At 39.8% G+C, this 117,821-nt stretch overlaps 1 protein-coding gene across 1 annotated transcript; it reads left to right on the forward strand.

Moving 5' to 3' along the window:
* The first annotated feature begins 17,876 nt into the window (after positions 1 to 17,876).
* On the forward strand, positions 17,877 to 115,049 carry b3gat2 (beta-1,3-glucuronyltransferase 2 (glucuronosyltransferase S)). The gene is made up of 4 exons (XM_041788714.1): positions 17,877 to 18,681; positions 62,373 to 62,517; positions 86,600 to 86,748; positions 106,546 to 115,049. Exons 1-4 carry the CDS (start codon positions 18,163 to 18,165, stop codon positions 106,630 to 106,632), a joined length of 900 nt encoding a protein of 299 aa, XP_041644648.1. The 5' UTR covers positions 17,877 to 18,162; the 3' UTR covers positions 106,633 to 115,049.
* Positions 115,050 to 117,821: the final 2,772 nt, after the last annotated feature.

The following is a 117,821-nucleotide window of genomic DNA, read 5'->3' on the forward strand; positions in this document are numbered from 1 at the left end:
CAGACAGTTTGGTCCGCTTGACCAAGAGAGCAGCGTGAATGCTAACCAAACCAAAGGAAAGTGCACTATGTTGCCATTTCTGTTCCAAAACGGACCAAGTCCCCGGACTATCAGGTGTGAACACGACCTAAGACTTGCCAAAAACAGATCTTTGATGACTGAAACTGAGTAAAAGTAAGTTTAGTTTTTGTCAAGATGACTAAAACTAGACAAAAATGTAATTTATACAGAGATATACCTCTTAATATGTGTAAATATTTGTTGGTATCTATGTAGATACGGATTAAGTTATTTAATGAAATGGGGAGGTCAGGGTGAATATGGACACTTGTATCAAAGAGCTGCCTTTAGGTTTTTTTGGTGTGTATTGTGTTTTGGTGTTTTTTGTTTTTGTAAGTCCCACCTTTAGTGTGGTCTGTATTATTTGTGTTGTCAGTATCTTTTGGCTTCTGTCTCGCTGTTAATGATGCAAAAAACAATAAAAAATTTTAATTACAAAAAGGGGATCCCCACCAGAAGTTAATGCTCTATGAGGTCCTCAGCATAGCAAAGTTTGAGAGCCTCTGCCTTAAATGAATAAAATACAAACACTGGCAGGTATGCACGGGAAGTAATAATCAATGCCATCTGATCAATAGCTCAAATGAACATAAAGAACAAAATGAATCCACAATCTGTTGCTACAGCAACTGAATGTGATCAATCTGGAGAACATAGACCTACTGTAGGTCTGTATACGTTCATGAGGGTTAAACTGTCCAGTGGTGCTGGATTTCAGTGAGCCGTGATACAGTGCAGTCAAGTTTGTTTGCATTACATCCTTTGCATGTGCTTTGTGGATTTTATATCACCTTTGTCCCTCTTTTCCATGAGTGTGATGACCAAGAACAGCACAATCCCCCTTTAAACAGGCCCTTTGACCTTAAAGACAAACTAGTATACTGTATCTTTTACCAAGGATTTTCAATCAGACTGGTCATTTTACAGCCTGTAGTTACAAGACAACGTGTAAATTCATGTTAAGATCTTCCTCCTATCATGCTCTGAATACAAGGTAATTATCATTCATAAAATGTGACAACATAACTTGCATTGAACATTTGTTTTATATTTTTCCAGCCAGTTGTGTTCTTGCTCCAGAGAGGAAACCCTGATTACAGAAAGAAAAAACAAAAGTAAGGAAAAACCAAGCATTAAAACAAAAAACAAAAACCAAAAAACTGAACTAAAAAGCTGAGTCAAAATGATTAATTGGTTAATTAATATCTTTATTTTGATCATGACTTGTTGGCAGATAAAAATCCAAACACTCCACTTCAAGAGAAAAGGAGCAGAACCAGAGCCAGTTTATGGCCACAGCTACCTGTGTGTGTGAACTGGTTTGTGTTATCTTCAGTGACTGAGGCCGTAAGGGTATCAGGTTTATCATAATGAGTTAGGAGGCTAACAGCTCGGCCTTTCCTTCCTTTCTAGTTAAACGTTCACACATTCACTGAAGCAGACTAAAAAAGCTAACCAGTGAAACCATGTCCTAACAGTCCAACTGGATTCCCTTTGTTGGGACAGAGAGCTGTGGTTTGATCTTGTACGTCCCCTCATGTTCACTGTCTGATTGTTTGCAGCTTTTTTTTAATACTGAAAAGAAATACTCCTATTGCTTTATCCCAGTCCTAAATTTCTAGTAGGAAAAGCTGAAGAAGGTTTTACCTTTTGTTTATTTATTTATTGTTTGCTTTGTTTTGTCTGTAAAGCAAATCTGCATTTAGTCAAGTTCGGGGCTGCTAACTTTCTGGTAAAAAAAAAAAACAGTTGAAGAAATAAAAAGGGGTATTTGGAGTTCACTGCTACACAAGTGTCAGTTAACAAGAAGTGTGTTCCAATAAGCAGCAGTTCTAGTTTACTGTATTTTCATAAATATAGTATTTTTATATAATCTAATATCATGCACGCATACATGACTCAAAAATAGTTGGCTGTCAATTCATTGCTTTTAATTTTAGTTTTTTGTCTCAGTCTTATTCTTTAGATTAAATGCCTTTTAGTTTTAGTCACATATTTGTCATTTCTACCCTTTATAGTTTTAGTCTCCTTTTAGTCCATAAAAAGTCCTCACATTTTAGTCTTTACTTTTAGTCCAAGCATTTATTCTCTTGCCTTAATCTGGTACCAAATCATCGTAGTGTGTTCTCTGCACCCTGTTAAACCTAGGGTCCCTGCTTTCTACAGCTGAGAGGCAGAAGAGATACAGATGCATTGTATTTTCACAGATTTACCCATAGTTGAGAAATATCATTGATTCTGAATGTCTAATGAAAGCTACGATACATTTTTGTCTAGTTTTAGTCATCTTGATGAAAACTAACCTTACTTTAGTCAGTTTTAGTCATCACAAATCTATTTATGGTTAGTTTTTAGTCTAGTCTTTCTTATGGCAAAAAGGCTGTCGACGAACATTTTTAGTCATAGTTTTAGTGGACGAAATTAACACGCTAGCTGCAGCAACGATCAGAAAATTGATTTTAAAATAAGTAAAAAGACGTTCAATATCAGAGTTACTGGTGTGGATTTAATCTTTAAAGACCATAGAAAGTCAGCCAAGTTCCAGGCTCGCTAGAAAACCTTCTGTAAGAGCTACGAAGGCGTGGGTAGCATCATTAGAATGGCACAACGGAGGGCTTCCACAGGAAAAACAAGACAGTGGCAACAATTTATGGTTCAGAAGTTATTTGAGTTTGAATAACATGTGTCTCTTCTTGTCGTATTTGACAGTCGTATGGTCAGGAGTTCATTTCATCGACTGAAACTGTTACTAAAAATGTTAGTTGAGTACTTTTTTTCATGAGAAAGACAAGAGTAAGACTAACAAAAAGATCTTTGGTGACTATAAACTCTGATGAAAAATATGTTTCGTTTGTATTAAAGAGACTAAAATATCAGTGCTGGACTGTTTGACATTCGAAATCCATGATTTTTCTCAACTATGCATATAGCCTGAAGTATGTCAGTATTTTCTTCAGTTTATTATTTTTTTAAAGGTTTATTTTGGGCATTTTTGTGCCTTTATTTGATAGAGGAGGATAGTGGATAGAGTCGTAAACAGGGATGAGAGCGGGGGAGAGACATGCTGTAAGGGGCCTCAGGCCGGATTCCAACCCGGGCCGTTGGCATACATGGGGCGCGCGCCTTAACCACTCGGCCACCTGCGCCCCTTTTCAGTTTATTTTAAACCAGTTAAAGGATTGATAGTGCATCAATGCAAGCTCAAACTGCATCAGGACTCAAGTATGAAGAGGAGGACTCAAACATTTCTTTTTTATAATGACTGTTTTATTCAGATTTTTTTTTAATGTTTTTGCGTGAGAAACCCCTCACAACTGATCAGTGTCCACACACACCCAGCACGTACGTTCACCTGCATGCGCATTCACGTGTGTCTAGCTTGCTATCTGTCAAAACAACCAGAGGAGAAAGGTTTGTCTGTGAGTGTGAAGCAGCGTGACAGAGAGAGGAGCAGTAATCTTAAAAAGAAATTCAACTAGAATGCTGTTGGCCTACCCTTGAATCGCTGAAAATCTTCATCAGCTGCTGGATAGAGTAGACTCGTCATACTCGCTGCTGTTGCTGCTGAACAGTAATCCTCCTCAGTCTAGAACAGTGATCAAAACTCTCAAACCTTGTAGTGAGTCCTGATAAAAATATCAATCCAACATTGAAATCTGCGTTAACATCAGTGAGACAACACTGATTAGTGAGCTAAATAAGGTTGACGTATGGTAAAATTATGTGTTTATTGACAGCTCAGACTTTAGAGCATTTAGGGGGGGTGAAGTTAAAAGATTTTTATGATGTGTTCAGTTTTTGGAAAGAAACCTGGTTGCATGCAGTCCTGTTAAAGGAGAATTAGCAGTATGAAATCAGTGTAAACCATGAGTTCAATTTAAAACATATTGTCTCATTTTCCCACCCATCATATACAAATATTCCCGTTAATATAACTAATATTACTGATGAAGAGTGTGATCATTAAGGAGTGTTAATATGAGTACCAATATCAATAAAATCAATAACCTTCATCCCTAAAGTCAGTTATCCAATGTAAGCTAGTATTTTCATCAGTTTATTTCAGATTGTTACAAGAAGGCCATTGATATTACAAAATAAGTGTTCATTTAATTTTCACAACTTGGCTGGTTAGGTTAACTTTTTGAGAGAAACACTGTTGAGACCAGAAGTGAAAACTAAAATGTCAGGACTTTTTATGGACTAAAACTGGAATGTTTTTGAGTTTTCATCGACTGAATCTATGAGGGGTGATAAGGACTAAAATGTGGCTAAAACTAAATGTATTTTTGTCTAAAGACTGAGACTAAAAATGGTTGCCAAAATTAACACTGTCTCTAAGGCTACTCAACCACTGGGTCAAGATCAGGTCAACAGGTCAACATCAACGTAGCCCACCTGGAAAGCTGGTATAGCTTAAAAATAATAATTTTCTAAACTTTGGCTCTATGTTTTAGATATTGGGGACTCAACTCAGACTCAGGCTCAGGTAAAGGGGACACAACTAGGGCTCGGCTCAGATTTTTCCTTGGGGATTTGAGACGCGACTCAGACCTGAGGTTTGGTGACTCGACTACACACTGTGTACTATACAAATTAAATTAAGATAGCTACTATAAAGTGTTACTTTTAATATTCTTCTGTTATTCATTCCAATGCTCTCACTCCATTTTTTAAATTTAATTATTTTAACTGCCTTTCTAGATGTGCATGTTTTGTCATTTTTATTTATTTTCATTCTTCTCTGGGATCTCCTCTGTTTGGCCTGGTTGTTTCCTGAGTTTCTGCCTTTGCCATTTCTGTTAAAGCTCTGTGTAAACATCTGATTTTTAAAGGTGCTCTATAAAGAAAGTTATTTTTATTATTGAGGTTATTATAAAAATATTGAGAAATGTGGTTGTACCTCTCCGAAGGTCATTTTTAGTTTATTAGTTTGCAGACTTGTTTTCCTGGCTCGCCCTCTTGAAGAGCTGAGGATGTTTTTATCTCAGGGGCTTGTTTTTTTTTTTTCCTTTCTTCATCCGAAGCAGCTCTGAGAAATGTTTGTGCAGCTAAAACTCCAATCTGCTCAGCATTACCCGGGCACTTTGTCAAAGTGTGATAGCTGTTGGTGCAGTTAAAAAAACACAGTTCATTCTCAGGTAACCCGCTCTATTAGTCCCTCACAGCTTCAGAGCAGTCCTGGTGTATCTCTCTGTACTAAAACCATCACCAGTGAACAAGCTGGTCCCAGCAAATTCATCCTGGACCATGTGTTATCCTCTGACACAGACATGAGTAAGCTGCCTGACCTCAATGTAGGCCTGGATTTGGACATGCTGTTGATTTGACTCGGAAGGATTTGCTGTTATGTGACATCATGTCAAATGTCAGGAGTCTGTGAGATTGGGGGCAGTGACGGACATGCGGGGCGGTGACACACGGTGACGTGGATGACTTAGGCCTCGCCTGGAAGTGGCAGAGAGCTGATAGAGGTCAGAGAGACCTGCAGAGCAGAGGAGCTCTGCAGAGGAGGATACAGCACACTATCAGGATCAAGAAGTGGATGCTTTATCCAGGAAAATTAAAGACAGCACATCTGGTCTAAAGCAGGGTTTGCACATTTTTACAGCCCAAAACCCCCCAAAATAACAGTGCCAGGGACCCCACTGACCCTCAAAGTGGTTAATGTTATGCACAGCTATGCACTTATTAATAGGCCTTTCTCAACACTGGCATAAGAATAACACGAGACAGCATAACAGCATAAAAATCTCAATATACTGCGATTTACTGTAAGGAAGACGAGTAGCAAAATACAAGTCATCTCAATTTTTTGTTTCTTTTCTTTGTCTAACCCTTAAGCGCCACATACTCCGTCCATGCAGTGGTCCAGATGTGAAACGCACTCAGGAGTAAATCGCTTCCCAGGCAGTCTGCAACAGCTCATGCCAGCTAATGCTAATCCACTCTCATCCAACTGAAATACATGCAGTGTCTGTTTTCAGTGGAGGCTAGTGCCAAAACATGTCAATCCACCTGAAGCAGATTGACTTAAGCAAGGACGAGGACAGAAAAAGCCTCAATGTCAAAATTCAACACAATGCATGGACTCCCGACTGTTAATCTCATCACTGTAACAACATTACATCGCATTTGGTGGCACAAGTCTCAGGTCATCTGTTGGTCAGAGGGTAACACAGGTCACATGACAACACCATTCATAAGAAGACAATATTTTATGAGGTGAAAGACTATGGTATTTAAAAAGACAGATACTTCCTAGTGTGGGGGAGAACAGAGTTGGTTGTCACACTCTTTACTCTAGTGTGAATTGCTCATCATCAAAACATCTCTCATTAGTCATTCCTACATCAAATTAAAGCATAAAGTGCTGGCTTGAATTGTGTATCCCTCTCATTTTTCAACTTATCTTAACAAAGAGGTAATTAACAATCAAAGACATATTGTGACAGTCAACCCCATTGTGGGGATGGTTGTCACACACTATGTGGTTGTTTTTCGTAATGATTTTTAATGGGAAAAATCAGGATAACAGGGCTAAATTTAAAGCTTTAATTTTCATTGAGAAGGTGACAAATAACATAACTTAATGCAACTTAGCACAAAATGAGCCAGGAACATGAACAGAAACAAAAAATAAAGGAACTGGATATTTGACATGAAAAACACAAAAAGTCATCTCACCTCAAATTCAGCTGTCCTTTTCCAGAGAAGACTTTGTAAGTGAGCAGTACCACTTCCTGGAATTTCCATACCAAATTTTGGAAGACAGCACCCTCTGGTGGCTAAATATAATGAGTGTGACAACCAACCCGTGTGACAACCAACCCGTTCTCTCCTACTCACATATGAAAAAGCAAAATAGTTACTAACCCTCCATTGCATGGTTGGGGGGCAATTTGCATCATAGCAAATTGCTCCACCAGCAGCCATCATTTACTGGCTGTAACTATTGCAAATTCACACCAAAGCCAGTCAGGAGAAGAGAAAAACACACATTTCCCCAAGAAAAGTTTTCTGTATGGCTCTTTGCTCTTCTTGCAATAAATGTCCAAATTTGATGAAACTACGTCTATAGCTTCATCCTTGCTGACCACTTACATATTTCCAGGCTTGCACCACTAAACCCCATCTATAACTACTGCCTTTTTCTCCTAGATTGATGCTGATTGGACCATTTGTTCTCAGATCTGTCACAATCCTTTCAGATTGGACCTTTGCAAGATTGGATTTTTCCCGATGACAGACAAGGAACCTGGACAATCTGCTGATTTTGCAAGGTTGGACAGAATCCATTCTCTGGCCCACTTCAGATCTCCTTTGGGGTGGTTTCTCATGAGGGACTTGGGAGGGGAGAGGTTGCAATCATGCAAGGGCACAGTATGAAACATTCACACCTAATGTGCAAACTCCCTTTACTTATGAGAGGCACCATAAGAGATGAGTTCTTCTTTATCATATCGTTTGCACCAGTGCTTTGCTTAACATTGTTATTGGGTCTAATTTGAAAACTGTCATCTTAATATGAAGTTTCATTTGTTCTCTCTTTACAGTTGTAATCAGTCAAAGCTTGTGTTGTTGTAAATGATCATTTAATTTAGATAAGTATTCATTAGCTATGATAATTAATGGCATGCTGAGTTAATTTGTTTGACAGCTTGTTCTGTAGCTTGTACTTCGGGTTTCACAGCAGCACATAACTGTATGTACTAGGATCAGGTGATCTAAAGAAAAAGATTATTTATACTTCTGAGGCCTTTTTTTTCCACCGTCCTTTCACTCGTCTTTCATTTACATATTAATTCACTGACACACTTTCCTTGAATAAAACAGAATTTATAATGAGAGGACTCAAAGGCAGTTTGACAAGTGATGGACATGTCTGACAGCCTGACAGGAGGAGGAGACAGGGGAAGGTTTAACAAAGATTGATGGATCAGGAGTGGAGTCATGGCTGACATTGTACTGACATAGTGAGTGTAGCCTTAGAAAACAGGATTTTTAATACATCCTGGCATTAAAAGGCGTTCCATTTTACTGTCTTTATTTAATCCCAATGACTCAAGCATTACTTGCTACTGAGACTTTTCAGTATTAACAAATTCAGAGAAGAAAGAAATCCTACACAAGTCAACCTTTAAGAATAATCTGCATTTACATATCTTTGAACAAGCCTCTTTAGATCTTTTTCAAGGTCTGATTTAAATTTTAAAAAGCCTTTCCTTCTGTGTGTTTCTGCTCTGCTGCTCATAATAACTGAAGCAGGTTTAATCAAAATGTGCTCCTTTAAAATGACATTTTTCTTGATGAGTCATTTTAATTTCTAAAGGACTTGCTGTGCTTGATTTGATGGAAGTACGTGACATCTTAAGCAGGGCAATTTCATAACGGAAAAGAGCCTAATAAAATATCACTATCAAAACATCAGTCTCTTAAGGCCAGGTCAGATAAAACCGTTGAATAAAATGCATAGTACCCTAGTATCAACACCACCACTTCCATCGTCCACTTTAGTGTGACACCATGATAGTCATGAGAAGAGGCTGACTGGCTCTTCAAACACGTATCTTATATTTCAAAACCAGCTGCTGGTGACTTGGCAGACTGAACCGTAAGCAACGCCATCAAGGACAGCGGTTCAGTTCACACAGCTGCAACTGTCTCCTGCAAAATTCAAAATCAGTCTCATTGCTTTATGAGCCTTTGCTCTGACCTGTGCGTGATTAGTAATCTACACTGCCTGGCCAAAATAAAAGTCGCCACCTGGATTTAACTAAGCTAATAGGTATGAGCCCCCTATTGGATAATTACTGCATGGGTGATTATCTTTCAGCTGGCAACAAGTTATTTAACCCCAGCTGATGCAATAAGTAACTTCTCATTTCTTAAACAATGGATTTTTTCTTCCCTAATGGCACAGGCATATTCCAAGATGACAATGCCAGGATTCATCGGGCACAAATTGTGAAAGAGTGGTTCAGGGAGCATGAGACATCATTTTCACACATGGATTGGCCACCACACAGTCCAGACCTTAACCCCATTGAGAATCTTTGGGATGTGCTGGAGAAGGCTTCGCGCAGTGGTCAGACTCTCCCATCATCAATATTAAAATTCACGCCACACTGGATGGAAATACATTTTGTGACATTGCAGAAGATTATCAAAACAATGCCACAGCGAATGCGTGCTGTAATCAAAGCTAAAGGTGGTCCAACAAAATATTAGAGTGTGTGACCTTTTTTTGGTGGCGACCTTTTTTTGGCTAGGCAGTGTATCTTCCAGTTATTTACCAGCATCAGTAAGCATGAGCTTGATCCTTAAAGAATCATTTTATTTGTACTCAATCACTCTCAAAGTGCCAAACAAAGTGTAAGAAAGATCTAATGCTATCAGCGTGCCTGAGCTCCCAGCCCACCCTCTAATCCAAACAATCGAAGCTGCTTTCATCCTGTGAAATTATCAACCTGTTTGCCTGCAATTAGTTTGGTATGAACCAACTCTATTAGGCCGGCTCAGTGATTTCTCTTCTCTTTCCTCTTGACAGATCTCCTGATCCGTGGTGTGTGCATAATTAACCATCAATGATACACACTACTAAGCTCTCAGATTCATTTCAAAGAGCCTTAAAGTGATCCATGATAGGCCACCGGCCCTCTGTTTAATGCATTTATGTTCAAAGAGCTCCAGCTGAGAAGTCAGCCATTGGTAATTATGACCTTGAATGATAATGACAGTGTTTTCCTTGTGTGGATGGCTATTGTGCCACGATGTAAGTGGGGCAGGGACTTCAACCTTATCATCTGAAAGTCACTCTTTATTGTGAGTCACTTCACTTTTTTTAACAAATGAAGAATCCCACTTCTTTTATTAAAACTAATTCCCAACGCTTCAAAGCACAAAAACTCTCTAGTTTCCCTGCGTTTGCACCAAACTGAACATCAACAATATGTATCAGCACAATATGTAACTGTAACCTTCAGGTTCCCTCACAGATTTGGCTGGGCCCCTGATGAACCCAGGCACCTTCCACTGTTGAGATTTATTGATGATGTCAGTAAATGTGTGTTTCATTAGTAACATTGCTGCTAGCATCCTGGCTAAAAGTAACTTTATTTTGGAGGTGAAAATTGTGTCAAGCTATTTTTGGGTTCTGATGTTAAGAATATGCATTTGTGCCTCTTTTTTTTAATCAACTTTCAACCAATTTTTCCACCAATTTTTTACACTTTTCAATCATTTTTGCATTGTTTCACACAGCAATCTGGGAAAGTTTTAATAGGAAATGTTTAAGAAAAGGCAGAGGCTTTGAAAAAAACACAGTGTGATTGGGTGAACGTTCTGCCTGTCACATCTCTACGGGGCAATCAGAGCGACAAAACGTGACATAGCCACTATCAAGCTGCGCGTGCGCAGCTCCTGAGGAATAACGTGAAACATGGCGACTATAGACATGTCAGCACTCGACTTTTGTTGTTTTTGAAAAGAAAAAAACTCACTGCTGTTCTTTGTTCTTCTTTTAACGGAGAAATGTTGTCAAGTTCTGATAAAACTGGCGCTTTAGCAGCATCCACACTAATCTCTTCAGAACTGCACCAGCTCTTGCTTCTGCTTGTTTACGTCACGACTCTGCTGCGTCTGAAAGTACTGCCCCTTGTCACTGATTGGTCCTGTCATTTTCTAACCGGGCCCAAACAGTTCAGATGGGAGCTTTGCAAGAAGGATTCACCAGTGAGAAACAAGGAAATGGGCGTTTCCATCTGCTTTGCAAGGTTAATATACTACAGCATAAATAGTCAAAAGATATATGTTACTTGTCCAAGAGTTGTGATTATAAAGGTAAAAATTTTAAATATCTTTATCTCATATTAATTTTACAATGAACCATGATTTTGCTGGTCTCCATGGGGCCCCCTGTTGGCTGGGCCTTTGAAAGCTCTCCCCTTGCTAACTTTTATGGCTCCACAACTCAGCCACTGTGGTCGTCACCTCTTCAGCATCCAGCCATTGGGAAAGGCTTCTTGTGCTTAGGATGTTCTCCACTTTTAAATGACACCTTCACCTTTGCTTTCTCCCTCAGTTGGCAGAGTACAGATGACTTTACGAGCTGCTTTAAGCTTGGTCACGTTTTCAGTAGACTTGAGTATTTTCTCTGATCAGGAATGCTTTTATTTGTCCTTTAGGTTTCTGTAACACACTTACTTCCCTGTCCCTGAAGAAATATCATGTTTTCAATTTTTTTTTTGGCATGATCCCGTTTGTTGTCTCTGTAAACCTGGCTAATCAGTCTTGCCAATAGCACTGCTTCTCTTTAGGCCAGCTGGTGTACATAGGTATGTCTCTGTTCAAGAACTTCATCTTTCAAAGGACTCAGGCAACAAAGGACCAAGCCATCAAGGTAGATAAAGTAGAGTAATAAAACATTTTGTGCTGGTAAAATATTTCACCACAAATGCATCAATAACAAACGTTGTATACAAAGAAGATGTCAGGATCTTTCAGTACAGGTGGATTTTTTTTGCCTACTTCAGAAAAATAATTTATTTAGCCATAGAAAAAGGAAAATTGTATTCTGTGTTGTGTTATCAAATGTGGGGCCGTTTTTATGCAGATTAAACTTTTTGTATGACCCAGCCCTGGTTCCTCTCTTGGATGAAATGCTTCAATTATTATTTTTTTATGTTCGGAACACCAAAACTGAAATAAAATCTTTTGGGCAGTGAGAACAATACTAGGTTACCTATATGGCTGGCCTCACCTCTCTGGGACTCCTGTTGAAATTCCTGACTAAATTGTGTGTTCTGGCAGAGTGATTTTTTGGGTGTGTGTAATTGTGCTGTCCCTAATGTCTGTGGGTTGAGAACTGAAGGACCCTAAAGTTTAAAACATAAAGCCCTGTCGGCAGGAAACAGTGAACCTGACACTCCAGAATGACTCATATCCATTGCATGAATATATTTGACATTCATCATGGAAAACGTCTGAGGAGGGCAGGACTTTTTAGAAATTCTGATTGGAGGAGCGTTCTCTCTATCACATTCATGACGGGCCAATCGGAGTGCCAAATTGTGTTGTGCACATGTGCTACTCTTGTGCAGGCTACCACTGCCTTAGACTGTTAATGGTGGAGCTTGGCAGGAGAGTGAAAACACCTTTTCTGTCAAAGAAAGCTTTCAGTGTTGCTCTCTGCAGGGAGGACACCCTGGAGGACACTTTATCAGGTCTTACTCAATAGAGGGCACCAGAGGGCACTTTATGCCCTGTTGCCCAATGGCAGACCACCCTGAAGGGAACTTTATCATATTTAATTCAGTGAAAGAACACCCTGGAGGGAACTTTATCATGTTTAATTCAGTGAAAGAACACCCTGGAGGGAACTTTATCATATTGAATTCAGTGAAAGAACACCCTGGAGGGAACTTTATCATGTTTAATTCAGTGAAAGAACACCCTGGAGGGAACTTTATCATGTTTAATTCAGTGAAAGAACACCCTGGAGGGAACTTTATCATATTTAATTCAGTGAAAGAACACCCTGAAGGGAACTTTATCATATTTAATTCAGTGAAAGAACACCCTGAAGGGAACTTTATCATATTTGATTCAGTGAAAGAACACCCTGGAGGGAACTTTATCATATTGAATTCAGTGAAAGAACACCCTGAAAGGAACCTTATCATATTTAATTCAGTGAAAGAACAACCTGAAAGGAACCTTATCATATTGAATTCAGTGAAAGAACACCCTGAAAGGAACCTTATCATATTGAATTCAGTGAAAGAACACCCTGAAGGGAACTTTATCATATTGAATTCAGTGAAAGAACACCCTGGAGGGAACTTTATCATATTTAATTTAGGGAAAGAACACCCTGGAGGGAACTTTATCATGTTTAATTCAGTGAAAGAACACCCTGAAGGGAACTTTATCATATTTAATTCAGTGAAAGAACACCCTAAAGGGGACTTTATCATATTGAATTCAGTGAAAGAACACCCTGGAGGGAACTTTATCATGTTTAATTCAGTGAAAGAACACCCTGAAGGGAACTTTATCATATTTAATTCAGTGAAAGAACACCCTGAAGGGAACTTTATCATATTTAATTCAGTGAAAGAACACCCTGAAGGGAACTTTATCATATTTGATTCAGTGAAAGAACACCCTGAAAGGAACCTTATCATATTTAATTCAGTGAAAGAACAACCTGAAAGGAACCTTATCATATTGAATTCAGTGAAAGAACACCCTGAAAGGAACCTTATCATATTGAATTCAGTGAAAGAACACCCTGAAAGGAACTTTATCATATTGAATTCAGTGAAAGAACACCCTGAAGGGAACTTTATCATATTGAATTCAGTGAAAGAACACCCTGGAGGGAACTTTATCATATTGAATTCAGTGAAAGAACACCCTGAAAGGAACCTTATCATATTGAATTCAGTGAAAGAACACCCTGAAGGGAACTTTATCATATTGAATTCAGTGAAAGAACACCCTGGAGGGAACTTTATCATATTTAATTTAGGGAAAGAACACCCTGGAGGGAACTTTATCATGTTTAATTCAGTGAAAGAACACCCTGAAGGGAACTTTATCATATTTAATTCAGTGAAAGAACACCCTAAAGGGGACTTTATCATATTGAATTCAGTGAAAGAACACCCTGGAGGGAACTTTATCATGTTTAATTCAGTGAAAGAACACCCTGAAGGGAACTTTATCATATTGAATTCAGTGAAAGAACACCCTGAAGGGAACTTTATCATATTTAATTCAGTGAAAGAACACCCTGGAGGGAACTTTATCATATTTGATTCAGTGAAAGAACACCCTGAAGGGAACTTTATCATATTTAATTCAGTGAAAGAACACCCTGGAGGGAACTTTATCATATTTAATTCAGTGAAAGAACACCCTGAAGGGAACTTTATCATATTTAATTCAGTGAAAGAACACCCTGGAGGGAACTTTATCATATTTAATTCAGTGAAAGAACACCCTGGAGCGAACTTTATCATATTGAATTCAGTGAAAGAACACCCTGGAGGGAACTTTTATCATATTTGATTCAGTGAAAGAACACCCTGGAGGGAACTTTATCATATTTAATTCAGTGAAAGAACACCCTGGAGGGAACTTTATCATGTTTAATTCAGTGAAAGAACACCCTGGAGGGAACTTTATCATATTGAATTCAGTGAAAGAACACCCTGGAGGGAACTTCATCATGTTTAATTCAGTGAAAGAACACCCTGAAGGGAACTTTATCATGTTTAATTCAGTGAAAGAACACCCTGGAGGGAACTTTATCATGTTTAATTCAGTGAAAGAACACCCTGAAGGGAACTTTATCATGTTTAATTCAGTGAAAGAACACCCTGGAGGGAACTTTATCATGTTTAATTCAGTGAAAGAACACCCTGAAGGGAACTTTATCATGTTTAATTCAGTGAAAGAACACCCTGGAGGGAACTTTATCATGTTTAATTCAGTGAAAGAACACCCTGAAGGGAACTTTATCATGTTTAATTCAGTGAAAGAACACCCTGGAGGGAACTTTATCATGTTTAATTCAGTGAAAGAACACCCTGAAGGGAACTTTATCATATTTAATTCAGTGAAAGAACACCCTAAAGGGGACTTTATCATATTGAATTCAGTGAAAGAACACCCTGAAGGGAACTTTATCATATTTGATTCAGTGAAAGAACACCCTGAAAGGAACCTTATCATATTTAATTCAGTGAAAGAACAACCTGAAAGGAACCTTATCATATTGAATTCAGTGAAAGAACACCCTGAAAGGAACCTTATCATATTGAATTCAGTGAAAGAACACCCTGAAGGGAACTTTATCATATTGAATTCAGTGAAAGAACACCCTGGAGGGAACTTTATCATATTGAATTCAGTGAAAGAACACCCTGAAAGGAACCTTATCATATTGAATTCAGTGAAAGAACACCCTGAAGGGAACTTTATCATATTGAATTCAGTGAAAGAACACCCTGGAGGGAACTTTATCATATTTAATTTAGGGAAAGAACACCCTGGAGGGAACTTTATCATGTTTAATTCAGTGAAAGAACACCCTGAAGGGAACTTTATCATATTTAATTCAGTGAAAGAACACCCTAAAGGGGACTTTATCATATTGAATTCAGTGAAAGAACACCCTGGAGGGAACTTTATCATGTTTAATTCAGTGAAAGAACACCCTGAAGGGGACTTTATCATATTGAATTCAGTGAAAGAACACCCTGAAGGGAACTTTATCATATTGAATTCAGTGAAAGAACACCCTGGAGGGAACCTTATCATATTTAATTCAGTGAAAGAACACCCTGAAGGGAACTTTATCATATTTAATTCAGTGAAAGAACACCCTGGAGGGAACTTTATCATATTTAATTCAGTGAAAGAACACCCTGAAGGGAACTTTATCATATTTAATTCAGTGAAAGAACACCCTGGAGGGAACTTTATCATATTTAATTCAGTGAAAGAACACCCTGGAGCGAACTTTATCATATTGAATTCAGTGAAAGAACACCCTGGAGGGAACTTTATCATATTTGATTCAGTGAAAGAACACCCTGGAGGGAACTTTATCATATTTAATTCAGTGAAAGAACACCCTGGAGGGAACTTTATCATGTTTAATTCAGTGAAAGAACACCCTGGAGGGAACTTTATCATATTGAATTCAGTGAAAGAACACCCTGGAGGGAACTTTATCATGTTTAATTCAGTGAAAGAACACCCTGAAGGGAACTTTATCATGTTTAATTCAGTGAAAGAACACCCTGGAGGGAACTTTATCATGTTTAATTCAGTGAAAGAACACCCTGAAGGGAACTTCATCATGTTTAATGCAGTGAAAGAACACCCTGAGGGAACTTGATCCCTTATTGCCCACAGAAACGGAACTTTAGAGTGCACTTAACTCCTTCTTTTCCAATCGTAGGCACCACAGAGGGCAGTGTCTCTCTTATTGCCCCCTGGTTTGGCCTCCTTAATGTCACTTACCACTTGATGCCCTCTGGCAGAGCACCCTTAAGGGCTCATTATATTGTGTCTTATTTAGTGGAAGAAAACACTGGAGGGAACTTTATTCCTTAATGCCACCTTATCTCAGATCTTTTACTTACCTCAGACTTTATCACTTTTTATTCGTTTGAAGATGCCCAAAAGGACATTTAATCTCTTGTTGTACCCTGGTTGGACCCCTTGAAGGGCACTTATCACTTGCTGCCCTCTGGCAGAGCAGCCTTACCCTTAAAGACTGATAACTGGAATAAAAGCCAGAAAATTCTCTTTTTTTGGAACTGAAATGTTTAGTTAACCTTCTACCAAACTTGCATTTTTATTATTTATCAGATTGAATTCAAAATGTTTATAAGTAATTAACTGATCACGTTGATTAGATAGAGGTCTCATTAATGTATGTAACAAATAGAATACAATGGGCTTTAAGGGGTTAAGGGCACTTTGTCATGTTTTACTCAGGGAAGGGCACAGTTGAGGGCACTTTGTCACTTAATGCACACTGGCAGAGAACCTCAAAATTCACTTTAAAACATTCTTTTCCAATCAAAAGGCATCCAAAAGGATAGTTTATCTCTTATATCCCCTTGGTTGGGGGATATAAGAAAGCGCTTTATCACATTTTGTCCAATGGTAAGGCACCCTGGAAGGCAAGCTATTATGTTTGGTCCACTGGAAGGGCACCCTAGAGGGCACTCTTATCCAAAAGGACACCCTGGAAAGCACTTTTCTTAAATTTTTTCCAATTGGAGGCACCCGAGAGGTCACTAAATACTTACTGCCCATCGGTAGGCCACCCTGGAGGGCCCTTAATCATGTATTATCCACTGGTAGTGCACCTGAGGATGCTTAGTCATGTTTTGGCCACTGTGAGGGCCAGCTATAGGGCACTTTTTCACTGATGGCCCACTAGTAGGGCACACTAAAGTGCACTTTTTCAGACGTAAACTACTGAAAGAGTATCCTTTGAGAGCACCTGCTCATGTTTTGTCCACTGTAAGGACACTTTGTTTTGTATCAACCACAGGGGCATCTGAGAGGACACTTTTGCTACATTTTTTAACCTTGGGACGACCCCCCCACTCTTTCCTCCCCAGCTGTGTCATGACATATTAATAATATTTGGTCTTTGTAAATAATTTAACAGAGTAAAGCCTGGCCCTGCTGTTCTGGACAGTCAGTTAGGATATTTGCTCTACAAATAAAGAATGTCTGATGGTTAAATGTGTTGCTGTGTTTGAAATGGCCTTTGAATAAAGTTTTATTTGCATGTGGAGGAAGCTCTCATCATTGTAGGGTCCCTCCTGTATCCATGCCCCACACATCCACATATCACGACCTCACATTTGTGTTAAATAAAGCGCTGTTATTTCACAGAGCATGAGCCACACAGACTGTGTCCTCCTTCTCTGTCTCTCTGGCTGGCTTTATTCTCAGCGGAGGCTGATGCGCACAACACAACAAGGCCCTCCTCTCTCTCTCTCTCTCTCTCTCTCTCTCTCTCCCGAGGTCCTCTGCTCCATCCCGTCTCCCCTCCTCTGCTCTGCACCTGCTCCTCCCCTCCTGCTTTATTATCCTCAGACTCTCAGCAGCTCTCCGTCCTCTCTCAGTGATGCTCCTCGTTGGCGCACATCGGTGGGTTATCTCCGCCCGCTGCAGGGAGGAGGAGGACCGCTCCGGCTCGTTTTTCTCCCCCGGAAACACTGACTGAAGCCTGGGCAGGACATGGGAAATTAACGGGGCTGGTGAGAGAGTGTGCAGAAGGAGAAAAAGCTGCGAAGAAGCACTCAAGTCCCATCCGAGAGAAGAGAGGAGAGGAGGAGGCAGAGGAGGAGGGCTCCGGAGAAACGGTCCCGTCGGGACGGGGGAAGCAGCGGAAGGTTTAAGAGCTTAGAATAGTTGGAAATGGACTCGACATGTCTGTTAGTGATGTTTGGCTGTGAAGAATAAGGATTTAAAAGCAGGATTGTGGGAGTTGCAGTCGGTCGGTGCATCACTGTGATGGAGTGAAAGAAAGAGAAGGCGCACTGTAACTTCAGCCTCGCCATGAAATCAGTGTTCTTCAGCCGCTTCTTCATCCTGCTGCCCTGGGTCCTCATCGTCATCATCATGATCGATATCGACAGTAAGAGGGCGATCCGGGTTCCCGCGGCGGCTCGGAGCGGCAGGGCGCAGCGGTCGGCCAGGACCGGCGCACCGGGGAACCAGTCCAGCCTGCCGGTTATCTACGCCATCACTCCTACGTACACCCGCCCGGTGCAGAAAGCGGAGCTGACCCGGCTGGCTCACGCCTTCCGTCAGGTGCCCCGCTTCCACTGGATCGTAGTTGAGGACTCCACGGCGCGCACGGACCTGGTGGCGCGCTTCCTGGCCCGGAGTGGAGTGCCGTTCACGCACCTTCACGTGTTCACTCCCCGCAGGTTCAAACGCGCCGGGATGCCTCGCGCCACCGAGCAGAGGAATGTGGCTCTCGCGTGGCTCCGGCAGCACCGGAGCAGGAGGGACCCCGGGGTGGTTTTCTTTGCGGATGACGACAACACGTACAGCCTGGAGCTGTTCGAAGAGGTAACCCCTCATTTATCATGTTGCACGCGCTGTCATTGCCTGTCCTGATCAGGTCTGCTCATTCATGGTTTCAGCCAATCAGTAGATAGCGTCAGATGCTTTTTCATAAAGACCCCATGAATCCATCAACGCAGCAACATTACGCAAAGTTACAGTGGAGGAGAAAAACTTCCTGCTGAGACTTCAGTTCTGTTATATTGGTACACATTTTGAATTTCTGTCCTCTTTGCCACGAATTTAAAAAAATCCAACACATTATAGCCTACATGTCTGTGAGACTGGAGATATTTGCTGTCCATATCAGAGGAAAGTAAGGTTTTATCATGGTACAAGGAAAAAAGGCTGACTACTGTGTGTAAAATGGTCCAAAGCTATTTTATTCTGGTAACAGGGAAGCTCCAGGAAAACAGCCAGCAGGTAAAACTGACCCATTATAGTGTATTGATTTTCACAAAGAGAACTGATCCAGAGCAGTTAATCAACCACACACACCAGAGAGGACAGATCACTGTGAAGATGACCCATCTAGTCTAAAATCCTCTTAGGACTAGGGTTGGCTACCCCATACTGATGCTGAATTAGTGTTTTCTGAGCAGTGCTGTGTCAGACAGCGCCTGAATGCTCTTGAGTTTTTAAAAAACAGTGTTAAAAGTTGGTAAGTGGGGTGTGCACTGATAGCCTACCAGTCCAAGGTGCTACCAATGTACAGCCCTTTACCACGTCCTTCCCTACTCTCTCTCCTGTTTCCAACTCTATCCACTGTCCTCCTCTATGGAATAAAGGCACGAAAAGCCCCAAAATAAATGTTAAAAAAAAAAAAAGTTGGTGAGTGGGTATACACTATCTTATCGGTCGTTTCCACCGAGTGGTCCGGCTCGGTTCGGTGCAGTACGGCAGACTTTTTTTTGGTGTTTCCATAGAGAAAGGGTCCCAAAAGAGCGAACTGTACCGTCCCACTTTTCGGCACCCTTCAGTAGGGGTGCCAATCTTACCTAACCGTACCAAAAAGGTGGAGCTACACACACAACAATAGGGGCTGCACTGACGTCACATCAGCACGTGACTCAGCTGCTCATCTCCGGGCTTCAAACACGGAAGTCTGCGCTGTGAGAAGCGGGCGAAAACGGGAGAAAAATGGACCAATATCTGCCTAAAAAATATCTGGACTTGACGGAGATCCAAACTATTTCCTTGTCTATGAATGTTGGTATCTGGCCACAAATCAAGTTTCCTGACATTTAGCTGGATGATTTTAAGAACACAAAGCAGAACCTGAAGGCTCACATCAGCCTGATCCATCCATGATGGATGAAAAACTAAATTAATGCTGAAGTTTAGTGAATACGAAGCCTTTGAACAGTTCACTCTCATCTGTAACTAGTTATTAATCTACTTCTTACGTTAGGTAACCTGTGAAAACATCGCTCTGTGGTTGTTGAACAGGCTCGTAAAACTTCAGACTGCAGAGATAAAAATATTTTTAAACGAGATCAGCGCACCCCGGATTTCTGACTTAATCTAGCTTGATTTTAACACCAGCTGAACTTTTACTTTATTTTGAATGTGGTGAATTCTCACAGTACAGCTCTAAACTTTCATATTTTGTCGTATAAACTGTTCTAGACTAGATATATTCACATATTAACGTAGCTTTACGACTCAAACCGTCTCTGTACACGTATTCCATCAGCTGAGGATCTTTACTGACAGCGGTTAACATCAAGATGTAGTTTTTTTTAAAGCACTGTGAGCTGAAATAAAGCTGTTTACTGCTTATTCCTGACTGATTTCTGTCACTCATGCTCTCTATAACTCTGCAGCTGGAACAGCTGACTCGTGCTGTCTGTGTCTTTACATTCATGCTTTCACAGCCCCGCCCACCAAGTGAGAGCAAAGGTGTCTGTGGAAACGCAAACTATTTTGGGGTTTAGCGTACCAAACCATACCAAACCGAACTGAATCAAACCGGACCCCCCTGATGGAAACACAGCTTTGGTGTGCCTTGGAAATTTGTACGACCATGCTTGATTATTAACCTGACACACACATCCATCTGGAAAACCACTGTGTTTGGGAGAGGGCAGAGCATTTGAAAAAAAAAACCTCAGAGGGTGACTGGATGAACATTTTTACGGGCCAATCAGAGCAACAAAACACATGACATTGTAGGCGTGCGCCACTACCGAGGAGTAAACTCCACAGAGAACTGCATAACGCGAACCATGGCGACTGTAGACATGTCAGTACATGACTTTTGTTGTTTTTGAAGAGAAAACAACTCAGTGCTGTTCTTTGTTCTTCTTTTGACGAAGAAATGTCGTCACTGGTGCTTTCGCTCTCTTCTGCCATAACTGCACCGGTCTCTTGTTGCTGCTTGCTTACATCACGACTCCACCACGCCTGAAAGTACAGCCTCTTACTCCTGATGATCCTGTCACTTTCAGACAGGGCCCGATCGGTTCAGATGGGAGCTTTGCAAGATGAATTAACCAGTGAGAAACACGGAAGCGGGTGCATCCATCTGCTTTGCAAGGTTACTGGATTATTACAGTACAACAAAACCTGAAGACACTTTTGCATGTGTTTTCACAATATTGTTTTAAAACTTTCAATATCACATAATATCAGAATATAAAAAAACTGAACAACCTCTGAAAAAATTTTTTCCTGCTTGATTTCTGGTATTTTTTAACTGTGCTGTTGTTTCATAATTATTTTGGATAATTTAGCTAAGCCAGTGGTACTCATCCCTGGGCTCTTGAGCTGCATGCTTTTATGACCAGTTGCGCCTCTCCGGAAAAAAATTCTCCGAAAAACTTTTCTAAAGGTGAACACTGTCATCAATTTCCCACACAAAGAAGACAAGTTTTAACCGACAAATTTAACTGAGAACGTTTTTAATGGGTATGATATTGCAGTTGGGTGCATGTGTGACAAAGGAATGTACATTGAAGGGAGCAGAGGGCATCTGCTGGTGGTGCGTCTCTGTTCAGGCAGTTCATTGATTGGACTGTGCTGTCTTATGTTCAAATTAAAGGATCTTATGCCCTCGTTTTAGTTGCATCCTGCCAATGCTCTCCTGCACTCGTATTTATGATTATTGTGACACGCGCCATCATCAACTTGCCTGTAACACATGAGTCACATGTTGAGATAAGGTAATATCTATCTACAGTGTCTTGCAAAAGAGCCAGCTCTATGTGCAGGCTCTTTAGTGTAAATGGTGAGGGTCATCAGCCCACTTTTGCATCATGAGTGAGGTGAACTTATGGTCCACTAAACATGATGTAAGAGGACATCCTGGTTCCTTGTGTAGTGGACTATCGTTGTCAGACGATGCTCGTGTATGGTCTGTTTACACCAAGTAGTCTGGTTTGGTTCAGTCCAGTTTGTCATGGTGTATTGTTAGTGAGTGTGCTCTGCAACTATTCTGATGCAGTGTTGGGTTCGGTCAGTATTTGTCCATGAGGGGAATCCAGATCAAGGGAAAATGTGCTTGAGTTCTTCGTAACTCATGCTTCAACCTCGCCCTGTTAAATGAAAACAATCCAGTAGTTTAAAAAAAACAAACAAAAACCCCACCTGTTTGACTTTATTAAAGCAGACAAAAGGCCCGTTTCCTCATTTCTGGCTGTTTTTTTATGTTTTTACCTTCATTTCTTGCAGAGAAAAGCCACTCTGACACATTCCCCAAATGGCATCATTTGTAAGATATCTGACAGTGAAATTCACCTGCTCTTCATGTTGATGGGATCCCACTGAAACCTTCTAAAAACCCCCGGAGAGACTCTGAACCGCAGCTCGTTTCACCTGAGAGGCTGTTGTCAAATGAATGTATTCCAGTCATCAGGCTGTTCAAACGAAAAGGACACTTAGAATTAAAAGAGTGTGTTCACGGTGAGAGGAGGCCATGAGTGATGACTATAAATGAGTAAAACTAAAAAAATGGATGAAGAGTGAAAGACAAAGGAGAGATGGATTCAGTCTCTGTGTGGCTGCTTCTTCAGAGCTGCCTGTTCTTTATTTTTCTTACCAGGAGATGACTGATTTTTTAATGATCCACTCACCTGAAGAGCAGAATTAACTCAGCAGAACACAGCTGCAGAATTTCCAAACCTGAGCCCTGTGTGATTAAAAATGCCTGCTGATTCAAGGGTCTGATGCCATCACTCAGCTATCCACAGTATGGTTGTAAATAAATATATATATAGATAGATATAGATATATCTATCTAACTATCTATCTATCTATCTATCTATCTATAATAAATATGATGAAATCATGCCAAAAACTCCCTTTTTAGATTTCTTTACCTATCCCAAAGATATGTAAGATCCAATATGGATAAATAAGTGGACATCTGACCTCGGTCTCTCCTCCTCTTGTACCTGTCTGCCTCTAGCCAGATGGACACATGTGGACACACCAATACAGCGAGGTGCTAAGGCTCATCCACGCTGCATCATAGCTACAAACACTTTTGTTTTTCCGTGGTTTTTCCTGTATTTCTTGTTGGGTATTTCTAATTTGCCACCCACCCCATTGTGTAATTTCTCCCAGGAAACTCCCAAGGTTTCCATTATTCTCATTACTACCTCAGTTGCAGGAGTGGAAAGTAACTTATTACAACTGTACTTTTACTTGAATACAACACTCTTGTACTTTTCGCACCTCTGTTGACTACACAGAGAGAATGATTCTACGTCACATCCTAAAAGTGTGTGTGTTGAAATCTCAGGGTTAAACATTTCAGAGCTGATTTTATCACCCAAAGTGTAATTTTAACTCCATTCTGAGTGAAATTGTCAGAATCCCTTTGGCAGTGTTAGTTTAACTCTGTAGATCTAGCTCCACCAACTGTAATTTCAAATCTGGAGTCTCCATCATGCCCTCCATGTGTGTTTAGATGTGTTTAGTAGTACAGTGATCCCTTAGTCATGTCTCTGGTGGATTCTTGTTGTTTTTGATGTGAGACACATTTGCACCATGAGTGAAGTTATCCACTGAGTTAGAGTCCCTGCCTGACTCTAGGTGGTCCTAAAGGGCACACAGTGCATGTTCTTCATCATAATTAACTCCCTTAAAAAAAAAAAGCCAAGATGGCTTAGGAGTGCTGCTTTCATGTATCTGTAAGTATCAAACACAGGTGTTCTTAGGTCTCAAGGAAAAGTTCATGGTACCAAAAAAGGGGGAAGGTCAGACTTGTATTTTTTTGAGGGTAAAAAGAGTCATAACCAGAAAAAGTCTTCATCAGGGCAATTCCCAAATGCCCTGATGAAGACTTTGTAAGTTGAAAGGCGTAGGCACTTTAGCCCATTTATTAAAGGCTTTTTAACTTTTTCAAAACAGTGTGCCTTAGTTTTTTCTGGTTATGACTCTTTTTACCCTCATCAAAATACAAGTCTGACCTTCCCCCTTTTTTGGTATCATAATTAACTCCCTTGCCATGAGACTGACTCTCTGATTCTCTTTGTTCTTGCCAGAGGAGACCCATCTTGCCACAGATTTTCAAGAGTTTCTTCAGCCCTGTCAACTTATAAAATATTTAACACTAAGTGGAATTTAATGATGTGTACTAAAAAAATTAGGACTGTAAGTTTTTCTGTGTATTTGACTTTATCATCGAGGTGTGACTTTACCTGAACAAACCTGTTGGAGATCTGTCCTCATCTTGTTATTGCAAGTAAGGAAAGATCAGATTTTACTGTACAACTCCTCAATAGCTTTGCAGTACTCAGTACTTAAAGTTAACTTTTAATTCAATACTTTTTACTTTGGGCTGCACGGTGGCGTAGGGGTTAGTGCAGTTGCCTCACAGCAAGGTTCCTGGTTCACCTCCCGGCCAGGGCCCCTGAGTTCCGGGTACTCTGGCTTCCTCCTATCACCAAAGACATGCTCGTTCGGTTAATTGGTGACTGTAAATTGGCCATAGGTGTGAGTGTGAGTGTGCCTGGTTGTTTGTCTCTACATGTCAACCCCGCGATTGGCTAGCGACCAGTCCAGGCTGCCTCTTGCCTAATGACACCTGGGATAGGTTCCAGCCCCCTGCAACCCCCAGCGGGATAAGTGGTCTAGAAAATAGATGGATGGATGGACTATTTACTTTTTCTTGAGTAGATTTTTAGACCAGTACTTTTACTTGAGTAACTTACAACCAGAGTAATTGTACTTTATCCACCTCAGCTCTGTTGTGATTTCTGCACAGAGAAACGCTACCTAAAGACCTTGTTTTGAGCTGTTTATGACTTTGGCAAGCATTCAAAGTGTGAAAATATCAACATTATTAACTCTTTAGCTCCTTTTGTGGCCCAGAAGAAGTAAAAAATTCAGGTGAAACACGTCAGCAAAAGCCTGCATGGTTTAACTGGTCTGTTTCCACAAAAGCGGTCCAGTTTGGTTCAGCACAGTTTTGTCATGGTTTAGCACAGGAGTTCTCAAACTGGGGTCCGGGAACCCTTTGGGGTCCGCTGGCCATGGCTAAGGGGCCCACAAAATAATTCAGAATACATTATTAAAGTAATGCTATGTCATTAAAAAGCAAATAAATACACATAGGGACCACAGCGCCATAAAACAACAATACTAAACCAATGACTACCACATAAGTCAGCTTTGGGACAATAAAAACTCCGATATGATTGTGCGAGATCACTTAAATCTATAACTCATCACACATCAGTCACTTTGCTCAGGACACATTTGGTGTACAGATCCAGCTAGCAACAAAGGATAAATATTTAAGCGTGTCCGCTTCATCAAGTGATGCTAGGCCCAAACCAGCTAAACTGAGAAAATATGATAACAGCTATCTTGAGTTTGGTTTCTATTGAGAACAGTGGCAGAAGACCAAAATGTGTTGTGTGTCTTCATGTGTTTGCACATAAAGCCATGAAGCCCACCAAGCTAAAGCATCATCTGATAACAAAGCATGCAGAATTTTTTATTCTTTTCAAAAACGACAATAGTTGTATACTGACATGTCTACAGTCGCCATAGTTTGCGTTATGCAGTTCTATATGGAGTTTACTCCTTCGGTAGGGGCGCAGCTAGTTAGCGGCTATGTCACGTGTTTTGTTGCTCTGATTGGCCCATAAAGATGTGACAGACAGAACAAGCATCCAACCAACCTCCAAGTTTTTTTCAAGGGCTCTGCCCTTCCCCAAACACTGTGTATGAGTGGTTTTCCAGATGGATGTGTGAAACACATTGTTTTTGAAAAGAGTAGACCTTGTAGAGTACATGTACCAAATTTCATGCGTGTATCACTATTTGAACGATTCTTGTGAAATATGCAATTATCCGCTGCACTATGCAGCATCTCCCTGCAGTCACAGTAGTGTAAAATTAGTCCCCCACTGCTCCTTAACGTCTTATTTCACTTTTAAAATCTCACAGAGAGCTCAGTGGACAAGTCAAAAGCTGTTTGAACCTTATGTTATCGACATTGACCTTTTTATTGTTCCCTTTCTTCCTTGCCAATCCATAACAACTTCCTTTTTCCATAGTTAAGTTCATGTCATAATTTTTGATCTACCTGAAGACTACAAAAATTCAGAATGAAACAAAAACAGAACAAAAAAAAAGTGAGACTAATTGCAATTAACTTCAAAGCCTGGGTTTTAAAAATATCAATCATATCTTCTTGCTTTTTGTATGTGCTACGTTTTCCAGTTTTCACATCTCCAGATGAATTAACCTCTGTCGAACACTTTGTTGTAGTATAAGGATCAATCTTAGACCTGATAGATACTGATATGAGTGTATCGGCCTGCTGTATTTTGTAAATCTGAGCTAAAAAAAAAAAAGATATTTCTACCTGCAAACAGACACCTTCATGTAACTTCAGTTCTTAGAGTGTTTTTGTGTAGTATAATGATAATTCTTATCACGTCTCATTAAAGCCTGTCATCCTTTGTATTAAAGACACAGCCTCTCATCTCATCCTCTGTTCCTTCAGGTAGTAAAGAAAGGCGATCCAGCAGCAGCAGTAACAACCCACCCTTCTCTCAGCGCCACACATGCACAAACTGAATGAATCCTTCTCTGATTGCTGATTGCTCACACTGATTACTGCAATCTCACAAAGCTGGACAAATCTGAAATTGCTGTAATTTCCTCCAGTAATAAAATCTTCAGCAAAACACATTCTGATGTAAACTAGCTGATAATGCTAAAACGAATAAAAATGTCAGATCTGGAGGAATCTGTTCTACTTTATCAGCCTGATAGACTATATAAAAAAGACTCGACTTAATGCAGACTGATTGGATGATTGGGGAGCTTTGACCTAATGCTACGTGAAGATAATAAACTCAATCAGAGGCTCCACAAAGGTAGTGTTTTATCAAGCTCTGAGCAGGAGAACAATTTTATGTTCGCCAGCAGCACGCTGATTTCTAAAGGCTGCTTTTTCCCTCAACTCTTGAGAGCAGACTCCACTTCCATCCTAAATAAAAGAGAGCAGGATGAATGCAAGGTGCATTTGCATTTCCATATGTTTGATGCACTTCATTTCAACTCTGCAGCTTCTCCTCTTCTACTTTGCTTTGTTTTGAACTAAAGAAAAAAGAAGCCTCATGACTGAGAGAAAGGACGGTTCAGATAAGGAAAGGAAATGTAGTAGAGGAGAACTAGGGCTGCCGATTACTACTTTAAAAACTTTAACGTGATTTAAGCATTCTTCCAACAATCAATATTAGAGCCTGTCTGCAATCATCATCTATCAACGTCTGGTTGATGATATATTGGCCACAGTCCAAGGTTATAATAGTTTTTGATTTTTCATTAGTTTCTATTTTTATTTTGTTTTCACTGACTATGCTCAATTTCAGCTTATTTTTTCTTAGTTTTTACTGCTGGTTTGTTAGTTTAGTTTAGTTTTGATGTTGCAAAATGCTTCCTGTTAGTTTAGTTTTTATTAGTTTTAGTGTCAGTTTTAGTTTTTTTACAGATAGATGTTGGGGCTGAGGGAACATCATACATTTTTAAAAACATATTAAAGCAGGCTACTCTTCACTTTTCGTTTTATTTATCTAAAGATGATGTTCAAATACAACTCCAGACACAAAACTACCACTGTGTGAAGTCTTAACCAATCAATTCAAGCAATTTTAGACTCCCCAGATTTGGGTGTAAGTGCCAGTCAGTATGGTTGTGTCAAAGACTAAAACTAAGGAGATTTTGTCTCCATTTTCATTTTATTTCAATTAGTTTGTAAGCACACTGTACAGTTTTAGTTAGTTTTGTTTTTTTTGGCAAAGCTTAGTTTTTATTTAGTTTCATTTAACTAAAATGATTTTTGAATTTTAGTTTTAGTTTTTTAGTTAGTTAACTATGATAACCAGGCCACAGTCATATCAGCCACCAGGACAGAGCTGCCATGATGGATAAGTTTATCATTGCTACATAATGAAACAGGAACTGCTACTGGAAGCTGCTGTTCTGTCGCTGTAACTCATTTATGTTCTATGCTGCTTCCTTGTTATGTAGCAAGATTTACCCTGCCATCATCTCCTATCATCGAAGCTTCCCATGTAACATATGACTCCATCTCCAACCCTCACACTACTGTCCCTTTAGATTTCGAAGCCAACCTGAGATGTGCTGCTCAGCTCACACAGCTCTGTTGCTTACTTTTATTTATACTGAGGGCATTTTCAACCAAAAATACATTTCATTAAGTGAATTTACTGAACAGTAAATTTAGAGTTTGCAAGTCTTGTGCAGTGCAAATGTGGAAGACCGCTTTTAACAGCTTTTCCTCCAATATTCTATGAAAATGATCTATGAAACAGAAATGGTGTTGAAAAGATGTCTCAGTTCAAAAGAAGAAGTAATCAGCTGAGATGAGCGAAGCTGAGCCATGCATCTCTATTCATCATCTTTGGTTGTTGTGTTGATTTGGTGCTTTGGACACAAAATACCCAAAACTTTCAGTTCAATTTTAGTTCTCCTCAGTGAGCTAAATGGTTTCTGTGGCCCACTGCTGTCTGCGTTTCTACTTTGTCCCAGGGAGATTATGGAAATAAAGGCATCCTGGCTCAGCGGGTAAATCAATGATTATCAGTCTGGTACAGTTTCACACTTGAAATCAGCTATAGCTCAAGGTTCAGTTCACACTGCTTAGATTGAACTGGTTCACAAATAAAGTTCATAATAAAAAATGAACAAAGGGCATTAATCACAAAATTACCCATTAAAAGCTCATTGTTAAACATTTCAGAGTTGATTTTAACCCCTAAGGTGTAATTTTCACTATATTCTGAGTTAAATGGTCATCAGTGTTGGAGTTAGTTGAGTGTTAATCCATTCAGTGCTAATCCAGCCTGTTGAGAGTCAATTGATCTAAAGTCTGCCCACTGCCAATTTAAATCTAGGGGACAGATTTTTAAGTGTTAAGTGTGTTAAGTTGTGTTTAGATGTTTTACAGTGACCCCTTCTAGGATTTATTTGCCCTTGTTTCTGGTGAATTATTGCTTTGGATGTTATCTTCCTGCACCCTGAGTAAAGTTATCCACAAAGTTGGTCACTTCATGCCTGTGGTAGGGGAGTGCAGACTCTTAATCAATATTATTCTATTACTTCCACGTCTAAATGAAAGCAATTTAAATTGAAAGTATAGTGTAAGAAATAGGGAAGTATGCTCATGGAAATAAACTGATTGGGCTTTTACTTTGAAAAATATACCATAGGTGTACCGTACATTTCGTGCGTGCCTGTGATCAGAAAAGCCTTTGTTGACCAGTGGAATGCCATAATCTGGGTGGCTACCTCACACTCATTGGCAGAGTCACTGACCTGGTTACCAATCAGAAACTTTCAGCGCTGCAGCCTCACCTCCCACACTTCCTGGGACTTTGGAAAATACTGAGCAAGGACTCTCAAGGGACAGATTTTCTACCCCAGAACTTAATTTAGACCCTGGTTTCTGCAGTCAAAAAGCACAAAGTCCTCTAAAAGGTTCTCCTGCGGTCAAAAATGACCTATTGAGAGCCCCCTGGTGGCAGAGTTTACATACTATGCATTTAAAATGAAAAGACTTAAAAATCTGTCCATCACTCCCGTGTGCAGTAGATTATATTTTTTCCACCGAATAAATAAATTCAGTTTAAACTAGAATCCCCTGCTGCTGACTCACTGTTTTGCACCGTGACTGCAACACTCTGGTAGAAACCTGGTGCACTGTGAGCCTCCACCCTGACACACAGTTTTTACTGTTCGATACCCTGCCTGAGGCTCAGTGTAAAGAGCATCTGTTTGATTTGTTGATAGCACACTGTCTTCTCTCTGTCCTGCCGCCTATTTCATTACCCGGCTCCTCTGTGCAGGTAATGGCCTGTCATAGAGCGATAATAGGCTGTCATACGGCTGTAATAACCTGCAGAAACTGTCTGCGGGATTTAGACTGATGGCACTCTCTGTGTTTATGGTGGCTGGCAGATTCATATTAGACGCTTTACATCATTTCAGGAAGAAAAATGTTTAACATTTGTGCAACAAAAATATTTAACTGTGGTCTTTTGTGATGTATCTCACAGCCATCTTTTGTGGGGGGTTTGTGCAATGCCAGCTATTGATTTGCAACACAACAGAGGATGTGACATTTCTCTAAAGCCCATTGCAATTTACCAGTGTTTAGTATGAGATAAGTGTCTCATGCTGGCAATAAAAAAACTCTCCATGCATGACTACACAAAACCCATAGAGCTCCTGCTGTTTAATTTCTCCTGCTCACTTTATTTTCATATCAAACCAAGAGCCTTGACCAATCTTCATAAACAAATTAAACACAAAAAAGTGAAGACTGTGCCATTTGAACATCTGCCTCTGGAGATTAGACTTTACTTAGCTCAACAGGGGGGGAAATAGACTTGAGCAGCACAGCAGGTCACATGTACTGTATACTGGTGGCACTCAAAACTGTGACAGAAATACAGCTTACAACGGCTGTACAGCTGTTACTTGGGGAAACACATAGAGGGAATATAGAACTAAAGAGACAGTAACAGGGGAAGATCCCAACTCGATTTGTCTGATGAGTTCGACCAGAAAAAAATGAATCTTTTCCCACAGAAATGGAGGCATGTGGTGCCAAGACCAACCCTTAAGTGGCCCGTGGTGCTTTCACATCATAGTAACACTGCTCTGCACCTAGTCGCATACTGTAGGTGGCAGCACACATATTTATATGGTGTGAAAATTGACCAAGAAGAAGAAAAAGAAGAGACAATCATGGCAAGCAATTCAGGCAACTTTTGTTTGCCTGCATCCTGCTACTATGGATGTTTTTATTATTTCTAAAATACTATCAACCCCTCTCTTACTACTTCCACATGCACCAGGAAGAAATAAGCCCATGCTGCAAACAAGAGACATTAAGACTTCCCTTTCAGCAGTAGGCAACTCATTGGCGTGTACCCCACCAATTACAGTTGGGGTTACATATCCCCTGGACTAGTGTTGCATAGTATACCTTAATTTTCTGTATTTTTCGTTACTTTTTACTTTAACAGTACAGTACCAGACTGGAGAGAGATAGTAGAAGTCCTGGGTCAGACACCCGCTCTTGCAAACCATAGGTTCCAGCTACTGTCAGGACGGAAATGCACGCTAAAACTTTAAAATTAAAATCTGATAAAACTTCTTGTTAGGTAAGGGTAAAAGAGCGCTCTGAGGGGCATGGGCTCTCAGAGACAGTGAGAACTAGGAAAAACCTCTCCTTACAAAACAGGAGGGTTTGTAAAAGCCACATTTAAACTTTGTTAAAAATTTGGTTGAAAATAGGGATTCCTGGCCCACAGGACTGAAATACATGCTGAAATTTTCAAAATTAACTTGGATGAAATTTCTGTTTAGGGTTAAGTAAAGGGTTAGGATACCAAAAGTCAAAAGTTCAAAAACTTGACATGGGAAATTGAATTACAGAACTTTTAATAAAGCAGAGTAAACACAGGATAAAAGCTCATCCTCCATGAAATAGCTGTAATACAGCTAACATAGCTAAGGCTCAAGCAAAGTAGCTACATTAGCTATGTAGCTGCCTTTCCAACATTGTTAGAGCTATGTTAGCATAAGGCTATGTTTGCTTAACTCATGTTGCTAAAGCTAACGTAGCTACGTTGGCTTACAAAGTAAAGTTAGCGTAGCTGTGCTAACTTTAGCTAAAGCTAACAAAGCTAAAGTGAGCCATAGTTTGCGGACTACTTCTAAAATGGGTCTCTCTACATAATTCACAGAAATCCTGGATTAGACATCGGACCTTTTCTCCATTTAATTTTTGAAATTTTGTTAAGACTGTGATGTTTGCACTCGTAATTCCATGAATGTAACCGCTAGAGAGTATTCAATTAAAAAAAAAAAAAAATCTAAAACAGGAACATTGGTTGTACTGGCAAATTACTTTCCATCCTGACAGAGGTGGTGTCTTACAGTAGTGGTCTGCATGAAGTCTGCAGCCAGACCCCATTCTGGTCCAGGTCTCTAAATTCTAATCACCTTAAAACAAAAGAGAATCCATTGTCCCAACTTTTCAACGTTTAATCTTAAATGAAACTTATCTCTTCTTGAAGACATCACAGTTCTCATCAGGAAGGCTTCTTCTCTCTTGTAGAGCCTAAAAGCAGAAAGGGAAAACAACTTCTTCCAAATTTGACTTTGCAGTTGTTTTTGTTAGGACTCAGCGTTAGTGCAGCCAGAGTTTGCTCCAGTAAATCGGAATTAGTTTGGTTGGCATGGAGGAAATGCCTCATGAGCAGCCTGCAGCTTGCTGGCTTTGCTCATCCTGCTAGTCTTATAACCTCAGTTGTAGCAGATAACACAAACCACTGCACACAGAGAGGCAGCTCTGTTCAAACGTTGCCTCTGCTTCTGCTCTTATGTACATAGATTTTTTTCTAGTGATTTCCCACCATAAACATAATGGGAAATAATCTCAGTAGGGATCTAAATGAAGTCTGTGAAACAGTCTCAGAGTTAATCTACATGCACAGTTTAGTCAATCTATGGTCAGAGCTCCACTGAGCCATTTAATTGGACTACTGTCCTTTTATTTTATCCATTCAGTCCATTTACTGATGGAAAATAGTGGACTCTGCTGCAGGCAGTGGGGATATGTCACTTTTCATGAAGTTACAATCAGACATTTGTCTTTCTGACATGGATGAAAAGTTAGGAAGGAGTTTGTTGAATGGTAAAAACATGGACAAACAGTCATCTACATTGGGAGTAAACAATACTCTCTATTTCAGTAAAAACTGCTGTGCATGCCATCCCTCCAGCATATAGAAATATAACCCAAATATAACCCAAAAAAGTAATCCATTACACACTAGTAGTTGCTTTCTAAAAGGGCACATAACTTAGTTACTCAAATCAAAATGTTTCTTTTGCATTACTCCTTATCAGCTGTGATGGGTCAGCATCATTATCCTGAGCTTCATTAAGGCTCTGGGGATCTTCACCATCGACTTTACTAGCTTTGTGTTAGTGTGCTGCTTTTGCAGGTGTTTGGAAGGATTTGATGCAGAGTTTCTGGTTACAGTTTACACTTCACCGTCACGTTCTTGTCCTTTTTGTGCAACAAATCCAAAGTGTTCATATCTCCATGCATCAAAAGACGACTTTATTTGAACCTAGCTGTTTCCATCTCCCTCCTCCATGGACTCAAGCTGATGTTTCATTCACCTGAATTAGTGAGTGTTTTACACATAGTTGGAGGATTTATAGTATGCAAGTTACAAGATTATTATTTTACAATAACTGTAATGTAATTACTAAGTTGGAAACAGTAACGTGTTACACTTCTGCGTTACTGACAAATGTAATGTGATTACAGCACTGCGTTACTTTGTTACACCTCATACTGACTTCAAATGGTATGTTTTACTCTTTCTAATAAAAAAGATTTATATGCATAAAATCAGATAAATGTAAAATGAAAACATGGTAATTTGCATTACATTCTGCACCTTAGTAGCAAACAAAATAGGAAAGTTCTCCTCTCTTGTTAAAACCCTGCACAGTGCTCATTAGGGTTGACAACTTTTTCAGTGCCAAATAAGAGACACTATATATTGTTTTAAGCTCATAGCACAGCTGTGTGTACTGTAAAAGAAAATACTGTGTATTTGATTTGTCTAATAAAAACTCAAATATGTAAAACATAACAAACCTCTCTCTTCCCCTAAATAGCTTCTACTATAAAAATTATACCACAGACATATCTGAGAATCATTTGAAATATATTTATCATAGAAAATGAATGAAAATTATTTACATTCTGTCATTTAAATAATATTAACTTGGGACCCTGTACGTCTAATACTGTATGGAGCACATGGTGATTCTTTCTTGCAGCATTTTTTAGTCTTCTGGTGTTGTTAATGTAAAAAAATTGCACCAATATTGCCAGCCCCTTTTGCTACTGTGGTCATCACTGTAGCAGCATGCTGTGTTCGGTCATGCTCACTGTGGCCCGTTGAGAATGACTGAACTCGGTTAAGCATAGTCAAAACAAAGTGCAAAAAGCCAGGGGTGTTTCAATCTGGATGCACCAGGCAGAAGACACCTTGGAGCTGTCAGGCAGGGTTGGCAGGTCTGCAGTTTTCCTGCAGAATCGGGCAACTTTTTACGTACTGCGGTTAGATTTTTCTGTCCGTGGGTTGAGCGGATCCATTTTTGATGTCTTGTGTATGGATGGATGGATTGTTCTAATACTCAGCCCCTCCCTCTCAACCCAAACTGTTTAGATGTGTATATAATTGTAGGTGCTTGTGCTTGCAGGTGCAGATCTTGTGTCTGTTTCAAGGAACCCTTTGACCACTGGATGGCGAGTGTGTGTGTGTGTGTTGGGTGCAGACAGTTCTTGTGACAGTGTTGAGGTCCCCCTTAAACTCTCTGACCACTAGTGACGGGAATTTCAGCTCTTTTTAGTGATCCAGATCAGCTCAGCAAGAAGAGAAAACTCTCTTGGCTCTCAAACAGCTCCTCATTTGGGCACCAGTTTGGCTTCATTTAAACCGCCAAATTTAGCAATATCATGACATATCATTGATATTTGTGCTGTTATTTTACTCAAACTGTGCTCAACATTTTTTGAATATTGACAATATAATGTATTCATTTTTCAAAAACTGTCTCCCAAAAAGACATTGTGGGTCAGGTGAAATCTGGCTCATTTGCTGGCCTGTATGATGCACTTGATATAAAACATCTATGTTACACTATCAAGCATGAGTCCTAATGCATGGTGCGCCTGTGGAAGAAGCTCAGGAGAACTCCGATAACCAATCACATAACGCACAGACACACATGATAATAATAATAGAAATATTGATAATGATATAATACACGTTCAGAAGGGATCTGGAGCTTATTGTTCAATTACTAACAACACATCACTAGTCCCCACTATTCCATAAAAGATACACACAAATGTGGCCTGTACAGTTTAACAGTTCGAGATCCCCTTAAACCAACATTTTCCTTGATTTGACCCACGCTGGTAGATCTAAACGCTCCATAGATAGGGGTCGAATTTGGCCCAAACAGCCTCAGCGTGCAAAGTTTTGTAGCACTTGTAAAAAAGTATATAATTTTAAAATATTTTCATATTTGTGTATTTTGGGTCACTTCAGGAAAAGTTATTTGATTTCAGGCTAAAAGAGTGAACTCGAGGGTATTTTGACTGATGTCAAATGTTAAAAAAAGGGGTCAAATTTGACCTAAACAGAATGTAAGGGCTAAGTAAAGTAAGAAAGTAATTGTACTTTGTTACTTCCCAGCTCTGTTTATTTGGTGAGGTTTATGCTGAAATTAAAGAAATGTGTGGGGGTCTCTGGTCTCTGGCACCTTTATTTTTGGGGTTGCAGGCTTGCAGCATAGAAATATAAAAAGGCAGACCACAACATGGTGTTGCTATGCTACACAGTTATGCTTGTTGATGTTTGCTACTCAAAGCCTCTGCTTTACTTCATGTTTTTAAGAGGAACAAGTTAAAAAGGGTTAAATCTGAAAGTAGCATTTCACTACAGCTTACATTAAAACCATGGCTGTCACCACTAATGCATCAATCTTAATTAATTAAGGTCCATAATTAGTAAATTAATTTTTCAATCATGATTTATTACATGCATTATTGTCCCTTTTAAAGCCCTGTGGTAAAGTCTCTGCTGCATCTCCCTGCAGCCACAGTGAAATACAGTAGAATAAGTCCAGCACCGCTCCTCAGGGTCTCATTTTAGTTTAAACTTAGACAGCAAAGTGAACAAGTCAAAAGTCATCATCACTGTGTGTTCCCAAACTCTTACCTTTTAACTGTGTACTGACTTACTCTATAAAAGGTTCCTTTTAATGGGGTTGAGTTAATGTCATAGTGTTCAGTCTATCCAAAGTTCCTTATTTTCTTTTAAAATAAAGCTGGTCTGTTTTCAACCAGGAAGTTAATTACCTTCAGTTTAAGATAAAATAGAAAGGTAAATATAAGAAAAAGCAATTTTAAATGCAAAATAGAGAAAATTTAAAATGCAACCGAAAGGTGGTTTTAATAAATCTACTGTTAGCTACAGTTAAATGATGTTATTGATATTCATTTTATAAGATTGCTAAGAAACAGGCCTATCTTCATTCCTCATAGCTTTGGGTTGGTTGAATAAACCACCGAAGACAATGCATTATAACGCTGATTTTAACCAATTCTCTCATTCTCATAGCTTCTGCAGCAAAGAAAGCAACACTTTTCTGACCTGCAGTAACCCAATTACTACATGTGGAAGCCCAGCTGGACCAAAAATCAGCCTCATTCTTGACTCTGAGATGTTGATTACATGAAAGTAGTTGCCCAGGCTTTTCCTCCCCCAAAGCGTGCTGCAAACTACCACAGAGTAATGAGCACAAAGATTCTTCCTCCCGAAGCCCTCATGAAAAAAACATCGGTACGTAGCAAATGTTTAACAAGGCTCCGTCTTCCCTCTCCTCCTTCTGGCTGCAAAATCAGGGCGAGAAGTCAGGTGGAAAGACATTTAGCATTGAGAGTGGAGTTAAAGTGTGTATTCTCTGTTTCCGCACATTAGTCAGCTCCTAGATTGGTGTGGGGGATTATGCACACAACATGTTCCAGCTGAGTCGCCTCTGAGCGGTCAATAGAGTGTCAAAAAATGCAAGACTGCTCATTTAATGCAGCCTGTGCAATTACACCTTGATTGCACACACACACATTCCTACTGTTTTTTCCTTGAGACTGATTTTGCATTTTCACCTTCAGGTGTCGATGTGTTGACGACACCAGGAGCTCCTTCAGACCACATTAACATACTGGTTACAAACATGGTGTTCAGATTTTTCTGCCTTTTATTTCAGAAATCTGTTCTTTTGTGCACAGAGAGGCCTATTAAACAGTATTTAAAGCATCAGTAGACAGTAAAACTTCATTTATACCAAAATAATTATATTCTAAGGGTTGAAGAATCCCTGAGCCACAGAAAATGAGGCTTATCAGGGACTAGAAGGTTAGTCTTGGAAAAAAATTTTTTCCCATTGCAGTTAAGGGATTGCTCTGCTGGGAAAAAGTTTAAGTGTAACAACAATAAGATTTTACACTGAGTCCAGTCTTAAAGCAATAAAGAATGTCCTATAGGGCAAGAAACCCAAGCAGTTGGACATACAAGAGTAACAGCATGCAAACAGACGTTTTGATTTTAACTGAAGTGTTCATACTTCTCCTGAAGAAGATCCATTCTAGCCTGTTGATGAAAAGCTTTTAGTCTCCCCAACCCCACCAGCTCTCACATGAGGGGCCCATATCGGGTACTCCACCATGGCCCAGTTTCTTTTGAGGCTCCACATGGGTGGGCTCTGATTGGTTAGTGAAGGGCCATTGAAGGGGCTCCATGCAGGGCTGATAATGTATGAATGTGCCCCACTTGAGAGCCATCCACTCTAAATATGCCTATTTCTAGGCAGTGTATATTGTTCTGGGTCACCCACATGGGCCCCAAAGTGTGGGCCCAGTTACAGCATAGAGAGCAAAAGAAAGGCTAGTGCTGGTCTGAATGTATCAGTTTGGAGGATTCATTCTGATCCTCCTCTAGAGTACAGTGCCTGTAAATAGTATTTACCCTCTGGATGCTTTACCCTCATATTGATTTTATCAATTATGGTCAATATAATTTGGCTTTATTGGACAAAAATAAAATTAAAAAAATCTCCTTAATAATGTTAATAATGTTTTGGTTCCATTCTTCTTTGCAAAACTGCTCCAGCTCTCAGGTTGCAGGGGGATCAGGCATGACCACCCCTTTTTAATTCCAGCCACAAATTCTTTATTGGGTTGAGGTCTGGGCTTTGACTCTGCCACTAGCTTTCGTTGTATGCTTCAGGTCATTGTCTCGCTGGAAAATCAATTGTCTCCAAGGCCATAGTTCTCTTTCAAGATTGTCTTGCCTATATTTTGCCTAAGTCATTTCGCTCTACCTGTTCAAGCTTTCCAGGACTGGCTGTAGAGATGCATCCCCACAGCATGATGCTGCCACCATGGTGTTTTTTACTGCGGATGGTGTGTTTGTGGTGATGTGCAGTGTTTGGTCTTGTCTGGTGGCCAAAAAGCTTATCAGACCAAAGAACTTCTTCATCTTGACTATGGAGTCTCCTACATGCCTTTTGGCAAACTCTATTTGTGAGGACGCCCTGATTTAGGCAGATTTACACGTGTCATATTCCTTCCATTTCTTGATGATGGACTAATGGATGATGATCCCCATTTCATTCATTGTAAGGCTACCAGCACCAGTTTGCTGGACCTCTGTTGAATTAGGTCAGCCACTTTAAAGGAGGTGAATATTTATGCAGTCACATTTTTTACCTTACAGATTTTTATTTAATTGACATTACTTTGTAGAAATCTGTTTTCACTTTGACATTAAAGAGGTTTATTTTTTTGACATTTATTTTTTGTAAAAAAAAAAAAAGCCATATAATATTGACCATGATTGATTTACAATACTTTTTATAGGCATAGGTCCACTATGTCCACTATGTTTAAAGCCCCAAACATAAAACAACGACCAGACTGTCTACTGTCTCACTCCTCTCTTAGCTTTGCTTGGCTAAACCTCTCTTTGTTCAGGGGATGCTTGGTGTGTTTGAAATTCTGAAAGGTCTGTGTATATCTATATTGTTATCAGCTTAAACTAGACTGGAAATATTAGCATATTGGATATCGACAAAAATCCAATATGAAACATCCCTCGTTTATCAGGATTCTGAGTTTTTTTTTTTTGTTTATTTACTTGAGAAAAGTACATTTCCACTCAGCCCACGGAAAACAAATCCACCACAGAAGCACGTAAAAAGTAGCCCAATCCTTTCGGAAAACTTTGGATCCGGCAACCTTGGCATCAGGTGCATGATAGGGCCACTAGACATGGTCAGAGAGTGAAAAAACAGATAAATATGAAAATAGCAACAATGACTATAAGTAAAAAGAGCAAACAGTTCTTGTAAAAAGAGCAAGGCTATAATTTCTGGCTCTCTTCAAACTTTAAAGAGATGAAAGCCTTATAAATTTTTATAACAATCTGAACATCTGACCACATTTCCCCTCTCTGATCTCTGCTAACACTTTGTAAATGCAGTGCTGTCATTATAACTAAAAGAGACGATGGTTCGTGCCATAAATGTAGGACTGAAGTTGTAATTAATCTTTGTTATATGTTAAAACTGCTCTGGTTGATGTATTGATGGTCAATAATGAGCTGTGGTCAATAAGCCTTTTTTCAGACTCTAATTCAATATCCTTTTAGTCTGATTTAGGATGAAGTAACGCGTTTCAACTTGGCTTCAAAATGAGCATCAGGAAAATTAAGCTGTGCTTTTTTCCCCTTCTTCATTCCTGAAAAGCTGACTCTGAGGATGAAGGCTTTTCAGCTGACGGCAGCATGGCAGAACTGTTTGATTTAGCTGCAGCAGCCTGTCAGCCAGGCGAGACTTCGTCAGACCTTTTTTGAATAATTGAGCTCCCCCGGCCCTGAGAGCTTCCCAGCAGTCAAAGTGACTATTCTAGGTAGGCAGGTACTTACGCAAATGTTCTGTGCTGTAGTGTGACTTTGGGACACCTCTCTCTTATGGCGTCGTACTCGCTCTAGGGTTCATTTCTTGTCACAATGTGGTGATGCAGAAGCTCTAAGAATATATCAAGACATTTCCTTTGGTAGCTCCCTTAAAATTAATTTGGAGTTCATATATACTTTCCTGGAGTTAAAAATGTCTTTTCTCATATGTAAGACCTCCTACAGGGCAGTTACTTGGTAGAAGGAAAGGCTGAAAGATTGTCTTTTAAAGGTCGAAAGGCGTACATGCAAACATTAAGGCTATATTTGATAAAGTGGCCGAGCAGCAGACTCCAGGCCTGTAGAGGATCGCCGAGCGATGGGCCAGTAGCACAAAAAGAAACTGCTGGGATAAAGAAACCAGAGCAAAATGGGAAATTCAATTTCCTCGTACCCCTATGAGCAATTATCATAATTACATAGTGTAGTGGGAGAAGCGTGGATGGTGTGGGGGTGGAAAAGGGGGGTTGTAATGTCAGGGCAGTGAAGCAGAAAGGAGACGAACCTCGCAGGGAGAAGTTGTCCGTGGTTGGGTGGGTGGGAGGATAAGGACGAGGGTGAGAGGAAGGTGACAGAGAGGTTGGAGGCTTTTAAGGGCCAGTGTAAATGTTAAAATGTGTAACGCACCAATGCTCCGCTCTTTCCTGCTGCTTTTTTACCCTGAAATTGCAGTTTGACTACAAACCCTCTCTACTTCCCTTCATCAAACCTCCTTTTTGCCTTTGTTCACTGCAGCAGTGGCCGGCATGCTCTTAAACACAAGCTGCTTCTCATTGAAGCGGCTTTATTAACAGAAAATTGAAACATTTTGTTATCAGGGCTTACAGCTTGTTATATCTACCCCAGAGATCCAAACATATCCCACTAATTTTAAACTAAAATAAGAAAAACAGAGATCAGATTTAAGAATACAGGCCCTATTTTACATATTTACCAGCATATTTACATATTTACCTAAATCAATTATTTGTATAATTAGTCAAGATGTAATATCAGCAAAAGCATGGAAAACTGGAAGTTGATCATTAATGAAGCAGCATCTCTCTGCGGTTTGAAAGCAAGCTGCACAAAGAAGTTAACAGGTTCTTCATTTTAATAACACTTTTGATGTGGCTTTATTTACCACAATAAAGGACATCAAAAAAGAACCTGTGGAGTTTTCAGCTTCTCTAAAAGTCATTACAAACCTTAAATTTGAAAAAAAAAAAAAAAAAAAAAACAAGTTCACAACACCAGGAAATGTACAGAACTGTACAAGCAAAGTGTTTGGCGCAGGCAGGACTGGGTTAAAAAAACAGATTCTCCAATTCAGATCAATTCTCATTTTTTATGATATGGCTTCATATATACAGAGAACAGTTTCTTTATATATAGGTCTGCGTCATTTCCTGATAGCTCCTTGTGCAACCAGTCTTGGCCTTTCGTCATTCATACAGCTTGAAGCTTGACGTGCACTTGCCTCCTAAAGCCTTTAGACTCAGATTTGAGGATTAAATCTTATGCCAAATTACTTTATTTTGGATATCTGGTGCGCATTATCAATACGAGCTGGATATGCAAGATGTAAAATAATATGTAAATGATACTAGTTTGGGGTCATTTTTAATGCAAACTGTGATTTTTTTAAATGATGTGCCTGGTTGGAACGTTCCTTGTACAAATTCCAACTTTAGTTCTCTGAGGATCTCTTTAATGTTGTAGCAAAATAGGTTTTGTAACTAAAACACCCCTACACCCCTAATAGATATTTGTCATTTTTAGAACATGTGCTCATGTTTAAAAAGCAATTAAAAGCATGTCTATTTTAGGTAGAATTGCAACCAGATAGAACAATAAATCTATTTGCATATAAAATCAGAGGATTAAAACTAACATATCACACATTCAATGTGTCCTGGAGTATTGTTTCCTTTCAGAAATATCCTTCCTTCATTTTCAGCAATGTAGTAAAAAGTGCAAACATCAAAAACAATGTACTATAATATAAACTGGACCGCTGCATTTCACAGCACTTCCTACTTTACGTGTACATGATGACATAAAGTATGAAGATGTTTGTCTGCACAAAACTATCACGATGTTTCCTTGCAGGTCACGAGTTGCACTTGTTACTGTTTCAACATGGTCTTCTGCAAACATGCTCAAAAGTATCTGGCACACTTAGAGATTTCATTGCACCACTGTGAAGAGTTTATTTTTTAGAAACATGCTGTCTTTTTGCACATTGAGCACAATTTCATTTTATTTTCATTTTTGCCTAAAGTGTTTTAAAAGAAGAAACAATCAAGTGCAAAGCTTCTTGTCTTGGGACATAGAAAATGACTGCCCCTTAGACCACTTAAAACCTGGTCCGAAGTCTGTGGTGCAGGATGATGTCTAAATAATGAGTTAGAGATGTCATTAAAGACTGTGGGAAGTATGGTTTTGAATGTATTCAGTGAGTGTTTTAATTCCTCTTCTGAAGCACCTTAACATCTGCGTCTGTACAGCCCCTGAATCTATCTAAAGTTTCTGCTGTCCCAGTCTCCGAGGGTTAAAAGCCTATGGGCCCTAATTTGATGGTGTAGAGGTACAGCTTAAAGTCCATGGCACACAGCAGCATGGGGCATGTCCGTCTACATTTTACTATCAGAGATGCTGTCTAAATGGGGGGGGGGGGGGGGGGTTGATGCAGCCTAAGGTTACTGGGGATACAGTACATTACCATAACTATAATGACTGCTCAGTGACTAGGTTAGGAATCCTTGCAAACATTTCAACTTTTTTTGTTTGTTGATAATGAAAGCAGATTATACGTTATGTAGACAAACTTCTATACAATACTTGGTAGGGTCTTGCCTCTAACAGGCCTTTCAGTCACTCTTCCATGACTCGGTGACTTGGTGAATTAATATTTGGGGTTCCTGTCTTTATTTTCCATTAAATGGTAATGGTGGCAGTACCTTGCACAACACAGCCTCGCCAAATTTGAGCAAGAGTCACTGTCCAATCCTTATCTGCAAAGTAAACGGCAAAATGGCTGCATTGACCACCACTCTAAATACCTGTATGTGTTGTGAAAGGATACTGTTCTTGTTTTTGCTGTTTCACTAACAAGTTAGCCCCACTTATGGTTGGGAAACGGTGGACTGACCCCCCCCCCCGGTGAGAAGTGAGTCTTTCCCTCAGGTGATGGAGTTCAAGTATCTCCATCGGTTCATTTTCTCTCAAACCCTCACCTGTGGTCATGAATTTTGGGTAATGACTGAAAGAATGAGATTGTAGATACAAGTGGCTGAAATGAGTTTCCTGCACAGGGTGGCTGGGCTCAGCCTGAGAGATCGGGTTTGAATTTGAACATCCAGAGGGAATAAGGAGTTCAGCCAAAAAGAGCCAGATGAGGTGGTTTGAGCATCTGATCAGGATACCTTTTAGTTTCCTCCCTTTGGAGGTCTTTGGGCTCGTCCAACTGGGAGGAGACCCTTGGGTCAGACCCAGAACTCATTGGAGGGTCTATATATCCTGGATCTCACGTGTGCTCATCCAGCTGATGTCTGCCCTATATTCTGGTACAGAGAGTGCTGTGAAATGTGGTGGCTCCATCTCTGACTTCTTCCCAGTTGATTTGGGGGTGAGGGAGGGGTGCATCTTAGCTCCTGCACTCTACAGTACCTGGAGGGATTAGATAAAGGGGGTAACAAGGGCAGCGAACTGTGGAGTGGCATTTGCCAATGTCCAGATCACTTTTCTGGCCTTTGCTGGTGATGCTGTGATCCTTAAGGAGACTGTAGATGTTCACAGTTCACCTACATTGACTGCGTAATCCACTGGCCTGCTGACTGTGAGGCTGAGATCAACTGCAGACTTGGACTCACACATGGGGTGATGAGCTTGCTGAGCAAGACAGTGTGGTGTTGGTAAATGAGCATGTCAAGGAAAGTCGAGGTCTTTTGATACTCTTGTGAGGTCAGGATGGCCAGAGGTGCCTAACAGACTCTTTTGTGATGGCTTCTCTTCAGTCCATTTCTGTGTATTGCTGGCAAGACTGTGTGTCTACTGCAGAAGGATTGGAGGGTCAGCTGTCTGACACGGGAATGGCAACTGCGCATTAATAAGCACCTTTCCCGATCCAGCTCACCCCATACTGGGTGCCCAGGACCCATGGGCTGGTCCAGATGCCGGGGCGACTGCGTGCATTGTGGTGGGTGCAGCTGGGAGGATACTTGAAGAGATGGGGGATGGGTCTGGTGTAGGCCTGGAGGTCAGTGCAATACAGGACCAAGGTTAGTATGAGGAAGTGCCAAACCAACATATGCTTCCATACCTGACCTCACCTGGTCTTGGAATGTCTTGGGATCTTAACAGGACCTTGAAAATGTTGCTAGGGAGAGGGATATCTGGGTTCATTTGCTTAGTCTGCTGACACCACTGCAATAAATCAACTCTCCTTTACCGTATCCTGCAATAAGGACGCATTAGTTCAGTTAAATATCCTAAGATATCACTGGAGCTTGACTAAAAACATCTACTTTTGTTCTTTTTAATGTGCCTTCTGAATAATTTTGGACTGGATTAAATTGGATTAAGGGGGAGAAAAAGTTGGTAAAGTTGTTGAGAAGTCTCCTGTTGGACAGAGACACAGTGACATTAAAGACTGAGCAGTTAGGAATCCTCAAAGACATCACTGAGGTTAATACTTGAGCATGCAAAACCTCAAATATAACAAACCCAATATTCTCCCTCATCTCTTTATTTCTTTTACACATAAACCCATAAAGCAATCAACCTGCACACATATCATGCACCACTGCATCACAGCTCTATTGCTCGTCCCCGCTCTTTCTAATTTGATTCATTCATTTTCCCTCAGCTCATTTCTTCCTCCCTCTCTCAGATTGCTTCTGCCATGCATATTAATAACACAGAGATAAAAATACGCTTGATTAAAATCACACCCAGCCCAGCCACGCGAAACACTTGTTCTGGTGTGCAAACAACACAATAAGGGCTCTTTCTGCGGGGCAGACGGCAGGAAACGAGAACATCCATAATGGATTTCATATACTTCATCATTAAGAGTCTCTTTGTGTGTACACACAATTCACTGCTCACCTATTTGTCTGCAGGGAGAGAGTCAGAGTTGATTACTCGACTGAGCTGCGGCGCTCCCGGACACTGTGTCCTGGCAGCGAGTCAGATGAAATGTGATTCCTCTCAGCCCTCTCCGTGTTTTTTTTTCTTTTGTTTACTTGTAAATAGCATGCGTTCACTGACTGAGCTGCCGGTACTGTAATTTGTCTGGACTGAGAGGCTGTCGTGCACCCAGCTGGGTCTGAAATTATTTTCCATGTGTGGCAAAGATGAATTATTTGTTATTTCAGTACAGTTTCTGCCCTCAGGTGAAGATATCCATATTGATAATGAGACAGGGGCTTTTCCTAGTCATGACAGTGTCCGCTGCTAGCTTTAACAGTGCAAACTAATGTACAGAACAGCGGCCTTTACATGTCAGTGGAGTAAAAAAGTGAGCTTTGGTTTAGTCCTGTGTTCGTTCAGTGGAACAAAAAAGAGAGGTGGTAAATGAGCCAACCAGAGTTTGGAGTGTTTGAGTGTAAAAAAGGAAATCTGCGAGTTAAATAACCAGCTCGTCAGCCTTCAGGAGCTTTTAAAGGGAATGAAACATCAAACTCTGATTGATTTATAATTGTATCATGTTACACCTAAAACATATCTATGTATCAGCAGGCACCTTAATCCAACCCCTTTTCACTTTGTGTTCTCCTGTGCGCCTCAGCTGTAATTGGACAAATCCCACAGTAAAATTTGTTATTGACACCACACTCTGTCATTAAAATGGGCCCAAAATGTTTAAAATTTGATCATCTGACATGCAGCAGCTACAAAAATGTGCAAGATTGCGATCTTCAGACATTTCAATGGATAAACTTGATTAAAAGTACAGTATGTAAAGTCCAACATCAATCAACACAATCACTAAAGATGAAGTCTTGACACGGTGCACAGCTCCACCCACTTCTGCTGCTCTTAGGACTCTGTTCAATTAAAAAACGATGACTCTGTCATTTTTTGTGTTATGCTTGTTTGTAATATGTAGTAAATGGAGCCCATGCACATTCCCTTCCTTCACAAAACTGCGTGTGTTTGCAGTGTTGCGCCTGAACACACTAAGATCATTTTCACACCCGACAGTCTTAAACAGGCAGGCTTAAACTGCAGCATTGTTGCACTTTCATGTGGTTAGCTCTGTATTCACATCGCACTTGGTCAAACAAACCGATCCATCTGGATAACATCAAGTGGCCTGAGTTTAAGCGGGCCAGAGTCCACTCGTTTGGTCCGCACCAGAGTTTGAATGAGTTTTCACACCACTCTAAATGAACAGGACTATCAAAACAACCAGGGTTTGTTTAAAGTGGATCACACAGCTCTGGTGTGAATGGGATCTAAGTACAACATGAGTGTAGATCACTCTGAAACAACCAAGTGACCATGCATGCTCAGTGAGGTGCAGAGTTAACAACCACTAAGTTGATGTTGGTCTCCAAATTCACAGCAGCACTCAGTGCTGCCTGTTAATTCATACCTGGCATGGATGTGAGGTTTGGTTAAAAGTCTGGTATGCATTTTAAGAAAACCTGATTGATTTGATTCCACAATAAAAAAAATCCCTGTGTTCTCAAACAATACTTGAATAACTTTCACTTTTTTTAAAGATTATTTTGGGGGCTTTTTGCCCTAATTGGATGGGACAGCCTGAGTGAGACTGAATGTGGGGGGGGAGAGAGAGTGAGGAAAGATCTGCCATAAACAGTGCCGGGATCAGGATTTGAGTCAAGGGTTGTAGACTCTCTAAATGGACACCTCTGCCCACTGAGCCAAGCTGGCTGCAGGCTTTAAAGGAGACATATTATGCAAAAATCACTTTTTCAGGCTTTTCTAACACAAATATGTGCCCCTGGCCTGTCCGCAATCCCCTCAAGTACCAGAAAAATCCATTCCCTCTCCCCCTCTCTTTTCCCACCTTTCAGAAAATGTGTGCTTAAATAAAAAAAATCATACAATATGTAATATAACCCATATAAAACCTATACATAATATTTAGAACCTTCCCTACTGCTACTGTGATACTGCAGTGAACTCTGTAAAGCTAGCAGAGCACCATGTAGGGATTTTATTTCAAGTATTCCCAAACTTTAGATGAGAGTAAGTGAGGATTCTCCCCTCCATGCTCGTCTTTGGCATAGTTAACTCTCTGACAGGGCACAGCCATCTTTCTTCTTGGGACGAATCGACACATGTGGACGTGAATCAATCAACATATTTACATCATCGATGACACCGATTATGTCGACGTGTCACCCTGGCTCTATTTGCACGTCATAATAAATGCATGCAAGTTCCAAATATCAGTTATTAGTCTCCCAAACTTCTAATAATCGGTATTAATATCAGCCCTTGAAAACTCCTTGTTCGACCCTATTAAAGAGCAGTGGTGGACTGAAAGTGACAGAAAAGCATGTAAATATTACCTTCATTGATGAAGACTGATGCATTCATGCTGACAGCCCTAACTTGTAGCCTTATTTCATCAACAGAATGAGCACATGGATAAAAAATGACTGAAGGTTGACTATCTCAGCAAGCCAATGTGATTACCAGCAGATGCTGGGATTTTTTTGTTTAGTTAAGTTCTCTGGATGTTTCCTTAACTTTAGAGTTGCCAGTTAGTCTGAATTTCAATGTCCATTAACCAACAGGGAAATTAGTCACTGGGAGACATTTTCAGGGAGGCAGTCTTGGTTGAAACGGTCAGCATCGCTGATTAAACGCCTTATTCAAGTGTTCTAATCTTCATTAAAGAAAAAGGTCCTAAACTAGAACTAGAACTTTTTCCTCCAGATATGAGAGACAAGCATAACTCCATCGCAGACAGAAGAAGACTGACTGTGGACTTTGTTGAGTTTCACAGCTAGTTGTGCTCTTGTGAAGCTGTAAAGCCATTCCAGGACTTAAAAAAATCAACTATCTCTTGTAACTCCATCTTTGTGCTCTGACAGCTCCCTTTACTGACTCTCTGCAGTCTGTGAAGGAGCTGCAGAGTTTGTTCCTGATGACAAACCTGATCACACAGAGGGAGAGATGTGGTTTTTGGTTTATGGAGGAGTTGTTTGTATCCTCAGATATGAACTGTGGTCTCTCAGCTCCTCTAAACCTTTATAAACACTAAACAAGAGTGAAAACAGGACTCTAACTGTGTTTACACCGTTACTTTTCTTCAAGGGAGGACATTTCTTTTTAAGTGTTGAAGTGTTTCTCCTCATAAAAGTGTTTCTTTTGTTTGAGTTTTTCCCTTTGGACATCTTTCTGTTGTTTTTGTGATGTATTGATTTTTCATAGAGCTGAATCCTGGGCAGAATAAACGGGGTGTTGGCTTTCCTTTCTGCTCTAACAAGTATTTGTACGTTGCTTTACAAATATGGATTTTTACTTAACTTGAAGAGAAATATAAGCTCACACACTAGCACACACACATTTCCTAAAATAGCAGCGTTTCTCTGCAGAGGATTAAATTTGAGCTTGTGTTGATTTTCTTCTTCGACTCTTTAGATTGAATTCTGTAAAGGACTTTAACACAATAACATTTTATCCTCAGAGAGAGTTATAAAATCTTCTTACAACCAGAGCTTAGGGTGGAAGGAGCGGTGCTGGAGTAGGAGGGAGTGGATGAGATTGGTTTTGTTAGCAGTAAAAAACATAAAATGATGGTGAAATCAATAACTAAAAAATAGACTCTGAGCTCCTGGTGTACTCCTGTAAAGATGGATTCAGAGACACAGACAATGAAAGAGAAACCTGCTCACTGGTTAGCGTCATGAAACTACAGCTACAGACCCAGCTGCCATGACAGAGTGCAGCCTTTTTCAGACATGCTGTCTGGAAAATTCTTGGAAATATGGAATATGCTGATCTGAAAATCTTCCTGACTCGTCTGTTCAATTATGCACCACAGTGAGTTTCTCACATGATGTAAAAAAGGACAAGAAAGAGGCAGATAAAGCAACAGATTCTGGCATTTTGATGTCAGTCTCTGCAGTTTATATCGATGCTACTTGTAACTGGACATATTAACTGTACAAGAAAGTGGTAAAGGATGCACTAGCCTGCAGATAATGTACAATGCAGAATCACAATGTGCACAAAGATTCTCCAGTCACCCTTCAGTCTTGTAACTTAAATGTCATCACCTCCTGGTAAGAGAAAGTTAGGGGCATGTGTAGAGGAGGATTGCTTTAGAAACAGGGATGAGAGAGAGAGGAAAGGAACCACAATCCAGGCTTACAGACGCAGTGTGTAAAATTTGGGGATATTAGCAACATCTGATAGTAAGATGCTATTTTGCAATGCTAACTTCTGGTGGTAAATGTGGCAACTAGCGGAAGTGACCCTTTTGTGAAGCCGTAGCCCCCTTCATTATGGCTGCTACACCTGTCAAGCTATCATGCTCACCATTGTTTCTTATTATAAAAGTGGAGAGCATTCTGAATGAAATAATAATAATGAATTCCCATTAAAAAAAAAAAGTGTCTGAAAACATCAGAGACGTAGACAAAAATGCCCATAATCTGCTCATGAAAGGTACAGTAACAGTTTTATTTGTTGATGAAGTGGTGTAAGCAGAGATATCTTGTTCTGATTGGCCCATGATAAATGTTAAAGGCAGAATGATCATAAATCATTTGCACAAGCAAAAGGTCATTGAGAGGTCAGTGGGTCACAAAGCTAGAACAGCAATACTGGTGAGGGAAAAGTAACTTTTGAAGTAAAAAGCCACAGAATTTTACATGAAACCACATTTCCCTTGCAGCAAACATTAACCTTTGGACATCATAATGTACTCACCAATGGTAGAAGCAATAACATAATGGAATCATGTTAAAATGGACAGCAGACAAACCCCAGAAAGGCAAAATAATGCAATGTTGGCATACTATTTCTACATGAACTCACAGTGATCTCTGTAGTTGTGCTGCAGAGGTTGCGTTGCACATGCTTAGAGTGTGCGAGGTAGCTCACCTTGGTTGGAGCGCAGTGTGTGTTGAAATTGCAGTTGAGTTTGCATTTGTTAAGGGTTAGCTCATCGTTAGCTGTGATGTAGCTGTAGCAAAGGGCCACACCAAAAGTTTTTCTTAGCAGAGATGTTTTTGCATGTCTCCTGAAAGTGTTCACCATAAATTTTAGCCAGTGACAACCTCTGCTGTTCAAACACTACAGCAGCTCTAGTCTGTATAGCTCAGGTTAGTACTAGAGCTGCACATGTCTACTACCTCATTTTTCTTGTTGCTCTGATTGACCCCTAATGATTGTGGCAGACATAATGCCCACCCAATCACTTTCTGGGAATTTTTTTAAAAGTCCCGCCCTGCCCTTGGTGCACTTTGTGTTGGAGGTTTCCCAGATGAATGTGAAATACATTTATACAGTAGATATATGAAACTATCTGGCATGTCAGGTTAACACAAAACAACATAAAAGAGAGAGGGAAAAGGATTTAAAACCAGTAGAATATTATAACCCTGCTAAAAATGGTACAATACTTGATTTGAAAAAGAAAAAAAAGGCTCATCTATCACCAAACTGATGACTTAAACAATCTAGAAATATAAAATCTTCTCAATAAAACACATCAGAGTTTTCTCTGCAATCCTTTGGCACACTACTGAAGAAAGCCAGACACCCAAAAGGTTTAAAATCCAAAATGTTTGACTCTAAAAGAAGGCCTGCATCTGAGCTTTAGCTTTGAATATCATTAAAGACCAGCAGAGCATGCAAGACCAAAAGATCAGGCTAAAAATAGAGAGCAGATCTGACCTCTGAACCATTAAAGCTGTCCAGTTCTCACCACATGCAAAGTGGGATGTCATAAATGGTGTCTGTGCCATGTTTGAGAGCCAATACTTGTTTGAAAGAGGTGACTGTGAGCCTCAATTTGATGTAAAACATGTTTGATTAATAAAATACAGTAGTGGAGTTTTCAGTATCAAACCAGAGTGCTGCAAGCAACAAGAAGTTTAAAAAAATTATGTTGGACTACAAAACTGAAGCTTAAAATCGGGGTATCACTCCAGTGACTCAGATCACACCAGCCTGAGAGAATGTGCTTAATATAAGGAACAGATGTTTACTGTTCTCCTTTCTCCGTCACATTTTTTTGTTTTGTTTTTTATCGTTGCTGCTGTCAGGGTATCGGAGGAGAACAGCACGCTCTGCATGCTCATCCAACCTCAATAAGGTAGATATAAAAGTTAGTGTTTGCAAACTTTTCCTGTGGCAGCAGTAATGTGCAGATGGTGGCATGAAAACCAGCGTGTGCTGAAGCATTCACCACCGAGCAGAGTAATGTACCATCTGTTGAAGCACTGTCACCCCGCAGCTTTGTTTGGCTCTCAGCAAACACGCTGACATTGAGCTGTTGTTGAACCGACGACCTGCACCGACACAGATAAACACAGACGACATCTGTAGCTGCATCAGGACCTAAATATAACATCTGTCTAAGATCAAAACTATGAAACTGGTAATATAGCATTTTTATTATCAAATAATAGCCTCATGGTGTTAAAAGTTTGAGATGATTTGAACTGACGCTGCACTTGGACTCTCTCTGCCTGTCAAATATAGTCTGTTTGATCCTGATATATATGTTAACTTGTCATTATTCAGACTTTTTAATCCTTTGAAAACGTTATGAGTCAGACCTGGGAAGTTCTGAGGGGTCTCTTTGAGTCCACTGACACAGACTGTCTTTATAGACAATTAACTATGCAGCCTGGCCACAGTCCAGTAATAATGGATGACTGAGAGCTATAAAGACAACAGAGTGTCAGCAGTAAAATGTTCAGATGAAGCAGCTGGCCAACAACTTTCGTCTCCATCATTTAATGGAGACACTCTACAGGCATTTGTTAGAGACAGATGTCATTATAATTAGACTTTATGATAAATTATTGACATCTTACCCCTTTAGTTAGAAATCAAATTGAGCCCACATTCATAATGATGTGATCTGTGATCGAGAGAGCAGAGAAAGAAGCTTTTACCATATTAACTGCAGAGCTGATTTCAGCACCATGGACAGAGAGCACCCATCAAACATCACCTGGTGATGCAGACTAGTTTAGTTTAGTGGGGTATGTATTTGAGCTATCACTAAGCTCTGCCCCCTGAGATAACTTGGACAAATTACCTCTATGGTAAGCAAGTTACCTCTATGGACAATGCCTGGGTTAACATTGATGGTTTTCAGTTGGGTAGACTGCACCTTTTGCACAGTTAACACTGATATGTTATTGCTAAAGAACTGTAAGACTGTCTAATCTGTGAAAGATTGGTGCTGCTAAACCTGTGAAATTGTAGCCATCCAAAGCAGATGAATTTGCCAGACTTCACCTCTGTCATCAGGCTAAACCACTTTGAAAAGCTCCAAACCATAATGTTTGTGCTGCACCACACTGTTCAGACCAATCAGCATCATTTGAAGTGAGCAAGATTTTAGCTAATGGCAGGGTTTGGTTGTACTCAAAGCCATAAACAATGGCTGTCTCCTGTGTGGAGATTACCTAGATAAAAGCTCTAGTATAGCATCAGTTGGATCAGAACTGGACTACATTGCAGTGAAAAACAAAACTAAAATCTTTTCTCTTCTGCCGCGCTGCTTTGGCATGAGTATTTGAGAGTTACGATGGGAAAGGGTTAGTTGTGTGAGTGGATATATACAATGGTTGCTTTTCAATGCGTTTATTGAAACCATGGCAGAGAGTTACACTGAAAGATTTTCATGTTGGAAACGATGCTTCGCTCTTCTCCTGGTCCGCTTCAGCATGGGCTCGCAAAACATTGCATGTGGGGTCTGTCATTGTATCCAATGGCTGCTGCCATGGTAGCTATTAGCTGAGATGCAAATGTAGGAAAGTGGTTTAATTGGAACTGGACCACATTTCACTTTAAAACAAGAGCAAAGAACCACATTGAAAGCTTGTCTTGGCAGAGAAGACATTTTTGCTCATCTCCCTACTGCTTTCAACATCAATTTTATTCACTGAGAAGCCTGTCAGCTTAAAAGAACACATACGTACAATGTCATTTTGTCTTGTTGCTCCGATTGGCCCATCATGAATATGACAGGACGTTCTTCCAATCACCTTCTGAGAAAGTTCTGCCCCTCCCATACACTTTCTATGGGAGCGTTCCAGGATGAATGTAAAATAAATCCATGAATGGATATATGAAACAGTTGACCTGGTGTGTCAGGTTAGTGAAATTGATGCAGCAGCACAAAAACTGCTATACAAAGAAAACAGTGTCATGGGTACCCAGAAATTTGGTGAAAAATGGCTCCCTTCCAATGCAAATAGCCTTGGTACAAATAGCAACTAATTCACAAAGGCAGGCGCTCATTGCCACAGCTAAAAGTGGTGCAATTTAAAGCCCTTCAAACTTGTCTGTTCAACCAGTGCTATTTCTCGCTCTCTCTCTGCACTTCCTCCATTTCTACAGTCTGTCTTTAGATGAACTTTTTACATGTCAAATCAGGTGCTTTTAGCGGGCCGATACCCACCAGTACGCAGAAACGGCATTTCTAAATGTTGGACCTTAGCGTTCCACGACTTCTTCCGGCTAACAGCACTTCTCACCAGTTGCCGGCACTCTCTCCTTTCCTTTTCAGAGCTGACAGTTTTTAATGATGCAATGTTGCATGCATTGTGATGGAACATGGCACACTTCTCGTTGTGTGCCGTGGCATTTGTCTATTAATACAGATTCACATGAACTTACAAGTCACTGTTGAAGGAAAACCAAAGTAAGAAAGTCCACCTATTCTGGATAGTCCAGAACTAGAAAGACCCCCTGATGGGGGGACAGGGGTGTGTGACCAAAACTGACATGCTTTGTGTGTGAAGAGTGAACCTAAAACATTGTTAAATTCACACCAACAGAAAAAGAAGCAGGCTTTATATATCCACATAATACCTTTTTGATATTTACTAACCTACAGCACTGATCTACTGAAGCCTTTCTTTCTGTCTGAAGGTTAAGGTCTGTTATATCATTAACACATTACAATTTCATCTTCTGCAGAAGTCATGACCTTCATCTAAAGAGAATAAACATGTAATCTTTGTTTTCTTCAGTGTGGATAAAAATGCAGGTTGCTTTCAATGTAAATGCTAATAATATGCTGTAATGGCACTTGACAATCACGTCCATTTGTCTTCTTGAAGGCTCTGCAGACTCTAAACCGCTTAAGTCAACAAAGATACATGTTTAATGAATGTATTCAGGATGTAAGATGTGTTTTCTACAGGGGTTTGCAGAAAAACATGAAGGTGCACTCATTATTTCTAAAATGTTCGTGAAACCAGTTACACCATTCCCATTCTGCTTCTCCTTAGTAATGAAAGCAGGACATGGCAGAGGAGAAGGAAAGATTGGAAATCTTGCACTTTTAATAGAACGCTGAATTAGGACGATGTTTGTCAGATAATGGATTATGCTGCATGTCAGGTGGGCAGTCTGAGCGTTCAACTGATCTGCCTGAATTAGCTTACAGATGCTGCTTCGTTTGGAGGTTTAGCTTAGAGAAAGCATTGAAATGCTGACCTGTTCACCTCTGTGGGGAACTGGCCTCAGGATGCCAGCAAGTTATTGTATGTTTTGCCTCATAGAGTGGTACTGATACCTGAAACCTTGGCGTCTGGCCCATGGACTAGTGCAGAAAACTGCTAGCACTGTGCAGTGAATGTGGGCCTGTCCATGATTCCTCACTGGCTGATATGGATAATACGGTGCACTTTCTGTTTTTGTAGAGTAAAACCACAATCAGTTTGTTTCTGTGGTAAGACCTTCTACATTTTCACATATTCTTTTGTTGTGAAACTGCTACTGGGGACATTTTTTGTCACTAAAAGTGACTTGCCAAGTCAGTTTTTCTTGCTGTCCCTTTAAAATTTTCTTTATGGTTAACAAGCCCTCACTCATGTCTGTTAATTTGGGCTGATTCTTTATCTCTCTCTCTGACATTTTTCTCTGTGTGGACTTTTTATGTGTTCCTGGATGTAAATGTTTGATACATGAAGCTCAGCGTTAGTTCATGCAGGATATGGTAGTCATTTGCCCAGCCATGATCAGCTGATGGCTAGTTGATTCCAGTTATCGCCTCCCTGCTCCCACAGCCAATCACATTTCTTTCTCTCAAGACAGCGGTGTATTTAGATATGACATACTTCTCACTAATCCCTGCTTGCATTAATGCTGATGCAGCATGCTGCTGCTGCTGGCAAAGCATGACCTCCTCCACCCCAGCCTCCTCCTTTATAGCCATTTTCTAGCCATGTGCTCCCTGAAAGTCAAAGCATGAGCTTGACTAACCCAGGGAGTATCTTTTGAGCAAAGCCTTGCCTAACAAGTAAAACTGTAGATCCATTTGCAATAAAATGATTAAATGTTTGACAAGAGTGTTCCTAAATGAAGTCTGTTTCATTGGTGTATTAATTTTCATTCAGTTAAGGACATGGCTCTTTACACATTAGAGTGAATCCTTCTCACATTTATACAATATTGTTCAATGTATACTTAGAATTGTCTACTAGTTCATTTTCTGATCCATGAACTCTTACTTCATTATCCTAAATTCTGATGCATCAACATGCTCTCGTTCAGTTTTAGGCTGTCTGCCCTATTCCTGGGAGTCTGCTGTAGCTACAAATGTGGCTTGAAGAAGTCATCCTGATGGATCACACGACGGTTGGACAGGTTTTTGATCAGTCTGTTGTTGAGGGTGGTTTTCCCTCCATTTGTGCATGTTTACTTTAGGCTTCTAATCTCTAGTAATCAAGATATGCATGTCTTTAATATGCAAAGTCCCAGTCTAAGAGGAGGGACTTGAAGTCCTGTCCACATTTTGTGCAAAGTATCACTGGGGCCAGGAATGTGTAGATTTGAACTTAACTTTGAGCTAGCTCATTTTGAGCGTGAAAAACCCTGGTCTTACTTCTATGTCCTGAATATGATCAAAACCAGGATAAGGTTTTAAACGGTGATACTGATGTCGATGTGAATGCACTCAGAGAGTTAAACTGAAGCCTGCTAATCTCTGAGCTGCAGCATTCAAACCTGAGGATCATTAACAGTCAAACTCAGAATTAACAGCTAAGCCAAATTAAAGATTACTCTCCAGGAAAGATCTGTTAACAGCCAACATGCAGAGTCAGCCTGTCTTTCTTCCTCTTTCTCTTTGATTGGTTTGTTTAAAGCTGAGGAGTCTTTGAAAATGACCTGAGAGACAAAGAAGTAGGGGGAAGGGGTTTAAAGCGTAACACAGAGAAACTCAAGGGGCCACAGTATTAACGGGGAAGGGGCTTCAAAGCTGTTGCTGTCACTCAGGGGCCCTTAGGGTTGGGGGCAAAAGAGATGAAAAGGAAAGGAAGTGATGAAAGAAATAAAGAGTTGTTTACTGTCTGGTAGATTTTTGTCGTTTCATCCTCTTCTCTCCAATCTCCAGGACCAAAAGATGAAATCACTGCACAGTCTAGACGAGTTCAAGTCATCATTCCTGGCAATTTGATATAAACAAATGTCAGGTTCGTGTTGTTTTCTCATTTCTTTTACACCACAGGAGCTCAGTGGAGTCATGAAAATGTTTACATTTTGTCCTTACAGCTGACAGTCTGATACTGTTTATCTTGAATGTAGAAGAAGAGGAGAGTTTGTGTAATGAAGCTTTCACGCCTTTGCTTTCTTTCAGCAGTTTATTATATCTGTATAAAGCCTCTGTGCCCATCAGTGGCTTTTTGATTTTTTTCTAATCATTTATTTTTCTGGTGGCAGCGCTGCTTACAGCTGAGGAGTCATTCAGCATTTACGCTTTTTAGGTTACAAAACTTTAAACCTGCTACCTTTGGTATCAGCCCTGTGTGATCTTAGAAGAGAATGTGATATGGATAACACATCAAAATAATCCATCCATTTCCTCCACTTTTCCGGGGTCAGGTTGTGATGGCAGCAGGCAAGTTAACCCAGACTTTATTCTCTCCAGTGACACTTTCAAACTCCTTCTGGGGGATCCTGACGCATTCCCAGACCAGACAGTTTATATTGTCCCTCAAGTGCATTCTGGGTCTTCCCTCAGCCGGATATTCATGGAAGACCTCCAAAGGGAGGTGCCCAGGAGGCATCCTGATCAGATGTCTGAACCACCTTGGTTGGCTCCTTTCAGTACGAAGGAGCAGTGGCTCAACTCCTAGTTCTCTCCAGATGTCTGAACCCTTCATCTGATCTCTAAGGCTGAGTCCAGACACCCTCATTTCAGCCGCTTGTATCCGCGATTTTATTCTTCTGCTCATTACCCAGGGTTCATGACCATAGGTGAGGGTTTGGAGGCTGATTGACCGGTAAATCGAAAGCTTTGACTTCCAGGTCAGCTTCTCCTTCATCACAACGGACCAGCACAACGCCGGCAGTACTGCTGACTCTGCACCGATCCACCTATGAAGCTCACGCTCCCTTTTACCCTCACTTGTGAACAAGGCCCCAAAAAACTTGAACCCCTTCACCTGAGGCAGAGACTCACTCCCCATCAACCATTTTCCAGTAGAGAACCATGTCCTCGAAATTGATGACCCTCATCCCGACCACTCCACGTCCAGCTACACACCATTTCAATGCCTGCTGGAGGTCCCCAGCTGAAGAAGCCAACAGAATCACATCATCTGCAAAAAGAAGAGATGGAATTCTGAGGTCCCTAAACTGGACCGCCATCATAATTTTGATGTGGTCCCTGTACCGGAGGGACCACATCAAAATCATGATGACAGTACATTTCCAGGAAGCTTGTAATGTGTGTATTAACTTTAAAGTTCCTCTGTGTTAGCTTTATAAAGTACCAAACGAGTATGAAAACGTCTGTTACACAGTTCCTGTTTCTAAAAGATTGTGTCTCCTTGCCTCTCCTGAACTTTGTACTCTACCAGTACAGTACCAGTACCCCTTGACTCACAGTGCAGAGTCATAACTGGTCAATTAATTGGTCAGTCAGCCTCCCTACCCTCACCTATGGTCATATAATAGTGGATTCGTCAAATAAAAACAGAAACAGCACTGGTGTAAGGAGCTACAGTATTTCTGACTCAAGGATGTGACTTTAGAGGAGTGATTCTTTAGTATGTGCTTACTCACTTTCAGGTAGAGCTTGCTTAGTTTTCAAGGTGTGTCTGTTATTCTGGATAACTTAGATCAGTAGTTCTCAACTGGCAGGTCGGGACACAAAAGTGGGTCACAGAGCCCTTTTTCAGTGGGTCGTGGATGTGTGCCTTGGGAAAATATTGCACTGAATCGTCTGAGACACTATAAAACATGCATGCTTTGTCTTGTTTCATTGTTTTGTTACACCTTTTGTACTGTCTTAGGCCCAAGCAACTATTTGACTGCATCTTATGGACCAAAAAAATTCTCTAAAGTTTGGGTCACAATTGTCCTTGAGCAGTTGAAGATGGGTTAGATTATAAAAAGGCGGCCATCTTTGACTTGCTCACAGAGGCTTTAAACAAATGCACTTTTTTCCATCACTTTTTAAAATTTTCTTGCTTTAACTACAGTTTTGCTTCTGTTACTGAGTGCATTGCTCATTATACCTTTGCTTCAGGCAGATGCCCTTTAATTAAGGTGTCAATAACAGATTGACAGATTTATCCATCACTAGTGCAGCAACATAAATCTTCTCTCCACATGAATGGGCACTAACTAGGCTGTCATTCTTTTTTTTTTCTTATGTTTTCAAGCCAGATAGAAACTTTACAGATGCTAGTTTCTCTTATACAGCCCAGAAATAAAGAAACTGGGACAAACTCTACTAAGTAATTGATTTGTCCACAGACTAAGAGTTGTACTGAGCTATTTTTCCCTCACAGCCTGGTCTCTCGTCTGTGTACTTTGTACCAGGACTGAGAATTTTCTCCATATATTATACTTTGCATACACTTTGTTTCCTGTGGCTTTAAAAGCTGCGACTCTGTGTGAAGTCTGGACGCAGTATTGCAGCCCTGCTTACTGATTTGGTTTTGTTCTCTTGTTTTGTCATGAGCGACTGGCTGCAGGCTGTTTGGCTGAGCGATGAGGAGCCGCGTCTGAATGAGCGAGCTTCAGGGTGGCCGTGGCAGGGAAATAGAATCTCTCTCACACACAAACCGAGACCAGATACAGTCATCTCACACAGCGACACAACAACACAGCCATCCTCCCTCTCTTCCTCTCTCCTCTGTCTTGTATCTGTCGCTCCCTCCGTCTCATTTCTTGTCGCACTGCTTCTGGCTGTGTGCAGATTCATTCACGGTGAAAATGGGAGGCCTCTCTGTGCAGCACAGTTTCATTTAGTCCTGGATTCAGTTAGCCACAGAGTCCTGCTCCCTGCCACATTACAAATGGGATTTAAGCTCTCTAATCAGTCATGAAAACTGACACCAGAGAAATTATTTTAGAGGCAACGTCATGTTCATTGACTTTCAATTTTTTTTTCCTGCCTTATACTGGACCCCTTTGTCATGTCTGCTTTACTTTTGAGGAACTTGGATTGAAATTCACTAAATTGACTACATTAGTAAAGAGTTTCAACATTGACGGCCAAAGTAAATGACAACATTTTTTCCTGACTGATTTAGTTATATATATTATGAACGTTTTAATGCTTTACAAGGCTACTTATTAGGGGGTTTAAAGGGGAGAGCTTTCTGGGGCCCAGCCAAGCGGGAGGCCATTGAAGGTAAAAAAAATCATGATCCATTGTAAAGTTAAGTTGTAATAACAATGTTTTGTTTTTAGAAGAAACTGAGACAACTTTGAGGGAAAAATGAAATAATTGCAAAAAAATAAAAGAATAACTTTGGCAAAAATGGGTTATAAGAGGCAAATATTTGATAATGGATGAAAAAATTAGTTAAAAGTTGAAAAAAGGAGCAGAAATGGGCAGTTGAAAAATATGAGGAAAAAGTGGCAGATAAATGTTGAAAAGTAGTTAAAAGTGGCAAAAACGGGTTCAAAGTGGAAAAATATGAGGGAAAAACGTTTAAAAGCAGTTAAAAGAGGTAACAATGGGTTACAAGTAGAAAAGTATGAGGAAAAATGGCAGGAAAATGTCGAAAAGCAGTTGAAATTGGCTAAAATTGTTTAAAAGTTGAAAAATAGGAGGGAAAATTGGCAGAAAAATGTTGAAAAGCTGTAAAAATGGGCAAAAATGGGTTCAAAGTGTTAAAAATATGAGGAAAAATGTGTAGGAAAATGTTGAAAAGCAGTTGAAAGTGGCAAAAATGTATTAAAAGTAAAAACAAATATAAGGGATAACTGGCAGATAAATGTTGAAAAGCAGTTAAAAGTGGCAAAAATGGGTTGTAAGTGGAAAAACATTAGGAAAAACTGGCAGGAAAAAGTTGAAAAGCAATTAAATTTGGCAATAACGGGATAAAAGTGACAAAAATTAGTTAAAGGAGGCAAAAAATATGGCAAAATTAGTGCAAAATTTGGTGAGAAGGGGTTAAAAAGCAGCATGAATAAGTAATGTGAACATCAGATCTCAGGTAGCTATAGCTTCAGACACTCTTCAGCTCCAAATTAGGTAACTGGTCGCCAGGACAAACGTCTTTTGCAAGATTTGCGTATGACATTACAGTTCATACACCAGCCATCAGCTCAAATGAAGCCAGTTACCAAATCTCTGTACTGTTTGATATAATGGCTGAGGTTAAACAATGGATGTTGTCAAAGGAAGCTAAGAAAAGATAAGAGTGAGACATCCTTACAAATATTAGACTGTGGTGTAGAATCAGGCTGTGTCTGTCGTCATCATCTCATGTTTAGTGGCTTGATTGGGTACAGAAAGTCATCTTGTACACATTTATGCTTCAAGTTTGCTTACAAACTCACTTACAAACCATCTTCAGGCAGAAAGTTGTTTCTGTCTTGCGTAATAACTTAGCTTAGTAAGTTTTGCACAGATATGTCTCTGCTAGGGTCTACAGCTTGTTTCTTACAAACTGTTTGCATGTGGTTGTATGTTTGTGTATTCAACTGTTGCAAGGATGTCTGTAGGTTGTTGTGAAATGGATACATCAGAGAACATAATTTGTCATGTACTTACTAAGACTGGCTTTATAGCAGCAGTTTAGTGAAGGCTAAACAAAGGTATACTTTTATTCTTCATAGAGTACACCCACTACACATGCACATTATTCAATATGCTGCATTTTTTCCCCATAGGATGGTAAAGGCATGACCTGCACTATTCTGCCTCTACTTGGCTAGTACTCATTAGAATATCTAGTGATATGGACAGAGCTGGAAGCGCTACTGTCTAACTTCTTGTTTCCCTTGTCATTAAAAAGTCAAGCATCAGAAATTGGTGATTGATGATGCAAATACAAAAACCTTATTTTAAGCTGAACTAAATGTGCAAGAGCAGTCTCTAACTCTAAGTCTATAAATAAATTAGGAATATATACATTTCTGCAGGCACCACTGCATCACTGGACCTGTTCAGCTGGCACAGTTCTTTGGCTTCTTGCATCTTTTCTGACTTTGCTCTCCTTTTTGTCAGCAAATGCACTTATCGGCTGAGGAAACAGCATTATGTGCTTTATGACTGCACTCAAAGATATACATTCCTACATGTGTTTTGCTTTAAGGTTAATTTAAGCCAGAAGTGATTTAAATTTGTATCCTATATTAGTGGAACAGTCAGTTTAATTACTAAACCCAACCAGAGAATACTCACAGTAAAATGTTGGAAAAAGAATGCCATCGTGTCTCAGTTTACAGCGCTCACTAGAGGCAAACACAATTCTGTGAATGCCACTATCTCTCCTCTGGAGTCATGTCTGGATTGACGTCACAGTCGCCTACAGTTGCATGAATCTGAGCAGCACCAAGTCTAATGACCTGCAGAGTCAGTTTCCACTCTGTGTCAGGATTTAGATTTTTGTGTTTTAGGATTGAGGCAGAATATTTCACCAATATTTCACATTCGCCAGTGTGTATCACTTTCACTGCATCTGCCAAGTAACAGGCCAGCTGAACTCTGACTTACTGCATCATTATTAATTCAAAACACCAACGTTTTTATGTGAGGTCTTAAAGGATGCATAATTAACAACATCAGGATGCATATATTCCAAAACTCTGACTTTATTTATTTTCTTGGTTCACCTGCAAGTCAGGAAAAACCAGCAAATGTTTAAAGAGCCTGTTTTTATTTAAAATCTGTATCAACTTCATCTGATGCAACTGCAGGACATCAGGAAAGTATCAAAGCTGAGAGGCTGTCTGCAAACAGATCACTCATCTCTCTTCTTTAAGCTCAAATGTTGTTGTATAATGTTTTTTTCATTTCTGTCTTTGATTTGACTTTGTGTGTAGTTGCACATGGTAAAAAAAATTTCAGTTTGTTTCTTTGGAACTCCTGAAATGAATCCAAATGAAAAGTATAGGCTGAAGTGCTTTCAGCAGCTGTTCAAAACTAACCTGATCTCTCTTTTCTTTTCTTCTTTACAGATGCGTAGCACTCGAGGTGTTTCTATTTGGCCTGTGGGATTTGTAGGAGGCAGAGCGTATGAGCGCCCCCTGGTGTCTGGGGGTAAAGTCGTAGGCTGGTACACCGGCTGGAGACCAGACAGACCCTTTGCTACAGACATGGCAGGTAAGAATTCAGAGCTCCATTAACCTCCTAGGAGCCTGTATGCACATATATCCCCAGTTTGTTGACTATCAAACTTCAATCAATATCCATTCTGTTCATTTGTCACTACATCTCATGACTGGGTTGTGTAAAGTCTTTAGAGACATGCAACTCTGACATGTCCAACTAATATAGGGGATGCATGGCAGCCATGATGTGTCCCACAGGTTTCAGTTGTTATGGTTTCCTGTTCACAAAAAAGCAGCGAGAATAGGCATCCAGACAGCGTGTAGTCTGCCCTTGAGCGTGTTGACTCTCTGTGTCGTTGTTCTACAGCCTAGTTTAAGGCCCAAAATCTGTAACTCTGCAGCCAAATAACAGAAGAAATTGCATTGTTACCTTTTTAGCTCTTAAATATGCTCAAACAATGAACTGAGACTAGGAATACAGAATTAGACACATGAAACATTGGCTTTAATGTTTCATCATGATGTTTCAGTATATTTATATTTCCACTCTGACTTCTTACCAGCTGAATTAGCTATAGCCACAGATGCACTGAGATGCAACTATAGGTTTACCTTCCTCTGGTACACAACTACCTATGATCTGGAGAGAAACAGAAACGGTGCATATGCTTCAAGGATTTTCTTCTTGTTGAATGTGGCGCGTGAACAGATGACATTCTTTGCTTCAATTTTTTAAATCTTCAAATCTGGCTGAAAGTTGGGCTTGAAATTGTGTATTGTATGGCTGTGACATCACTATTTAAAACAAAATAAGTAGTATTCCAGTGGATTACTTTGTGACACTGCGGTTTGGCAGCTTGAGCAACTGGTGGACATCCAGAAAGCGTCATCATACAGCGGTGAAGTTCACCAATAAAAGAGTATGTGCAACCCCAAATAAAAAGATATTTGTCCTGTCTTCCCGCAAGGATATTCCTATAATTTGACACGTTGAAATGAATAAACTGTTCCACTAATCCTGTGCAGAAATAGAACTGTAATTTTGCTTTGCTTCTATATGCTTTTTAGTGACTGAATGGTAAAGTACAAAGTACAATAGGAAGACTCATTTGCAGGAGTCTTTATGTTTCTCTGTGCTGATTGGATCAAACATAGTGGAGTGTTTAAAGATATATTTAGGCTGAGAAGAATCAGGAATTCATGTTGCATCTGGAGGTCAAACATTAACAGTGAAATATAAAAAAGTGTTGGTAGAAAGCTCATTGTGCTGTCTCTGATCTATACTGAGAGGGAAATGGTTCTTCCTTTAAGTCTTGAACTCTTGGTGAAACATCAAACCACAGTATCGATCAGGTCATTGATCACAGAACAGTTCGAGTCAGCTCCACTCTTAAAGCCTGCTGCCTTTTATCAGAGAGAGAACAGAGACAAGTACACTTTCTTTCTTTCTTTCTTTCTTTCTGAGTTCACCCGCAGAGATCAGACAGCTTTTCTACGGAGCTTCTGTTTTTCATGCATTAATTTACCATAAAATGAGATCTGATCTTTCCAATTTCATATTCCCACGGTTACTCCTCTATGCTGCAGCTTGTGTGCCTCATCGCCTGATTGTTTATTTGTGAGATAAAACATAAAGCAGGACTGCAGAGTCTTGTGGAATAAAAGTGTTGGGAAGAATAACAGATTGGATTTGATCAGAACTGAAGGAACCCCATGGTTTCAAAATGAAAGTCTGAAGCATGGAGAAATTCACAAGTAAGTGTGTTAAGTCTCAAAAAATCTCCTCTGTTCTCTGTGTGAAGTTAGAGAAGTCTGTCCTGTCTTCTCAAAGAGATCAGTATATAACCCCGTAGGCCAGAGCAGAGACCTGGGGCAGGAGCTCAGAGTTAGAGAGGGATAAAACCACAATGAGTGGATTAATATATAATTGATTGAAAAACTGTTCATCCAAAAATATTTTGCTGAAATATTAGTTTAAGTCAAACTCAACTGAAAAAATAATCAGTCCTTTTAAAATAAAATCTTCAAAAACTGTAAATAAAAGTTGTTTTTGAATAAGGTCCAGTGTCCACAGCTGACGTTTTTCAAGCTCATTTAACCTGATGAGCTGATAGACTCTTCTATAACTCCACTGCATGGCATGTATTTCACATTAATCCAGGAAACCTCTCATACCAAGCGTTTAGGAAGGGCAGGACCTTTCAAAAGAAAATTCTTGAAAGGTGATTGGCTGAGCGGTCTGTCTGTCTCCTTAATTACAGGCCAATTAGAGCAACAAGACAAAATGACGTAGTGGACATGCACAGCTGCGCTCAGCTCAGCAGTAAGGCGCTATCATAGTTTACCAAAGGTGGAGCTCGTTGTCAGATTAAACTCATGTAGAAGCAGGTCAAAATGAGAGCACATACATCTTTTCCACATTGAAAAGGTTTCAGTTTGGTTCTTTGTTCTTTTTTAATGAAGTAATGCGATCCAGTTCTGATAAAACAGCCACTGTACTGTAGCTACAATTGCTACACTGGAGGCTGCCATTGCTATTAGCTTCCAGCACAACTACATCCTGCCTGTAAAGACCTCTTATTCTCCCAAAATGCCAATTGGGAAGAAAGGTTTGGTCCATTCTCAGACCTGGCACAAACATTTCATGTTCGAACTTTGCAAGATGAAATTTGCCTGATGATAGACATGGAGTCTGGACAGTCCATCTGCTTTGGAAGGTTAGCACTCATTTGCAATACAGAGTCAACACAGACTGTTTTTTAAAACTAAGAGCCATGAAAGGTGAAAAGGCCAAAACAGGTGTTCATACCTGCCTCTTCAGAATAAAATTACAGTAAATTTTAAAAAGACCTGATTAACGGGCACTGCATGTCAGGTGCAAAAGGGCAGGTGCTTAAGTCGCTAAGCTCCCACTTTGATTGTGCCTCAGTGGGTAAAGTAGGTTGTCTTTTAACTACGAGTTAGAGGGTCTAATACCCAGCTCCTACTGTCACAGTCACGTGTCGATGTCTTCTTTGGCAAGACACTTAACCCCAGTTCTGTCAGTGGCAGGTAAATGTTTATGGATGTGTATAAATGTTATTATTTAATACTAACTGCTTCTCTTCATGGCCCCCTCTGCCATCAGTGTGTGTGACCTGTCTATTTACTATTTCCAAGTCTCTGTGGATGTGCCTGTAACACTGACTTTGACAAATTTCAAATCCCACTGAAACTCATATCCCTTCAGTGATATAAACTGCAATTTTTGTTCAACATCGCCTCTGTAATTACTGTTATTCTTCAATAATCATAGTTTTTTATTGGAGGCAAATGTCCTAACAATGCAGAAAACTGTTAGAATTTTTCCACATTGTAACATAGAGACCAATCAGAGCAGTGAGCATGAGCTCTACATGCAGCCGTTGTCATGCTTCTTCACTATCAGTGTAGCCAGTTGGTGAATCAAACTCATGCCAAAGCTGGTTAACACGTGAACCAAGCTAACCAGCTATCGAAATACTCTTGACTATACTTAATCTGGAGCAGAAATGGTATTCAAAAACAGAGAAAAAGGCAAAGGAGCACGACTGTGTGCATGAGAATGAAAGAATTACATATCCCACAATCCATTTCGGTTATTTTAATTGGTTGTTCAGGATAGTATTTCAAGATTTAAAACCATGTACTGTAAATACACCTACACCTATCCTCATTGGAGTGTTTATAGTATTCATGATCATGTTAAATCATCGTTTGTGTGTATTGCTTTATGCTATGGAGGCATTTTTGTCACCATCAACAGTCAGCAGTCTTCATTCACTGGAGCAGTATACATTTCTATGGTTACATGGAGACCCCATTAGTCTTGGCATGATACCAAAATTTAAACTTCAATACCAATACCAAGTTTAGTATCATGATACCTGAAACATGAAAAGATACGAGTGAAATACTCAAATGGATCAGATGCAGGATGTGTACATGGGATGGCCACATTTTAGAAATCAAAGTTTATTAACAACCTAAAGTGTAAAAATACACTTAAATTAAGTTTTAGTTATTTGATATTAACTCCTTATATTTATTTGTTCTTATACAGTGCTTATGCAAAACTAGAAGACTCGCAGAGTTTACAAATTTATTTATAAAGATATCATTCATACCTAATTTCATGTACTTAAAGGCTAGTAGCCAATCTGCTCTTACAATTCATTTGAATCAAATCTAAATCTATGTAAACATTTTATCCAATGATATAAAAACATAAAATATTATGTATTTTAGGCCTGCCTTCAACAATGCGTATATTATTCTCTAAATAAATAGATATAAAACCACGTTATTTTTGTATTTATCCAGGGCTTTATGTGCAGTGTGACTTTCTATCTTTTTAACTGATCATTTAATCTCTCCAGAGAGAGCCATCGCTGTGACATGTAACACAAGTTAGTAGTGCTACTGAAAGCTATTCGGCTATTCAGGTATTTTTAAAGCACGTAAATGCTAAACCTAATAACTATAGCGCATACATTTGTCACTTTAGGTCCCAGGTTTTCCTGTAAGCCTGCCAGGCTTTTTATGCTGCAGAGTGTGGTTGAAGCGATGTGCTACGGATTTGCTAATGCTACATTTCTCATATAACATAATTTAGCAGCATATCATCTTCATACTTGCGGGCTAGCCAGCTAGCTTCCATGCTAACCTGAGGGGTTTGTACTCCTCAGACAGATCTGTGTTTGTCACTGAGATAGCAAGATCAGCTGGTTTATGCTAGTTTGAGTTTGAGAAAAGACCCCAATAAAACGGATAGGCAATAAAATGGAATTAATTTTATGATGAAAATAATCAACCCACAATGATTATTCTTAAAAAAAATTAATAGATGGATGGAAATTAAAAACATTATTTTCATTATTGCAAGAAGGAATGTGATCATTTAAAGCAATGATCATTTTTGTGACCTTTTTCCAGATAAAGGTTATTTTTGCTGAAAGACACAGGTCTCTGGAAGTTTTTGGTATGTTATCCTTGATGAGGACTCAGTTACAATTAAGAACGGTGTCTTTTATATGCATCTATCACAGGCTAAATGGCTAAGATTTTGTTTTAATTATTATTGTAATAATATTTCTAAGGGGGGAGGGTAGTGTTGACAGGGCCTCATATCAGGGTCTTTTTAGGGCCTCATATCAGCCCTGCTTCTGATATTATGGCTAATCAGATTTTAATCAGACTTGCTTATAAGAGAATGAATGGGAATTCTACTTCCAGAACCACGCTGTTGAGCTCTGTTGTTTACAGGCTTGCAGAACAGCTTGAATCATGCCCATAGCTGCTGCCTCTCTCTCCTCATCTAAAGCTGACTGGTCTGGTCATTCTCTGACCAGCTTGATGCTGCAAGATTGATCCACCTGATGGCTCTGGCCAATCCATGTGCTTTGCATGATTAGCATTCTCTCTGAGTGGGTACAAAATACTTAACGACACTGGCCTAATAACCTCCTGTCATTACTCATTACATCCACTCAAACACAACACACTTAAACATGAACGTCACTGCTCTCAGCTGGAGACAATTAATAGAAAAAAATCAACTGCAAAAGTGTTTTATTTGAGCTACAAATGATGATTGCATGCTTATGATTCCAAACATGTGTGGACACAGCCAAGGGCGCTCTCACTAACACATATTCACACATTTATGTATCCCTCCTTCTCCTACCCCCCACGCTCAGGTTTGCCTCTGGGACTGGTGTTAATTAATCCGCGATAACAAGAGCGAGTGTCTCCGCTCAACCTTTTCCTGCACTAACACAGCCAAGATCTCACCCCTCCATATTCCTCCCAACCATCGCTTTCCACCTGATCTCACTCCTGCACACAAACACACTGTAATTATCAGCCTCACTTTTATGCTGCACTCCATAATTACTCTGTCAGTGTTAAGATTTACTGCTGGGCTGCTGTATTACCACGCATTTTTTGCTTTAAATCCTGCCAGAAAACAATAACTGAGCCGAGCAGACAGCTCCAAACTTTGCTCAGACATAAATTATTATTCACGAGATTTACAATAGCGTGTCTGCAGAGCCCTGACTGAGTGCCAGTGTGTGTCCTTAGACCATTGTGTTCCACAGAACTGCATTGTTAGCCTCCTATCTACCGCTTTGTCTCATTTATGCAGACACAATGGAGCCTGGACAATGATGGCGTGGAGTACTATTCACCTCAGTGTGTTTTTGATTTTAAACACTCACACACACATGATTACTGCAACTATTTGAGAGACACGCAAGCATGCACCTGCCAGCACTCCAGCTGATACGAGTGGACAAGCATACGTGTTCAAGGACGCACACAAATGCACACATGCAATTTTCCAGAAGCGAATTAGAGCTGCATCTTCCCAAGAATGAGCCAATTGAGTTAATTTGTGCAGCTAAAGCAAACAGAAACACACGGATAATGCACATATCTACACACCAGCACAAAGACGCATGTACCTTTGGTTGAAGTGGTACTTGTGTCTCAGGAGTATTGGCTGAGACAGGGACATGAAAGTGTTTAACCCCCAGTAACCCCACTGTTTGTACTCAGCTCCTGAGATGGGGAGATGAGAGGAGCAGAGAGATGGAGAGCACAGAGTCGGCCTTCTGCACTCAAGCACCAGCTACAGTCCTGCAGAAGGAGGAAGATCATACGAGCTAAATGTGTGTCACTCTGTACAAAATGTTTGCCAAAGATGGGGACTGTGAATCGGAAGAAAGATTGCTGAAATAAAAAAAATAAGAAATGCAAACCCAGCGGACCCTTTAGTAATGCTTTCAATGTTTTTAACACTTTAATACTTTTCTAAACCATGCTTGAAAAACAAAATCTGTCATTTAAATCATCCACATTATTTAAAAGTAGCAATGCTTCAAACATAATAAAGATATTCAATATTTTAAAGGAAAGCTGCCACCAGAGACAAAAACTTGATTAATTCATAACACTGTCTTCACATTGCAGATGCGTTTGTGCGACACATCTCGCTCCCACAGCATTCTTCTCTGACGTCGCCCTCAAGGTGGGAAGCTTCCTTTGCATTTGGTACAAACCCCAAACCCAAATTTCAAAAAGTTTGGACATTATGTAACTTTTTTTTATCCTAAATTAAATTCAATACAGCACAAAGACACTGTGTTTAGTGTTCAAACATATGAACTACTTAATTTTAAAAACAAACACATTCTGAATGATGATCCTGGCAACATGTTCCCAAATAGTTGGGACAGGTGCATGCCCATCCCTATGGGTGTAACAATCCATCGATGTAGATACATTGGTTGGTTGATTAATTATCTAATCACATTATCCTCAGTGTCCTCAACAAGCTAGTGGTAGCGGCAGTGGCTTTAAGCTTGCGGCTGAGGGAAAGAGGATATCCGCTCCTCTCTTGGCTCTGTGGACAGATTTCAGACAGAGACTACAGCTGGGCAGACCTCTCGCTTTATTTTGCAGACTACGGCTGCATTTTACAACTGCTGTAAGAGATCATAAAAACCACATTCCTCTCAGTGTGGCTGAGGTAGTGTGAGTGATGTCTGATACAGACTCTACAGACAAACAGAGAGGGAAAAGCCAGCTGCAGCGTGTCTCTTTTAATCCACTGATTAATCACGTTAGATTTTTTATGTAAGTATAAGTTGTGAGAACTTGATGTGGTTCAAGCAGGACAGCAGGACATTTTTCAGACTCCATGTGTGTCACTAGCCAAATCCAGCTTGCAAAGCTCCAACCTACAACGCTTGAAGCAGTTTGGACCAATTAACGTCATTTGAGAAGAATGAGGCAGACAGGGTTTAGTTATACTAAAATTAGATAGCAATGGATGCTACTGGTGTAGCCATTAGCTTGGATATACAGTAGCTACAGCAGTTTTATCAGAGCTGGACCATGCTTCTGTATGAACTAAAGCAAAAAACTGCACTGAAAGTTTTCCATGATGGAAAAATGTTATCTCTCTCCTGCCAACACCCCTGCTTTTACACGAGTTTGTGAGAACTACAGGGAGGGAGGGGTTAGTTATAGTGTGAGTGGGTACAGTATGGCTACTGGTAGAGTGAGTAGCGTAGAGTGAGTAGGTAGAGTGCTATGTAGCCATAGCAGCAGTTTTGTCAGAGCGGGACGAGAGCAAAGTTCCACACTGAAAGCTCTTCCTGAAGGAGAGGATGTTTTTGCTCCTCTCCTGGCCTTCCAAAACACTTTGTGTGGGAGGTTTCCCAGATGAATGTGAAATTGCTCAGCAGTTCAAGAATTCTGTTGTCATTCAGCAAGAGACAGATCTGGACTTCATGCGGGCCAGTATTTTACCCACACTCTTTTATTGTGAAGCCACGCTGTTGTAACTCATTCAGAATATGGCTTGGCATTGTCTGGCTGAAATAAGCAGGGGCGTTCCTGAAAAGACATCATCTAGATGGAAGCATATGTTGCTCTTCAATCTGTATGTACCACTCAGTATGAATGTTTCCTTCACAGATGTGCAAGTTACCCATGCTATGTGCACTAAAACATCCCCATACCGTCAAAAGTGCTGGCTTATGAACTTTACACCGATAGCAATGAGAAGTTCTTTTCCTCTGTAGTCCAGAGGATAGCCATTATTCCCAAAATTAGACTGAAATGCAGACTCATCAGACCACAGCACACTTTTTCACATAAGGTCAGTCCATCTCAGATGAGCTTTGGCCCGGAGAGTTTAGCTGTGCCTCTAGACAGCGATGTACTATGTCAACTGAATGATGCTGGTTTTTAATGTAGTGCTGCCTAAAGGGGTGAAAAGTCATGATCAGTCATAGTTTTTTTGCTGGATTGATGACACCAGAACATGGCCTCTGTGAGAATCAGGTCTGTTTAGAAGGCAGGACTTTGCTTGGAGATTTTAGTATTTTAAGACAAGGAACTTCTAGGTAAGGGTTGTTTGGATCTTTATATTGTGTTGCTGTGGTATCAAAACCAGTTTCAATATCTTTTATTTTTATTATGGTACCATAGTTTAAATGCTGGTATTGTGACAACCCTTATCTGAAGTTCTAAGCTTGTACCCTAAACTCTGACCTAGATTTTTGTCAATAATATGACAGGTTTCTTCATTTGTCACCACAAAGCATAGAGATACAGACTACCCTTATAAGTAACAGTTAGAAAAACGTATGATCCAATAATGGAACTAATTCAGAACTCTTAAACCAGCAGTTTAATCATCACAAAAGAGAGAAATGTTATCAGCACAGTTTCAGCTAACCAGCAATGGCTCTCTATGGAACCCTAAGTGGAGATTTTATTTTATGATGTTTCCTGTAATAATGAGTCAAATTCTTGAGATCTAAAGAAAGCATGAAAAAGAAGTCATTACAGAGGTAGATTTGCTGCCATTGCAGTGTAACATCCTGTGTTAACTGTCTCCTGAGAGAAGCTAGCACTGTTTTCAGAGTTCTTGGACTCAGTACCTTCAGTAGTAAACATCAGATGCCTTTTGGTGGTTTTGTCTTGATTGGTGGGAACTCGTTTCCCTTACAGCATGTCCCAGTGGTGGCCTGTCAGTCAAACTGTGTGGGTGGCACTGGCAGCTTTCTCTTCATGTTTTCAGTTGTCTGTCTTTATTTGGAATCAGAGGAGAAGCCTGTCTGTTGGAGGATTCGTCTCTGAGTGGGTTTGTTCTGAGAAGAGATGATTTAGGACTTTGACAGGCAAATTTGGTCGTAGGTGGGATTTTGGAAGGGTTATGTTAACTAGTCTTAAAGGTTAAGGTCATAAAAATCGATTTTAAGTTATGATTAGGACTGTCGAATAACTATTTCGTACAACCCCATTTCCAAAAACGTTCAAGTGCAAAATGTAAATAAAACCATATGCAGTGATTTAAAATTAACTCATATTTTATTCACTATAGAACATAAACAACATATCAGATGTTGAAACTGAGACAATTTACCATTTAATTGAAAAGAGGAACTCATTTTGAAATCCATGGCAGCAACACATCTAAAAAATGTAGGTACAGGGCAACAAAAGGCTGGAAAAGTAAACTGTATTGATGTAAACAGCTTAAGGAGCCTTTTGCAACTAATAAGGTTAATTGACAACAGGTCAGTAAGATGACTGAGGATCAAAGGAGCATTTTAAGGACACAGAGTCTCTCAGAAGTAAAGATGGGCAGAGGTTCACCAATCTGCAAAAATCGTCAATGTAAAATTGCAGACTTTGAATATCCCACCATCTACTGAACATAATATCATTAAAATATTCAGAGAATCTGGAGAAATCTTTGTGCACAAGGGACAAAGCTGAAGGTCAATATTGGATGCTCTGGGCCATTAGGTCGCACTGCAATAAAAACAGGCATGATTTTGTACTGAAAATCACTGCATGGGCCCAGGAACACTTCCGGAAATCATTGTCTGTCAACACAGTTAACCTAGTCAGTGAACAAGATCCAGAAACGCTGAAACTTTTTTCTCTGGGCCAAAGCTCATTTCAAATGGGCTGATGCAAGATGGAAAACTGTTTTGTGGTCAGATGAATCAAATTAGAAATTATTTTAAGAAATAGTTGGAGGGGATAGTTGCGCTTCACATCAATGTACACCATCAGTGGAGTGCTAAGCCCAAGTTAAAAAAATCATTCAAAATTCAAAACAGGCAGCACATCTCAGAATCCAAGTTATGGGGGACAAAACATCACCAATCATCATGTTTTGTCCTCCATAACTTGGATTCTGAGATGTGCTGCCTGTTTTGAATTTTGAATTGTTTTAAGAAATCTCAGACACTGTGTACAGCGGACTGAAGAGGAGAGGGACCATGCAGCTACAGTTCAAAAGCTGGCATCTCTGATGGTATGGAGTTACATTAGTGCCTATGGCGTGGGCAGCTTACACATCTGGAAAGGCACTATCAATGCTGAAAAGTAGATAAAGGTTTTAGAGCAGCACATGCTCCAATATGGTCAATCTTTCTTTCAGGGAAGGCCTTGCATATTTCAGCAAAACAATGCAAAGCCACATACTGCATCCATCAGTAGAACAGTGCTAAAGTGGCCTCCCTGCAGTCCAGACCTTTCATCAATAGAAAACATTTGGAGCATTAGAAAAGGAAAAATTAGCTAGAATCCTAATTCAGAAAAGAATGGGACAACATTCCTCCCCCAAAACTTCAGCAAGTGGTCTCCTCATTTCCAGAGGTTTACAGAATGTTGTTAAAAGAAGAGGGGATGCTACACAATGGTAAACATGGCCCTGCACCTACTTTTTTTTATGTGTTGCTGCCACCAGATTCAAAATGAGCTAATATTTATTATTTATTATTTTAGCTAATTTTTATAATCATCGTCTGATATGTAGTTTATGTTCTATTGTGAATAAAATATGGATTCAGGAGAATCATTGCATTCTGTTTTTAGTTACATTTTACAAAGTGCCCCATCTTTTTTGGAATCTGGGTTGTAAATTGCTACCAGTCACCGAATTTTAATTTGTGTTGTGAAGTTAGAAATCCCATCCTAAGGGCATGTTGGAATTTTTTTTTTCTTTTTTTTTGCATGTTAAAACACATTTTTAAGTCCATGTTGACCATGAGAAACAACTCTTAGCAGGAGCTTGATTTGGAAATCAAATGAGTGCAAAGAAGTGTGCATATGTAATGATTTTGTCTTTTTAAGTTAATTCAGATTTATTATTTAAATGAGTGCTGCGTTGTCTGAAGCCATGACTTAGAGCACAGAGGCAGCTTCAGATTGTTCAATATGTCAAATACACTGTTGAACACCATTATATATTCAGAAGCATGCAGGAGTGCATGTTCAAAATGACTCACTGAAATCGAGTGATTCTTGAGAAATTTGACAGCATTTACAACTTCTATGATTTCACATTTAATTGCTCTCTCTGTGTATTTTAACAATCAAGGTTAGATTTTCTCAAGAAACTGTTCCTGCTTTTATTTTGAAAGAAGATAAGGAACTTGTACAATAAAATCATGACTTAGGCTTAACCACCAATCCAAAAGTAAATGAAAACAGTTTAAGTGGATGGTAGAAAGTGAAATATAAAAAGGTTAAAATTACTTTGACTTTTCCACTGACTGTCTGATTTTATCAAAGGAGACATTCAAAGGTGTCTTTGCTTCCCATCACTGTGGGAGCAGAAGGATGCTACGTTGAGTTGTATCCTCTTGCAGCCAGTCTAAAATGACACATTTTATGCAATTAATGTGATTTTTAAGTTTTAATGTGTTCATTTCTGACCTTTATTGCATCCAAATGAGCGGTTTAACACTGACAGCCCTTGCATTATCACACTATTGTGGATTTTGAGCTTGCTTATAATTATGTTTAGCCTGGAGCCGAACTCTTTAGTATTTTAGATCAGCCTCTGAATTAAAAATGAATCACAAAGGAAGAGCAAAGCCATTAATCAAATTAGGAAAAAAATAATTGATTGCATGCTTTTATGTAACACAAAAAGACAAAGGAGTGACAACACTGTTCCCTCAGGGCCAAGCTTCAGATCACACTACTATAAGACCCATCAATAAAGACAAACACACAAGGAACATGCATTCATTGATCCTTCTCTGTTCTTTGTTTAATTTTACTTCCTGCCAGATGCATTTAATGGGTTACGCAACACAGCAATGAACTCCATGGTTTCATACCATATCATGTGGTATCACATTTAAGTATGACTATGCCGCCTGTCCTTTAAATATTCAATAGATTCAATAGTTATGCACATTCATTTTCAGAAGTTTAAACAGTTTTTTAACATAATAGCTAAAATACTGGACTGATGATGATCAGAGGGAAAGATGGCACACAATAACCCTAGGAAATCAAGCCAATTGTTTAAAAGCTGTTTTTTTAATGTTTTAAAGTCTTTTCTTCTGAATCAGAGTTAATGAGAGCCACGTGAGAGCTTTTGGACGTTGCAATAAAAAGCCCTTTGTGTGCTCAATATTTTCAAGTGTTGAAGAAATGTTCTCAGAGATCTTTCTTTAAACTTACTTAATAAAGAAGTTTGACACTAAAATCAGTGTTTCTGTAACACTTATTGGCAGAGCTAAATGTCAGGAGAGGCTTTGTGCTGAGCTGCTGCTGAATTTTAGGAAAGTATTTCTAGAAAATAAAGGAATGTGGTCCAAAGTCAAACCAAACTGTGCAGAGAAAATGTAATGCTGACTTTAATGAAAAAGGCTTACTAAAGCTTAGCATTAGTCTTACCTAGGGGCTTTTGGTAATTTGTGACAATCATGTAGAGCGTCAGTTTTTTTTTAATCCTGTGCAAATCAACCCTGTCTCTGACATCATCTGCAAAGAACACTAATTTGCAACCATTAGCTTGTTCTGGTTCCTTTACAATTGTTTCAGGATGACTGTCATATCAGTGTTCTGGTGCTGTATTGTTAGTAAAAGCCAGTCATATTTGGCATAGATTAACAAGAAAAGGACACCAGGATTAGGAGAAATCTGTTTGGTGCTGCTGTATTGTTTACTAAAGCATGAGTTCACAAACTTTTCAGCCTGCAACCCCCAAAATAATGGTGACAAAGACTGAGGACATCCATTGTCCTGAAGATTGGTTGTGGAATAATAGAACACAGTTATGCACATTCAAGAATCATTATGTGCAGGACTTTCAAATGTTGCTTTGATTTTAGCATAAATCTCAACAAATTAGCATGTTTTTATTTTTAATTAAAACAATTTCTGCAAATATTTCTAAAGAACTGCACAAAAAATACAATGTAAAACCATTAAAGAAGAACCTCTGTTTCTTGCGACCCCCACTAAGTGTCCAGGGTGTCCCGACCCCCACTTTGGGAGCCACTGCGCTAAAGGAACAGTAGCGCATCTAACAGTAGTGATGGCATGCTTGTCTCTGTATTTGAAAGAACAACATTCTTACGTAAAAAATAAAAAAAAAAGAAAATAAACTGACTAAACCATGTAGGTAGTAGCCAAGATTGTCAGCTTATTCATAGCGGACAGTAGGAAGCTGTTCCTGTCTTTTGGAGGGCAGATCCATGAGTGTGTCACATGTAAGTTTTGAATTAACAGCTTTATTTAATAATTATGCACATGACACTGCTGGGCCTGCACACAAAGGCAAGGTTAAAAAGCAAGTATGCCTCTGGCCTCAAACCCATGCTGTTGTCTTGGTTTTTAGTTTTCAGTGGGGATATGCCAATATTTGAATATGTTGTATTTAACTAAAAATTCAGTCTTTTGAACACAGTTTAAGCTTTGAGAATCAACAAGAAAAAAAAAACTCTTTTTTCTTAAAACACACTTCAAAGTTTAAAGAATAAGGATGAATAAAGAAAAAGAACTCAACTTACATAGGTCTGTTGGCACAGCCTAAGACTTTGCTAATTTATTTTTTTATACAGCCAAATTTTACAGTCAAAACATGTTGATATTTACGGCCAAAATTAACGGCTTTAAATATAAGCAGAAATTTGGGTATCAAGCCAAAAATATCGTGCATCCCTAGTTTTCAGTGATCTGGACTCCAGGTTTTTGCCCACCAGCTGACTCTTGGTTGTAGCATCCATTAACAAAATCTGATTTTCCCTGTCAGCTGAGTGTTTGCCAAATTAAAGTAGAGCAGCTATCAGTGATAAACATATGACCTATCAGTAAGTGCTGGCTTTGTATCCACCTTTGGAAAGTGTTTGTGAAGGCTGACCTGGCCTTTAATGCCACAAACTGAAGACCATAAGGAGAAGATAAGCCAAAGCCATATTTATGTCCACAGTTTCAGTGAGTGTGACCTCGGCTGACATTCACATTACTCAGAGGACGGCTCTCTGCTGTCTGTGTCAGCTCCTCCACAGAGGAGCAGCGAGGAGTAAATTCAGCTCAGGCAGGAGGAGAGCGAGCAGGGAGGAAATGAGGACGATGAATTACTCGGGCTGAATTCCCAAACTAACGCACTGATTGCAAAGGAGTGCCACCCACTAACCATTTGCATAAATAAATATTCAGTAATTATGCAGAGACCTTGCGCACAGAGGTTTGCAGCAATTTCTGAAAATCTCCTCCTGACACACTGCAAACTAGAAACTTCTCAGAGAGATGCTGCTCTGGTTTTTAAAACTACACCTACACATCCGTGTATGATGACTTGATGGAGCAATTAAAGACACTACTAATGTTAGAATCCATGACTAGGAGACATCTGTTTAAATGAAACGCAGAGTGTGTCGATTTTCTTTGTTTTGATGTTTATCTTCTCATTTAAATAGCATTCTTTATATTTGTTTTTATGTGGGTTATGATCTTTGTTAAAGCAGCCTCTCTTAGACATCAAACAAATGTTCTCATTTAATTCAAAAAAGAGTAAGTAAAATCGAAAATCTGATTATATTAAAATGTTCACTTTACATGGTATACCATGACTCTTTATCCTACGGCCAAACTGTATCAAGATATATATAATATGTTTTATATGTAAAATATATAGATGAGATGAGGTAAGTAATCAGAGGATGGACTCCTCAAGCTAGTGAAGCTCTACGGGACTACTTTGAATCAATAGACTGGAATGTGCTGCTGGAAACAGATAAGGACAGTATGAACATTGACAGACAGGTTGATTGTTTTACTGAGTACATCAACTTCTGTAGAGAAAAACACAGTCATACCTGCAAAGACCATTCGCTGTTTCTCCAATAACAAACCCTGGATCACAAGCGACATAAAGGCAATCCTCAACCAGAAAAAGAAAGCTTTTCGGGACGGTGACAAAGAACGGCTCAAAGAAGTGCAACATGAGTTGAAGAGGAGACTGAAGATGGCAAAGCTGGAATACAAAAAGAAGATAGAGAGGAATTCTCAACACAGCAACATCCGTGATGTGTGGAGAGGAATCAGTACCATCTCTGGACACAACAATAAAAAGAAAAGACAGCCAATAGTGGGTGATGTTGAAAGAGCTGATGAACTCAACCTGTTCTTCAACAGATTTGACACTGTGGACACACCTACCTTCACTGCTGCTCCTCCTTCTTCTCCTCAACATATGGAAATCTCCACTGCAGCTCCTCTTTCTCCTTCTCTGTCTCCTACACATGTCTCCACAGCTGCAGCCACTTCCCTTCTAGCACCTGTACCCTTCTCTATCACAGAGACAGGGGTGAGGTTGGAGCTTGGGAGACTTTGCTCTGGGAAGGCAGCTGGCCCAGATGATGTGTGTCCAAGGCTGCTTAAAGACTGTGCTGCGCAACTGTGTCAACCTAGCCACAGGATCTTCAACCTGAGTCTACAGCTGGGGCGGGTGCCTGCTCTGTGGAAAACATCCTGTATTGTACCGGTACCAAAAATCAAATGTCCGGCTGAACTAAATGACTACAGACCTATTGCCCTGACCTCACACATCATGAAAACTCTGGAGCGGCTGATCCTACGTCTACTGAGGCTTGAGGTCAAAGACAAACTCGATTCCCTGCAGTTTGCATACAAAGAACACGTTGGAGTGGATGATGCCATCCTCTTCATGCTTCACCATGCCCTGTCTCATCTGGAGGAACCTGGCGTTTATGTGAGAATCATGTTCTTTGATTTTTGAAACACATTCAACTCCATCCAACCCACCATACTCATAGACAAGCTCACGGAGATGGGAGTGGATCCTTCCTGTGTTTCTTGGATCACAGATTACCTGACAGGAAGGCCACAGTTTTTCAGGCTGGGGAACTCTGTTTCTGGGACATTAATGAGCAGTACAGGGACTCCACAAGGGACAGTCCTGGCTCCATTCCTGTTCACATTGTATACATCAGACTTCAAATACAGCACTGAGTTCTGCCACATCCAGAAATACTCAGATGACACTGCTATCGTGGCACGTATCAGAAATGGACAAGAAGCTGAATACAGGGATCTGATAAGTGCCTTCAGTGACTGGAGTCACAAAAACTGCCTCCTACTCAACACCTCAAAGACAAAGGAAATGATCATAGATTTCCGCAGATCCAAACCCCCTCTTCAGCCAGTGAACACTTGTGGCGTGGACATCGAGGTGGTGACATCATATAAATATTTAGGTGTACACCTGGATAATAAGTTGGACTGGTCTAAAAACGTAGACTTCATCTACAAAAAGGGGCAGAGCCTCCTCTTTTGCCTGAGAAGACTCCGATCAATAGACATCTGCAGTAAGATGCTGCAGATGTTTTATCAGTCTGTGGTGGCAAGTGTTCTGTTTTATGCTGCAGTCTGCTGGGAGGCAGTGTAAAACACAAGGATGCAAGGCGTCTGAATAAACTGGTGAAAAAAGCTGGCTCTGTGGTTGGAATCAAGCTGAACTCATCAGAGGATGAGGTGGAGATGAAGAAGGTGGAGGCCATTCTGAGGAAGATGGATCATCCACTTCATATCTCCCTAAATGACCAAAGAAACAACAGTGGTGGACGGCTCCTATCCCTGCTCTGCAGAACAGAAAGATTTAGAAAATCTTTCATTCCATCAGCAATTAGACTTTATAATTCTACCGTAACCAGATGAGAGAGACTCCAGACAATTGAATTTCCCTGCGGGGATAAATAAAGTTATTGTATTGTATTGTATTTTTCTGCCAGCAGACGGTGTTGTAGAACTGCATTGGGCTTGCTCTTCTCTCAAGTCTGCTTCTGAAATCACATGAGTGTTGGTTTCATTCGATAAATTTGGCTGAATAATCAGTGGGATTACCTCCGTAACGATCGCTCTGCTCCTTGACCCCAGGGTCTCCAACTCTGATCTTTGTTTGATCTACTGTCTCTTCCGACTATAGTGTTTCAACTACGTATCCCAGAAGCCCCAAAACTACTCACAGGGAGTGTGAGAGCGCCCCCTTGTGCTAGCTGTAACTGAGTAACGCGTTACTTAATAACGCGTTACTCCCAGAGACATGTTGAAATATTAGGATATGGTGAGTTTGAGTTTTGATGCTCTGCTAAGAGCTGGGTAGCAGTGCTTGCAGAAGTTGTTCAATCAAATGTTTTATTTTAATTCCAGCAAAGCTTACTAGGCTTGTAATAAAGACATGTCAGACCATCCTGCACGTGTAGTTCACTTAAAAACAGGGCTTCAGTATAATCACAGTGTTGTTACTTCTGCTGCTTTAGGAGAATCATTTTGAAATTATTAACATAAAGAGGGCAGATTTTACACTTATCACTGGCCCATAGACAACTACGATGCATTTTGAGTGAACTGTTCCACACTCCTCCACAGTATCGGGGTCAATGCCTTACAAAGTAACAAAGTAGTGTACCCAGATGACTATTTAGTTGCATTTGTCACCCTAGGAGAAGAGACGTGCAAGTAGGTAAAGGCTGACTCTACCCAGACTGAAATCCAGTAAGGTATACTGCAGGGAATTTGAGTATTTATATTTCAGATATGGAATAGTCATCTCTGTTTTGTTACCTAAAAAGACAGGCTTCAAAACTTTCTCTTTACTTGCAATGATTTCTTTGAGATAAACAGGAAAGAGTCCCAATATTTATTGTTGCCCTTGGCACTCCAGTTTACGAAAACCACCCCTGCTCCCCACGCACATTTCACTTTGCAGTACATCTCTGCAGGAGCAGAGTCAAAGAAAGATCTGTTAAACATTTCTGAGAATGCAAATAAGGTAAATTAAGTCATTAAAAAACACGAATTACCATATTTTGGAAATCCTGCATGCAGGGATAATAGACTAAAGCTTGATTTAGAAAAAAAATAAAATCAGTTCACATTCAAATTAGTAGCTTTTTCTGCTTTTTAAGACTGTAGGGTTTCGTGCTACATCCCGATGAAATCATTTGCCTCACTAATATTTTTTATGCTTGAGCGTTTGAAAAAAGTAATTCTATGATATACCTGAAAGTGGAAGAGAGACACTTTATTATCATGACAATGCCTGGCCATTTACACCACCGTGAGCTGTGCATATGATTGTTGTGCAGACTAAACGCTGCCTGTAGCAGGGCTGAGGCTATGCTTTGGATCACCAAAGAATTAAATAAAACTACAGGTGTGACAACATTTTACAAAGTGTGACAACAAAGTGTGGCCATGCCTTGTGCAGAGGAGTCATTTTGTTGATGTTTTTTGTGTGTGTGAATTTTTTATCAAATGTGTGTGGTTGTGATTTTTTAGCTTTCTGCATGCTTGCTTAGTTGCAGCATGTTTTTCTTAACCTGCATCATTTAGTCTTTTCCCAGTGTGCATGTTCTGGCTCTTTGTCCTTATTTCCTGGCGCTGCAGAGCATTGATCTCTCAGGGCCACCGTAAAGAGCAGGTCTGCTGATTGAACAGAGAGAGTAACTCAGCAGGCAGAGTGAAGCAGAGAGAAGGTGCTGATGGGATTTTTCTCAACACAGTAGAGGCGGTGAGGCTACAGTGAGGGGTCTTAACACAGAGGGAGAGGAAAAGTTGGTACATTTACATGCAGGATTGTTATTACTTCAACTGAAACTGGAAAAAAAAACATACTAAATAGTATTTCTGAAAAACTAAAACACACCTATATATTACAGTTTGAGATCCATTTACTCTTGTATGCAAACACCTTAAATGGAGCCAAACTGGACTAGGCATGATCCACAGTTTTTATGCCAGACTTTCACTGGCTTCACTGATTCTGTGAGGCTGGTAGGCAGGATAACAAAGTTTAATGTTCTGCTGGAAAGACTGAGAGTGTCTGTAAGGCCTTCTGTTTTACATTTGTCAGTAGGTAAAGCAAACCTTAACTGTGACTTAAAGCGGGTTAAATATCTAAATGTTAAAGCATTTTTTATTTGGGAGATATACTCACTCAGTCACATTAACAAACAAATTCACAGCCAGCCAACTGTGCCACTTTTTTTTTTTTTTTTAACCACAGAGTTTATTCATTTAGAGTTGGAAGATCCACTACCGCCTGTCAGCTTTAAAAGAGGTCTGACAAATATCAAAACAATTTGCAGTACTTAGAGATCCACAGAGGTCCAAGTTGTGAGTATGAAGAGCAGCAGAAAAATGCAAAATAACTTAATGGAGCAATGAAAAATCAAGACAAACACAAACAGCGGACTACTTGTAGGAGAAGGGAGGACAATGCTTCAGGGCCATGCAGGAAGAGATGCATAAACCCTGCCTGTGGCACCCAACCTCACTCATAGGAAACCTACTCCTGTCCCATTTTAGGGGCAGCATCCTTTAAAGGAGACTTTAGGTGACATCATATTTGGTAAAACAAAGGCTGTACCTTTTTAAGGATCCTTCGAAATCCCTTTCTTTTATATGGCCAACAAAGGATGCATCTGGTGTATATACTGGCCCAACATATCCCATGATTCATTGCTCTCCAATTCAAACGCTCAAGCTGCTTGGTAATACATGCTAACTGTAAGCCAGTCAGATAGCTACAATGCTAATTTCAGAAAAAGGTGGGCTTTGAAACTTCAAATTATCTTTACAGGTTAAAGTATATGATATTACAACCCCAATTCCAAAATACTTGGGGCGCTGGTTAAATGGAAAACTGAAAACAGAATGCAATAGTTTATAAATGTCATAAAACCCCATTTTATTAATAGAAAGCAAACAACATATGATATTTTGAAACAGACATTTTACCATTTCATGAAAAATATTAGCTTATATTGAATTTGATGGCAGCAACACATCTCAAAAAAAGAAAGGACAGGGGAAATAAAAGGCTGGTAATGTAAGTGGGACTACTGAAAAATGGCTGGAGGAGCATTTGCAACTAATCAAGTTAAGTGGCAACAAATCAGTAACATGGCTGAGGATAACAGGAGCATTTTAGAAAGGCAAACTCTCTCAGAAGTAAAGATGGGCAGGTTCAACAATTAGAAAAAAAACTGCTTCTTAAAATGTGAACACTTTCAGAAAATATTTCTTCAACGTAAAATTGCAAAGACTTTTAATACCGCACCATCTACAGTACATAATGTCATTAAGAGATTCAGAGAATCTGGAGAAATCTCTGTGCACAATGGAGAAGGCTGAAGGTCAATATTAGATGCTTGTGATCTTCAGGCCCTCAGATGGCACTGCATTTAAAACAGGTATGATTCTGTCCTGGAAATCACTGCATGGGCTCAAGAACACTTCCAGAAATCACTGTCTGTCAACACAGGTCACTGTGCCATCCACAAATACAATTTAAAGCTGAATAATGCAAATAAGAAGCCATCAGTAAACATGACGAAGAAATGTGCTGCCTTCTTCAGGCAGAAGCTCATTTAAAATGGACTGAGGCAAAATGGAAAACTGCTCTGTGGTCAGATTAATTATTTTGGGAATCCTGCAGACTAAAGAGGAGAGGAGAGGGACCATCTAGCTTCTTCTTGGCACATGGTTCAAAATCCTGCATGTCTGATGAGGTTGCATCAGTGCCTACGGCGTGGGCACCTTACACGTCTTGAAAGGCACTATTAATGCTGAGAAGTAGCAGCATATGCTCCTATCCAGACAATGCTTCTATCAGGGAAGGCCTTGACTATTTCAGAAAGACCGTACTAAACCACATACCACATCCATCACAACAACACAGATTTACAGGGTCTGGGAGCTGAACTGACCTGCCTGTAGTCCAGACCTTTCATCAACAGAAGACATTTGGAGCATTAGAAAAGGAAAAATCCAGCAAAGAAGACCCAGGACTGTTGAGCAGCTAGAATTCTACATCAGACAATAATGGGACAACATTTTTTTAGACTGTTTTTATAGACTGTTGTAGAAGAGGGGATGCTACCAGTGGTAAACATGGCCCTGTGTCTGCTTTTCTGAGATGTGTTGCTGCCATCAAATTCAAAATTAGTTGATATTTTTCCTGAAATGCTAAAATTCCTGTTTCAACATCTGATATGTAGTTTATGTTGTAGCGTGCGTAAAATATGGGTCTAGCATTCTGTTTTTTAGTTATATATCACACAGCACCTAAACTTTTTTGGGAAAAAGGGGGATTAAATTGCTATCAACCACTGAATTTCAGTTGAGAAGTGAAGTTAAAATCCTATTTTAACTGCATGTTTGAAATTCAGTTATTCTGCATTTCAAAACTAATTTTAAGTCTACGTTGACAGGGAGATACAATACTTAGCAGGGCATTGATTTGAAAATCAAATGAATGCAAATGAATGTACTCATGTAATGATGTTGTCTTTTAGATTTATTCAGATGTATTATTTAAAGAGTGTACTGCTACACCAGTGTGGTCTGAAACCAGGACTTAAAGCAAGGAGGCTGCTTCAAAGCGCTTAATCTGTTGCAAATCATTGCATTACGTTTTAATGTACATTTTTCACAGCGCCCCAACCTTTTAGGAACTGATAGCTCTTGTGTTTGCTAGGCAACTGAAGCATTAAGAAAAAATAAGGGTAAAAGCAAAAAGAGCTGGAAATGCAAACAGGGAATCCTCCATCAATCAAACTCTTATTGAGCTTGGTCTGTCTATGTATAAAGGCTATGGAAGCTGGATCGTTTGAAGAATGCAACCCCTGAAATGAGACACAGCTCTTGATAAGTACAGAGACAATGTACAAATATTGTGACCTAAAGGTCTTGTTTTTACTGGATTTCACTGATCTTTTGAATCCATAACATATCATACAGCACAGTTTTTATCTTGGCTGTCTAGATGTTTCTCTGCCTCCTCCGGTACAGCGTGACAGCGAGGTAAAAACATGCAGAAAAGACTCATCATGTGTCACTTTCATACCTTGGCCTCTGGGTCAGACAACACATCAGATGTGCGAAGGACGTGATCTCCAGTCGCACGGTTAACCCCAGGAAACCTGACCTCCACGGATGATTTGGTTGAAAATTTCTCTATTAAAAATATAACCAGCAAGAGCTCCATCTTTTTAATAGCAGGAAGCTGAGGCTTCCATCTGTCCCATCAGGGTGTTTTATGTACATTCATGGTGCTAAATTTTAGTGACAAGGTGATTAAATACAAGAACAATGCCAGCCTTAATTAAAACTATAAACACAGAGCAAAGCTTACATACACTACATTCAGACCCTTTTCACTTTTTATATGCTGCATCCTGATGCTACAATCGTTGAAATTCATTTGTGTTCTCATTAATCTACACTCAGTACTCACTGAGGAATTTTCTGCCATCTTCTTTTCCTCTCAGGCTCAGTCAGGTTGGATGTGGATTGTTGGTGGACAGCCATTTTCAGGTCTCTGCGAAGGTCCAAGTCAGGGCTCAGGGCTGCTGAGATTCACACAGTTGTTCCTGAGTCACTTCTGTGTCATCTTGGCTGTGTGCCTGGGGTCATTGTCATGGTGGAAGGGGGGTCGAGGCCCAGTCTGAGATCCTGAAAGCTGCTTAACAGGTTTTCATTGAAGATTTGTCTGTACTTCGCTCAATTCATCTTTTACTCAACCCTGGCCAGTCTCCCAGGATCTGCTGCTGAAAGACATCCCACAGCATGATGCTGCCACCACCATGCTTCACTGTGGGGATGGTGTTGGGCTAGGGAGTGTTGGTCTACATGGTCAACACTAAGGTTTTTCTCCCTCAGTGGTTCAGCTCCATAGATATGAAAACAAAATACATAATTAAGCACTGACTGGCCAATACTAGTGCAGATTTAGATAAAGTCCAGCAGCTGAAGCCTTTCTATGTAGCTCCTTGTCTTTCGTTTCTTTAAGCAAATTTATGTATTCTTTTGAGTTATGTTCAATATTATTTGGAGTCACAGTTTCTTCTCAGTCCTCAGTCATATTTCTGTTTTTAGGACAGCTCATATCTCATGGTGTCACATTTTCTCCCACTGTTACCATTTTTTTAATCAGGCTGATTAAATCTGGATGCAGAAGCCATTAATCTCCACCTCTGCTGCATCATGAGTATTTTGACTTCCCTCTGACTTTCTCATGCTTTCTTTCTCATCAGAAGCACAATTATCGTCAGAGAATGGCGGAATCCTGCGCTAAATGAATTCCATATCAGCTGAATCACAGCCATTAGATTCACTAATGCACTCCATCATTTTCTTCTGTGGTTATAATCAACTGATAATGTGTTTTTAATCCATGGCTGACCTTCTCACCCCGTCCCTGCCTTTGCCCCCCTCTTTTTCTAATCATCCTTGTCTTCCTCTCTGTCCGACAGGGTTTGCAGTGAACCTTCAGGTGATCCTGACGAACCCGCGGGCGCAGTTTAAGCGTCGTGGCTCTCAGCCGGGGATGCAGGAGTCTGATTTCCTGAAGCAGATCACCAAGGTGTCAGATCTGGAGCCCAAAGCCAACAACTGCACCCGGGTAAGAAGCTGAAGTTTGTTCAGTGCACAGTTATTCATTTTTAGGAATTCATACATAATAACTCCCTACCTAACCATGTCAGTAGTTTACAGCTAGGTGGAGCTTGATGTATAAGCTCTGCACCACTGCACATCTTGACAGTGTAGGGCACAGATATTTTTCTGCATGAAAAAGAGACTACTCTTCTAGTCAAGCTCCCAATGGATAAACACTTTTCATTCAATCAGCTGTACAGTATAAAACATGGAATAATGATGTCCTTGCTCTTTGAGCATATTCCATATCAACCTATCATCAGCATTTAGTAAAATAGCAACATAAATGGAGATGAATTTGTCAACACGGATTTCCCTCAAACAAATGCATTTAAGTGGATTTTGTTGTCATCTGAATGAAGCTGTTTTGGTCCAGTCAGGGTGGCCACATTGCAGGAAGGCTCTTTCTTTCACCTGATTATTATGCATTTTTAAACAAATTTATTAAGTCCATAACAACAGTAAAAAGAAATACTTAGCAATTCCTTGATTGGCCAATCAAATAAACTGTCAGTACACTCCTTGCCCCTTCCACTTAGCTCCATCTTAATGTCCCGGGGTAGGGTGCCCTGATTCTTGTTGAGAGGAGGAGTAGGGTGAATGCTGGGGTCACATGTTGGGTTTTTCCCCATGGCTTTTGGCCACTGAACCAAACCAAGCTGTGCTGATTTGCTTTTCCAGCACAAGTTTGATTCCTGTCAATGAAGCTGATCAGGAACTTGAAAGGTCATTTCATTTTGTCTGGGAAGATTTTTACCTCTGACCCTAATAACTGTTGCAAAGGGCAAGGAGGCACCCAAAAGTCTGAGCCAGAGAGATGTATCCAATGATGTTGTCTTTTAGAATGAGATTTTTTAGAGTGCCGCACAGCTGCACCAGTATGGTCTAAAACCATGATTTACAGGTAGGAGATGGCATCAAAACAAACAACAACAAAAAAAAAAAAAACAGTGGTCAACATTGTTATACATTAAGAATTTTTCAGGAGTGCATGTACAAAATGACTCACTTGAAGTTCAGCAATCCTCAGTACTGCTTACAAGCTGCAGTTTGGTCGCTTTCTGTGTGTGAGTAACCTGCTTGAGGTTAACAGATAAGCTAAGAGATTTTCTTAACAAACTGTCCTTTGTTTTGCTTTTTGTTGTTGCTGTAATTTGTTCTATCTTACAGAGTATTTTACTCCCTATGTATAGAAATAAACACAGACTTTTATTTTGAAAGAAGAAAAATAACTTCTGGTAGACTGAGGACTTGCTACTGATTTAAAAGTACATTCAAATACATGAAGGGAAAGCATAACCAAATTAAATGTTCAATATCACAAGGTGCAGAGGGCTTTTGACTTTCTGTTTGTTTTTAAGTGAAATGAGACATCAAGGTGTTTAATTTAAGCACTGTGAAAGTAGAAAGACCCTACGGTGAGTTCAGCTGCTGCCCCTCTAAAGTAGCTTTTATTTATTGTTCTTATCTCTAAACAAAGGCATGAAAAACCCTAAAATATATCTTTTTAAAAAAGGTTAATTTTGTGGCTTGATCTCAAAGTAATTGAGGTTTTAACACTGAAAGCCCAAACATAAACCTGAACAGTTTTCTTTAGCTGCAGAAGTTTTGAGGCCAACAAAAGATGATGGAATAGCTGTAGTTTGGCAAAACACCATAATCTCCAGAAAATATATGGTACTGGTAAATAAGGCAGTCTGTTTTGGAGGCCTTTCAGGGGGGAAATAGTTGAAATTGTCCTCCTGTGTGCCAGTTTCTGTAGCATTCTGTCCATAACATTCAGTTTCAGTGCTATGTAGCTCTTTTATTACCATCCATTTTTAAACATTTGGAGTCTGCTAGTTTACTGTATGGTATTTGGACCATTTCCCTCAAACACCAGCCTCACAGACTTCCTCAGTCTATCTCAAAAGACTTTAAAGGGACAAAAAGTTTCTTAAATTTGAGCTGTATGACCCAATAAGAGGAAACATCATACATAAATGTCTGTCTGTTACTGGTTTAATGACTGCATGGGGGGCAGGTAGCTGGAGCTTGCTGTGAATAAAATGAAAGAGATTTTTCTCCTTTTTACTCCTGGCAGTGTCTGCCGTTTGTTCATGGCAGCAGGATTTATGCAGCGTTTTATAAGTTTGTTATCAGACTACACTGACCTGCAGATTTCAGGTGGATGACACAGACTTGAGTTTGATAAAAGACAGATTTATGGGTTTACTCATGGTGTGTGGTGCAGTCATAATAATGGCTGCCATCACAGCAGTAACTAACCATGGGGGATCTCTCCCCTCTGTTGACAGCGTGACTCATGCTTTAAGCTGGTGGCTCAGGCTAAACTTAGACACACACAGCTCATATTGGACAGAGATGGCGTTATGGTGCTATCAATTCTACTTGTGTGCTTAGACAGCGAAGATCGATTTAGCTCATTTCAGACGCTGTCGGCACTCGGTTTTATGAAGCCACTCATCCTCCTGACAACCGTCACAGAGCCGCCTTAAAGGACCCATTGTGACCCACTGTGTGTACTAGATTTTTTTCTTTTAAAAATTAAATGAAAGCCAAACTTACACCAAGTCTGCAGGTTTAGCTTTGATTCCCGTCACTTTCATAGATGCTTCAGATGCTGATTTTGAGCTTTTGTCAATCCAATATGGACCAGACAGGCCTTGTTTACACAGCGATAAACAAAAAACTCCTGTAGTGTTTTGGTGTTTGTTACCATGACAACAGCATTTTGCACACCAAACCCAGTCAGGTAGATGATTCCAAAGGAGAGGTGCCAGGTAGCAGACCAGTCTACCTCCCATACTACTTTAGGTGACTGAGGATATGATGAGCAGGTCGGAATTTTTGAGGCACAAGAGATAATAAGATGCTATGAGCTGTTTAAAATAGGCTTGTGCACGTACATTAAGAGCTTTGTGTCTATTCCAGATCTGATAGCTGCACAGCGGCACTGTTGCCTCACAGCAAGATGGTTCCGGGTTCACTTCCTGGTCAGGGCCATGTGCGGAGTTTGCATGCATGTTCTCCCCATACATATGTATACCTCTGGGTACTCTGGCTTCCCCTCACCACCAAAGACATGCTCATTAGGTCAATCTATCACTCTAAATTTCCCATAGGTGTGAATATGAGCGTGCCTGGTTGTCTGTCTCTGCGACTGACTGGCGACCAGTCCAGGGTGTACCCCACCTCTTGCCCCCTGATGGGATAAGTGGTATAGAAAATGGAAGATGGATGGATAGACAACTGCTGAAATAGTTCAGCCACAGGTATAAAATATAATTACATAATCCTGCAGGTTGCAGGTGACAACAACAACAAAGAAAAAAACAGGCTGTATGATCAGAGTTAGTTTCTTGAAGCTTTGTGGTTAGTTGGAGCATTTTTTTTCTCTGTAGCTCATATGTGGACCTGTTGCTCTGCAAATGCATTGCAGAAGCCTGAGAGAATCCCTCTCAAAGTACCTATTTTGCACACTGTTGTAAGTTTTGAGTTTTATTCATTTACAGAGGGCAGTAAGTTAAAGAGGAGCATTTATTTATCATTGTACTATATATTGTGTTCAATCATGGCTGGGCTCAGGTGGCACCTTGCCATTCATGGGTCTGGGCAGTTCTTTGAAATCATTTGTAGATCTGGCCTTTTCTGACTTTAGTTGGCAGAGGGGATCAGGCTGGAAATCAGATTGATTGTGTTGTAGAGTTTTCTCCGACTTAAACAATCTTTAGAAATCATCCATGGACAGACTAACACAAATGACCAGGCTTGATCAACGAATATTTACTCTGGTTTCAGTACTTTTCGTCTGTGTATTTATAACTATTTCACTTTGACAATACTTGATCCTTACATTTGAAGGCTTTCTAAGACCACTCAAACTTCTCTACAGTAAAGTTGCAACTGATGGTGGTAATGCATGACGCCCATGACAGGCAAGATGAGAATGTGTGGGTACTGGCTGCTGCCATTCAGATCCTCAACTTGTATTGTCCTTAAACACAGTAATGAGTCAGTCCTGAGCAAATGCATTCCTCTCCTTTATTATTCTAGGTAGCAGGTTAACTGCCTATCCAGGCATAATTGTGTTGATTTCCGTTTGACTGGAGGTGATTAAGAGAGTAACTGAGTTAGATTACTCTCACAAAGCCTCTGCAAAGACAGTTATGTGATAGGGACAAAAACACATTTAGAAAACTTTAGAGAAATACAAAGTCATGAAGGTAAAAATCCCATGCAAAAGTAAAGAATTTTCAGTGCAATGAGAAAAAAATAAACTGGCTGAGGTTCAAACTGAGCATCAGAACTGGGAAGAAAGGGATTTAAGTGACTTTGAACGATGCAGGATACAATTCACACAGGCTCACCAAAAGTGGACAGTAGAAGATTGTAAAATGTTGCCTGGTCTGATGAGTCTCAATTTCAGCTGTGACCCTGGATAATACACCATGCCACAAAGCTCAAAACATCTCAGACTGGTTTCTTAAACATGACAATGAGTTCACTGTAATCCAGTGGGCTCCACAGTCACCAGAGCTAAACCAATAGAGCACCTTTAGGATGTGGTGGAACAGGAGATTTGCATCATGGATGTGCAGCCGACAAATCTGCAGCAACTGCGTGATGCTATCATGTCGATATGGACCAAAAACTGATGAATGTTTCCAACACCTTGTTGAAACTATGCCAGGAAGAATTAAATCGGTTCTGGAGGAAAAGGGGGTCCAACCTTCTGCTAGCAATGTGTACCTAATAAAGTGGCTGCTGAGTCTGAAAGGTACCGACAGGCCAGACGAATGTTGCCGAAACTGTCTGTTTGGTATCTCCTGTCTGTACCAGAATTTTAAATCACATTAGAAAATGAAATTAAATAAAAACTATCAAATGCAGAGTGAGAGGAAAGAGCAGCAGATGGACTGGACATAAATTTGTGTCTTTGGGGGAATATGAAGTATTATTTTACTTGTAAGCACAATTTTGCAAAGCATACAAATTTAGATGTTAGAGAAGCTGAAGGACTTGTTCCTCATAATAAATGTTGTTTAATTCAATTTAACAGTTATACTTATCACACAACTTAGTTTTGAAGTGTTTACTTCTTTAGATTCTTATCTATTCCTCTAAACATTGACTATTTGTTCACTTTTTTTCCTAAAACATGTATTTTTTTTCTCTTTTTTCCCTCACAAGCTGCCTGTTTAAGATTATTTGACCACATGTTTAATTGGTCATACAGAAAACAGCTTCCAGGCATGTTGTGAACACATTAAATGTAACCTGATGAAATAGTAAAAACCTTGGCTATCCTCTGCATATTCACTCTATCAAAAACACTTGAATAAAAATCCTCACCGATCCACCCTTTGCTAGAGTACAGCAGTAACACCTTATGTTATTATGAAATGAACTGAAAACAGAAAAGCATTTTGGGTCACCAAAACTAAAAGCCACATAAGAGAAAATGATCCTTTCCCTTTCTACTTTTGCTGTCATCTGACAAAGAAAGATTCAACAATATATACTCTAGACCAGTGGTCCTCAGCTGGTGGGACAAGAACCAAGAGTGGGTCGCAGAGCCCTCCTTATTGGGTCCAGCTTGTGTCCCTGGAGCAAAAACTGTCTAACGAAGTCTGTGAAACTCTTCTTCTCTTCTTTATTAAATGAATATAACTAGTTGAAAACATCAGAAATGTGGGTTACAATTCCTTATTAAGGAGTAAACTCTGGCTCCACTTGTTGGAGTGCAAAAACTGTGGCTGCAACGAATGGCGAGGGAGAGCCAAATGACAAAGTTTTTGAGATCGTGGAGGCTCCAGGGACTTTTAAATCTGACGTGTGGAAGCATTTTGGTTTCCGGTGTCAAGGATTGAAAAATGGAGAAAAGAGACAGACAAATAGAACAACATGCAGACGCTTCCACATGGCAGTTATACACTTGATGGGGAATACAAGTAAAATGAGGAGCCACTCAAAAAATCAACACCCTGAAAAGATTTGTGAAGATGCGTGGAGCAGAGTCCAGCCAGGCCAAAAGACTACAATCTCACTTCCCCACAACAGCTTGGAGGGCTCAACAGATCACAACGTGTATCCGAATAAATCACCAAAGACCTACAGCTATTTTCAGTGGTGGACAATGAAGGTTAGAAAACATGCTGAAGTTAAAGTTTAAGTTTGAATTTTAAGCCTTATCCACATCTATTGCACTGTTTTTGCACATATTTTAATATTCAAAGAGTAATTGATTTTTAACAAATGCAGACCTCACTTTTTTCCCAGTCTTCATTTGTTATTTTTTTCCTTTTGTTGTTGATTATAAATACCGTAGAGTGGACTTGTTACCGAGGCAGAAGATTTTGATCCTGTTACATCTCTACTAATCAGTAAAAACCCATGGGGACATTAGGAAGAGAGCATTTACAGTATGTCTGTATTTTCATCAGTTTATTGTGAAGTGTTTAAAGTACTGATAATTTAAGTATATTACAATGATATTCATTCTTTTTTTGAGCTTGGTAAAATTATTCTGACTAAAAGTAGTCAGACTTACCACTCCTAAAAAACACATGTCCAAAGTCTTGTGCCTTTGCTTCATTCACTGTTTTTGGATGACATTTTTGCACTAATCAAATGTTTTAAAATCTGCAAGCTTTCAAGTGTAACTAGATTTAAAATACTGATATAAGGATTTAGAGAAAAAGTAATACAGGATATTAATGGTGAATTTACTGTTGAAACCAGAGCCTCCAAAAAGTGGGTAGTCTTTATTGACACACCTTATCAAATGTGGCTGCTCATCATGGGCCAAGTTTTCCCGCTTCTGTGACTGACCATACCCACCACACCACTTTAAATATCTGCGAATTGCCAGCACTCACCACTCACCCTTCCACACTTCAACTGCTCGGTGATACAAACTTACCTGAAGAAGACCAGTGAAGATGGCGGCATTCAACAACCACCCGTCTTCGGCATCATCCTCCCTCATGGACGCGGTGAGTATTTACCTTTAATATGGTCAACAAGCCAGTGAAGGCATTTCATCACATGTTTGGTCTGGTTATTTCATGAACTGACATGCATTTAAGTAAAAGAGAGGAGTTTAGTCAGCTACTTGAGGAAAAACACATCATGAGGGTTTTAACTGCTCAAAATCTGTTTGACCACCAAATAATACAGTACAGTAAATCAACAATGGACCTTTTACTCACTCAAAATAATAATTTTGCATTAAATTAAGCACATTTATGTAACTTATACCCTGACTAGATACAACCACCATCCAAGTCTGTGTGATGTGTGATGGCTTCGTACGCCAGTCTGCTGTATTCACAGACCTCTGCTCTCAACAAACCTGCCATCTGTTATATATAGTTAGTCTTTAGTTAGTCTAATTTGATTTTTTAAAATAACTAAATAATGTAAGATTTAGATGTAAATGTATGCAAGCTTTGACATTTTGCCTGAAATATTGATACAAATCTATGTGCGTTAATGGTACATTAGAAAGACTACAAGGGTGAGTAATAAACAAGATCATTAAACGAATAGATGTGTAATTCTATGGCAGATTAACATGAGGTAGACAGTCTCTAGTTAAAAATGCCATTTCATGTCAAAATGACAGAAGAATGTTTTTAAAAAACTCACCTTGGGTCAGACCTACAAACTGTAAATGAGCTATTTAGATAATTTAATACTCAGAGCATCTATTTTATGCTGTGATAAAGACTGGAAGGCATTTTTGAAGCTTAGTGTTGAATGTACCAATAAAGTTGTCTTAGAAAATTAATTGAAACTGGAAATCGGTCAAAACCTGAGCTGCATATGTGATTTACACCTACAGTAAAACAACAAAAGTGACAAATTGTGGTGAAATCCTCCAAAAATGTGGTCATTTCTTAGTAGGATGCATTATTGATGGCAATTAAATGACTATGGGAAACAATATAGCCCAGAAAAAGGTTATCGTGAACTCCTTGCCATCTTTGCATTATCCCACCTTTCAAACACTGGTATTATAACAACCACATTTAATAGATGACTTTATACAGTGGTGGAGTTAAGTAATAACTAAAGCCTCCATTAAAACCATCTCAGCTGCTGCAACACCTTAGATATTTGCTCTCCACTGAAAGTGTGGATTTAGGATCAAACAGAGCAACACACTATATATGTACTGTTTTTGCATCTTTGTCCAACAGTGATGATTCTTGCTGCAGTCATTAATGATCCCTCCTCTGACTTTCTCTTACAGATGAGCCTCTCCAGTTCACCCAACAACCTCCCGTCCATCGATGACCCGCTGGCTGAGAGCGTGAGGAACTCTTTGACGCTGCTTTGTGTAAGTAGATCTTTGCTTTTTTTAAAACAAACTTGAAATGCATTTGCTGCTGATTTGATCTTATTTTAGATATTTTTGATTTACTCGTTGTTCCTTTGTTCCAGTACTATTTTGTTGATGGGAATATCTGCCGTGAGGAGCTCGGAAGACACGCCATCAACAAAGCAAGTGAAGTCATGAATACGGTCGTGAAGCTGATCGAGGAGAAGCGGTCGATGGAGAGAGATCTGCTCGACGCAACACTGGAGCAGGACATCCTCGCAGCCACTGCAGGTGTGTTATCTGATGTGACATTGTTCCTTGAAGGTTTATTAAATTATTTATTTATGATAACTGGTTGACGATACTGTTTTTTCAGAGTTGTTGATCAGTAGGACTTCTGAACATTTTTTACACACTGAGCTGGAATACTTGTATGATATTAATATGTTGTATTTGTCTGTTTCTTTAGGGCACACAAGCAGGGCCAGCAGCACTCCAAAGAAGAAGCCCAGCAAATAGGACTTCCTTTGATTATACCGTTATTTTGTCCCCATCTTTTTTGACTTTATCTTAATCTAATCGTATTTAATCCTGTGTGGCTTCAGTATTTAAAAATGTAAAGTTAATGGAGACTGTTTGTGTGGCCATTGTTATTGTTGTGCATGGCATTTTGTTATAAGAACCTGTTCACCAACAACCTGTTTACATAACCGTTGTTAATAAAGGTGAGAATATGTGAATGATTGCTTGTCTCATTTAAAAACAGAACTCCAGATGGTCCATAATGTATAGTAACTAAGGAAATACATGAGTGTACTTCATGGCTTCTTTTTTAATCACATCTTTTCTTAAAAAAATATTCTTGAAAATCAAAATTACTACTTATTTCTGTGATTGTGCAAAAGAAGTTTAAAAAAAATCCTTAAATTCTGGAGGCAATAAATAGGGCTGTAAGATGTTTAAGGTTTAACTTGGTCAATCTCAAAATTACTACCTCTGCCCCTTGTTGAAATTTTACTCTTGTTTCGTTTTGGGTTTTCATATTTCCACATTTTATTTGCTTTCTATTTGGAATCAGGTCGGGTTTTGTTTTCAAATAAAATAAGCAACATGGTCATGATTTGTACTCAGAAAAGAAAAGAGGAGCTGTTGTAGATTGAAAAGAAAATAAGTGACCACCAAATCCTCCAAAACATAAGCACCCCCACAGCATGATGCTGCCACCACTGCTTCACAGTGGGGACGGTGTGTTTGTGATGATTTGCAGCTTGAATCTTCCACATGCCTTTCGGCCTTTAATTTGGTTTTCTTCAATGATTGCTGCTCTCATAAAGCTTTGACTGGTAAAAGGACCTGGGCAAGAGTTGTATGTAGAGGCTCCCGTTGAAGCTTGTAGCTCCACTCAGTTTGTGAGGATGTTCTGATCTTAGCAGGTTCACACATGTGCCATATTTTTTTCCATTTGTTGATGATGGATTTAACTGAACTCTAGGGGATTCTGTGCCATGTATTTTTTTGTATTTATCCCTGACTTATATATTTCAATAACCTTGTCTCTGAGTTATGTGGTGTGTTCTTTTCTCTTCATGGTGTAACGGTAGCTAGGAGTACTCATTAACCAGTGGCTGGACCTCTTTTGTATCAGGTCAATCCTTTTAGAGGGGGTGAATGTTTATACAGTCATACTTTTACATTTTCTTTTACACTGACATTTTTTTGTTGAAATCTGTCTACACATTGACATTATTTTGGTTTTAAACAAAAATATTTTTTATCTTATTGATTGTTTAGATTGTTTAGGCTATCTAACTAAATAAAAAGTAAGAACATCACTTCAAAAAACTTTGATAGATCCATCTTGTTTGGTCAGAAATCATAGTTCCACACCAGCCCTTGTTATAATAGTTTATATCATATATAGCACCTTAATTATAAAATGAGAACTTTTATTTGTTTTTTTTTTTTATTATATACTATACCAAACAAAGGCTCTCAGTAAATTAACATAATATGCATCAGTAGTCAGGCCACACAGAGAATGAAACTCAAATGAATAGAAGAAAAGATCAATGAAGGTATAAGATCAGAAGCAGTCAAAACAAGGCTAATCAATTACTAAACAAATGGGGAAAATGGCCAAACAACATTGATATAAGATCAGAAAGATAATCATTATAAGACAACATCACATTACAGTAGATTAAAAACAAACCAAGGATAAAACTTAAAGATAAGTAATCTAGATGAATAAAAGCAGTAGTAGCAGGTAATCTGAGGACCATATATCAGAGATAACAGATTTGCAGACTAGGAGCTTTAAAGGAAATGAAACTAAAAGGCAATATAACACAATCTCTTATGTATTCTGACTGAATTCTGGGAATCCAGAAAAAAACACAGACAAGCTATCAATTCATCTAGAATAAACAAATGTGATATAAATACATTAACAGCATACGTGCAGGTCATCATCATGACACCTCCGGTCCCTGGTGGCTCATGGGTAAATGTTTCCTGCAGGGAATAGGCTAAAGACTCTCAGAGCTGCATGGCCATCATTCACAGCTGCTGCTGCTGCTGACAGCACTGTGTTGAAACTATCATCATCATTATCAGCCCCATTACACTAATGGAGGTATACCCTGCCACTGATATTAATACAGGCCATTAGCAGGCTGTGACATCATCAGTCATCGCCGAGGACCACGCAGACAGGAGGACGAGATTTAAGCATTTATCAAGTTTGAGTTACAAGACCAGCAGGAGATTTTATCTCTCATTAAAAGTCTCTGTAACTGTGTGAGAAAACTTGAAGAAAGTCGGACGGTTTAACCAGGAAACGATAGCTTCTCTGTGGTTTTAGACATTGGTCTTGTGTCATGCAGCGCAAGTTAAGAAAGAAGTGGGAATTTTAACTCTCAACCAGGAGATGATCGACCCTCTAGTGTGTGTGTGGTTTCAACAAGGATAAAGCTTGTTTAGTGTATGTATTTAGGGGATTACGAGATGACACATGGGGAAAATGTCCTTGTGTCTGTGGTCTTCCGTGTTTTTAAAATTGTGTGTGTGTTGAGTGTGTGCAGCCAGCCTTAAAAAGTGAAGCTTTATTCGAAAAGGCTCTTCAGTGATCCCCTCCTCTCTGGATATGGATGGAATTTCATAAAATGTACAACACAGGCTTGTCTCCACATTGGTTAATGAATCCAGCTGAAGAACATTTGCTTGAAAAAAAGAGGGTATAGCATTAGTTCAGAGTCAAGCGCTGACATATAATTGAGATCTCACACAAGCCCTCATTAGCTTACGTCCAGCTGATTCACCCTAAGCACGCCATTGGCTAATTGCACTTATGCTGCCATATTTACACTGCTCTAGTCTGGCTGCTCCCTCTACAAGCTGATTTTTGCAACCCTCCTCCACCCCAGCTCCTCCTTAATTGTGCTTCTTACATAATCAATGCCATTCTGTTGTCATTGATGCCCACTGTGATCGGGACTTTTTGCTGTTTCTTGTAGGCAAAGGAAAGGCAGGAAGTAGTGTTGTACCAGCTTCATGCTTTCCACATAGGCTCATGGAAGGGCAGGGGATCCCACAACATCCTTACTGCCAAACATAAATAACAACTTAAAAACTGCTAATAAAAAAATTTATGTATAACTGCAAATTATTTGTGTCAAAAACTTCTTAAAAAGGAGGCAGAATTTAGTAAGACCTTTTAACCACCAAATGGGCCGGTCCATAATTGTTTGGCATCATGTTAAAGGAAAGAATAGTCTCGTAACATCTCAGCTTTCCATCCACAACCAATTACGGTCAAGATCAGTTATGAATTTTTGTGTCAGCGCATCATCATAATGTATTAATCTGGATAGAATATAGAGAAAATTGGGTCAAATGCAGTGACATCAGCTCTTAATATATTGATCAGCAAATATCTCTGCTTGTACTCTGTGCTCCTGACAGATTCAGGCATCGATAAAGCGTGTGGTTGGTCTGAGCATTTTGGGTCAAAATGACTTAGCATCGATTCCCTCCTGGCAGCAGTGACACGCCTTTACTCCTGGCTCCTTCCACTTCGAGGAAGGTATCAGGATCAGATCGCAGAGCCTGAATCCGACCTTCACAATGGAGGGCAGAAGTGCTCATTTGACGGCCCGGTCAGTATCTGCAGACGACTGACAGGGTCTGTAATGTAGTTAGAGCAGGAGAGTAATGGCAACAGACAGCAGTGACAGGAGCAGAGAGGAGGGGGAGGCAGGAACAGATGGAGACAGATGATAGCTCAGGAGGAAGAGGAGACAGAGGAGCGGACAGAGAGGAGACGCTGTGCACAGAGAAAAAGGGGTAGTTAAATAAATGGACTGAAGGTGGAGTTTGAAAAGAAGACACAGGGGACAGGAGAGGACACTGGGACGTCTGCTGCCATGGACTGACAGACCAAACTGCTCTCCATTACATCGACAGTGATTCTCAGGTTTCAGCTAAACTTCACTTTTATTATATTAAGATTTCTTAATGCATCTCTGCCACCACAAGATCTGGTAAGGAAGATCTGATCCTAAAGGCATGATGAGTGCTTTAAAAATGGATTTGTCCCATTAAGGGATACTTTGGTTGACAAAAAGGAGTCATTAAACAGTCTTTAAAGAGCTCAGAGAAACAGAAATGTGAACATTTACAAACGGTTTCTTATGGGACAAAGCCTGCTTAGCTTACAACAGCTATTGTTTACCAAAACTTTAGGATAGTAAACTCGAGGATGGAGTTAAAAACAACTTAATGTGGAGCCAACAGGGGGCATAAGAAGATGAATAAAGGGTTTATGTGGAGGCCTGGGGATGTTTTCATCTGTAAAGAGCAAACATTGTTTCTGGATAAAGCATCTGAAATGAAAGGATTTAGACTACAGTTGTCAGTAGATCCACCCTCCTTCATTTCAAATCTGGGGTTTATGTAGGCAGTTTACCCATCATGCCCATAGGCAGAGTGTTTAGATGTATTTAGAAGTTGCCTGTTGTACATTGATCACTGCTGGCACTCTTTTGCTCATGTTTAGTGGGTTATTTTTTATGTGAGACACTGTTGCACCATGAATGAAGTTGTCTACTGGGTTAGTGATTCCCAACTGTGATTATGGTTGGCCTGAAGTACAAATGGTGTGTTCCCTTCATTAAAGCCCATTTCTCTGCTTTGAGTTTGTCAAAGCAGACACTTTGCTTTAGATGTTTAGCATTGGGAGGTAAACTTAAATGAATTATGAAAGTGCATTGAAATGAGTAAATAATCAATACTGTAAATACTTTAAATTAACACCAAGAGTGAGGGAACTAACACATCAGCAGAGGCCTAAATTTCTTCTGATATTTACAACTGATATATTAAATATTAAACGTATGTATGAATGGTTGTGAAGTTTTAGGCTGGACCAACAGATTTACATCTGTTGAAGCCTGTTTCTTTATTCATCCTCATTCTTTAAACTTAAAACTTGTTTTAAGGAGTCTAAGGATTCATTGTTCATCCTGAAGCTTTAAATTGAAGCTCAGTGTTAGTTCATGCAGGACATGGTAGTCATACGCCTAGCCATGATCAGCTGACAGCCAGCTGATGCAATCCCACAGCCAATCACAGCTCTTTTGCTCAACGTGGGTGTATTTAATTATGACATACTTCTCACTAATCCCTGCTTGCATTAATGCTGATGCAGCATGCTGCTGCTGCTGGCAAAGCTAATTTTATTATTTTCAGTGCACATTTTCATAACTGTATTTATGCATATGGGGGTTTCTAGCTATGAAATCTCTGAAAGGTCAAAGCATGCTGCTTGACTAACTCAGGGAGCATCTTTTGAGCAGAGCCTTCTTCACCAAGTAAAACTGTGGATCCATTTTGCAATAAGATGGACAAAAGTGTTCTTGACTGCAGTGTGTTCAAAGAACTGATGTTTTAGGTCTAAAATAATCTGGTACATTAATATGTGCATGTTCATCAATGTGCATTGCCTCCTATAATAACCAACTAATGAACTAACTAAATAAATAAATGAACAAATAATAAATAAATAAATAAATGTATTGTATCATAAACACCATTGCACATTACAATATTATTCAGTATATTTGCAATCATGCATTTATACCAAATGGTGCAGCATGAATTGACACTCAGTTTTGCTGTGTGTTGGCAACCTGATTGGTCAGGACATTTTGAACTAAAAAAATACTACAAACAGAAACCAGAAGACTAAACATGCTTAAAATCCCCTCCCAGATTGCACACCTCTGTGTAGAATCAGTAAAATGTGCATCTCAATGCCCTAAAATTCACGTATTTAAACAAATATTAGGCTCTAAATGATCCTCACTGTTTCTTTTAGTCAGTACAGAGATATCTTAGGGGACAGAAATGATTGTCAAAGCTAGCAAAATAAGAACTGAGTTGGACTGCATTTGATGGTAAGTGCAGTCATGTAAGATGGATGTCGTGGGTAAACTTGGACTGTTGGACCCAGTCGTCCTCCCGCTGCTCTTCGACATTTCCTCCTCTTGATGGAGAAAAACAGGCCTGTCCTCTCTTTATGCTATTAAGGGAGAAAAGCTCTAACCCAGTAAAGCTTTTTGTCTCCTCGTTGCCTCAGGGAGGACGAGAAAGATGGGGCAGGGGAGAGGACTGAGAGGTAAAAACAGGAGCAGGGCCATGGGAGAGAGAAAGTGGGCGTGATGAATGAGGGAAATGGAGAGAGGGAGAGAGGTGTGCGAGTCCAGGAGGGCACTCTGACTGCGTAATTGGTGCACACTCATACACAGGTGCACAGACTCACATTCAGCAACGATTTCCCCACAGCTCTCGAGTGATGCTTGGCGGCGGCCACATTAGCCTCGTTAGATATGCAAAGTGGGCCAATTAGCAGAGCAGTGTGCAGAAAGTGACATGTTCCACCTGAAGAAGCCTAGAAACAGCAGCAGTGTTCAGGAGCAGACATAAATCACACCTCTGTGAACATGTGCACCACTGTATGTGTCACTTTAGACACAGAAATGTCACAAAAACATGAATCATAAGCTCATTAGCCATTTCTAAAAACAAACTCTTAATCCTAATAACCCCACCTGAACCTCTTGGAATTAAATTCACACCTCTCTCCAGGAAAATATCCGTCTTTGCACATCTGCGGTGTTTTCTCGCCGACATATTGCTGCGAAATTGGCTGCGAACACAAAGACAAACAGCTGCAGCGAGATGTGTGCTGTTGTTGATTTCATCCATTTGGAGAGGTGTCAGACTGTTTCCTGAGTGTGGATCCCTCCTGACAGACCGCTGAGTGTCAAATTCAGCAGCAGGAGGATGCAATGCAATCTCTGTTTCAAAGAATACAGCCACGGTGTCTTTCTTTTGACAGATATTTCATCAGAACAACATCAAGGCAAGATTTTTAGCTCAAAGACTCTTTCCTGCGAGGGAAATACAACTTTACAAGAACTTCACACAACACATAACTTTTCTCAGGTTGTTAAAAAAGACACCAAAGGTCTCTGTTCTGGAGCTTCAACCAGGGTTTTACCTATTTTTAGCACAGTATCAATAAGAAGACTGTTACCCTCAGTACTGCTAGACTGTGTCAACCCTCAACATGGACAATTAAATCAACATTATAAGTATAAAATAGCCAAAATCAAAACTTTATTCCACAATGTTAAGATTGAAACCTACAGCCCCAATTCCAAAAAAGTTGGGACGCTTTGCAAAATGTAAACAAAAACAAAATGCAATGATTTGCAAATCTCATAAATCCATAATTTATTTTAATAAAAAATAGACAACATTTCAGATGTTGAAGCTGAGAATTTTACCATTTTTTGAAAAATATTAGCTCATTTTGAATTTCATGGCAGCAACACTTCTCAAAAAAAGTAGGGACGACCATTGTGTAGCATCCCCTCTTCTTTAAACAAATGTCTGGGAAGTGAGGAGACCAGTTGCTGGAGTTTTGGGAGGGGAATGCTGTCTCACTCTTGTCTGATGTAGGATTCTAGCTGCTCAACAGTCCTGGATCTTCTTTGCTGGATTTTTTGTTGCATGATAGTGAAAGATCGCAGGCAGGACTCTTCTACTGCGAGAAAACCATGCCATGGATGTGGTATGTGGTTTAGCATTGCCTCGCTGAAATAGTTAAGGCTTCCTTGAAAGAGATGTTGTCTAGATGGGAGCTCAAGACCTCTGTCTACTTTTGAGCATTGATATTGATGTGTAACCATTCACACCTTAGGCACTAATACAACCCCAAACCACCAGAGATGCAGGCTTTTGAACTGTGTCAGTTAGGGATTAAATCCACACAGATAACTCCATAATTGAAGGTCTCTTTTTTAATTAATTTTTGAATCCATTTTTGATTGTTTCTCCTACTAGCTTAGCATTAGCCACCATTTTGAGTTCCTTAAACAGATGTCACATCATGCTTTGCCAACACCAATACCCCTTTCCCACTGGCCGAAAAACCCGTTTAAACCCGCTAACAATCGGCTCCTGTCGGCAGTGGGAAAGGCTCTAATTGGCATTCAGACCCAGGTCAACTGACCCTGCAATGGACACGGGTTTTTATTGGCTCGCCTCCAATCAGCTCCAGTGGGAATGTCACACCTACGTTAATATTAATACAAGTAATACGTTTATTACTTGCCTGTTGTGATCTCATAGAGCCTTTTCATTGTTGTTGCACAGAAACTTTATTCTGTCTGCTGCGCATTTAAGCCTGAGGAGGCATGAGTTTAAAGGCGGATGTTTCACAGCATGGCAACGCAGTTTAACGGCGCATATAAATACAAAAATGCCCATGTCATAATGAACATATCTGCTGAGAATTTTTTTCCCCTAAGTACAGGTTTAGCTCATTCAGCCTGTTAAAATCTCATGGATTAGCTCATAAAGTGCTGTGCATCCTGTCTGTGCTCAGCTTGAAAGAGAGATCCTTTTCAAATGACATAATCTATTAACCTTTCATTTATTTATTGTATTATTTGCCTTTTGGAAATGATCACATCGATCCTCTTTTTTTTGTTTGTTTGTTATTACACAGAACCTTCAGCCCATCAGCTGCACAGTAAAGCCTGGTGCGCGCTGCAGCTGGAGGAGACAGAATAGGCAGAGGTTTCACAGCACGGCAGCACAGTTTAACAGCACAGTTTAACAGCACATATAAACAAAAAATACTTTTCTGGTTCGCTCTTATCATAATGAAGATATCTGCAGAAAGCTATTATTTTTTCGTGAACAAGTCAGGCTTCTGCAGCCTTGGATTTCTCATGGTTTATCACATGACGCGAAGCGCCTCCTGCTTACAAACGCAGCTGGAGAATGAGAGACTTTTCTTAAAGGTTGTTTCTATTTCCCTTTATCATATGTCTGCTTCTTGGAAATGACTATATATTCTTTTTTTAGTTTTCACCCTTAAATCTCATTCTGAAAACTCCCGTCTCCTCCATCAGCTGTTAAGCCGGATGACAGCTGATGGAGGAGACAGGAGTTTGGCAGGCTGAAGTTTCTGTTTTAAATCATTAAAAAGATCGATGTTTGTCTACTATTTCCAAGAAGAAGATAGATGTAAAAAATTGAAATAGAAACACTGTTTAGAAAAGGTTCTCCTTAACTTTATTTGGCTGCACACATAAGTAGGAAGCGCTGCGCTTTACTGGAAAATCTATGAGAAATTCTCCAACGTGATGACATCAGCTTGATGCACCAGAGGGAAAAAAACAGCCACGCAGCTCGTCTGCTGGCGATGAGACCCGGGTCTGCTGGCAATGGGAAAGGAGTCACTTGCCGACTGTTAGCGGGTTTACCTGTGTTTAAAAAAACCCGCTTTTACACGCTAATTTTAGTGGGAAAATGGTATTAGAAACTGTAGGAGAGAGCCTTAGCTGCTCATAATGGAGAGGAAAAGAGAGAAGGCATAAGATGTGATCCTCTGTGTCACTGCAGACAGGAACTGCTTTAAATAATGGATCATGATCATCTGATATAAAAAATGCAAGGACGTTTTTTTGACTATGCCTTTTTAGCTCCAATGGGAGCTTTTCTAGCTTCTAGCGAGCCTGGAACTTGGGTGACTTTTAGGGGTCTTTGAAAATTAAATCCACACTGGCAACTCTGATTTTGAACAGCTTTTCATCAGTTTTTGAATCAATGTTTTGATTCTGCGTTTCTGCAGCTAGCAGCTAATGCTGCCCGCAATAATGTCTGTTTTGTATCCCACAGCGCATTGTGACTGGGCTGTGATAACCAGTAGCAGGCTGTTTAATCATTGCATCATACTTTGTCCAACTGTGCATGTCATCCAAGGGGAGACAACCTGAAAAGCTCATAATAGAGAGAGAGAGACAGAGATGTGGCCCTCTGTGTCACTGTAGATGAGAACTGCTTTGAATACTGGCACAAATAGTGCTTTTTTTGTACTGGCTCAAGGACTTTTTTGCAAATATCTGAATATTTTAAAGACTTTTTGGTCCCCAAGAGATGAGAGAACAAGATGTCTGAGTCATTATTGTTGACTGTGTGTCAGACATAAAAATCTTTGATTTTTATTTGCATTTAGTTTTTTCTCTTGTCTTTATAGAACCGTTACTTTCGTAAAATTATAGGGCCATAACTGCAGTGCACATATTCTTAAAGTCCAAGTTTAATATTTGATGTTTAACTAGCTTTTTCTAAAAGTAAGTCCACGGAAGACTAAATAGCTTAGGGCTCAGAGGTTTAAATGAGCTTTGGCCCAGAGAAGACAGCGGTGTTTTTAGATCCTGTTCACGTATGGATTCTTCTTTGCATGATACCACTTGAACATGCTTTTGTGGATGGCAAGCAATTATTGCTGGAAGTATTCCTAAGCCCATGCAGTGATTTCCAGTACAGAGTCATGCCTGTTTTTAATGCAGTGCCACCTGAGGGCCCAAAGATCACAAGCATCCAACATTGACCCTCAGCATAACCATGTATGCAGAGATTTCTCTAGATTCTCTGAATCGTTTAATGATATTATGAATTATATATGGTGGGATATTCAAAGTCTTTGCATCTTTATATTGAGGAACATTTTTTCTGAAATTGCTCCACAACATTTAGAGTGTTTTTTGCAGATTGGTGAACCTCTACCCATCTTTACCACAATTCTTTTTATACATTAAGTTTTCATTACTTCCTGAAACTTTTTCTTAGATGAAAAATTCATGGCCAGGATATATCAGGTCTCAGCTTATGTCCTCTTAAAAATGTATCACTTTCAGAGTTTGTTGTCACACAGTAACAGTGAAGCTGTGTCATCCACCTGCATCTGTTCTGTATTTATCCAAGCATGCATCCTGTTCATCCTTTATTTAGAGCCCAGTGTTTCCTCCATCAGCACATTTTCTCATGTCTCTTCCCCCCTCTCCTCTCTTTCAGGTGCTGGTTTGGCACACTCGCACAGAGAAACCGCACCTCGCCAATGAGCCCAAACATCGTAAGGACACTGTGGTCATCGAGGTGTGAGAGTCTGAAGTGCTGGGCAGACCATCTGAGACGCAGAAGCTGATTGTTGTGAGCTGTCATCTCTTGGACGGGACTGATGGCAGCAGTACGCTGTCTCTCTTTATCGGATTTATACAATCTGTTCACGACAGACACGGACTCTGAGGAGCTGCATGATTCAAGACTTTGGCTGTCAGTCAAACCTGCTCTGAGAACTGGATGGACATGAATATGATGCTTTTACAAACAAGGATGACTGGGACTGTTTATCCTCCCTCTGCAGCCGGATAATGTAAAAAAAAGAAAAAAAAAAGAAGTATAAATGTATGAAACATCGTGTTGCTGGATTGAAAAGCTGCCATGTGAATCATTACCTTCATGTTGAATCAAATTAACTGTGAAACTGGAATAATCAGCACACAAGTCTGTGGATCAGAGAAATCAGTGTTGTGATGTTTTACATCAATGCATTTCAGGGTAAATCCTGTGCTTTTTTGGGTTTATTTCTTACTCATTTTAGAGTCGCACTGATTGGTACGAAAAGGTCTTAAATTCTCCCCTACAGAGCTTCAGACAGCAGCCACAGAACTGGCTTTAATGTCTACATTCCTTTTGGTATTGCCATCGAAAGGCTTGTAGGAGTGCAAAAAACACTGAAAAAGGATCCCTGCAGAGACGGATCTTTATGGTAAATAGTAACATGTTTTGTTTTAATGTTCTTTCACCGAGAGAACACATGAAAAAGAGGTAGATGGGTCATTTTTACCCTGCATTAACAGCTGTTTGGGCATTTTTGGATGTAGGTGTACTGGGAGTCGATACAGACCACCACATCTGCAGTAGTCCTTGCAAAAGCAAAAAGCATACCAAACTTACATCCAACCAGCCTCTCTTGTATTCATAACAATTCCAGCTCTTTTAAGTCCTGGATCTTTTGGTTCAGCTCAGTAATAAGCGTCCAGCTTCCATAAGGTAACCATTTGGCTTTATTATGTATATTCAACAATAATAACAATGGATAAAAGAACCAGCTCTCAAACAAGACCCGGCACCAGTCATTCACATAAAAATGCCGCCTCTTTAAACCGACTTGATCGGCTGTATTTCATCAGTAACTTCATTTTTGTTCCGCTGACCAGCTTTGTTTGGGGTTATGGGACTTCTGGCTCCTTTTAGGGATCCAGCTTGGCTCAGCTCAGCCATAAGAGCTTTCAGTTTCCAAATGGCTCTCGATTTGGAACCAATTTTCCTTTTAATGTCTTTAAAACAACAAAAATGGAAAGCAGAGAAAACTGCCACTTAAACGAGAGCTGGCTCCCGTCTTTAACAAACAGAGTCATTAATTCTTAAAACCACATCACAGTTACTACGTAACCTGTCGTCTTGAATTGTCATTTTTAAACCCGTAAAGCCTCAAACCTCAGATAATACCAAGAAATGTCTCCTTTTTTGGAACTGAGATGTTTATTAAACCTTCTGACAAAATCCCCAAAAAGAAAAATTGTAGTGAAATTTCACATATATTTTTTTAGCACATTGGCCTTTTTTGAAAACTGATAATCTGCTGGTGAGCATATTTATTTGTTTTATCAGATTGAATAGAAAGGTGTTTAAGGAAATTACTGACCATATTGATTGGATGGAGGTCTCAAAATCACATGTCAAACATGATGCCATTGGCTTTAAAGCGTTAATTTACCAATTATCCCTCAAGGTTACAGGACTGCTTTTTGAAATAACTTAATATTTTACAAAAATAAGAGTTTTCCTTTTTGAAAATGCTGTGGCAGTGTTGTAAACTTAAAGGCCTTTCTGCAGGCATTTTTATAAACCTTTAATACAAACATGATTGCAGCCTTTTATGCCACTCTGCAATTGCACCATTTAACATTATGACTGCAATTAGATTAATTGAGCAGCACTCCTTCTCATTCAGCTTCTATCGAGTTAAATTTAACACTGTAAAAGGGCCTATATTGGTCCACACCACATGGAGCAATGCCTGCAAGCTAGTTCAGACAGGCAACTCAAGTATGATGGTAAACTCAAAATCCAACCATGACAAACATTCTAACCTGTCGTCTTGAACTGAGTTATGATTTTAATCTATACGTTACCCCTCAAAGTTTATTTGCAAAAAACTTGACCACTGTTTCTACTTTAAGCTAAAATGAGGGAGAAAAGCAGTTAAAGAGGTGCAACTTAAAGAGGCTAGTCTATTAGCCTGTGGTTAACTCACTGTGATTCAGCAGTGGCTTCATTGCACACAGCATGCAGGGATACCTAGCCCCATAAACATCAATGTCACTAAACCTTAATAAACTATGGGAAAGCCTAAAAGTCAAAGAAATTATATATGGACTGACGTTTGCATACAAGGCAAGTCAGTGAGTTCACTTAGAGTGGATACACATGCTATGTGGTGTCAACTTGGTATTCATGCACAAAATGGAAGTTTTTGCAAAGTATAAATGACCCCAAAACACACCAAACTCTACAGACGGATAGTATTACACTCTGCTAATCCCAGGAGTTTCTTTCTTCGAACCCATCTTTCAAAACTCCAAAAAACACACCAAAACTAAATGTGGTACCCATAAAATCATAAATATGTTATGATGCATGTAATAGAGAACCAGAATAAGCTGCAAGTGCAGCACACTTGCTACTAAGACTCAGTCCCAATCTCTGTTTGACAGAAGTGCCCCAGTACTTTACCCTATCACTTAGCTTTGTCTCAATTCACCCCTTGACCCTGTACCTACATTTTGTCATCAACATAGATGGTGATTAAATAACAAAGTGACAAAGTAAAACATAGAAAAAAAAAACATAAACAGGGTGCCAGGGAGCTGTTATCATTGTTCACTATCAGTGGAGTCAGTCAGTAAATGAAACTCTTGCCAAAGCAGGATGGTAGAAGAGCAAAGAAAGCTTTCTGTGGGGTTCTTTGAACAAAGAAATACTATAGCTACATCCATTCTGATCTTTTCACCTTTATTTAAACTAAACCACACTTACAGTTACCATTTCTTTCTTCTCAAATGCTTTTGATTTGTCTGGTCTTGCCTGACCACAAAAAAGTGTATCAGCTTGAACCTTTCCAGAAAGGATCCACCTGATGAAAGACGTGGACTATGGCCTTTCCATTCATTGGCTTTGCAAGGTTAGGAAAACGGGGGCCATGAATGCAAGTTCAAGTTACAGCATGGTAATTTTTATGAAGTTTAATGGTCAAATGAGCCGACAAGCCAGCTGTCAAATATGTTTGATTGACATAAATATGAGTTGTTGAATGTATTGGTCATAAAATAAACCACCATAATTCAATCAGCACATTCATAAAACGCCCAGATGACACACATGAAAGGGAATTTGTTGAAATAACTGGACTGAGATGCTGCACAAGTCTTTGCACTTTGCAAACTTTACATGCCTTCTCCGTCTCTGCAGTTAGTGCACACAAAATTTGCCATTTTTTCCACTCTTGACTTCAAAATAAGACACGTTACAGTGCTCTTTAAAATGTCAAACTATTTGTTTCAAATTATGGCTTCTCAAAACCTTCATAAAATTACTTCACTGAAGAAAAACATTGAATAACAACAGTTTCCACCTGCCAAAGAAACGTCCAAAAGAGAAGATTGCCCACTTCTTATTCATGTTAACTGCAAACTCCAATTCCGGTCCTCTTTGTTTAAATGAATCCCCTTAACGTCCGTGAGTTAATGTGTTAATGATTTATTGATGCATCCACAGCGTCAGCGTGCCCTGATCATGTGTAATGAACTAGAGCTGCCTTGGTTGTCCTCTCCTTCTGTCTGTATGTGATGGTTTTGGAAGTGGTCCGCATGATGTGAAATAACAAGTGACATCTCTGCTGACAAGCTGCCATCAATAATGTAGAGTCTGTAGGCGGACAACAAAGACAATTCACCACACAAGCAAACGCACCTGCCAGCGGAGGAATAAAAGGAACGAACTGAGCCGACGGGATATAAACAGCACATCAGACGGGACGCTCGGCTGTGAAAGAGACGTTTTTCTCCTTCTGTCCTGATCATTGAAGTTTGGACGGGGCTGTGTGGTGTAAACAGGAAATAAAAACAAGAGTAAAATCCAGGATTCAACAGCCTTTATTTTGAATGACCCTCTGGTAAAACTTGGAAAAGAAAAAAGGAGGAACAAAAAGTTCAAACAGTACTTTAACAAGTAGAGAGTCATTAGACGGACATGAACAGAGACCTGGATATTTATTTTAATGCACGGAAAACCACTTTTTTTTTTTCTCTGTACTAGGCACCAGAAAATGTAAACACATTGGAAATAAACCTGGAGGACTTTAGAGTTAATGAATGTGTTTCTGTGTCATTTATCATGTTTGTAAGTGCTACAGTTATTGCATGGCAGAGAGACCCTGTGACTACGGATGTGAGGCTCTGCTCCAGCACTCGGCAGTGTGATCTGAGTCTGGGGGCTTGTATGTGCAGTTGTTCAATGCTCCTTTGTTTCCTCTGCAAACTCATCAAATACAGCAGGGAGGTCAGTGGCTAGATAATTTGCAATATGATGCTGTAGTTACTGCTCTAGCGTCATTTCTTAACCCTGTCTTCTTTTTGTCATGATGTGTTTTGTAAGTGTGTTGATGCAGTAGGAGAACGTTACCATCATCTATCAGTTCAGGGGTTTATCACTGTATGAAAACAAGTCATTATTCACCATTTTCTAGCAGCTGACCACATTTTAGGATGTCTGTACCAGGACAGAGCAACATTTTTATCATTGTATGAAATTTATGCTGTACCAGTATATAAGATGCAGTCTGATTTGGTGGTCTCCCAGAGAAATAGAAAAGGTTGAAACTGTCTTCCTGTCAGTTTGCAAAGTCCACCATGTGCAGCTTCTGAGCATCTCTGTGGAGTTTGCACTCTTGCTAGCAAAAGGTATGATAGTTGAACTATCAGCCTTTAGTGATAGTTGTGAAGTACAGACGCAGAAGTTAGTCTACCCACCTGTATCTGTCTTTAATAGATTAGTCTTTTCAAGCAAACAGACACTTAATTAGATCTATCTACTCATTAGTAATCACCATTTCTTGGTATCAAAAGGTGACACAGCCAGCCTGGACAGTACCCATGTAACCTGACATACTACATCAATGACTGAATGAATGAGGCCAAATTCATCATCATGTCAGGGCTTGTGTAAAGTTAGATTTGACAACAACAGTTGTGTGTCATGTAGGTGCTGTTGCACTGGTATAGAGGTCTTTTTAGATTTTAAAAATGTGCCTAAAAACCTGAGTATCAAGAAAAGATTTTAAAATATTCTAAGTACACATTTTTGTCTGACATGTAAAGGCAGCTAGATGGCTATGCATTCACTTGTTTTCATTTATTTTAGACTCTCTGTCCAAGATGAAAGCTGTGTCCCAATCCAGGGGCTGCATCCTTTGGATGGCACATCTGAAGACTAAATAGAAGGTATGCAAGTGATGTCGCAGTCAGTGCGAGTCTCTGCAGTTCCAGCTGCTGAGTAGCAGAAAGTTTATAGTGGTAACAGAATCAGTCAGAAGTATAAAGCAAACAGTGTTTTTTTCAGCTGAAAGTTCAGTCTTTCTAATAACTACATGTTGATGATGTTCACTACAGTCAGTACAGAACCTCAGCTGATGGAATGTGTTTATAAAAATGTGTGGAGGTGTAATGGTAGCCTTTACATAAAGATAGAAGATAAAATTGCACTGTTACAGTAGCTACAACAGATACTGATGAAAATAACCTAAACCTCACTGTGTTCTCCCTCCTCTTACCTTAAAGGTAAATTACATTTTCTTTTATGCACCTGATATCTAAAGGGACAAGGCATCTAATGACAACAGATTATTTTATAGCAGCAAATTAAAAACGATTAAAATGACTGGTTTTACAGGGAATGACTAAATAAACTGTCAAGTCTATGGATATTTATCACCTTGGTAAATTGACCTGATATCTATTTGGTAACTACTGAAGTTATGTCCGTGAATGCTTCCTGCAGTGAACGTACTCAACATCATATCAGTTTACACAATATATACAATATACAATAATACGGAAAGTGATAGCTGTACCATGTATAAAATCAGGTCCATAAAAGTGTCAGGAAACTTGATTTATGAACACATATCGATGTCAACAGTCCACTACATCTTGAGGAAAAAGTCTAGATTTCTGTTTAATCTAAATATCCCTGTTTTTCTCTTGTTTTCACCCATTACCCATGAAGCAGATGGCTGTGTTTTTCCTCTCAGCATGGCTGAGTGGTTGTGTCTGAAAGTGATGTCAGTGCATACCCTCTATATACATGACAGCACATGTTAAAGCTGGGTCATTTCAAATGCTTCTTCAAAAGCATCTTTCTTCCACTGACCAGTGATTGACCCATCAATTCAATTGAACTGGCATACTCTGAAGTGGCCATGTATTACGGTTAATAGAATGAGTAATGAGTTTTTAACTAAGCAGACAAAACTACCAATATTAATATTCAAGAGACCAGAAAAGTTGTAAATATCTCTGAAACAAGAGGTTAAGTAACAAGACATAAACAAGCAGCAAACTCTGTGAAGTACCAAAAAGTGCAATTCCTTGCATGTCCACTAGAGACTGGCTGCAAAAGCACCAGAAGTCCCATACACATCTATGTTAAAATGACAACATTTAAATAAGTAAACATGTTTACAGCATGGTCTAAAAATGATTTTGGTTGAAATATTTCAAGTCTTTTTGGGTGCATACTGTATGAGAGTTTAATATTTTTACAACTTGTCCATGTTGGTTTAATTGATGATGTTGATTTCATATTTTTAGGGGCTGATATGACTGCAAGCAGAGATGGTGTAGCTGTTTACTAAGGTAACACCTGCTTCATTGTCTTTTATTCTGTTACTAGGTGGATCTGAAGTTGAGACAGGGGTTTCAATATAGTGGCAGCTTGTACTCCAAAACCTCCTTCAGGAACCACACAACAGCCCTGACTAGGGCTTAGGCTAGCATTTTCTAAGGTCTTGGTTACGTTGGCTAGTTCCACTGCATGTTAAGAGTGCTAGATGATAGGAGTCACTTAAACCTGAAGCTCCATTAGAATTTCAGCAAATTGTCTTGACCATGTCTGCATATCTAAACCCATTATTTCTTTATATCAAAACCCTTTTAGTTCAGTGCTTTTTAAATACCACTAACCTGGCTCCTGATATTTGACAGTATACCTGATGCTGTATGTTAATTATTGCTACATGGACATCTGACACTTGAGCCGTACCTATACAGTCATATTTTGAAGCTGAGGGCCTCTGCTGCTGTATTTGACGTGAATATGTAGGTTTGTACAGTATGGTCATTAATGCATGGCTCCAATGCTCTGACCAGGACTGGACAGTGGTGATGGGACCCATCCACAGTTTTCATACAGGTCCTTTCTGTATTAACACTGTCCAATCCCGTGCCCCGTCCAGCCCTCTGATTGGTCATCCAGGTTTATTTGCTTCATACTAACTGTGCTTCTCTTGTACTGCACACAACAAAACACCACAATAAAGATGGCGGATGGCAGAACACACGGTGTCAGGGGTCATACATGAAGGGAACAACATCGTGGGTGTCACATTGGTCCAGTTTGACAAAAATAAAAACACTGTGGATTTTTAAGCCCTGCAGTGGGATGTGAAGTAACAGTTCACATATCTCTGCTGTTCCTCTGAAACCACAACGCAGCCAGAGATGCACAACCTGCTCTGCTATTTAAAGTGCAGAAAAGACAAACCGCTGTGATTCCAGTCGAGCTTTAATTTGCCTCAGGGAGCGCTGGGGAAACGGCTCATTTGAAAAACAAGGAACATCTTAACTGGGTCGGAGCACAGTTTCCAGCGAAGCCAGCGTGTTTGGGTTTAAAGACATCAAAACAGCACAGCACGGTTTCCAAAGACACCCAGGGGACCCGGGGCCGCCCAGCAATTACTGAGGCTTAAAGGGAATTCATGACATTTGAGATTGGGGATATTTTTAACCAGCCAGCAGGATTAGAAACACAGTCGGACCTATATCTTGAGCTGCTGAAACAAGAGCTGATACTGAGCTACTAAACTGGCTGTAAAGTCAGAGCCAATGTCACTAATATACATTAGGGTTTTTTTCAAGGCTATGGCACCTTAATGCAAATATGTCTACTTCCAATCAGAGCTAGACAATAATATTACTATTCAAAGATTTTGTTTTATAATATCTACAAATGGTCACAAAGATAAGTGGCTGTTTTTTGCACAAGTGTGTTGCATTCACTTGAAAAAAATAAAACCTCTGTTTTTCTGAATTAATGAGATAGTTACCGCTGAGTTAGGAGAAATTTATGACAAAGATTAAAACCTCTCTGTGTTCTCCAACAAAATTACTGTGATGGTTGTCTTGTTAATTCATAAAAATACAGAAGGCTTTTAATTTTATTTTGAAATAACTTATGATTCCAAGATGCCCTTCATTTTCAAAGAAAACAGCCCTGTTTTTAAATAAACAGGACTGGTTTGTTGTTTTTAAATGGGATTAAGTTCAGAATTTACAATGTAGGCAGTTTTTAAGATGTTTTTGATATTTTATTTTAAACCTTTAAGCTTTTTGGGCCTTTATTGTTATGACTGGAGAGCAGAGACAGATGGAAATTGGTTAGAGAGAGTGGGAAAAGGAGCCACAGGTTGGATTCGAGCACAGGTGTTTGCTTCAAAACCAACAGCCTTTGTACACTGGGCAAACAAAATAACTGCTTGGCCACCGGCGCCAAAATATGAAGCAATTTGTACCAGTGTCTCGATTCAGGAATCATCTGAAGTCAAAGAAACATATTTGATGATACTGACCTGGAGATTATTTAAATTAGTGCTGCACTGCTTCAACTGTGTAGTATATATCCATGACTTAGAGGGTGGAGACCGCTTCAAAGGGCTTATTCTGTCAAAAACACTGTTCAAATCTGCTTTATATTGAGTAATATGCAGGAGCATACAGTATGTACAAAATGACTCCCTAAAGTCCAATGATCCCTGGTGAATGTGACAGCATTGACACCTTTCAGAAGTTTAAGGTTTTTTCATCTGTCTGCACTTTGTTATGCTTTTATTTGTAACTTGTTCTTAATTAAGCTAAATGTACATACTTTCTGCCCAGGTAAAAACCTGTTTTTTCTCTGACAAAAAGAGGAAACTTCACATTAGTGACAACATATGCATAACCATGGAAAAAACAACTTATGGAGGATTGAAAAGTAAATCAAAATAGCTCAAGTTAACAGTAAAATAGTGTTTTTTTTTCACAAGGTGCAGATTACATTTGACTTGTCTACTGAGCTGTCTATGAGGGGTTTTTTCTAGATGAAATGTGACATTGATATGAGAAGTAGCCCCCTATTTCAACAACTGTGAGAACAGGAAGGTGCTAAGGTGAGTGGCATCAAGTTTCTGACCTACAAAGGTAGCCTGACTCCAGTACACAAAACAGGCCATGATTAATACCTTCAACATATCTTTGATGTGGATATTTTAGACCTTAATAACATTATGATTAGCACGTTAATACTGACAGCCCTAATTTTAATTTTTATCATATTTGAATGCAAAATACTTCTGTAGTTTTTCATGTGTGTCCACTGAAAGTGAACACTCTGGCTGGACTCACAGAGCCCATCTCTGACTTGTCTTGAATTAATGTTTTATGTCAAACAAACCAGAAACTCAAAATATTGGTTACTCAATAGTATATCACTGTTTTCTTAACATTCTGTCACTATGAGCATCCCAGCCCAAATTGGGTTAGTGAACCAGGGCAAAATTTCAGCCATGTAGTCAGTCACAGGGGGCCCACATGGTCAGTTTGAAAATGTTTAAGAGCTGAGAAAAGTTTTACTCTGTCCTTGAGCTGCTGTTCTACTTGAACAGATTCATTAAGAAGTAAGACTATCATGCCACTAAAAAGGCAAAGATTTAGAATAAAAAAGAATTCTAAAATACCACAAAATGTCCAATTACTTTTGATCCTGTATTTATCATTATCATTGGAGACCCATTGGGAACCACTGCTGTGTATGTACTGAGACATCTTTGATGTAGTGATCAGAAGGTTTTCGTATTCTCTGAGGAAATCTGGTTGAATTATGTAACAATGACTCAGTTAGACAGGGAAAAACAGACATGGACTGTATAAGACCAGGCTCAGACTACAGGAGTGTTTGGACCGACTTCTATCTGATTCACACCACTAAAATTGCCTTACCTGGCACCAGTGTTCAACAAAGATAATCCAAGGGATTTACAGATGATTTAAACCTTCAAAACCAGCTAGGCCGGCCCTGATAACTTCAAATATTTTCAGGATTGGAAATCTGGATGATAATGTCAGTGCAAGCCAAGTGAAATTATTCTTATAAATTTTCCAGGGAAAAGGCAGAACATGTCGCAAGATAACAATAAATTATTTACATGATTGCTGAGTATTTACATCTTGCCATACGTCTCCAGAAAATGTTCATTCTTGTGATTCCAACCATTTAAGATCCAACTGACACAGCAGCCACAATCTATGCATCCTTCAGACCACCAAAAAACCCCAAAAAACATATGTATCGTCATTTAATTTAAAGGTCACATATTTTACCCCTTTAAGACAAGTTTATATTGGTCTCAGAGGTGCCCAAAACATGCCTGTGAAGTTTGTTGCTGAAAAATACTTGAGTATATGTCTAAAAATGCCTAAAAACCCCTCTGTTTCAGCCCTGCTCATTACAAGCTGTTTCTGTGTCTGTGGCTTTAAATGTTAATGAGCTGTCTTCGCCCCTGACTCCACCCATCTCAGGAAATGGATGTGGCTCTTCTGATCCTCCTCTCAGCTGGCAGCTGACATCAGGGATCAAGGGATGAGGGTAGAACTTTCTTCCAAGGGCCAACAAACCTGGGGGTGGTACTAGCCCCCCACATGACATCATGAGAGGATAATCTGAGAACGGTTTGTTTCAGCACACATTTTCTGAAAGGTGGAGAAGGGGGGTGTCTGAAATCCATCATCGGCGGATTGTGGACAGGCAAGGGGCACATATTTTTGTTAGAAAAGCCTGAAAAAGTGATTTTTGCATAATATGTCCCCTTTAAGTATAGTAGGCCTTGGAAATGGCTTTGTAACCTTTTCCAGACT

This window comes from Cheilinus undulatus, linkage group 6, assembly GCF_018320785.1.
Source record: "Cheilinus undulatus linkage group 6, ASM1832078v1, whole genome shotgun sequence".
NCBI classification, from domain to species: Eukaryota; Metazoa; Chordata; class Actinopteri; order Labriformes; family Labridae; genus Cheilinus; species Cheilinus undulatus.

Bases quoted from the DNA above. Each gene is read 5' to 3' on its own strand.
- b3gat2 (XM_041788714.1), top strand. From the start codon at position 18,163: ATGAAATCAGTGTTCTTCAGCCGCTTCTTCATCCTGCTGCCCTGGGTC. The intron at 18,682-62,372 runs GTAACCCCTCAT...TCTTCTTTACAG, and splicing joins GCCTGGAGCTGTTCGAAGAG to ATGCGTAGCACTCGAGGTGT. The intron at 62,518-86,599 runs GTAAGAATTCAG...TCTGTCCGACAG, and splicing joins CTTTGCTACAGACATGGCAG to GGTTTGCAGTGAACCTTCAG.